A 144,179-nucleotide genomic window follows, 5' to 3' on the forward strand; every position below is an offset into this window, starting at 1 on the left:
AATATTTACTTCTAGCCCATGTTCCATTTGCTGCTGGATCTGAGTTTTTACTAAGTTCTTTGTGGTATCCTTCCTCAACATGTCATCAATGTTTGGGAATATATGGTATTTCAAAACAATTACATTAAGACAAAAAAAATGAACTTGTGATTTATGGGTTTGACAACTAATTGGGTATGGGTAGCATATGATGTAGCCTTGGAGAGATGGGATAATATATATCTGCTTTTATAACTGCAGTCAAAAAGATTGGTAGCTGATTTTTTATAGACTTTTTTTGCTTTTCTGCTTTTTCTTTTTTCAATTTTTACTTATTCACTAGTCTATTTTTTTCTTTTCTTATATTTTTATTTATTTTAATCTTATAAAAATTCAATAACAATTATACTAAAAATTTGGGAATTTTGATCAGAAGGAGTTGAATTTTGATCAGAAGGAGTTGAATTTTGATCAGAATTACAGTAGATAAATAAATAAATAAATCCTAAGAATTTAGGGCATCACATTCCCTGATTTTTGAGGATCATTTCTATGTTTAAAATAACTCTGTATTCTGGATTGCCAGTAATCACACTCGAACCTAATAGCTAGATGGATCTCTGAGTTCCAGAAAGTCCCAGTTGAGATTGTATCCTCAAAAATATCATTGTGTAAATCAACTGATTTTCAGAAAAAGCCAATGTATTCTTATCGTGTTCCAAGTTGCCTTACTTAAATATTATAATAGTAAGTTAGTTAAGAATAATATGCAGTATACAATACTACCAGTAGTATAAAAATTAAAAGGATCAGATAAATAGTGCAAGAAGTAGTAGGGGATTTACACATTTTTTATTTAATGACTCTTTCACAATGCCATATAGTAATGCATGAACGTTGATGACTGGAGGACAGTAGGTTTTTAATTGGAACTTAATTAATTAGATGCAGGTACTCTCATGTGTTATTCCGATTAGGTTAATTATGTCTATCAGATTTGTTTGTAAGACTTTTTTCTTATCATTTTCTTACAGTTAAGATATATAGAATTTTGCAATACTATTGGTTTGTAGCCTCAGATTCTAAGTAACATTGAATTTTCCAGTAGAATTCTTCTGATTATGCTTAGTTTGCATATGGTCTATGAAAAAAGGACATTCTCCACTACAAGATACTGACAGACAGCCTTTCTCATCAAAAGGAAGGAGACATTTTGAATGGCCAAGTGTGTCTGTTGAACTATGGAGATAGCTAAACTGGATAGCCCTGTGATGAAGTAGCATTAAACTTAGAGGCTGGGGGCTTGTACATGAGAGGAAGAATCATAACACTTTTTAAAATTGCCACATGATAATATGAAAAGAGAGAATGGATTGTATTTCATTTCATACCTGGAGCCAACAAAGCAGCATAGGCTTTGTAGTAGTAATAAAAAATACTATTAGATTAGCCTTGATTCCTGGTGATAACATGGACATCACCATGCAGTTTTCTTAGTAACAATATAAAAGTGATTGCCATCACTTTATCCCAAAGTTTCTTTTTCTTATATTTCCCAAACTAAGATTTAATAGATGAACACTTTTGTTCATCTAAGTATAGAAACCAAAATGAATACTTCCTGACAACTCAGACATGAACAGGCAATCCATTGGAGGCATGAAATACCTTGACAATCTTGCTGGAACATCTGAAGTGAAATTTTGCCTATTATGAATATTGGCAACAGAAACGCTACTCTTTCTATAAGCCCCATGAAGGTTGACTTATTACCTACTTCCACTTTTCCCTCAGCCTGATTTATCCTTTCAGCTTCCTGAAGAAGTAAGAATGCAAATGGAAAAAAGAAAATTCCTGGACAAGTGTGCTCTGCCTTTATTCTTTCACTGATGAGTTGATGTTGGTGGTGGAGGTGCACACCTGATCTTGAGACTGTTAGGTTTTTGGACTAAGTTATTGTTCCATGGATTTTACCTACTACATTGTAAACTGGTAATTGTTCTACTGCCTTAGAGCACAAAGAGGATTTGGCTGGAGCTGTTCAAATTATTTGATTCAGTCATTCTTTTGAATAAAATGCTTCTGGGAAATGTATGTATATAAATTGATTAATTGCAATATTTCCATATGAGCTCAGTCTGGATTATTTTAAAATTACAACATATAAATACATAATCAATAGATACTTCTCATTCTGCCCAATTTGCATATTCTAGCTAGAAAACAAATATTTTGGCTGGGATATTAAGACTATAAATATTTGACAAAATCTCTAATCTGAATTGACATTCTTAATCAAATAAAGTCACTTCAGATACCTGAACTGATATTTTTGAATCAATTTGGTGCTTCTATGCATAAAAATAAATGGCTGTTCAGAAATTGGAATTGACTTGATTTGATTCAAATATCCATACTAAATTCAATCAATTTTCCATATCAGTTTGAATTATTGAATCAGATTCATTTTCTGACATTATTTGAATTTTCACATTGAATGTGATTTATTTTCCAATTTTTCAGTTGTTGGTTCAGCAAGTTCAGCTGAGTTTGCACTGATCTGTACAAGCCTGTGAAATGGGGCATCATTGGAAAACTTAAGCTCCTGGATTCACTCAATCCAAAGATTAGTGAGAAAATACCAATCTCCTGGCCTCTATATTTTCAATCAAAAGATCAGAACTGAAACCCCCATATTGGTATCCATTGTCATGATGATACTAATGTAATATTAAAATCTTCAAGAACTAATGGAATGACCCGAATGGCATGCTCTAGCCTTTCTTTTCTTCTTGGAAAGACATTTCAAAAGCAAAATCTCTTTCATAAAATTGAATGAACTCTATCAAGAGGTTAAAAAAAAAACAGATTTCTCCACACAACTTAGGTTGCACTCAGGACAGGTCAGAACATCTGCAGGCCTCTTCCAGATATTGGACTACTATAGATATGAAATGGAGAATAGTACCAATCCCCAACTACCAGCCTCTTGGCTGCCCAAGTAAGTATCCAGTAATGCAATGTTTCTCAACCTGGGCAAGTTTAAGATGAGTGGACTCCTAGACTTTCTCCCAGACTTTGCTTTGAGTTGAAGTCCTCCCAACTTAAACTTGCCCAGGTTGAGAAGCACTGCAGTAATATATCACCCGAATTGAAAATATCAGCAATATTCTTACCCAGTAGTTCCCAAACCAGGAAAAGAGAAAGAGGCTGTATAAATCAAAAAAGAAAAGGATGTAAGAAAGAGGAGATAAAATTATGGAGGGGGGAAGATTTTTAAAAAAAAAAAATTATGAGGAGTTGTGGAATGAATAGAAAAAGTGATAAAAGGGGGAAGAGATTTGTGAGAAAGAGACAAAGTTGGACATCGACTGATTGTGGGAAGAAGAAAAAAAGCAGACTTCCACAGACTTTAACTTTCCATTTACTGCTTTGTGTTAGCAATATGTAAATCTATCCTGTTTCCCTTTCTAGACTTTTAGACAATGAAAATCTCTGATGCCAAAAAAGAGCCATCATCTTTCAAAATCTTGACTTCTCATTAGAAGAAATGTAAGAGAAATTCCTGTAATTTTATTCATCTTCTTACTCTATCTGCATATTTTACACCTGGTACAATAAACCCAGCTTATCCTCTTTTCCTTTTGTACTCGATTTTACACACAACCTTTCACACAACTGCTCAACAGCCCTTTTGACAGTGGCTTTCAGGTTTTTACATGTTATTTGAGACTTCCCCCAGACTCTGCTGATTCAAACTTCTGAGAAGTCACTCTTCATGCTTTTTCTCATTTCTTTCCCAAAGTTTTGCTTGAACCTTTCCCTCCTATATGCTTTTGGTCTCAGAATAGTGCATTTTTCATTTTGGAATAGATATTCTGAGGACTTCAAATGCAGACTGTAAAATGCCCTTTCATTAATCCCCATTCATGGAAATAGCCTGGGAGAGTTTCACAACAGTTGAGATAATTAGAAGTTTTGATAAATGGGAGTGCTCCTCCAAAGATTTACACTGACAAGAGACGCCCAGTGGATTTGATAATGAGCAGCTTCAGATATTAGTATTTTTATAGCATTTTAAGTGTGCCAACTATTTCATGGTTCTCAGCCAAGTTGATTCACGTTGTAGCAGAACAGAGCAGGGATGGTGCACTCCCCAATATTTTACTGTTCCAGTTCCTATAACCTCTGATCTGTTACAGCCCAGTGTGCTGTTCAGCCCGAGAGCCTTACTGCTTGTTATAATGTTGAGCCAACACATCCAGGACCAAGTTTTTCCTTCACGCTTGACTATCTTTACTGTTCATTTCTACAGCTTCCCATTTTTCTTTCCTAATGCAAAACACTAAAACCTAAGATAGTTTGACAGAAACGGCCTGAAAAACAAGGCAAAGAGAGGCTTTGTGAAACATGTTCACATCTTCCAAACAGCTCTTTCCAAAGTATGAGAGCAGCTGCATTTTTTGGAAAGGTTGTGCAGTTGCTTCGAAGACAGTCCCCAGCTGCAACTACGTGTTCATGTCACAGCCATGATTTATTGTTAATGCAAGCGTAGATGATGCCTTCACATGCACACACAGACAGTCACGGAAAACCCTTGAAGTAGCTCGGCCAGAACTTTAGAAATACATGGCTGGTTTAACACTTCTAGAAGGGAATTTTCTCTTGAGCTAATAAATGTTCTGAAACCACCATCTAAAATTGAATCCCCCTTGCAAAGGCAGGAGAGAAATCATGGTGTGATCCCCTCCTGTCCCCCCTCTTTCTGTTAGCTGCAATTTATTCTAATCAAAGAGGTTTTAAGCCTTCATGTTCACACTTTTTACAGAATGAAATTTGTGCACATTTTTAAATTGGAGAACTGCATCAAGAAGTTGACTGCACAAAGCAAAAGCTAACTGCATTTGCATATACATTGGAGAAGTATGAATTAAGTTGTTTTGTATTAAAATGAGAACTTCACAGTTTTTCCCACATCCTTGTCTACTGTGCTATTCTGCTTGATTCATTAGAGAATTACAAAGACCGGTTTCAATCCAGAAGTTGCATCAGGTGAAAGGAAGGTATTTGAGTAAATTGATAGTCAGGAATTACTAGTCTGTTAAAGAATGGGAAGCATCTTAAAACAGCAATACAATGAATTAATCAGAAAGTAAGTCTAAGGAGGAGCTTCCGGTTCGGGGCGACGGCGATGGCGGCTAATTCTTAGCCGTCCAGCTGGGAAGGTGTCGGAATCGCGGAGCCCAGCGCGTATCAGCTGGCCCACGGTTCGCAAATCCCTTCCCGGGCAAAGGGAAGGGATAGAGAACACAGGGGTAGAGGTAGAACCCCTTCACCCCCTCTGGATTTATTCCTAGAGGGGGTGAAAGGAGTGTTCCCTCGGAGCTCCTGCTGATCTCCGCCTCCCAGCTGTTTTTGCTTCCTTTGAAGCAAAAGAAACCGCCGCCTCTATCTCCATGAGTATAGCGTCTTGGTGAGTAACTTTTAAAACGGACGGAGCGGATTAAAGGATTCTTTTTTTATAACTTAGGGTTTTATTTTATTTTTTTAGTTAGTTTTGGTTAGTTTTGGTTATTTTTCCTTTGTTCTTTTTTTTGGCACGGAGAGAGGAATTAAGATGGCGTTTTGAAAGTGTCGGAGTTTTTTTTTTTCCTTCTTTAGTTCTTCTTTATTTTTAAAGGATTGAATTTTAATGATTTTGCTTTTGATATTTTTGCTTTTGGTACTGGATTTTTCTTTTGACTTTTTTCTTTTTTTTTTCTCTTTGGATTTTTTTAAGGACTATGTTGGTGCTGTCTTTTTGAAAAAATCTTTTCCTCCTCCCCCTTCTTTGGGGAGAAGGGAAGTGAGAACAGTATCACATAAAATGGCTTCAAAGAGACAGCTGCCTTTGACAACACCTAAGGTGGTTTCCTCTCCTACAGCTCTTGCTGCACAACCACAACAACAACTTAAACATGTACCACCGGCTCAGCCACCACCTTCTCCTCCTCTGCCAGGCCTGTCAGCACAAGAGGTTAAAGGGATAATGGGGGATGTTATGTCTCAAATGAGAGATGAAATGAAGCAATTTGTTATGCAGATTAAATCTGATATTAAATCTGACATTAAAGAAGAGATAAGTGGGATAAAGGGCTTATTAGAAGCTAATAATACCATCTTGCGACAAGATATAGTTGCAGCAGTATCAGGCTTGGCTACGGTGGTAGTGAAACTGGATGCAAGATTGGAGGAAGTGGAAGATAAAGTTGATTCTTTTGATGACAAAATTCAAGATGTGGAAAGGAAGGTGGAGACTTCGCAAGAAGACATGCTTATGTTTCAGTATAGACAGATGGAGTATGCCTTGAGGATTAGAGGCCTCAAGGAAGATATGAATCAAGATTTGATGGAGATGGTGCTTACTGACTTAGCTGTTGCTCTGAATATGGATAAAGGAGAGTTACGCAGAGAAGTTGAAAAAATTTATAGAGTCAATTCTTGGATTGCGAAGCAGAAGAATTTGCCCAGAGATGTGGTGATCTATTTTACAAAGAAGTCTCTGCGTAATGAAATTGTACAAACTTTTTATAATAAGAGATTCCAGATTGCTACTCAAGATATTATTATCTTAAAGGAAATCCCATCAAAGATTTTAAGAAACAGGAAAGACTTTTCTTTTCTGGCTAATGAGCTTAAAACTAGATTGATGCCATTCAGATGGGAAATCCCAATGGGTATTGTTTTGAGCCATGCGGGGACACGTTATAGATTGAATACGGTTGATAAAGCCAGAGAGTTTTACAATACGGTCCTGGGTGCAGGCTCAGCTCCATCTGTTCAGAAGTCTTTGAGTGGCAAAGAGTCGGAGCAGCAATCTGAGGCATTAGGTTTGGTCTCTGCTGGGATGCTGCAAGCTGAATGGCAACGTCAAACGGAGGTTAAAGAGCAGAGAATGACCCGTGCAGCTTACAGACACAAAGAGAAGGAGCAACGTAAGAAAGAGGCTAAAGAAGTTTCTTCTGAAAGTGCATCATTGCCGGTGGGAGGAGCAAGACCCAAGAGTTATGCAACACATGCAGCAATGGCAGATCTCCAAGGTGTCTTCTCCGGGCTCCTGGCCAAGGGAGATGGCAAAGTTTCTGACCTGGAATGTTAACGGATTGAATTCTCCTCAGAAAAGGAAAAAAATCTTCTATTATTTGAAGCAACACAACAATGATGTTATTTGTTTACAGGAAACTCATATTTTACTTAAGGATCAGAAATATTTAGTTAATGCTCGTTTGGGATCTCATTTTGTATCTTCTGCTCCGGGGAAAAAGGGGGGAGTTGTTATCTACGTGAAGCAAAATCTACCAGCTTGTCTGGTAGACTCGGATCCCCAAGGAAGATATGTGATGATTGAACTTGGCTTATATGGTAAGAAAGTACTTATAGTGGGACTTTATGCACCAAATCAGCAACAGGAACAATTTTACAGGTTGTTACATCAAAAAATAACTTTGCTGGACTATAGATCTGTAGTATTAATGGGTGATTGGAATGGTGTCTTAGATACACAAAGGGATAAGAAAGGTTCTTCTCCTTTTTTTAAACATGCAAAATTACCTAAAGCCTTTTTTGATATGAAAGAGGACTGGGAACTAAGGGACTATTGGCGGGAATGTAATCAAGAGGAGAGAGACTTCACCTTTTTCTCAGATAGACACCAATCCTTCTCAAGAATTGACTTTTTTTTTATTACAACGGACTTATATAATAGAGTAAAGAATGTAAAGATTTTTCCTAGGTCGCTGACGGAGCATAGCCCAGTTTGGATGGAGCTGACTCAAGAAAAAGAGGAGAGAAGATCCTGGAGAGTGAATGAAAATTTATTTAGACAAGAAAAGAATGTTCAAAAGTTAAAGGAGTGTTTAAAGGATTATTTTGCTTTAAATATGTATAAGGGGACTTCAATGTCAATGGTATGGGATGCAGGTAAAGCATTTATGCGTGGTATTTTGATAAAAATGAATAACTATCATAAGCGAAAGCAGACTCAGAAACGTAAAGAATTGGAAGATGAAATTAAATTAAAAGAAAAGTCTTTGATTTCAAATCCTTCTGATGAAAATATTAAAGAATCTGTAAAGTTATTAAGGACACAATTTAATATGTTGTTAGCAGATCAAGCTGCAACCAACTTATTGTTTATGAAACAAAATACATTTTGTAATGCTAACAAGCCAGGGAGATGGTTGGCTTATCAGTTAAGAAAGAAACAGAGACAGAGAATAATAGATAAAATAAATTATCAGGGTAAATTAGTCTCCCAGAAGGAATTGATTAAGAAATCTTTTTTGGAATATTACCAAAAATTATATAAATCTACCAATGTTCAAATTTTAGATATAAATAAATATTTAAACGAGGTTAGTTTTCCCAAATTGACAGAGGATCAGAAGCAGGAAATTAATGGCTTAATTACTAAGGAGGAAATTACGTTAGCAATTCAGCAATTGAAACCAGGGAAAGCACTGGGTACGGATGGGTTAACAGCTGTTTATTATAAAGCTTTAATGGAGGAGATGATTCAGCCATTAGGTAATCTTTTTAATGACATTTTACAGGGTCTAGAGATTCCTCCTTCATGGCGTAGTGCTTTTATATCACTGATTCCAAAAGAGGATCAAGATCTTACTTTACCAAAGAATTATAGGCCTATATCTCTTCTAAATGTGGATTATAAGATATTTGTAAAAATTTTAGTAAATAGGCTTATGAGGGTTGTGCATCATCTTGTGCATAAAGATCAATTTGGGTTTATAACTGGAAGGTATATGAAAAATAATGTTAGACAAATTATTAACTTATTAGAATATTTAGATAAGAACAACCAAGTCCCTGCAGGGTTGATATTTTTAGATGCTGAAAAGGCTTTTGATCAATTGAATTGGCATTTTATGTTAAGAGTAATGGAGGAGATGAATTTTGGTGAAAAGATAGTACAAGCTCTTACGGTAATTTATCAAAAACAAACGGCACAACTTATTGTTAATGGAGGGTTGTCAGAGGTTTTCACAATAGAGAAAGGTACTAGGCAGGGATGTCCATTATCACCGTTGCTGTTTGTTTTAACATTGGAAATGTTGTTAATTAAAATTCGAGAGTCACAGGAAATTAAAGGAATAGAAGTTAATAAAAAAGAATATAAGTTAAGAGCTTTTGCGGATGACTTGGTGGTTACTTTGTCGCAACCTACTTATTCTGTAGTAAAGTTATTACAATTGATTCATTATTATGGTTTGGTCTCGGGCTTTAAGATTAATGTTAACAAGACTAAAATTTTATCTAAAAATATGACTAGCCAGGAGAAGCAGACCTTGGTTAATTTGACGGGTTTTGAAATTGTTAATAAGGTAAAATATTTGGGGGTGATGTTATCTGTTTCTAATGCAAAATTATTTAAAAATAACTATGAAAGGTTGTGGGTCAGGGTACAGAAAGACTTGAAGAATTGGGAGAAGTTGCAATTATCCCTCATGGGAAGAATTGCAGTGATAAAAATGAATATTCTACCCAAGTTTCTCTTTTTGTTTCAAATGTTACCGATTTTGAAGAATGAGATTAATTTAAGTCAATGGCAGAAAGGCCTTAATAAATTCATTTGGGCAGGGAAAAAGCCAAGGGTTAAGTTTAAAATTATGCAAGACTTCCGCGAGAGGGGTGGGCTCAAGGTACCGAATTTGAAATTATACTATGATGCGGTGGTTTTAACACTAATCAGTGACTGGGTAAATTTGACAAATCCTGAGATACTTCATCTAGAGGGATGGGATTTACTTTTTGGGTGGCATGCCTATTTAATATTTAATAAAAAAATGGATTGGGTTTTTAAAGCTCATATTTTAAGAATTTCTTTACTTAGGACTTGGAGAAAATATTATAAAAGTGATTTTAAAGTACCATTATGGGCTATACCTTGGCATGCGATAGAAGGAATAAAAAGGGGTGCTAAAATGGATATGGTGTCTTATAGACAGTTACTTAGATGGGATGGACAAAACTGGCAGTTAAAATCACGGGAAGAGTTAGCACAAGAAAATATTATTTATTCTTGGTTCCAATATAGGCAATTAGTAGATAGATGGAAGGTGGATTGTAAGGTGGGTATTCTTAGAGAAGATGAAAATCTTATTAAGCAAGTGAAGGATCAAAGACAAACCCACATCAAGAGGATTTATGGGATTTTAGTTGAATTGGATTCACAAACGGAACTAATTAAAGATTGCATGATCAGATGGGCGCAGAACTTTGGTGAGCCAGTTTCATTGGACACCTGGGAAACCATCTGGGTCAGAAATGTCAAATTTACACAAGCACAGAATTTAAGGGAGAATTTTTATAAAATGTTTTATAGATGGCACCTTGATCCACAAAAAATGTCTTTTATGTATCCTGACTTACAACCTAAATGCTGGAGATGTGGTTGCATGGATGCTACTTATTATCACATTTGGTGGTCGTGCAGACAGATAAAAGCATTTTGGATTAAGATATGGTGGAATATCCAGAGAATTTTTAGAAGGAGGGTAAAATTTACTCCGCAATTATTTTTGTTGGGAATAGTTACGGATTGTGATACAAAGGAGGTTATATTGATGTTAAATTTGATTACAGCTGCGAGGCTGTTAGTATGACAATTTTGGAAGAAGGAATCTTTGCCTACATTGCAGGAATGGTTTCTTAAAGTGTCTCATTTGGCAGAAATGGCAAAGATTTCAGCTTTTTTAAAGGAACAAACGCAAGAGAAATTTCTTGTGTTTGGGATAACTGGATAAAATTTATACAATTTAAATTGGATATAAAAAAATATTATATAGCCTTTTTATAATCTTCATTTTTATATATATATATATATGTTCTAATGTTATATTTTTCTTTTTTATAAATATAATTTTTTAATTGTTTTTTTAATTAAGCCTATATTCTGCTCTGGGAAGCTCTGGGGGGGGAAGGGGGGATGTTTGGGTGGGGGGTGGGCAAAGGGGGTTTTGTTATGTAATGTTTAGTCTTTTTTGTATATGTTGTTTTTTGTCTTTGTATGGCTTTGTTCTTTTTGTAAAACTTATAAAACTTTTTAATAAAAAAAAAAAAAAAGAAAGTAAGTCTAAGACCTCAAGCCATGTCAGGAATTCAAAAGGAGTTAATGCCAAAGTCAGAATAGTTATCTCCAACTACTAAATTCCACCCTGTTTCGGTTCTGGTCGGACTAGAAGAAATACTGCTATGTTTTTTTTTTTTTTCTAGAACTGAAAAGATTTCTGTCTTCCCATACAGTGTTATTGGAGAGTTAAGCATCCCTTAACCAAAATCTGCTCAGAGCTTTGGCTGGAGCAAAAAAATGTTTAATTCAGCACTATTAACTTTATGCACAACAAGTTATGCATCTGTTAAATACTTTGACTTTGAAGAATCAGTAATCTATGATATCTACCAAGATTGAGGTAGTAACGCCAAGAGGAAAATTGCTTTGATTTTTCCTTCCCAGGAAGGAACAACACATATTGAAGGCAGGCCCAATATGTGTTATATGACTCAGATCCATTACAGTGTCATTTTTAATAGGGCTTACACTTCAAAAATTAAAATAATGATCCAAAGAAAATCTTCTTAGTATCATGTTCTTGTTGAAGATGACCAGGCTGAGCCTGAGGGAGGGGACAAAGGCAGCATAAGTCACAAATCCCTGTGCACCCATAAGAGATCTAAGTCCAGCCCACCTTGAATTCCTTTCTTAATTTCTACTCATTTCCCTTGATTGCTAGTAGTTCAGATTCTTGTAGAGAGTTTAAGTTTGCAATAAATCTGTATACTCATTTGAACTGTCTGAATCTCCTGATTTCCCCACGGCTTGGCAGTTCTCCTGCAAACATGGATGGCAGATATTCTGTGAATGTGTAACCATTGGTGACATATTTGATATTCTTTTGAAACTTCTAAGATTTGCATTAGTTATAATGGAGTACTACTCCGTTAGTTATAATGGAGTTCCAGGAGACACTCCAGCAGGCAAGAAGAAGAAGGATTTAGGGAAGGAATGGAGATGGAGGCAAAAAGAGAAGGGTGAGAATTTTATGTATAAAACCGTTATGTAACAAATGCAGTGAAAAATTCAAATTACAACTTACTCTGGAGTCTGTTTCAAGAAAGAACATATCAATAGTAGTCAACATTTGCCAGCTAACACTGAATGGGAAAAAAAAACTGGCAATGTGTAAAAGCAATAGATGGTTTTAATTGTTTTTACAATAATATGTATATTATTGTTTTTGAAGTTAAGATATCATTAATTGAATGGTTCTTTTCGATTATTTTATTGTAGATATTATTCACTGTATTCCAGTGGGAATTGATCCTAATTTTAGCAGTGTAGTCATTTCACAAGCAAACAGATTATTCAGAAAAATTGATGTCCCAATGTCATTTCTTCGTTTCTTCAATTTTAAATTTGGCTTGAAGGATTTTACATTACTTTGAGTTTTGTCTTTGTTCTGGTCCCCATTAGAACTGGACTCCTGAGCATCTGGTATTAGTTGGGTGATGATTATTATTTTTAGGGGTGAAGGCCATTGTTCTAACCATTGTGATGCTAAAAATACACTGCAATTTCATATTAATTTATTGACTATTGTCCAGCAATGTTTCTAATAATTAAAATAATTATTCTCCTCATATCAAAAATTTTGGTTTCTTTGTACATAAATTTCAAACCTCTGAAAAAAGGCTATTTTTTTTTCTTCACATCAAACAATGTAGCTCAGATATTTGTGTATACTGGATATTGAGGTAAATGTGTTAATTGGAATTATGCTCAATTTGCACAGGGGGAAAAAAATCCAGTTCAAAATTCTCTGGAAAATCCACATCTCAGGGAATGTATAGCTGACGCTGTCTCTCCCACACTTCACAAAGCAATGAAAATTCCAGATACATATTTTATAAATAATAATAAATAAGAAAACTAAGAGAAATGTGATGCACTTCCGTTGCCATAGTGAAAAGTGAAATAGAAGCTAGGGAAAACAAGCAACAAGAGAAACATCTGGGAAAATGAAGATATCCTCTGAAGGTGAAATAGAATCTTCTTCCACTCCCTGGGAATGATGACCTTATAACAGAGCTGATCCTGCTGGTCACTGATCACTTCTGAGCATTAAGCAGACCATGATTACACTAACAGCATTGTGAGGCACAGTGAATGAAATGACTAGCTGGCCCATTTTCATTTCTAGAATAATGTGTCTTGTTTCTCAGGACAGTCCTTGCTGCTTTTCACTTTGGGTGAATTATAGTAGGGATGGTACTATTTCACACCACACAAAAATCTTAATTGTTTAGAAGTCTCTGTTTGTGTGCTGCTGGAAATGTTCCTCAGGGCTCTTTTCAGGAACATCCTGTATATTACCTCAGGATTATATAGTATTTGAGGTTCCCTTTCATTTTAGTAATTCTGCCCTTACAAGAGGGGTACACAAGCAGAGAAACTAAAAACAGCCAGTTTCAATTGCATATGGATACTGCTTTTCCTCCAAGATTGGATCATGTTTTGATTTTCTCAAGCAAAAAGGATTATCCTATCACTAAATTGGCTATAACTGCTGAGTTACCTAGGAACATAGGCACATTCTTGCCCCAGGAAAAAACTAACATGAACATTTGCCTCAGGCTTTTAGCATAATATTAAAGTCCTATAGTAAAATGCCATGTTCTACAGCAAAAATGGTTTCTTATCTTCTCCACAAACTTAAATATCTATGGTACTGTGCTTTCTATCCCATTATCTGGTTAAAATAAGAATTTAGTTTCTCAGCTCAGAGCTGAGATAATAACTGGGGACTTACTTCTGATTCTTTTTTTAAAAAAAGGGCAGCATTAAGAATTTTTTTAAAGAGGTCCTTGTTAATTGGAAGTTTGAAAACCAACAGTGTAATTAGGAAAAAGATATAATGGACTCAAATGGCAAGTGTTCCCATTAATATGAATTCTTTACTGCTGGGTAATAATTGAGAACTCACTACTGCAGAACGCTGTATTGTATTGTATTAATCTCTCTTTGGATGTCAAATTATTGATTTTAATGTAGTGCCAATACTGGATAGAAATATTAGTCTGCAGAATCCTTGGTCTCTTCTACTGAATATTAGATTGCCTTTTACATCAAAAGTACCACAGACTCAGTAATAGCATGAAAATCAGGGAAAATATTTATTCTAGATTTCATTTAGGAGATGGCATAGAAGAAATGCATGAAACTATTTATGCTACCAATTTCCCATAGATTACTGTATAGTTAGTCCTCAACCTACGACCACAATTGAGCCCAAAATTTATGTTGCTAAGTGAGAAATTTATTAAGTGAGTTTTGCCCCATTTTATGACTTTTCTTGCCACATTTTTTAAGTGAATCCCTGCACTTGTTAAATTAGTAACACAGTTAAGTGAATCTGCCTTCCCCATTTACTTTGCTTGTCAGAAAGTCACCAAAGGGGATTGCGTGACCATGCGGATGCTGCAACTGCAAACGTCACAAATGTGAGTCAGTTGTCAAGCATCTGAATGTAATTCATGTGACCACGCAGATGCTGCTGGTGGTCATAAGTGTGAAAAATGATCAGTGCCATTGTAACTTCAAACAGTCACTAACCGAACTGTTATAAGTCGAGGACTACCTGTACTTTGGTTTTAGGAATTTGATCAGAAGCTAATATCTTAGTATCCCAACTTACAGCAAACAAAGTCAAAGCAGAATTATTTTAAAATTCTTTCTTGTGCTTCTTCAGACTCTGGACTATGTTATCTATCGTCCAAACCTCTCCTTTCATAGCTTTCTTACAGTTAGCTTTAAATTCCTTTCCAGAGGCTAAGCTGGCATGCAGTACCAGATATTCTGAGTTTTTAACTTCATTTCTTTCTGTTTGAAGTAGGAGGAATGAAGGAATTTTGGTAACCACAGTACAGCAGAGATGATGGTGGGGCATAAATTGCCAGATTAGTAATTATTTATTCATGGGATTAGTATGCTGCTGGATTCTCCCAGGCTCCCAGCAGCTCTCAAAAAGAGAATAAAAAATGAAGACATCCATTGTAACAACCCTAATGAAATCTCACATACCCATGAAACAAAAATGAACTACGAAACCCAGCTTAAACAATATATAACAGTGACTAATATAGTGGTGACAATCACTTCAAAGGCCCTCTGGGAAAATTTGATTTTTACTAGTTTCCAGGCTACATTACCAAAGCAACCAATCTCAATTTTAGGAGAGAGGCATAGTGGATCCTTACCAAAAAGCAACATTTTCTGGCCTCGACTCTGATCTTGTTACAAAGATGGGATACTGCTTGACATTTTTCCCAGGATATGGTATCTAGACAAGCTGTCTTGGAGATACTGGTATATGTTATCTTCTGGGAGGAGGCTTCGTGGTATCTGTAGCAGAACATCCAGATTCAGCCATAGTTTCATTCCATACAGCATTAACCTTGTGAACTCTCAAGCTTCCTCCTTCCATTATATATTCAAGATGGACAATATTTAATATTTATTTGCTACATATATGTAGGGGTGTGGGTCTATACATATGTTGTACATAGTATGTTTAGGTGTGTGTCATGTATGTGTTTCGCTTTGAGAGTGGGCAACTAAATTTCATTTTTTGATGTGTGCTGTTGTGCCCACAGTAAAAATATTACAAGGTTATCTTAATATTAATCTTAATATTGGTATCAAGAGTTAAGGCATAATGAGTCCAAGCAAGTACTTAGAACTTCCACTTCCAGAAACATATTGAAAGTAAATTTCTGGTGCACAAAACAGGCACATTATGCTCAAAGCCACAGCACTAGGAAATAAGCGGACCTCTGCAATAATAAAGGTAAAGGATTCCCCCTGTCCAGTTGTGTCCGACTCTAGGGGACAGTATTCATCTTCCTTTTTTAGCTGAGGAAGCTAGACACTTCTGTGGTCATGTGGTCAGCATGACTATACATCCAGGCACACAGAACGTGTTACCCTCCCACTGAAGTGGTACCTATTTATCTACTTGCATTTGCATACTTTCAAACTGCTAGGTGAGCAGGAGCTGGGGCAAGGACAAGAGCTCATCCTGTTGCATAGCACTCGGGTCTTAAACTGGGCTATCAGTTTTCCAGCTGACAAGCTCAGCATCTTTAACCACTGAGCCATCAATAATAACGCAATAATAATTCACGCCTTTATTGCCACCCTAACTAGATTACTGCAATGTACTCCATTTATATAATAGAATGTATGAAAGACCTTGGAAGAGGGGAGGGGGAAGAAATGCTGCCTGAGGAACAATCAGAAAAGAGTGGGAGAAGCCCACGACTGAGTCAGGACAGAGAAAGAAACTTACAAAAGATCCTCCCTAACTAATCCAGCAGTTAAAAAGAGACTGTGTGAGATTTGTACTTTCAGACTTGCAAGAGTCGCTTAATGTAGCCTTACAATAATCTTGTTGTACTTAAGATAGATCAGATAACATTTATTGCCATTTTTGTACTGTGGGCACAATGGCACACATCAAAAATGAAATTTAGTTGCCCGCTCTCAAAGTGAAACACATACATGACACACACCTAAACATACTATGAACAACATATGTATAGACCCACATCCTTACATATACATAGCAAATAAATATTAAATATTGTCCATCTTGAATATATAACAGAGGTATAGTTAGGAGGATGATAACATGGGACTATCTTTAGAGACCACTGGGATGTAGTGACCTCTGTGTCATGCACCTGTCATGGGAAGCACATTACATCTGTTTTTCAGGCCTTAGCACAGCTTCTGATCAGTTTCTGGGTACGGTTTCAGGACTGGTTTTGACCTGTAAATAAGGACTGCTGGAAACATTTGATAATTTATGACTTCCACAATGTAAGCCTCAGGTGCTACTTCTCAGTAGCAGCAACCCCAGCTCTTCAGAACAGCTTTCCAGTGAAATTGGTCTGCCTCAGCCCTGCTCCCCCATCTCATTTAAGAAAATACTAAAAGAGCCTGATCTCTTTCATAGAGCACTTTTGGTTTTGAGTTAGCCTTGAAATATTCTGATTTAATGTGCTTGGTTAAATGGAGGGGGGGCTTGCAGAAAAGATTCTACTCAGCCCCAAGAAAGAGAGAAGCATGAAAAAGAAACTCATAATGACCTCATCTTGGTTTTGTTTAGTATAAGATAAGACAAAGAGAACTTTGGGCAGGTTCTCAAGATTGATGTCAAGTCAGGAGATGGGAAGCAGAATCCCCAGGAATGCTACTTTATTCTTCTGAGGCAGAATAACAGAATCTTAAAGAGCATATAACATGTTCTGAACACAAGCATGGAAGAGCAGTTGCATTTACTTCGGTTCCTTTTTTGTGAAGGAGATGTAAGATTTTTATATTGTTGCTTCAAACAGCATTAGATAGTAACTTAGCAAAAACGGTTTTCATGATACTGGACCACATGAATTTGGGCATTTTAACATTTCATAACCATTACAAACAGAATCACACAGAGAGCCATAAGAATTCAGTCTGGAAAGTGAAGTCCACAAGTCATAAAAGAGCCAAAGTTGCCTACCCCTGGTTTAGGAAATGCAGTTTGTTATTCTGCAGCTTCTCCAGATGTGCCATCTGAGGCAGTTGTCCGATTCTGCTTAATTTAGAATCAGTCTTGCAGCTTCATGGCTGAACAGATGACTTAGGTCCCATTCAGAACTTTAGATGACATCATTCTTATCTCCATGCACAATCAAAATGCATGTAAGGTATTCCTTTGTAAAGGAAAGGACAAGAAAGCTACCATATCTTCTGTATGGTATTGCATTGGTTGGGAAAGAGGCTGATAAGGAACATCACCAAGTTCAGAGCAGTTTGAGCAACTCAAAATCTTCTCCATTGGATTTGCTGGGATACATATGTGAAACTCAGCAGGAACCCCGTGGCTTGCTTTACTGTGAAGAGAAAGCAAAAGCTTCTTCCCCATAATAAAGAAAGGAAGTGGCATTCCTTACATCTTCATTGTCTTTAATAGGAAAGTTGGGAAAATATTGTATAAATCCTTTCAAAATTGGCAGATATGTCAATACTGTGTGTCCTGTGGCTTTGGAAGTAGACAATCTGTAAAAGAAAGGGCAGAGCCTTATGAAATTATACAATAATAGGGATATTATGTTTTCTTTGCTAGCCAGCCTTTTCCCAGCCAACATGACACATCCTCACAAATATATTCTGATGAAGATCAGAATGTCTGTGTTTGCTTTATACTATAAAGCATATAAATTGGAAAATGAACTATGAAAGGATAGCTTTTCTATCTGATTTTATTTCCTATATAATTTCCTTCTTTTTCTTTTATTTGCAATCTGTGGGTGTGGGTTTTTTGTCCTTTCATATATATATTTGCATGCTTCCCACCCAGTAACACAACAGGATGTTGATCTGTCATTCAAATTGAAATATGTTTGACACTCAATATTTATTTGTGTTTGTTTTCTTTAATTCTGCCATTTAGCCATAAAGCAATACCAAGTGTCCATTATTTAATTCTCCAGTTGAAAAGAAACTTTAAATGGGTCATGATCTGATATTGCAGTTAAATTTATCTGGCAATCTGTTACATTCTGAAGCAAATGCAAAGAAATCAAACATCTATTCTGATATACTTTCACAACACATAATTTTGGGAAAGTGATTTAGGATTAACAGCATTCTTTTTACCCAAAAAAACCTAAGAAACCTTCAGTGATTTCTATTTATAATAGCTATTAGATTATAGCTTCTCTGTAACCTTATGGGAGCATAGTCTTGCATTTCCCCCTTTTCATTTAAATGTTGTTTCTCTACAATATTGTTTATTTTGTTGACTTCTCAGAAACATATTAGTGCTGCTACATATGATATGCAAACTACATTCAGTTTGGGCTTTGAAATATTAGAAATGTGTCAATTGGTTTCCAGTTTTGAAAACTGTTAACTTTCAAAGTGGAAAAAAAAGTGTTTTATGGCACTATATATGTCAGCGGGTGTCAGAGTTATTACTTCTGAATTATAAATATGTTTTTGAAACATACTGAAGTAGTCTGCATCTAAAATTGCTTTCAGAATGATGCCAGTGGTATGCAGAGAAAGTATTCCCATGCAACATGGTACTTATTGCTAAGACCACCAAAATACAATTGTGATCCTAAATTATCATATAGTGTTGTCTGAGTCCTGGTAGCCTAGCCAGAAGACTAAATCCCAGATATATAGAGGCTGTGCTGGTTGAGGATTTAGGAACTACTGTATGGCCACAGCTTTGACAGGTGCCAGTTGTAGGATGCTGCCCACTAATAGCAAAGTAGCAGAGTAGATACCTGGGCAAACTCCTAAATATTTTTTTTTACAGGATGCATAGCATTTTTTTTTAACCCCATCACAAACATGGAGCAGCAGCACTTTCTGTCCACAGACAAGTCACCTCCACAAAATTTACAAGACAACTAAATCTCATACATTGGTGGAGATATAGATTACTATCCAGCATCTTGTCTTAGTGGGGAATCTGAAGATCTAATTAAAGGTGCAGTCATGCAGTAAATTATCTAACAGTAAATGCTGTTGACACTAACAGCATGCGTTTGGTTGTTACAGTATTTTAAGTTACTTTCAAAACTGTGTGGCTAACTCCTTGAAAGACTGCAGAAGAATGATGTAAACAAAGATGTCTGAAAGAAGGGCAGGATATAATAAAAAAAATCAAAATGGCAGTCACAACTTTTTGTAACTGTGTCTATATCACATGCAGAAACAAAAAGAGAATTATGGCCACCATCTTCATTCTTCTTTTGGTCCACCCCTTGTGGACACTTCTTGATGAACAGATTCTAAATTTTTCCTTCAATACAAGATAGGTAGATAGATAGATAGATAGATAGATAGATAGATAGATAGATAGATAGATAGATAATAATAGTAACGTTAATAATAATAAACTCAAAACAACTGCAGTACCATTTAAACACCATTGGCATTGACAAATTTGCCATCAGTCAATTGCAAAAGGTGGCCTTACTGGGAACAGCTTCCATCCCGCAACAATATTTGTAACAACATCAAACATCCAGATCTGCCTATCCCAGGTCCTTGGTAAGAACTTGATAGTTCTTAGACAAAAATGTCAAATCCAGTCTGAACATCTGGCTGACTGTGTGATGATTGAGGATGATGATGATGATGATGATGATAGTAGGTAGTAGGTAGTAGGCAGTAGATAGATATTTAATGATAATGATGATAGATCAGGGTGTCAAACTTGCAAAGTCACGTGATGTGTCACGACGTATCGTGACTTTTTTTCCATTGCCGGCAATGGGGTGGGTGCAGTTTCGCCATGATGCATCCAGCCCATAGGCCGGCAGTTTGACACCTGTAACAGATAGATAGATAGATAGATAGATAGATAGATAGATAGATAGATAGAACCAGAATCAGAATCAGAACGAGAACCAGATATATTGGCCCCTTAAATAAAGGAGTAATGTCTATGTTTACATTAAAATATCAGATAGGTGAAGCCTAGAAATGACTTCCTTTTATATTCATTCACTTTTATGCCCATGTATTTATGAAATAAATAAATCTTCTTTTTTGGGATGACAAGATGACAACAAAGAGTAATTAGAGTCTGAAAACCAATCACAGTTCTACCCCCTTTCTCCTCATCTGACATAAGCATCATGACATCTTAACATTATTAGAAATCAAACAAGTCATGTTGCTGGGAAGGGATGGGAGAAATTGCTTGAAATGACCAGGTTTGGTGAAGTCTAATTTTTAAGATATAATTATGGGGATGTATGAAAGAAAAAGAAACACAACCTATAAGGATAAAATAACATCATAATTCAAAGCAACAGTTAGAAAAACAAATAGTTATTGGGACAGAAGCATTCAGTGATGGATTTCGCTAGGAGATTGCAGTTTCATTTCGAATTATGCAATTATATACATGCCCTTTTTTTAAAAAAAAAAGTACGGTGGAAAACATTGGATGCCAACTGAAATATATGGGGAGATAGTCTTTATGGCTCTTCTGCCACTAACCTGTTAGAAAGGTTTACACGTATCACGATCTGCTTCAAGGTTGCCATCCTGAACAAGGCAGGCCTGCCGACAGTGAGGCAAATGTTGTTGGATCGATTTTTCAGTTGGGCTTAGGAATAGAAGAAAATTATACAAAATTGCCAGAGAATAGCTGCCTAAGCAGATATCTGAAATCCTATAAATCGAGCAGTGGAGGAATAAATGGAATGAGTAGATAAGCCCCTGTGGAAAGAAGCAAATCAGCAAGTAAAATACCATGCTCTGTTGGTCTTTTTTGTTTGTCAAATGCATTATTTCAGAATAACATTATCAACCAAAAGGAATATTTTACTAACTCACATGTAATTTGAAGTCTGCATAAAGCATTTATTGCTGAAAGTTAGATGGCATTATGATTTTATACTTTACGGAGTTTACAATACATAGGTAACAGGAACCTTATCCTTTTTGTCCTGAAACAGAACTGATAACAGAATATGAAAACTGTAATTCTGTCTTTTAATGCGTGGATATATTGTATATCAGGATGCTAATAAGAATACTGCTGTCCTATTCCAAGACTAATATATGGATTCAGATCGCTCAGGCTTCCCCGTCTTTAAGCACTCCTCATGTGTTGGGGCTTGAACTTTTAGACAGAATGATTGATGGTTGAGAATGTTGGTAATTTTAATCTCAGTACATTTGGAAAACAGCAGATTGGAAAAGGCTGATGTATATAGGGACACTCTTTTTCCTTATTAAATTTGGGGATCTTATTCATTGATTGATTTGATTTCATTATGTGCTATCTTGTCTTATCCTTTATAACTGTGTATATATCCATATATAAATGTAGAAAGAAGAAAGAAAGAAAGAAAGAAAGAGAAAGAAGGAAGGAAGGAAGGAAGGAAGGAAGGAAGGAAGGAAGGAAGGAAGGAAGGAAGGAAGGAAGGAAGGAAGGATTTAGCTGGAGGCTAAAACATACAAAGAACAGTTACAGGAATTGGGTATGTCTGGTCTAATGAAAAGAAGGACTATGTGTAACATGATAGCAGTGCTCCAATATTTGAGAGGCTCCTACAAAGACGAGAGGATCAAACTATTTTCCAAAGGACCAAAAGGCAAGACAAGAAACAATGGCTGGAAACTAATCAAGGAGAGAAGCAACATAGAACTAAGGAGAAATTTCCCAATGGTGAGAACAATCAACCAATGGAATAGCTTGCCTTCATTTGTTGTGAGTACTCCATCACTGGGGGCTTTCAAAAAGAGACTGGGCAGTCTTTGTCTGAAATGCTCTAGGGTCTCCTGCTTGAGCAGGGAGTTCGACTAGAAGACCTCCAACACCTCTTCAAATTCTGTTATTCTATGTTCTATGTTTTAACCCTATGAATCAAAGAAATAGCCTGAGCTCTAATTCTGCCAGAGTAATAATTATTCTTCACAGTTTTAAAAATTATAGAGAAATTCGTGTTTGATTAACTTTTTAAAGAAGGAATTTTATATTTCGCTCTGCATAATTCATTTTAATATGGTTAGGGCTTATGGCCCAACAATTATATTGAACACTGATAAGTTGTCTTTCTATAAAGAATAAATGAATCTTCTGATTCCGTTTTTCCTTTGTGAAAATTGATCTCGACAGAGGAAATCATTCTTCAGCCACTGACAATGATGTTATATAAAAATGTAGCATCAGGCCCATGAACAATGATGCAATTAAACAGCTGAAAGCAGCCAAGATAACATTTGAGAAGGAAGAAGGAGAATGACTAGCAGTATGCAGGAAATAAAAAAAAAAAAAAACATGTTATGCTCAAAGTCTGGAACAAACAGCCAAATCTGGATATTCCCAAATATTTTGAGTTGGCTACATTCTGTCAAACAAACTTTGAAAGGCTCAAGTGTTCATGTTCTTTTAGAAGAACACTAAAAAAAATGAATCTTCCAAACCTGGGAAACAATGAGGACTCTCTGTCCCCTTGTCTCCATTTTTTTTAAGTTTGGGTTTTTGGGAATAGGTAGAATGGCTGACTGCCACCAGCCAGCTATTTCCCATGAAAAAAATGGCCATAGGGATAGTTTTAAAGTATTTTTGATAACTCCTTCAGAAAACAATGGGACACAAATCTTTCTTGCCCATTGGGAAAAAAAAAAAAACAGCCTTCTCTGCTTGACTTCAAACTGCAAAACAAAAATCTGAAGAAAGAATGAATAGACTAAGTGGGAGGGAAAGACTGAGAAAATCAAGGCCTAGTGGAGTTAATGAGAACTGGAAAAAGATGTGAGAACAAAAAAGCAGTTTGGAAAACAGTGTATGGGCATGGTGCCATCTAAGATAGTTAATGATTGTAGAATCTACTATCATCTCTCTCTCTCTCTCTCTCTCTCTCTCTCTCTCTCTCTCTCTCTCTCTCTCTCTCTCTCATCTATCATCTCCTAGGTTTCAGGTGGTGTTTTAGATAGGTTGAAGGACAATTTGTTTTTTGTTGTCATTGTAAAATATAGAGTATTGGGAAGTTCACATACCTACACCATCTGCCGCCTTCCGTTCTTTTATCAAAAGCACGAAATAGTCCTTTTCATTATGCAATCCAGTCACAGGCTACTAACCACCAATAGTCACATTTTCTTAATTTAATTATTTTAAAAGCAAGAATAAAAATTAATGCAAACTAAAATGGAACAAGAAATGAAGAAGAAATAAAACAGAAACTTGAAGTGCAAAAAAACAAAAAAGAAAAGAAAAAAGATGAATAGAAAAGAAAGAAAGAAAGAAAGAAAGAAAGACATGAAGAAGCAGTTCCCAATGTTTTTTTACAGCAGTTATAAGTTTAATTATACTTTATCTCTTTCTAAATTCACATCATCCCTTTGCCTATTTCTTCACTCTGATCTCCTATCTGCATCCTTGAAAAAGAAAGTGGATGGACATTACATAGATTTCTGCACAATCCCAAAGGGACAAGGATAATTTTTGCTCTTGGAAAATAGGAGGTGGAAAGAAGGTGTATGGATTGGCAGGCCAGTTTTTTGTTTTGTTTTTTCAAAAGTTCTTCTAATTTCTGATGCTGAAAGTGCTGAAAATCACATACATGCAAGAACTCGGAAATAAATAAGAAGGACTTTGATTCATGCCATTCAACTGAAAACCAAATCTATCTTGCCAACCACAAATCATATTTATTCATATTGAACTATTATATAAGCAGTAAGCTAAACAGCAGAAAGTGAGGGATGAGTCCTGTCAATGTATAACTCATTTTTCCAAACCAAATTTAAGGGCAATGTTCAATTCTTCTGAGCTGAGATAGCACTCAACTCAGGAAATACAGATCCAGAGTCAGAATTAATGTTTTGGCAGAAAAAGCTGAGCAATGCCATTGGGAGCCAATGGTGTTACTGAAATGACAGGAACAATTATTGGAGTGCAAGAGAGTTTTCTGTGTATCTTGACTTCTAAATCACGATGCCACCTAAATGACAGCTCAAATAAAACTTGAGGCTAAATTGGAGGCCCCATCTAAGGGATTTCTAGGAAAGCTTCCCAGGCCACTTCCAGATCATCAGAATTGCATTATGCAACTTTCTGTTTCAGAAATGATGTTAAAAGGAAATGTAATGTTAAGTAAACTGTTCTGAATAGACCTGTGTGGAATGCAGTTTTTGTGTTTTAGTAAGATATTGTTCCTTCCAAGACACGTCTCAGTCTTTATAACATCATCTAGTAGACCCACAAGTTAGCTTCATGACATCATTTGTCTATTTATCTAGCAGTTTGCAAAAATCCAGAAACCCACCAGATGGCAGGAAAGTCACTGAAGCAGTAGGCGTGAGCTTAAATGGACTCCAGAAGATGGTAGAGGACAGGAAGGCCTGGAGGAATGTTGTTCTTGGGGTCGCGATGGGTCGGACACGACTTCGCAATTAACAACAAGTGTTTCTCTTTTTTTTTCAGACAGAAAGCTGTTATGATCTGAACAATCCTAGCTAAAATTATTACAGGGGTAATTTTGAAGGAAAAAAGAGAAGAATGTACTGCAACCAAAAAAACAAGACACAAACACTATGAATGCTAATAGGACTAAGTACTCTAAAATGTTTTCATCATAAATACTTGATATGTTTTATGATAGGATTTTTGGCATAAAACAAGAGCAAGTCTTTAACCATTTCTGCAATGTCTACAAAATTAAAACCTGTCTTTTTTTTCCCCCTTTGGAAAAAACAAAAGTGATTGTGGATTCATAAATACATTCTTTAAATGTGTCCTATAGTGTAAATTTATTGATAGAACCCTTGCCCATTTCAAAGAAAAAAAACCCCACTCCATTTCCTTTAGACTATATGCCACAAAAGAGAGATTTATTATTAATGAACTATTAAGACACTATTTGAAGTAATTTTTAAGTTTTAATATAAGAAATAAAGGAGCGTGGCCTGAAATTGCAACTTGGCCAACTGAAGAGTCAACACTTTGATACACAAAAAGCAGAAGACTTGTTTTAAAAAAACTAATTTAAAACAAATCACTTTGAAGAGTAACATATTGACTGCTGTATAAAAAGTTGTTGTCCTTATTATTTTTTTCATCCTTGTGGAAAGATATGGAAAATAGGCAGGTTTGTGATTACCATTTTTTAATCTTTATTTAATAACTTTGTGGGGAAAAGTTGCACATCCCAAAATGTTGAGGCCTCGTTTTGAAACATTTAATAGAAATGTTTGAAGAATGCTGGAATAGTTTGTGTTTTACAATTCATAAAAGGAAGAGATAATAGGAGAATATTTAAAATAAATAGCCTCCTGGTTTAGAATGCAGACATGTTTTTTTTTTAAAAAAATATTTTATTGATTTTTTTTAATATAATCATCTTAATATTTGGTAAACAGTGTGTTGTCTGGGTTTATATTTTAAAAACAGTCAATAACAATTAGTTTCTATAATTCTATAGTCCACATAGTAGCTTTGCTTGATTTTCTCTTCTTCCAATAATGTTCTCTTTTGCCATCTTTGAATTAATACAATTCTTATTATTTTGATAAATAACAATAAAATATAGACATTTTTCTAATAATTCTTCAAAGAATAACCACATCAATATAAAGCTTCTTTTCTAACTGATCATCTTGATTACCTTGTCATAGATCCTGTTTACAAAATTCTTATTTAAATTTGTTTCCCCCACAATGTTCAAAACATTCTTACCAGTTAAGATTTTCTCAAAGTTAATGACACTTAAGTATTTAAGTCTTTTTCCTCATACAGACCATGCCAACACTTTTATATTTCTCATGTCTTAAAAAGAGAGAGAGAAAGAGAGAAGAAAAAGAAATAAGAAGATAGTATACTACTTAAAATACATGTCCCTCTTAGGCTAATATACATTTATATCCAGAATTTTTCTTTTTAACCATATTCAAACATATGTTTAATCTTTAAATGTTCCATTTAATAAATCCAATTATCTAATCTTTTAGATCTATTCAAAGCATTTTTATCAACTGAAGTTTTCTCAAGATCAATTATACTTACGTATTTAAAACATTTCCTTTATATAAACCATCCCAACATTTTTATATTTCTTATGTCAAAAAACAAAAGAAAAAAGAAAGAGAAAATACTATATTACTTGAGGGGCTCATCCCTCTTAAACTAAGATTCATTTATATCCAAAATCTTTTTATTTCTTTAACCATATTCAAACATGGAATGCAGACATGTTATTTTGATACAAGATGCCCATCTCTTAATAATTATTCTAACCAATTGATTTGTGTTTTTATGAATGAGGAAGGTAATAAGCCATTTGTTAATCAACAACTCTGAGAAAGCTATGGTTCATCAAGAAGTGTAATTTCTATAGGTATTCTGACACAAACTTAAGTGATCTCTTTTAAATCCTGTCAGATAGTTAACTCAAAAGAAATGATCTTATAATAAACAAAATATATTTTAATGAGAAAGATTACTTGCGTTCATGTTGTGATTGTTGTTGCTGGAAATACATCTTTGTTCATCTTTTAGATCCTTCCTTTAGGTAAGAAAGTGTTATTGCTCTTCACACCATCTTTATGCTTATAGAGAGACCTTCCATGGCCCATGCTTCTTACAGACAAAGAGATTCCCATGTGGCTTGTGTCCAGGAAGTCTCCCAAAGACCTTTGGAACTCCTCCCACTGACCATCCACATACCTAGCATTTAACCCAATAACTGCCAGACACTCCAACATAGAGCTGGGCCATAGAGCTATATGGGCCATAGAGCTATATGGGTCAGAACAATAGGAACCCAAGTAGAATTGATTTTCCTTCAAATTGCAAGCTCTAATTGAATAAGGTCTCTTCAAATCTCAAATTGTTGATTTGCATCAAATAATCACTTACTTGGGCAGGCTTAAAATACCAATAGCAATAGCACGCAGACTTATATACTGCTTTATAGTGCTTTACAGCCCTCTCTAAGGGGTTTACAGAGTCTGCATATTGGCCCCAACAATCTGGGTCCTCATTTTACCAACCTCAGAAGGATGGAAGGCTGAGTCAAGCTTGAGTCATGAGAATTGAACTCCTGGCAGTGAGCAAAGTTAGCCTGCAAAACTGTATTCTAATCACTGTTCCACCACAGCTCAGTATCAACCCTAAAATCTCTAAAATTTGGCAAGACAGACTATCTTCCTGGTGGTTATGTTCTGTGTGAGATCAGACTATATCAACTAATAATCTGGTGCTTAAAAAACCTATTTGTTTCTATGTAGAATGGTTCTTAATGGTGAAAGTTGCTTGTCAACTCTACAAATGAGCATGGCTGCAGCCATTTTCCTTTTCATTCTAGGTTGTCACATAGATCGGAAGGAGAGGGGTTGCCCAGGTGCTTTGTTAGTCAAAATAATCTTTTGTCCCATGGGAACCAAGATCATCAGCTGCTCCCAAGACTGCAGACTGGGTGTTGCATAAAAAGCCCACCAAATAATCATATTTGGGAACATAGTTGCTGCATAGTTTTATGGGTGGGACATTTAACTTTGTATTGGAAAATTGTTACTTGTGTATCCAGACTTGGTTTCACTCTTAACTGTGCCTATACTTTGTAACTAATAAACATGTTCTTTGAAGAATTTGCAAGCCTCAGAGTTGTGCTTTATTCGTCTCTGTCTGTCGGGACCATGACATTGCTATCATATTAGAATTTACCCAGTTAGTTCCTAGTGATTACTCATTCATTGCTTTTAAATTATATTCTTTAATTGAACACAAGGCCCTGTCATTTCAATGCAAGGCCAACTTAACTGTGGACTAATTGTCTGAAAAAAATACGCAATCAATCAAGTATCAAAGTTCTACACTTCGTTACATATCAGTGTCATTCTGGTAGGAAACAACGCTTGAATTTAATTGACATTTAACAAAATCATTATGAATGCTTCAGGATAATTGGAGTGTGTACTGTATCAGCAAAGTGCTTAAAATACTTATTGACCTTTTGAAAGTGTGTTAATCAATAACAAACATAAAATTGCTATTATGTCAATTAGAATGTTGATGCGTTGCTTCCAAATACATAACAGAGGAAAATAAATGATTGTCAGATGAAAACTGTTGGATGAGACACTGCTGACTTCGATCTCAAATACTGATAAAGATAATGCCCAAAGGACAAAACATGAGTTGCTATATTCTCCAGGTAAAGGAATGAGCAAAAATTTTAATAATGCATAATAAAACCTTCCAGCTGACAAATGTTCTAAGTTCAGAAAGCTTTTGTATTATTATTTTATTATTATGTATTAAATTTATTTGCCTCTTATCTCACCACAGATGACTCTTTCATATTCATCAAAACTGTTCCATTTTGCATATTTCAAAGGGATGCTTAGAAGGAAATTTGCTTTCTTTTTTTTCTTTTCTTTTCTCTCTCTCTCTCTTTTTTTTTTTTTTTTTTTTTTTTGCTCTTATACCTCCACAGGACAGCCTCAAAGTCCCAAATGTGATGAATGGCTTGAAGTGGTTGGGGCCTCTATCCCACAATATATTCATACATTTCCAGTATTCATTAGAGTTATATATGGTCTTTATTTTACAAAACTCATGATGTCCAAAATGCATTTTCCTCTACAACAGTGGTTCTCAACCTTTCTAATGCTGCGACCCCATAATATAGTTCCCCATGTTGTGGTGACCCCCAACTACTTATACATCACCGGGTGCCAGGGGCATGGCCAAAGAAAAGGGGAAAAAATGGCGGACAGCCTTGTTTGGCGACCCCCGTGAAATGGTCGTTCGACCCCAAATGGGGTCCCGACCCACAGGTTGAGAACCACTGCTCTACAACAATCTTGTGAGATGAGTGGGGCTGAGCAAGACAGTGTTTTAGTCTGAACAGTACAAGCCTGATTCTGCTCTGGTAGAATTTACAGTGATCAAATTCTTTGCACACTGTGGGATTTGTGGTGGTCGTTGAGCTTGGTGATTTTCTTGCAAATATTGCATTACCCAGCTAGGTAACATCGTCTGTGTTGCACTGTTGATGTTACCTAGTTGAGTAATGAAATGTCTGCAAGAAAATCACCAAGCTGAGGGACCACCAAGGACCCCATAGTTCAAACCTGAGCTACCAATATTCTCGTCTATTATTGGTTTTTGCATACTTTTAAGAATATTAGAAAACCTTTCCTTTCCTGCAATTAACTTCCATGAAACATAAAATAGGAGGGAGTTTTTCCTGCTCTTTTACCTCTAAATTCTGTTTTACTTCTTATGTAAGAATGTCTAATCAGTTATAAAATTGGTTTATGACATCAGCCGAGTGCCTTAAAACGGGGGGGGGGAGAATTAGTGCTGCTTCCCTTCCAAAATTCACACAATCTAATTTTGTGGTGGTGGTGGTGGTGTGTGTGTGTGTGTAAATTGGCATACAACCAATCTTAAATACATACCAAAACAGCAAATAAAATGGTTTGCTCACCTGGAGAGGATGTTGTGGGATTCCATACCATACAAGACATATACAAAAAGAGGAAAAGGCCAAAGAACATGAGGCAAACCCAGAAGAAGATGGAGAGATAACATCAAAGACACATTACAACAAATAACAATGGTTGAGGCTATTAGAAGAGCAAGAGCCAGAATTTTGTATTTCCCTTGACACCTGAGGAGGAGGAGGAGGAGGAGGAGGAGGAGGAGGAGGAGGAGGAGGAGGAGGAGGAGGAGGAGGGTGTGTGTGTGTGTGTGTGTGGTGTGTGTGTGTGTTTAAAGCCTGGCTTCATCATGGTGTTTACACTTAACTTCTCTTGTCATTCCTGCTGTCATAAAGGAATGTGTTTTTTCACCCTTTTTCTGCATTTAAATTACTTTAAGCTGAAGTTATTCTCCTGAAGTAGTTTCTTTCTCCCCTTTCCATTTTCTGATTGTCCTATGATTTACTTGCCGGTGTGTGGCATCAGACATAGAAGAAACAACATTGTTAAAGCAGCCAGTGTTGTTCTCTTGCCACAGCATCCCCTTGCAGTCACTGAGTGGGTATGGGTGTGTGAATTATTGGCATCTTTTCATTCTCATGCTAGCTGTTTCCTTGAACAAGCTTCAACTCTGGCAATCTTATTCTGCTGTTTTTGTGGTGTGCAGTTATTCTGCATTTCAATTCTGATTTTGTTGTTGTTGTTGTTGTTGTTGTTGTTGGAAGGCTTTGTTTTTTTCTGAGAAGAAGGCAAAGGAGAGAGTGCCTGGCTTGGGAATGAAAGCAATTCAACAGCTATGCTGGTTTCCTGTACTGCCCTAGTTTGCCTCTACAATTTGAGCTGTTTCTGGCAAGGCCTCAATTTCTTTGCCCTGGGTAGACTGTTGAGCTGCTTCCAATTCTACTTCTGTGAATATTTCATTTCATATTATATATCAAGGTTGATCTGCTAGTCTCTGTTGTTATTTTTAACAGAAATGTTAAAAGTTGGAGGGGATCTTGGAGGTCTTCTAGTCCAACCAGCTGAAGCAGGAGACCCTACCATTTCAGACAAATGCTTGTCAAATCTCTTCTTAAAAACTGATGGAGCTCCCACAATTCCTGAAGGCAAACCGTTCCACTAGTTAATTGTTAGGAAATTTTTCCTTAGTTCTAGGTTGTTTCTCTCATCGATTAGTTTCCATCCATTGCTTTTTGTCCTGCTTCAGGTGCTTTACTAAATAGGTGGAACCCACCCCCTTCTTCTTTATGGTAACCTCTCAAATATTGGAACACTGCTATTATGTCTGCCCCTAGTCCTTCTTTTCACTAGACTAGACATACCCAATTCCTGCAACTGTTCTTTATGTTTTACCCTCCAGTCCCCTAATCATTTTTGTTGCCCTTTTATGCACTCTTTCTAGAGCAGTGGTTCTCAACCTATGGGTCGGGACCCCATTTGGGGTCGAACGACCATTTCACGGGGGTCGCCAAACAATGCAGTCTGCCATTTTTTCCCCCTTTTCCTTAGCTGTGCTACTCCCTTTTATTCTATTGGCTTTTGAAAGCCAATAGAATAGACTCTCTTGAATAGAGTCTAATTCTATTGGCTTTCAAAAGCCAATAGAATTGTCCAGGCTGTCTCTGCCCTGCTGAGCCCGCCAAAAGTCCCATTCTGCAAACGGTGCTGCACCAGTTGAGTAGTCCTCGACTTATGACCGGTTGAGTAGTCCTCAACTTACGACCGGTTGGGGTCGCGGCATTAAAAAGGTTGAGAACCACTGTTCTAGAGTCTCAACATCTTTTTTATATTGTGTTGACCAAAACAGGATGCAATATTCTGAGTGTGGTCTTACCAAGGCCTTATAAAGCTGTACTAACACTTCACGTGATCTTTATTTTGTTGCTCTGTTAATGCAACTTAGGATTGCATTGGCTTTTTTTTTTTTTTTGGTGGCTGAAGCACACTGCTAGCTCATATTGTCCACTAGAACTCAAAGATCCCTCTTGCAGTTATTGCTATTGAGCCAGATTCCACCTATTCTATATCTGTACCTTTTTTCTTGCCTAAGTGTAAAAACTTATTTTTCTCACCACCAAATTTCATTTTGTTAGATAGGCCCAGTGTTCAACTCTGTCCAGATCTTTCTGGATCTTGAGCCTATCTTCTTTTTTCTATATTTTTTTCTATCTCCCTTTGAGCATCGATGACGTTACCTACTGTAATTGGATAATGAAATGTCTGCAAAATAAAAAATTAAAAAACACCCAAGCTCAGAGAATACCAAGGACTCCACAGAATGTACCCCGTGTTGGGTTAATGTTTTCATTGAATCTTACCGAAGAGCCACACATTTCTTTCCCCATTATTTTATATATGACCAAAATATGTGACTCTGTTAAAAAAAAATATTTGTTCTTTTAAAACACATTCAACCACTTTGGAGAAATTGAATCCACAATGGTAAAAAGTATCATTTTCATTATAGTAAAACAAGATTCCATTTCACAAGTATGCCCCAGGATATTGCTTAAAATTAAAAAAAATTAAAGTCACCATCATCCTAAGAGAGATTCAACTTTAACAGAGATCTCAAATAGTTATTTCTCCCTTAAAAAGGTAACCATTAATTTATTAATCTATTAAAAATATTTTAGTAGAACCAGCATAGGTATTGCTCTCAAAACATCTAAGTCTTGATACAAAAATTATTTTTTATCATAATAATATTTTTCCATAAGCTGAATTGTATTTACACATACCTCTTAATATCCATTTTCATTGAGTAATACATACATACAGAGACCCTTTTCCACTAAGCAAGATATTTTCCTGGGGATATTATCCTCAGGTTTTTAATCAATTTGGGGCAATTAAAAAAAGGCACTTTGTTTAATGAAGAGAAGGACGAGGGGGGACATGATAGCAGTGTTCCAATATCTCAGGGGCTGCCACAAAGAAGAGGGAGTCAAGCTATTTTCCAAAATGCCTGAAGGCAGGACAAGAAGCAACGGATGGAAACTAATCAAGGAGAGAAGCAACCTAGAACTAAGGAGAAACTTCCTGACAGTTAGAACAATTAACCAGTGGAACAACCTGCCTCCAGAAGTTGTGAATGCTCCAACTCTGGAAGTTTTTAAGAAGAGACTGGATAGCCATTTGTCTGAAATGGTATAGGGTTTCCTGCCTGAGCAGGAGGTTGGACTAGATGACCTCCAAGGTCCCTTCCAACTTTATTATTATTGTTGTTGTTGTTGTTATCTGTATTTACTGAAACTATGCTAATTGGCATAATTTTGACTTATTCCATGAACTGCACATCTACCATTTCTACAAATTTAGGTAGAGATTTTTTGGCTAATGATTGAGAAACATCCAAACATTATTAACATATAACAGCAATTTTTTTCTTCAAACTTAACTAACTAGATTTCCTGTTAGCTAATAAGAAAACTATACTAGGCAAACCAATAGTTCTAATACCATATTGAAAATTAGAGAAAATAAAGGACATTCATGATAGTTCATATGTATAATTGTATTTGTCGCTGAAATGATCTCATTAATAAATATTCCAGCAGAGAGATTTGAAGAATATAGTTTTATCTGAGGAAAAAAAAAATAATTTACATTTCTTCAATATTTCAATCATGTTAAATGCATTTTTGGCAGCCAACAAAGCCAAAAGGAGACAGTCTTTATTCTGTCTGATTTTGCTGCCATCTTCTCAGCACTTCACCAGCTAAACTGAAAACATATCATCAGTAAGATCACTCTAGGAAAAATGTACCAGAGTTCAGAAATCTGGATTTCCTTAGGCCAACCTGATGTTGGTTTATTTCTTTTTTCAACAGAAATAGCCTCAAAGAAATAGGAGGCCAATCCTGCCATGATTTTGCGGCTAGCTAAAGCCTGCAGGTGGAAGAGGTAAAACTGACCAGCTACCAATCAACCATTTCTTATTAATGGGGAGAGGGGGTTTGAAGGTGATCAAAGTGGCCAATACAGGAAAACTGGCAGAGACATCAACACATCCTCTCTTTTTTCCCAAATGAAATAGTGGTGTCTCCTCTCCTCTCCCCTCCCCTCTCTTCCCCTCCCCTCTCCTCTCCTCTCCTCCAATACCTGAAGAAATATTGGTGACAGAGGTGATGTAATGGGTTTGAAAGGAACTAAGTAAATATGGGTTAATGATCATTTAACAACTTACAAAGTTGTAACATTGGTGAACAAGAAGACTTATGGCAGGTCTTAGAGGTTGCAGCCATTGCAGGGTCCCTATGGTCCCATGATTGCAATTTGGGCACTTGGCAACCAGCTCATAATTGTGACAGTTGCAGCATCCCGTAGTCATGAGATCGTCATTTATGATCTTCCCTGACAGCTTCCTATAGGCAGAGTCAATGGGAGTCTGACAGAAGGTCACAAATAACAATCATGTGACATTGTGCATAATGACCATGTGGGATTCACTTAATGACTGCAATTGGAATTGCCAGAATTGTTATTGTTAAGTTGGTGTGATCATCTGGTGTCATTTACGGCTGTCACACTTAATGACAGAATTCCTGACCCCAATTATCTTCATTAACTAAGAACGACTTTGTCAAGTGTGAATGGAAAGGGCAAAAGATGGAAGGGAAATTGCTAAAATTAAATGTTTAAAGGGGATTCAAGGGGAAGGGCAGGCCCATGTTTCCTAACACTCCCCAATCACACCTCCTCATCATAGCCATAATGGGTTACCTAATCTCTGAGGTAATATCCTGCAAAACATTTCAGATTTTACAATATATTCCTTCATACTGTTCTTTGATGGTGGCATTAAAGTAAAGGAAAAATGCTACAATTTGCAGTTTTATTATCTGGGGGAGGTGATTTTGCCTTCCCCTATCAGATTTTGGGCACTCTGTGATTTGCTTCTGGTGCTGCTGTCCATGACCATCTGCTGCCTAACATTTGCTAACTAACCTAAGTACTAACATTCTGAGGTACATGCTGATTAAGAATATATGACAGCCAAAGGAAATGAACAAGAAATTTCCCTTTCAGCCTGAGCTGCAGGCAGTGGAAGAGATATCGCTCAATGTTCCTGATAACCTGTCCAGCACATTGATGACCTGTCACTCAGACTATTTCTGTACATGGATTAGCAATTTTATGAAAGACTACTAAAACCATGGTTAGCATAATTGGATAGGCTCTTTTTTGACTATGAGTTTAGTAGTCTTACCAAAGAACACTAGACCAATGTCCAGAAATAGCCTGCATGACAAGGCACTGGGGACCTGTCACTCAGGCAACTTAAAAGGCAGTAATAGCCACATGTTAAGATCTGCCTTTAGTGATCCTGCCAGCAGCTGATGTTCAATGAGAGAAGAAATACAACAAGAGGAATTCACCAATTGTTGTCCTTAACTAGGCTTGTTTTCAACCTATAAGGAGAACATCCATTGCTAGCCTTGACACTGAAATAGAGCAGAGCATGACTGCCAGGGTAATACACATTAGGCTTTTTCACCAAGTCAGGAATAGCATGAATACCACTTCACATGGCCATGAGGTAATACTGCCTACATTTCTTTGTTCATGAAATAAGGAGGGGGAAGAACGAAATAAGAACATCATGGACATAAGAAGAGAAATTGCTACTGTCAAAGCATGATTATCCCATATGAAGGGCTAGAGGAGACAGGTTCTGTCCATCATGCTTTTGCCACAGCAACAGGGGTTGTTTTTTTTTAGATTTACTGAACTAATTCTTACGGGTAATAGTCTTTTATTTTGCTAGTCTGTAAGCTGCTTTAAAATATTTTGACTTCATAGCTCATTGAACTTTTCGGTATCTGAGAGAATAAGCAAAAAACAGACCAATCTATCCATTCTTTTCTACCTTGTTTGAATACCCCATTGATTTTCTATGAGTTCATCATATTGTTTAGCCATTCCTTTCTCCTGCTTTACATGATGTTGCACACGTTACCTTATTGAATTTTCAACATAGTATATTACTTTGAGACTCAGCGTGAAAGGCTGGGTACTTAGAGAAATACTAATGGTGTAATCTGAACTGTGTGAGTGCTCAGAATGAGATTCAGGTGGATTGATAGCAGCAGAAATAGGAATAATAGTAGTCAGACAAATAATAGTTACAATAATAACAATATATTCTTAAACATCGATATAATGCATGATTATTCCAGGAGTATTTATTCCCTAGACAACCAATACAAATTAGGTTTATAATACTAAGAATATTTGGGGAGTTTGGGGCAGGTTTGGGATACGGCTGACTACTTCATGCTAACAACAAAGATCTATGAATACACTGAAAAGATAAATCACTTTATTCCAATTTTTAAAAAATAAATCAATGGAATATTTTACCAGATGACTCTTAAAGGGAATATTTTAGATGGTATCTGTAAATATATTTATTAAATGTTTTGGGACCTACAGAGTCTATAAATGTACATCAGACAAGCAATCAAAACTAATCAAGTTCTCCATTACCAAAGAAAAATCCAACCTCCCACAAGAGAGCTGTGTAAATACACACACATAAGCAGAGATCAATACTATACAAACAATCAAGCAGAAAACAATCTCTTAATCAAGGAACTACCAGGAAAAAAACTACAACCCAAATCATTGACAGGGCAAACTATACTGTGTATAAATAGGGAGCAAAACTCACACTCACTAGCAGTGATGAGGTTACCTAGTTGGGTAATAAAACATCTGCAAGCAAACAACTAAGCCAAGAGAGCACCAAGGATTTGACAAAAATAGAACACCTTTTAAAATTTAAAATTCTAAAATACCTATTAAAAGCTCCCTTACTGGAGGCTTTCAAAATGAGACTGGACAACCATTTGTCTGAAATGGAATAGAGCCACCTGCTTGAGCAGGGGGTTGAACTAGAAGACCTCCACGGTCCTCTCCAATTCTATTATTCTAGATCAGGCATGTCAAACTCGCGATGTCACATGATGTCATGCGATGTATTGCGACTTTTTTCCCATTGCCGGCAATGGGGTGGGCGCGGTTTTGTCGTGACGCATCTGGCCCATGGGCCAGTAGTTTGACATCCCTGTTCTAGGTGCTATGTTCTAAATATGGAATTTCAAGGAAAAAAGATAGGGGCATTTGCAAGAGTGAGTGACAAAATGGCGCTTATGATCAGGCAATTGAAGCCCTGTTGCTTTTAAAATTGCATTGCACAGGTATAAAAAGGAATAGAGCCTTGATTGCCTGGTTATACCCACTATTTTCATATCCTTGACTGCCCCTGGACATATTTCTGATCACTGAAATCTGAAAGTCCAGTGTCTTACGGGGATATTGGGGTGAAGGGATGTTGTTAGTTATAAAATTGCAGCCATGATCTGAAGTTCATATTGAATTTTTCTACCAATTAAATGTTAATATCTGGATTTATACTTTGTGCTAAGAGATCATATGGTTTCTTTGAGTTGGCTTAGTTGATACTGTGCATTATAAACAGCATTTATAGGTGAAATGGGCAGTGTAGGAATTTAATGAATAAATGCATAAATATAATTTAATAATAGAGGTTAGGTGAAGATGGTTTATTCAACAACCTTTGGTTAATGCAGATGACAGCTTGTGAGAATCCAGTCACTGAATTCCACAGGACTTACTCTGTGTAAATTACCTGGGTATAAGGAAGGACCAGCTCTTCCTTTCTTTGCTGACAATCCTAATTTTAATTGGAATTTTCAATATCATTGTCTCATTGGGCTTTCCTGCTAAGGAACAGAAATATTTCTACCAAAAGATATATGTTACCTGGAATGTTATTCTCCCAGTGTTGAATATTTCATAAAGGTTTTAAACAGATAATTGTACTGTTGTTTTTCTTCTGTTTTCTTTTTTATTGTTTTAAAATAATCACCTTTGTATTCAGTAACATATATAGGAGGCTATATTCTGTTCCCATCTATTCCACATTGCCAGACTCCACTCCATATGATTCAGAAATGTTTGCAAAGAAAAGTTCAGATTGGACTAAAATAAGAAGATGGATGGAAGAAATAATAGACCAACCCGTAGACTGAAAACCAGAGATCTTTCTGCTGGGTATTTTAAACAGAAAATATAGTTAAGAAATACAGTATTTAATTCTACATATAACAACGGCAGCAAGAATAGTATACGCACAGTTCTGGAAAAATGAGAATATACCATCAGAGGAAGAAGTGATAAGAAAAATCCTGGACTGTGCTGAGATGGACAAATTAACAAAAGAAATAAAAGAAAAGGAAGACACAGAGTACTATTTAATATGGAATAAGTGGTATGACTGGTTGGAGATTAGAAATAATAAATGAGAATAAATGTGGAAAGATCAAAAATGGAAAATGTGTATATAATAATATATATTAATAATAATATGTATTATTTTTAGTATGAAGTATAGTATGAAGGAAGAAAAATGCAAATAAGAAACAATGGGACAACAAGGACAAATATATTTAAAGAAGAATAAGGGGGGGAAATGTAAATAATAGATTACCGTTACGAAATTGCTGTTAAAAAAAAGGAGGAGGATACACTGTGTGTGTGTGTGTGTGTGTGTGTGTATGTGTGTGTGTTATGTTTTGTTGTTTTAAAAAATAAAAATTTAAAAACAATTAAAAAAAGAAAAGTTCAGATTTAATGATGCAAAGATTCAGAAAATGGAAGGATGGCTTCCAAGCTGAAATGGTATCTAAGATCTTTGCTTGCAAAATTTAGAAAAAAGTAACTTGCTGAATCATTTATTTCCAAAAAGTTTGCTATATCAAACCAAAACAAGGATGGTTCAAGTTCTATCCCCCCCCCCCAAAAAATATGATGGTAAATATCTGCAACATGGTGCATATCTAGCAGCCCAGTTTGTTCTTAAATACACAGACCTAGTAAGGGATACATAACTGGATCCACAGCGGAGTACCACTATTTCTTATGGTTCTTTTTCTTTGTGAATGATTAGTTAAATGTTCAACAGTTGCTTGGCAAAGGAGAAGGAATGTTCCTTTATTCAACACAGAACAATTGCCTTGCCCTCATCTATACCTTTGTAGATGAGAGGATCTTATTTTTTCATAGCTGCAACTTTGGTCATGCCAAAGAAGCCTAGAAAATAATGACAAGGATGTGTTCCTTCTTTTCTTCTGGTAGACCTTGGTTGTTTGATTCCCCCCCCCCCACTCCATTGTTATTTTCCCCAATGAAGAATTCTAAGTGTATTAATTATTCTGAAGAACTGTGTTTATCTTCTCTTCCATTACCCTTGAAAACTTTGCACTAATCTTTTAGAAAGTATTTCTACTGTTTTCATTGTTTCTTTTTTAACAGAGGTGAGAAGTGCCCTTCGACTTGCAGCAAGAATTTCATTATTGAAATAATGTGTGTATAATGGTGAAATGTTTCTTTTTACAATTCATTATTTAGCTGCAAATTCCACCTTTTCCTACAATGAGGCTGATTTCAGTGTACCGTATATGCTTGGGTGTTTCTATACTATACTAAGAGCAGGAATGAGCTTCCTACGGCTCCAGGCTGTATGGCATCTCTGGATGTGACTGCTGAAAATTTGCAACACAGTTGTTTGCCATTCGGAGATAGGAAACGTGTACAAATTGTAGTGCAATTCCTAACGTAAGTAATTCATAGTTATCCCTCTAAGACTGAAAAACACTTTAAGAGGGCAGTAGAGAATTCTGTGCAGCTCTTCCTTTCCTGAATGTCCTTGTCAGTTTTCTGTTTTAAGTAAAACAGAATCAAGTTGATGCTTATGGTGCTTAGAATGGAAGCAACAGGAGTTAACATCTGGCTAATTCCAAACATAAAAACCATTGTTTCATCATTGTAGAGATTTCTTACAGTTAAAAAGTATCTGCCTTGGGCCTGATTATATGAATCAATAAATAAGAGAGTGAGCTGCATCTGAGAAAGATATAAACGCAATTGGGTAAAGCTACAAGAAAATGCTACAGATGTAAATAGAGCTAATTTTACTAATGGCAAATTGTCAAGCCCCTGGGCTTGCCATGGGCCAGGAGGTGGGGAGCATGCAGCCAGACGCCGCAGGTGCCGTCCTCAGAGGAGACAGAAACCAGGAACACTCCTCCTACCAGCTGGACAAGGGACTAGATAAGCAGGACGAGGGAGGGATTGTGCCTTACTTTGGCTGCGTCTCCCTTCCTCCAGTTGCCTTGTTATCAGAACAAATGGCTGGGACGGCAGAGGCTCCGTGGGTGTGTCTGGGGGGGGAGGGTGGTGCACTACGCCTATTATCCATACCGACCGGATGCTGGCTTGCTAAGTGGGGTGGGGTTGGTGGGTGGAGCACAACTATGTAAAGCACTGGGAGCAATTCACTCCCAGTGCTGACTTTTCTTTTGCATTAAAGTTTGCTGGTCACCTGTTCCTTCTGTGTTTGGAGTTTATCAGCAGCTGGCAGAGGACAGCTGACAGTAAGTCAGCACTTTCAGAATCTATCACAAAGGTTTGGGAAGTAGAAGATTTTTTCTCTTCATGTTCATAGTTGGAGCCATCAGTGACAATTTTTCATAGCAAATGGCCAGGGAGTTTGTTGTAGTGGTTAAAGTATTGGGCTAGAAAATGGGAGACCAGGAGTTCTAGTTCTAAAGGTGGCTGACTTTGGGACAATCACTTTCTCTCAGTCCTGGGAAGGAAGCAATGGCAAATCATTTGCAAACAATCTTTCCAAGAAAACTTCAGGGACTAATCCAGGCAGTTGCCAGAATCAAAAGCTTGTTTTAAGGGACAAATAACCAAATAACCCATCAGTGAACCTTAGTTATCGCTCTCCTTCCCCAATAATTGCATTCCTTCAACACCACTTCTGGGGATAGTAATAATTTGATCTGCCCTCTAGACTCCAAACTCAGAAACTTAGTGTAAGCTTTGAATCCCAAAAGTTTTGACTACAGCCCTCAGATACCTTGCCAAGACATTTTAAGTTTAGTATGACACAAAGATAAATTTATTGATGCAATTAGTAGGATTCAAAGTATTTAATAACATGAACATAGTGGTGGGATTCAGGTGGATTGTACCGATTTGGCAGAACCGATATCGATACCTAACTTTTTGTTGAGTTTGGCGAACAACTTATACTGGGGGTGACGCCGCCATGAGGTGTGTAGTGCCAGCGATGAGGTCAATGAGATGCATGTTGCATTGGTGATAACGGCAATGTGGTGATGACAAATATGTGAGGCATGTCGAGCTGGTGATGACAACAAAAAGAACCAGTTGTTAAATTATTTGAATCCCAACACTGCATGAAGAGTATTATTTAATTATATAGTCATGTTCATTTTATCCTGGTCCCAGTCTATTTTTGAGGGGTGCAATGCCTGGCTTATCACCCAAAGGCCAAGCTGTGTTGTCAGTGGGAAAAAAATTGCACTCGTGTTCTAGAGCATGACATTTGTATGGACAAGCAATTGATTAATGCAAAGCAAATAAGGTAAAAGAATAATGGCCTATTAAAAGGTAATGTTTGTCACCAAGCTTCCACAGATGTCTTTGAAATAAGATTCAGTTCTCAGTGTCTGGAAGACCACCATTTTTTAAATTTATTGCTGCTGTTTTGCTGTGACCATTTCCTGTTGGTAGATGGTGGTTGATTCTGAACTATGTGGCTGAGATTGCACTGTGATTTATTCGGCTCACCTAATAAACTTGATATATTAGCCATTTGTCCTTAACACTGGGCAAGATGTTGCACTGAAGAGTTGAAGGCTGTTTGCATAGCCCTGGCTCCTGGTCTCTAAATAATGTGGGCTTGAAAAACTGCACCAGCTCTGTCATTCCACACAGCATGTAATCAGTTCTGGACATGAGAAATGGAAGTTCTGTACACATACACAAAAAAATCCCTGAGAAAGTGGGAGCAGTGGAATTGGGGGGGGAGAGAGTAGATAGCTAAGTTTCAATGAAGATAAATTGATGAATAACAAAGCAGTGAAAGAGGGGTTGGTTTACAGACAGCTTGTAGTGAGTGAACCCTTGAAAGCCGTCAGTTAGAAATATGATCCATGTTGAACTAAATTATTCCTTTTTTTATAGGAGGATATCCTTAGTACTTAAATTTATGGGTAAAAATAAAAAGCCACAAGAAAGTCAGTGCTATTGAGACTCGTTATCTACCCACCTACTGGGAGAATTCACAATCATCTCCTTCTCCCTTAATAAAATGGAAAGCATTTCAAAGAATGAACCATACTTTGGCTAGTCCCCAGATTTCTTTCCAACTTTAAGGCCATCACCACAGGAACGGCAAGGGCAACCATTCAGACTTTTTGTTTTCCAGCACCAAGCTCTCCCTCCTGATTCTATAAAACAATGTTTACCCCCAGTATGAAGTAAGTTTCTTCTTAAATACAAGGTTCCTTGTGGACATGCACAAAGGAATCTGGAGACACCTTCAGAAGGCAGAAGGACAACATGTTCTGTTTGATAACAGCTCAATCATTCATTGGTGGAATATGTTATGGCCTATTCAGACTTCTTGGAATTAGTATCTGAGGGGCCCGATTCATTGAGTTGCCAGCTGAGGAGCCAGCAAGACCATCAATAACCTGAGGCTGACCAGGCAGTTAGCCCAAATAAGCAGGTGAGGGCAGACTCAGATGAGGGGTCAGCACCCAGCTGTATCAGCAACTTTGGAAAGCAGGGCAAAGGAGATCTGCTAAATTCCTCAAAAAACAAAAATGAACGTTCACCTAGGGCTATGTAAGAATAGTTGCCAGAGACTGGTTGACCATGGAAAAAACTCTCCAATGTTGCATTGTATGTTGCATGTCCCAATCTATTCCTGCAGCCATGCTTCTTGTACTTGACCTCCAGATTGACTTAAGTAATGTTCTAATATTCGACTCCAAAACTGCCCCAGATCAATCTTGCATTTCTGCTCCTGTCTTGCCCCATTTCCTGAAATCTGAGCTACATTGGCTGCCAGTTGTTTCTCCCAACAATTTGTTTCCTATAACTACAACTCCCAGCTGAACGTTATATTACAGACAAGACTTCACTACCCATCCCCCCCTCTGTGTGTGTGTGTGTGTGTGTGTGAGAGAGAGAGAGAGAGAGAGAGAGAGAGAGAAAGAGCTCTCTACCTGCCTTTGCATTTATCTAAAATGCAACTAATCATTAAACCAGTTGCAACTTGCTGTTGTATGTTTGAGCAGTCTAAAACAGGACATAAAATAGGCAGAATTTACAGCATAGCCTTACTTCCCAAAGCAGTAACTATATTGATTTTCTCCATGTAGGGAAATATTTCTTTGAGCTGTCATGGCCCTCTTCCTCCCCCAAAATAAGGGACACAGCAATGTCTATGTTAATCAACTGTTATCCTTTGGCTATAGATGTCTTAGACTTAGGCCATTGCTAAATACATAGTCATGTTGCAGGAATCCCTCTTCCTTGGCACAAAAATCAGAGACTTACTGCTGCCTTCATTTATACTCAGTAATTTGTCTTAGAAGATTAATAATTAGTCTTTGGAGAAGAATTCAATTCCTTTCCTCTCATTACAGTCCCCCCTCCATACTGTAAGGGTCTGACAGAAAAAAATGCTAGATCTTGTTCCTTGATTTGAGGTAGATTCTGATGTGAACAATCCACATTTCACTTCAACAGTGTCCACACAAATGCTACAATTATATACCTGCATCAAAATATCTTATAGAAGAATGTATGATATGGCATCTGCATGAAGACACTACCATACCTATGTCGTTATTTGACTCTCTTGGCTCCCTTTCACCCTGATCCCTCCCTCAAGATAACCATGCTTCCCTGGGATTTTTTTTCCTTATTGATAGAATTTTCCTTTTTTTTTTTTTTTTTTTTTGAGCAAAAATCTTACCTCCTAAATATCCCAACTGGCTGTTTGTTTATGAAGGTAATATACAATTTTCTAGAGTTTATCTAAAATTTATCTAACTGTTCATTAAGGATCCAAGTATTTTAATCCAGGAAAGAGTGTTTGAATCAGTGTTGATTCCTGGCAACTACTTGGAGAAGCCCTTGCTATTTTCTTGGCAACATTTTTAGAAGTTGCTCTCCCTTGCCTTCTTACTAGGTCTGAGAATGAGTGTCAGGTCAAAGTTATTCAGTTTCTGCCCAAGATTAGAGTAGAACCATCAAGGTCCCAGTTTTTACCCTAGTGCCTTAACCACTACACCACCTGGATCTCAAATCGTCTTTACCAGTAAAGAATTTGAGGATTGTTCTCCAGCTTTGAAGTTTGTTTTCGAAGGAGAATATTTAGATCTGCCATAAATGCTTCCAATGCTATGAGAAGTTTTGCGCCAGAAAAAGTAGATACCTCTGATGCACCTTTTTTTTTTTTTTTTTTGAGACTTAAATTGTATGTATTCTTTTTGGCCTTCTCTCATCCATCATTGGCCGGGTCTTTGTTCCGTCTCAAGCAAAGCCTGAACAGTCTCTTCTTCCCTTTAGGACAATCCAACAATTTAAAGAGTCTCACGGCAACATACAGGGATTGATCCTTGTCTCCATCTATCATTTTCGGATGATGCCACCTGAAATTGGTTGCATCATCATTCACATGTCATTATTTCAGTAAGAGGTGAACTCTTTAACAAGGAAATCTAAACAGTCTCTTTCCCCAGTGCTGGTCATAGCCCCAAACCTAGTTTTCTATCTTTTTTTAAAAAAAAAGTAAGAGGAAAATGTATTTGCAGTTATGAAATTTTTATGCCTATCCATAAAATGGCATCTGACATGCCAAAGATTCTCTGAAAATTAAAATGCTTAACATTTTTGATATTTCTGTTGGATCCAAGAAGACCAGACGAGAAGAATTTTTGAACTGATCCAGATGAGGGAAGAGGAAATACAGGCAGCCCTCAACCTATGACCACAACTGAGCCCCAAGTTTCTGTTGCTAAGCAAGACAGTTGTTAAGTGAGTTTTGCCCCATTTTATGATCTTTCTTGCCTCAATTGTTAAGTGAATCACTGAAATTGTTAAGTTAGTAACCTGGATGTTAAGTGAATCTGGCTCCCCATTGACTTTGTTTGCCAGAGGGTCGCAAAAGTGATCACATGATCCCAGGACACTGCAACCGTCATAAATACAGGCCAGTTGTCAATTTTGATCATGTGGCCATGGGGATGCTACAATGGTCATGTAAAAATCAGTCATAAGTCACTTTTTTCAGTGCTGTTGTAACTTCAAATGGTCACTAAATGAAATGTTGTAAGTCAAGGACTGCCTATAGTGTATACATGTGGAGTGGAAATAGGCTATATATTGTGCACATACTTTTTGCATATCACACATATCATTCAGACAGGAAGGCAGTGCAGAGAGTGGTGAGGATGGCCCAAAAGATCATTCGCAGCTCCCTCCCTCCTATCCAGGACATAGCACAGAAGCGTTGCTTGAGCAGGGTCCGTAAGATTATCTGAGACACTACACATCCTTTTCACGACCTGTTTTCCTTGCTACCTTCTGGGAGGAGGCTTTGTGGTATCCGTAGCAGAACATCCAGATTCAGCCATAGTTTCATCCCATACAGCATTAACCTTGCGAAGTCTCAAGCTTCCTCCTTCCATTATATATTCAAGATGGACAGTGTGCCCACAGTAAAAAAAATGACAATAAAGGTTATCTTATCTTACGATGATCTCCAACTGGAATGTTTTCCAAATATGTGATCTTTAACTTTCCAAATTCATATCCAGCCATGGGAGCTGGACTGTTCTGAGAATGTCACCTATATCACTGTAGAATACCCAGTTTGGCAAAGTCAGCCTAGATCCTTTGTGAGTCAGTAATTCTTTAATTCTTGAGATGCAGCCTGACTTAAAATGAAGGTCACAGAGAAGGAATAGTATTTCTATTTATGCAGCTGCTATTCAATTGACACAGATCTTGACTTGTGTCCAAGCATCTAGAACAACCTTTCCTGGGTGTTGTTCTGCTGTAAAGTCTTCTCTGAACTAAGTTTGAGTTTTGGGAATATCACAGACACATTCACAGTTTTCTTGGAAACAGTGTGGAAATAACGGGTCATTCCTTCTTCTGGCAATCCTTTTTGGCAATCCTCGTTTCCAATTTTTGGCAATCTTTGTGCACTGTAAGTGTTATCAGCTAAAATGAAAAAAACTAGTCTGGAGTTGCCCTTAAGCAAAAACATTGGTGTGAAAAAACACAGATAATAGCCATCTCTAATTTTGTGCCCCAATAGTCATTTTGGCTGGAGGATTGTGAAGGCTGAACTCCCAAATATTTGGAAAGCACCAGATGTGGGGAAAGGAAGCTAGGTATTCTCCTGAGCTGGTTAGAGAAACAAAGTAGGAATTATAATACAGGAGTAATATAGAATTGGATCCATAGTTTTCATTCTGCCAGCAGGATATTCCCTAAGTAGAACTATATTCAGAACAGATCTGATTGTGGAAAGAGTGAGAAAGGGAGAAATCTTAGTAGATTTCTTTTTTTTCTGTGTTATTACATTCTTGCAGTTTGCCAGTATGCTGTGCTCCAGAGGCACAGTTTTGGGAGACACCGAGATGGGCAAAACTTCTTTCCCTGCTTTCCTGATGCAAAAACTTGGCTGGATCATAAGTTTCTCCAGGACAGACAGGCTGATTCTGTTTACAGATAGCTTGTCCATTGCAAACATTCTTATTGCTGGAAAGGTCAACCTGAAGAATCAAGCTATAATTAAATATTATTTGGTTAAGCCATCAAATTATTAGATAGGATTTTTTTGTATTTCAATGTATGATATCAAAACTTAATATAGATAATAAATATATTATTTAAAAAGGAATTATTAGATGGGTTTTGTTGTAGAGGCTTTTATAGTTAAGAGAGCTTTTCATCAAGACATACATGTTGCTTAATTGACAGTCATGGTAACGATATGTCTGGGAATTGCACAGATGAATTATCCAAATGAAGTCAGAGATACTGACATGAACTTGTAGTTTTACATAAATAAATATATTTTACATCTATATTTACACCAAACAAGATAGTCAGGCTAACAGGAGCATCGTGAGGTAGATTACAGAGCACACAAGCACACAGAAGAAAAAGGTGGGGGGAGGGAAACTCCCCCTCCATACCCACAGCAACCAATCACAGCACAGATTGCCTCACACTGGAGCCAGCACTTTCCAGCCAATCAACCATAATTGTGTGTTCTGGCTCACTGCACAACGTGACTGCTCCAGCTACTAAATTTAAATATCTTAACATGTCAGGATTCTAGCATTAGCTCATTATGTCCATCTTCATTGTTTACATCAAATAGTAGGAATAACAAAAAGCCTTGTGTCAGTTTATAGATAAATAAATGTTCTATCATTCATTAGCTGTATTTTAAAGGATTGACATTAAATTCATCGAAACATTCTGTTGACAGGCAGATAGATACCATATTTTCCCAAAAATACGACTCAACCAGAAAATAAGACCTAGCAGGACTTCCGTTTTTGTACCCGCAGTGCATGGCCGTGCAAGAGCGGACCTCCGCTCCCCACAGCTAGTTTCTTTCTGCTTGGGGGACCCTAGATGGGTCCAAAGTTGCCCTGGAGAGGTGACTGTGAAGGAAGAGCACCCCGTTGATCACAAAGTGATGGCAATCACTTCATTTGATCTGGGGAATGCCCTCCAAACCCGACAGGAGAAAGGCTAGCATAAGATCAGCGTCTAGCCCAAGCTGCTTGCACTGAAATCCCAGAGCACGAACCTAAACATCAGTAAACAGCGTGCTTGGAATTGGTGAGAGTACTGATCTTCTTTCTTCTATCTACTATCTAAATCCTTGAAAAAATCCCCAAAACAAGAAAACCTCTAGAAGTGAAGGGAGGGGACTATATCCCCATTCCTTTACAGATGGCAGCAGCGAATTAATATTAAAGGAGGGAAGAAATATATTAAAATTTGATTTAAAATACTTCAGTCTGGACAAATTTAGGAACTAAAGAACTGTCAAGATTATACCCCCAATTTTTTTTGATGGAATTATAAAAATATATAACAAAAATAACTTTTTGATTGAAAGAAAAACTGAAAAAAGAAATAACTGCTGACATCTAGTGGAGACTCAGAGAATAGAACACTAACAATAAGGACTCAGAAATTGGCAGAGTGCCTAGAAACAAAGAAAAAGTTGTTCCTTTGAATTGCAAATAACCTTGAAGACAGCTGGGAACAAAGGAAGAGCCAGCTATTAAAAAGGGTTTGAAAGAAAAAAAAAACTGGACTATTGCTTAAATCTAAGAACAGTTTATGGAAAAGAAAAACCTTGGCTTTTTGGCTAATCTTTTAGAGGAGAACCTGTAGGAAGGATTTAAAGTGGCTTAACATACTGAACTGTAATTTTGACTGACTGATAAATTGACTTTTGAATTAAAACATTGATGAAAGATTATTTAAAGGGGGGGAGACAACATGGATATCACATATGTATCAAAAAATGACAGGATGCCACATTCAATGTTTTATCCTGAAGGACGTAGCCTGGAAAATCAAGGGCTTCCAGAAGCAATACTTCAAGGCAAGATAAATACTTTCCAGGAGGAAATATATGTAATGTTAAGACAAATACAAATGACAATAGACTCAAACCACGAGGAAATCTGAAACAATTTTGATGATTTAAATAAGCATATTTCCAATCTAAATTTACAATTAAAAAACACCCAGGAAATAACAACAAGGAAACAAATAAATCAGATAGCAGACTACAAATTAGAAGAGTATGATCAAATTGATGAAACAACAGAGGAAAATAATTACAATTTGATACAAACAAGAAAAAATCTTCAAGGTTCTGATACAACAAGAAAAATGGAATTATCAGGAGAACCATCAAAGTTTCAGAGACAGAAAGTATTTATCTTACTTACTTCATCTTTTGTATTCCCAACAATATTTGTAAAAATACAGGAACTGCTGGATAAGCGGATTACATCAGCTTGGAAAATTACTCGGCAAAAGAAGAAGACCAGAGACAGATACAAGAGATTTGACTCACCCTACCAGATGGACTATTACGTGAATAAACATTTGTTTGAATATGGCTAAAAGAACAGAGAATTTTAAACACAAAGCGGCCTTACAACAAGAAGGATAAGAGATTTAAGTAATATAGTATGTGTTATAATATATGAAATGTTAAAATAGTAGGTTGATGTAACTTTTATTAATATATAAGTGAAATATAAACTAATTAAAAAGGATGTTGTATCTAGATATTATATGAGATAAGAAGTATAGTATTTTTATAATGCATGATATAAAATATTGGGAGGATGTACCTAAATAGGAAAATTTGGACAGTTAGATGACTAATATGAAGAAATTATGACTGATAAGAATTGGATTGAATATAAGGGAATTTAAGCAAACAAAAATTATAAAAATGTATGCTGAACTAATGAGATGATGGTTATGAGAATAATATAAGCTGAAAAAATGTTATATAGAGAGATTATTATTATTTGTATAAATATAAAAAAATGCCTATATCTAATCATTTATACATTGAAAATATTAAGAATTATATTTTGGCTAAGGTTGAAGAAGGAAAATACAAATGGGAGAAGGGATGATCAAAGAAATGTATCATTAATTAATATATCAATTATGAAATTATCACATTTTATTATTATTGATTGTTAATTAATTATTATTGTCCTTTTTTCTTGTTAAAATATAAACCAAGACTACATGCTGTACACCAGGCATTGGAGAGTGTTATAGTTAAAAACTAATAAAATATCTATAAAAAAAAAGAAAATAAGCCCTAGCATGATTTTTCAGGATGTTCGTAATATAAGCCCTATGCCCAAAATAAGCCCTAGCATTGTGGTTGCCCTAGGGGGGCAGGTGGGTGTGGCCAGCTTGATGTCGCTCATGTGTGGGGGAGCCTGGAGGGGCTGGGGGGATCCATGGGTCTCTGGCAGAGGTGGGTGTGACCAGGGCAGGTGTCAGAGCCTGATCCACTGGAGAATCCTCACCGACCCTCTCAGACCACATGGGGCAGTTCCGGGATTGGGGTTGGGTGGGACAAGGAGTCCCGGCTGCCTCTTGGGGATAGGGCCTCCCCAGCCTTCCCATTGGCCAGGATAGTCGTGGGTAGAATGGCAGGCAGCAGGCTCACTGGAGGACCAGATTGGATGGTGGGGGCTGAGCATGCAGGAGCTGTAGCATGGCACCACTCCTGCCCCGCCACCTGCCTTGACTCACCCCGCAGAGGCACGGGGCAGAGGCACAGGAATTACTACTTTTGTATGGTACAAAAGATGTAGAAGATACTGTTACTGCATGAAAGCCATATAGTCCGAGGTGACCAGTGAATGTGGTTTCAGCTTTTACCCTATCCCTTGACTAGAATAATAGCGAGTCTAGTTCAGGGATCACTCCCCTTTTTCTTCAGCCTGGCCCAAGCTCCCCATGCTTCTTTTCACTTCTGCCTCAAAGCCTCAGCAATTCAGTTCTCTCCCCACCTTCCCAGCATGCAATCCTAATCCCACCCCCTTCCTTCGACTACCATCTCCTCATTTGCCATATTTCTACCCATGAAGGGCAGGCTTTCTTTCTCGTCACTTGCTCTTCTCTGGGACTGTTTTCTTGTGGAGGATCTACAAATAGGGCTTTAAGGCAGCAGCTGGGTGAGTTTCAATTGCCATGCATGGCATCTCGATGCTGCAGGTTCACTGCACTGCAATGTGGATCCTGCGCTCTCGGCCTGCTAAACCTCACTTCGCTAAATCGGACAGAACTTCAGCACACAGCGTACACCAGACTGAAGAGGAGCCCTCTCATAAGCCAATCACTAAACCAAGTGGAGCCCTCCAGTAAGCCAAAACCAACGGGCAGTGCTCCCTTCTCCTTTCAGAGCGGGACGTGTTCTGCTGCTGAGAAAGTAAATGAGCAAAACTTTTGCAGTGCAGCGCACCCACAGCGTCAAGATACCATAGCCATATTTATATTTCTGTTGGGTTTCAAACCTAGCGATCCTATAGATAAAGGGAAACTTTATTTTGAATGTTACTAAAACATAATTCCTTAGATTGTTTCCTTATTTGTACCACTGATTAGTCAAAAACAATTTTTCTTCATCTCTATCCATTTTGTTCAATACCCAAGGGAGGATACCTTTTTCATGGAGAAAAATTGCTATTGGGCATATTTACTATGAGGTTTTTTTTTTTTTAGGGATTGGACACAATGCTTTATTGCAGCACATACCTTCCCCAACAACAAGCTATTGGGTCAACTCAATCCTTCTAGAACTGATAAGTTGCTGTTGCCATGTAAATACTTAGTTAACACTCAGTCCTTTATACTCAGTATATTAAATATCCAGCTCAAACAAAAGTCTCAAAGTCTTTAAAGTAGTATACAATCTTTGTCTTATTCCAAAAATTATTGCACTAGTTGGGATGTTTCTGTGGAATTGTCCTTTTTCTGGTTGTTGCCAAGTTCCAGGCAAAGCTCCAAGAAGGATTCTCCCACAGGATATGCTGCTCCCCAAAGCTTGTGGTCCTGGCAGATGTACACTAGTCTTCTCATCTTCTTGCAATAGCTGCCAATCTCCAGATGTGGCCTCCACTTCCTGCCAATCACCTTTACTCCTAACTTCCTCCCCACTCTGTCTTAGCCTTTGCTAAGACACTGGAAGTGAGATAATTTGCCACCCAGGATAATGGGATTTAGAGAGTGAAGTTTCTTTGGAGTTTCTTGTCCAAAATTACAAATGTTGTTGATGTGTTTTCTCTGTGTGTGCAATAATCAGGGATTATGGGAACTGTATTACAATATCTGGAGAGTGCAGATTGGATACCATTGATCTGACTCGGGCAACTTTAGAATGGTAATAGGATGCCTGCTGTTAGGTCAGATTAAATCAGTCTTATCCTAGTTAAAAAATGGATTGGAAAATCCCATGCGATCATCAGATTTATTGCAGGTATTTATTAAATTAAATTTTAAATCATACTGTGGCATTTATTAACAGCATGGTATCTGTTTTATGCTTTTATTTTGGGTGTGGATATACTCAACTTCTTTTTTATGAGATCAAAATAGTCATTTGGCAAACAGCCCATGATCAAACTTAATCTTTTAATATTTATGTCAGGTTTTTTCATTACTCAATTAATTAATTAATTTCAGGAACATGGGACACGCCCTTCATTGTAACCTTCAAAGATAAAAGTATAAAATCAATCCTCATGCCCCCACCTTTAGTGGAAAAAAGAAAAAAAAATCAAACAGTGACACACACTCAGCCCACTTCCCCTCACCCGTTGCGTTACAGGAGATATCACTGCACTCTCTACAAAATAATTGTTTTCAGTATATAATGCACAACTCCCTGGAATTCAGAGCAGCTAGACCACTTTGCACAGCTGCCTTTTCATGCCCCTTTGCCAAAGCTTGTCATTCTACCTTATAAGTCTATGTTTTGACAGGAGAGAGGAAAAATTCTGGGATATTAAAACTGCATTGCTGGCAAGGAGGCAATCGTATTTCATCCTTCTTTTAACATTTGAGATGAACACAATCATCCATATTTATGGCTTCCACTATGTCAGCAGAGTAGCTTCTGAGTAAATTACATCAAAGATGTCATAAAGAAGGGAACTGTATGAACTGTCTCAACTGGTACTTTTGCTCATATATTCCAGCTTCTGGAAGAATCATTGAGACATGAATCAAATTTAAGGCTTAAGGATATAGAGTGGTTGTTTTTAAATCAAAAGCAACCCCATTTAGAGGCTTTTCATCTTGACTTTGGGCCCAGGGCTTCCAAAAATTAGGTTGACCTTGATTCTGTGTTATAACCTTAGCCCTGATCTAAAATGATTTTTCCCCATGTCTGTTTGAAACGATTAGAGCCGGTTGTTCAGAAATATAGACCCATCCTACTTTAATAATTTCCAGACAAGTATCCTTTCTTATACCAAGGAAATTTCAAAATTTGATACTGCTTAGCATTCAGTATGAAATGAATATCTGAAATTATAGTGGCCACTCCATAGTTCATTGTCAAATCACAATCCTGCACTGTTCTTCATTTCTGCTTATTTTACAGCCTATTTCTTCATTGTCTGATGAATTCCTGATGTATTGTCTGCAACAAAATGTCAACTAATAGAGATAACAAGCAGTGTACATCTACTGGATTGGATCATCTAACACGGAGCACCCCTTTCCCTCTCTTCAGAGGGATCCAGAGGATTCTTCCATGTATTCCATGTATTTAAAGTGGACTAATTGGAAAGAGCTCCATAGGACTCTTCTCCCAAGCCTCTTCTGTTTTTCAACTAAAGTGTTTCTGTGGCTACACTCAGACACAACAGAGGGTGCCTGCTGGACTCTTGATCTGCCATCCCAGGAGGGGGGCGGGAACAATCAAATCAGCTTATTTTTTTATCCTGTTAAACATTCATGAAAAAATCCAATAGTTTTCTTTTCCCTTAATATTTTGTGCAAAATAAATAAATAAAACATATGGTTGCATAAAATGTTGGAAGAGAACATTTATTCAGAAATGCCATCTAGTGGCATTAGTCTCTAACTACTGTAATCATTAATTGGGTGACATGGCGTAGCTTTGGAGCTGGCTTTGTAATATTTTTTAACTTGGTACTTTGCCTAAGACTCCTGCTCCCTCCAGGTGTTAGTAAAACCCTACTTTGCAGGCCCCTGCAGATTGCATCTTTCAGATTCCTGCCCATCTATTCAAGCCTTGGCTTGCCTTTCTCAATGTTGATCAAGATGTCATTTCACTCATTCTCAGGACTGTTGTGGCCACTACAACCCTCATTCCCCATGCATTCTCCTTATATATCCTCAGTATTAATCATAACTTCATTGTGAATTTTTCTGTGGTCCTCCACATGTTCTTGTCTAAAGGATTCCAATCACCCTCAGGAAAGCTATTCCCCTTTGTGCACTACACTAGCGGGATCAATGGGAGGATTTTCCTGTTCAGATACTATCTCCCCAGTTAGCAAATATGGTTTAAATGAATTGGTTGCCAGCTGCATTCTAGACATAGGCAATATTTCTTAGGATTAACTCTTCCACCAGTCAGACAGACAGCTTGTGTCTGTCCTTCCAATCCATTTCTGCAACAATATCTGGTCCTCTGGTTTTAACATGTTGTTTTTAATCCTGGTGTAACAGTATATCAGGTTGTATTTCCAGTCAACATTTTTGTCTGCAAAATCCTGTGCCAGTGGATAAGCTCTGTGCATTTTTTTTTTTGGTCATTTTTAAATGATCCAGATAGTACTGTGGTGAAACAGCAGCAGCATCCCCAAAACAAATGTGTGTCAGCCCAGCTTTCTTTGCTGAACGTAAGAAAATATAGAAAAATAAATTTCTAGAATATTTGCTATTATTATAGGCATGGATAGACACCCATATAGTCACTCCAGTGTTTCTTATGTAGGTCCCTCAAAGTTCTCAAGGTATGTATTAAAATGCACTTGGATCCCCTTATGAATGATAACTAGTTTGTTGGATGGATTTATACTGACCCCACTACATAACTTCTTGAAGAGACAACTTCAAAGTCTCTCCTCTCAGCCAAAAGTTTTCTCAAAGGCAATCCACAATAGACAAAATATTTTTCCCAGGGTCCCTTTCAGCATTCAGTATCACTCTGGGAGGATGAACATGGATGCTAATACCCTGAATAAGGAGCCATGCAGGATCTGTAGCATCAAACTTTGTCATTGATTAAGATAAAAAAAATTGTTATCTATTTGGACTCTAACCTTTGCACCATAGAAATCATGTGATTTGTAAGTTATTAGATGTTCTTTGATAAACTGTGGGGGGGGCACCCAAAACCCTAGAAAATCACTTTCTCATTGTGGAAAGGGAGGCAGATGTGGATGGAAGGAACAGAAGCACTCCACTGTTTAACGTTTGCATCGCATTTGCAGATTTTAGAATTTTATATTCACCTCCAGTTCAAACAACAGAATCATTTCCCATCTTTATTTTGTACAACTCAACCAATTTTAACAGGTTAAATGTCATCATTAGCAGTCTGCAAAAATAAACAGTTTTCATACTATTTTTTTAAAAAAAATACTTAAACAGAACAATCTTAAATGTCATTAACTTGGTGTGGCACTAAAAGTACATTGAAAGGTCAATGTATTCCTTGATAGAAGGGTCATTTTAGTAGATTGAATCAGATATTTGGTGTCTTTGAAACAACATTGAACATACATTAATCAGAATACCATATCTTGCACTATATAATTATCTAATGAACTATTTTGTTGAATCATACAATTGCAAGGGCTCTTTAGTAGAGTTAGCAATAATGGGTGAATCCTGAAGCTTTCATCACCAATTCATTCAAGACCTTCCATATTTCCTTGTGGGTAACAATGCCAAAAATCCCACTGCTAATCAATAGGCTTTCATTAATAAAAAGATGGAATTAATAAATTAAGATGTTAACTCACAAATTAATGGATTTTAATTAATGTAGCCAAGCTTTAGTTGTTGGAGTTAATGCCTAAGGAAACTTGTTCATTAAGATTACTTAGATTACATAGAAATTATTTTGATTTAGGTCTTTTACTTTAATGAGGGAATGTCTTTCCTATATTTTCCTATACAGTCAAACTAGAGTCTTGGACTTCAAGAGAGCTAATTTCAATAAACTTAGAGAGGGTTTGGGAAGGATTCCATGGATGAGAATCCTCAAGGGGAAAACAACTCAAAAAGTTTGGGAAATTTTGAAAACTGAGATAATAAAAGCCCAGTCTAGCACAATACCAACAAAGAGGAAAAATAACAGCTCTCAAAAGAAACCAGCATGGCTGCATAAAGAACTCTCTGAAAAATTGAAAGATAAAAAGGACAAGTATAGAAAGTGGAAAGAGGGGCACATAACTAAGTCAGAATATCAACAAATAGCCCAAGCCTGCAAAGATGAAGTGAGGAAAGCCAAGGCTCAAAATGAACTAAGGCTTGCGACCAAAGTCAAAAATAACAAAAAAAGCTTCTTTCAACATGTAAAAAACAAGAAAAAAAGTGAAGGAAATTATTGGTCTACTAGTGGGTGAAAGTGGCAAGAATGTGACAAGCAACAGGGAGAAAGCAGAACTATTTAACTCATTTTTTGCATCTGTCTTTACACAAAGGGAAAAAACAGACCAACCTATCAAAAATACTGCCATAAAAAATAGAATAGAAACACAAGTTAAGATAGTCAATGTTATGTCCCGAGCCTTGCAAACGGCTCGGGGCGTTTGCAGGCAGTCCCGGGCAGGTGCAAAGCTGCCCGGGACCAGACAGGCTGTCGCCAGCGCCGTGCGCATGCGCTGGTGCTGGCGCGAGAAAAGTATCGCATTGACCAGGGAAATGCCTATATAAGAAGCTGGGAGGTTTTGGGAGCTGAACACAGAATAAAGAAAACTGAGAACTACAACTGCTTCTCGTGTCTTACCTTTCCGCGAAGGACTCAACACTGGCGACGAAGGTGGGATGCCTTACATCGCCTGGAAAGGAAGAAGTGTAAGCTTACCCAAGTGAGTCCTGAGCGGCGGAACGGCGTTGACTCGGCAGCTACTCGCCAATCCAGTGCGCATTCGGGGGTAGGCTGGCTGATAGACCCGTCTCCTGAAGATGGCAAAGGTTGGAAGGCTTTCGGAGTTCGACGTCTCACATCCAGAGCGGTGGGAGTCCTACGTAGCCAGGGTGGAGAACTACTTCAAGGCAAACCAAGTGAGGGAAGAGAGCTTGAAGGCTGCCACCCTGCTTTGTGTTTGCGGTCAAGACGCCTTCAAAATCGCAGAAAACCTTGCAGCACCTGTTCCAGTAGAGTCTGTCAGCTACGCAGATCTAAAGAAGCTACTGAAGGAGCACTTCCAGCCCAAGATGTCCGTCATCGCATGGCGCCACACCTTCGAGCAGAGGGATCAACGATCCGGTGAGTCGGCCAAAGAGTACATCGCCGCATTGAGGAAGGCCGCCAAGCACTGCGAGTTCAAGGACCTCGAAGAACGACTGAGGGACCAGATTCGTGTGCGGGTTAAGGCATCGAGATCTACAACAGAGGCTTTTCGCTAAAGAAGAATTGTCCTTCCAAGATGCCTTAAGAGAAGTCACCGCAGAAGAAGCAGCAGGCGGCGCCGTCAAGAACATGCGGCCGATCAGAAACAGTCCAGAAGGTTGCATCCGTGCACCAGGAAGACGTCCAAGGAAACTCCGAGGAGGATCCGGATGAGGAAGTCGACCCTCTCCACCCCACGAAGGAAGGAAATCAGAAGGGAAGCTCTTCAGCTCCACTCAAGTGCATCGGCTGTGGAGGTCGCCACAGGAGAACCGACTGCAAGTTCCGCTCCGCTACCTGCCGGGCATGCGGCAAACAAGGACACATTGCAACTGTGTGTCTGGGCCGACGAAAGGTACAACCTCAGGAAGAACTGCGCCTGAAAGGTACCAGATTCCCCAGCCAGAATAGGGTAGGGTTTTGCGCTTCGCGAAGAAGCATCCTTAGGACAGGCACACACAAGCCCATTAAGAAAAAGCTGTCACTCAAGGTGAAGCTACAAGGGGTTCCATTAACTATGGAACTAGACACAGGGTCTGCCCTTTCAATCATCTCCTTGCATACATTTAGGAAGATTTGTTCCGGTAGTGGAACTCAGGCCAAGTTAAGGCCTTCTGACATTGTGTTAACAGATTTTCAAAATTCAAGAGTGTGTGTTAAGGGGGAGGCCACCCTTAACGTGCAATACAAGAATTTTGAAGGTCCACTAGACTTATTAGTAGTAGGGGGTGAACGAACAAGTCTCATAGGACTCGATTGGTTTGAGGCCCTGGGGATACACGTCACAGGACTCAACAGCTTACAAACACTCGACCTACAGGAAGTCTGCAAAGAATTTGCAGATGTTTTCAGCCCCCAGCTGGGCACATTCAAAGGACCCCCTGTGTCCTTAAAGCTAGACCCCACTGTCACTCCCATTAGAATTAAAGCAAGAAGGGTCCCTTTTGCTTTAAAGAGTAAAATTGACACTGAGTTAGACAAACTGATCCAACAGGGAATTCTAGAACCTGTTGATTCCAGTCCTTGGGAGACCCCCATTGTCACGCCTCTAAAGGCAAATGGGGACATTCGCATTTGTGCTGATTACAAATGCACTCTTTTTTTTTTAATTGAAAATTTTTATTTTTTAAAACATACAATCATTTATAAAAATACAATAAAATTTTAAAATAGAGAACCCCCCCTTACCCTCCCTCCCACCCCCACCCCCCCTCCCGTCACTTCCCAGAGCAGAATACAGGGTTAAAAAAAAAGAAAATTATAATAATTAAGAAAAAAGAAAAAAAAGAGAGAAAGAAAAAAAATATCATAATTAACCTTTAACTCCATAACCTATAAAACAATTCTCTATAATATTTGATATTCATTCATAAAATAAATAAAACTTTTTAATTCCATACTTTTTCTGAATATAATCTATCCACCTTCCCCATACAGTAATATATCTTTCTTGTGTATGATCCTTTAAATAAGCAGAAATTTTTGCCATTTCTGCAAAACTAGATACTTTAAATATCCATTCTTCTAAAGTAGGCAAAGAATCTTTCTTCCAATATAAACCTACTAGTAACCTTGCTGCAGTTAATAAATTCAACATCAAAGTAGTTTCTTTTTCATTTAAGTCAACAAAAATACCAAGTAAAAATAGTTGAGGAGTAAACTTTATCTTTTTTCTAAAAATCTTTTGAATGTTCCACCAAATCATAATCCCAAAAGCCTTTACTTTTTTACAATTCCACCAAATATGAAAGTATGTCGCATCATTATTGCCACATCTCCAACATTTGGGCTGTATGTTGGAATACATACAAGATAATTTTTTAGGATCTAAATGCCATCTATAAAACATTTTATAAAAATTTTCTCTCAAATTTTGAGCTTGTGTAAATTTAACATTTCTTATCCAAATTATCTCCCATAAATCCAATGAGATCGGCTCCTGTATATTCTGAGCCCATTTAATCATACAATCTTTAACCAATTCTGTTTCCGAATCTAACTCTAATAAAACATTATATATTCTTTTTATATGAGCCGGACCTTGGTTTTTAATCTGAATAACCAATTGTCTATCTTCTAGTGTTATTCCCTCTTTCTTGTCTACAGTCCATCTATCCATTATTTGTAAATATTGAAACCATGACTGTAGAATATTTTGCTGCCTTAATACATCTAGGGATTTCAAATGCCAATTCGAACCAGAACAAATTAACAATTCTTTATATGAAATTTTATCAAAATTTGTCCCCTTAGAGGTTCCCTCAATTGCATGTCTGGGAATCCCCCAGATAGGTATTTTATAATTTAATCTATAATAATACTTCTTCCAAACACGAAGTAAGGCATTCCTCAAAATATGTGATTTAAAAGTCCGATCAACTTTCTTATTAAAAATTAAATATGCATGCCAACCATATATTAAATCCCAACCTTCCAAAAAAAGAATATCCATATTTGTTAAATTAAGCCAATCACTTAACCAAGTTAGGGCGGCTGCATCATAATATAATTTCAAATTAGGTGCCTTAAGTCCCCCTCTTTCTCGAGCATCCTGTAATATCTTAAATTTAACCCTTGGTTTCTTCCCGGCCCATATAAAATTATTGATACCCTTTTGCCATTCCTCCAAATTTGCCTCTTTTTTAAGAATAGGTATCATCTGAAACAAAAAAAGAAACTTTGGTAGAACATTCATTTTTACAGCTGAAATTCTCCCCAACAATGACAATTGCAATTTTTTCCAATCTCTTAAATCCTTTTGGACTTTTGCCCATAGTGGTTCGTAATTGTTCTTATACAATTTTCCATTTGAAGCAGTTAGATATACTCCCAAGTATTTAACCTTTTTTACCATCTGAAAACCTGTGGCTTTAATCAAACTTTCCCTTTCTTTAACTGACATATTCTTAGATAATATCTTAGTCTTATAATTATTAACTTTAAAACCAGAAACATTCCCATACTGTGTTATAAGTTCTAATAAACCATCAATCGCCTGATTCGGCTGTTCCAAAATTAAAACCAAATCATCCGCAAATGCCCGCAATTTATACTCATTCTTCCTTATCTTTACACCCTTAATTAACTTCGATTCCCGAATCTGAGTCAATAAAATTTCCAATGTTAAAACAAATAACAATGGGGATAATGGACATCCTTGTCTTGTCCCTTTTTGAATATTAAAATTCTCAGTCAATCCCCCATTTACAACAATTTGTGCAGATTGCTGCTGATATATAGCTTTAAGTGCATGTAAAAAATTATCCCCAAAATTCATTTTCTCTACCAAAGAAAATAAAAATTGCCAGTCCAATTGATCAAAAGCTTTTTCAGCGTCCAAAAAGATAAAAGCCACAGGAATCTGATTATTCTTATCCAAGTACTCAATTAAGTTAATAATTTGTCTAACATTATGTTTCATATATCTCCCTGTTATAAATCCTGCTTGATCACTATGAATCAAGTCTTTCATAACCTGCATTAATCTATTTGCCAAAATTTTTGTAAAGATCTTATAATCAACATTCAATAATGAAATTGGCCTATAATTCTTAGGCTCTGTAAGATCCTGATCTTCCTTCGGAATCAGTGATATAAAGGCTCTTTTCCAAGAAGGAGGAACTTGCATACCCAACAAAATACTATTAAAGAGTTCCTTTAATGGCTCTATCATTTCTTCAGATAATATCTTATAATACCTAGAAGTCAGTCCATCTGTTCCAGGAGACTTTCCAACCTTTAACTGCTTAATAGCTAAACCAATTTCCTCCACAGTAATTAAACTATTCATCCCATTTTGTTGTTCCTCTGAAAGTCTAGGAAAATGTACTGATTGTAAATATTTATCTATATCCAAACCCCTTATATTATCACTTGAATATAATTTTGTGTAAAAGTCCAAAAAGCTTTTTCTAATCAAATCTTGCTGAAAAACCTCAGTACCTTTATATTTTACTTTCTCTATAATTCTAGCTTTCTGTTTCTTTCGTAACTGATAAGCCAACCACCTCCCAGGCTTATTCGCATTGCAAAAAGTATTATGTCTCATGTACGACAGATTGGTAGCCACCTGATCTGCCATCAACATGTTAAATTGTTCCTTAAGCATCTTTATAGATACCTTTAAATTATTATCAGTAGGGTTAAGAACCAACTCTTGTTCTTTTAATTTGATCTCTTCTTCTATTTCTCTACGTCTTTGTAACCCTTTTTCGCTAAAAACTTTATTCAATTGAATCAAAATTCCCCTCATATATGCTTTACTAGCGTCCCACACCATAGACATCGATGTTCCCTTATTCATATTTACAGTAAAAAAGTCCTTTAAATGTTCTTTACACTTTTGTACGAACTCCTCCCAATTAAATATTTTCTCATTCAATCTCCAGGATCTTCTATTCCCGTCTTCCGAATATAACTCCATCCACACAGGACTATGATCTGACAATGTTCTAGGAAAAATTTTCACCTTCCTCACTCTAGGGAGGAAGTCACTAGTAATCAGAAAAAAATCAATCCTTGAAAATGACTGGTGTCTATCAGAATAAAAGGTAAAGTCTCTATCACTTGTATTCCTTTCTCGCCAAATATCAATAAGCTCCATTTCTTCCTTCAAATCAAAGAAAGTCATAGGTAGTTTAGTTTGAATAAAAGTTTTAGAGGAACTTCTTTTGTCTATAATTGGGTCTAAAACCCCATTCCAGTCACCCATCAAAATTACCGATTTATAATCCAACTGAGATATCTTACCATGCAGCAATTTATAAAATTGTTTCTGTTGTTGATTGGGAGCATATAATCCAACAATAAGAACCTTTCGGCCTTGTAATAATAATTCCACAAAAAGATATCTTCCTTCAGAATCAGCCTCAATTAGTTTAGCTGAAAAAGTTTTCTTCACATAAATTACCACTCCCCCTTTTTTCCCAGGGGCTGGAGCAGTAAAATGTGTGCCCAGACGGGAATTCATCAAGAATTTAGAATCCTTTAAAGTTATATGAGTCTCCTGCAAACATATCAAATCATTATTATGTTGTTTCAAATAATGGAAAATCTTTCTTCGTTTCTGGGGCACGTTTAAGCCATTAACATTCCAGGTCAGGAACCTGACCATCTCCACCGGCCTGGAGCCTCTGGAGCATGGCCTGCAGATCTGCTGTCGAAGATCTTTTTGGTCTTGCCCCTCCCACAGGCTCTATAACAACCAAACTTTCACCACTCTTCTGCAACTGCTCTTTTTCTTTACGTTTATGGGCAGCTCGTGTCATCCTTTGCTCTTTTATGTCAGAATTCGGTGCAGCTTGTTCCATAACCATCATTGATGAGGCTCCTGCCGTAAGAGACTCTTCCGTCATCCTTATTTGTGGAGGTGGTGACAATCTTGCTTTTAAGATAGACTGATAAAAATCTCTTGCTTTGGAAACAGTAGTTAATCTGTGACGTATCCCTTCATAATTTACTATTATTCCTCTTGGAATCTCCCATCTGAACTGAATTTGACGATGTTTCAACTCATCAGACAAGAAAGTAAAATCTTTTCTGGCTCTTAAAATTTTTGGAGGTATCTCTTTTAAAATTATCACGTCTTGATCAGCAATTTGAAACTTTTGTTTGTAAAAAGCCTGTATAATTTCATTACGGATAGATCTTCTAGAAAAATAAATAACCACATCTCTTGGTAGATTTCTCTGTCTAGCAACCCGTGAATTAACTCTAAAAATTTTTTCTATCTCATTCTCAATTATTTCAGGCCGCCAACCAATATTAGGAGCAATATCTTTCACAATAAGCATCTTTAAGTCTTCCTGAGGGTTATCCCTCAGGCCTCTGATACGCAATGCGTGTTCCATCTCCCTCTATTGTGAAATGATTTGTTCATCCTGTGTAATTTCTATCTTGTTCTCTACCTCCTGCATTCTAAAGTCCATCCTTGATGCATTTTCAGTAATCTTTTCCATCTGGTCATCAATCCTCTCTATGTGCAGGGCTAAGCCCTGAAAGGCCAGAAGGATATGGTCTCTTACTTGTTTGTTCTTTTTCTCCACTAATTCTTCTGTATTAGCCCTCTCTGCAATTATAAGATCTTTTACCTCCTCCTTAATATCCAAGGCATGCTGTTTTAAAGCATCTTGTAAATCAGTAAGAGAAATTGCAGGAGGAGGAGGAGAAGGTGGAGGTGATTTTGGTTTCTGAGATGCAGGCTGAGGCATTGGAGAAGAAATAGGAACCTTAGGGGTGGGAGGCAGACGTTTTGAAGCCATTTTCTTAAGTTCCAAGAAGAAAGATTCTTATTGAAAAAAAAAAGGGCACAGTTCTTTTAAGTATTCTTAAAAAAAGAGAAAAAAAAATAGAGAAAAAAAGAGGAAAGAATAAAAGCCAAATTCTTACTTCTGTATTTAAAGAGTTAATCTGTATCCAGGTTTTACTCTGTAATGCAAATCAGGCAAGAAAGACGATCGTCATTTTACTTTTCACTTTCCCTTTCTTCTAAAGGGAAAGTGAACAAAAGAAAAGGAAGAGGAAACTTGCTGAAGTTAAAGGCACCATCAAACTTGAGCACAGTCTCTCCTGGTCTGCTCCGTCTGCTTTCAAATACTCACAAGCAGCTGGAAAAAAAAGCAGATGTGGAAGCGGCAACTTGCTTCATCCCAAAAGCGGAATGAAGTCTCCCTGGAACGCGGAGTTGCTCAGGCTCCGAGGGAGCTCTACCCTCCGATCCCCAAGATAACAGGGATCCAGGGGAGCTCTTACCTCTACCTGAGAGCTCTTCTCCTCCCTTTTTCCCAGGGAGGAGATTCAAGCCGCGGGACAGCTGATTGTCAAAGTCCCGCGGCTTTTACACGCACCAGGAACGGGCGGCTTTGTAAAACGCCACCATTCGTCGTCGCTGGAACCACCGGAAGTCACAAATGCACTCTTAATAAGGCATTGCAGCAACATGCCTATCCTGTTCCTGTGGTCAGTCATATCCTGGCCTCCCTCAAGGGGGGTCGTGTTTTTGCAAAGCTTGACCTAGCTCAAGCATATCAACAGCTGCCTGTTGATGATGATGCTGCTATAGCTCAGACTATTGTGACCCACAGAGGGGCCTTTAAGGTAAAAAGGCTACAGTTTGGAGTGAATGTCGTTCCTGGGATTTTCCAAAGCGTAATGGAAAACACACTACGGGGTATACCAGGGGTTTGCCCCTACTTTGATGATGTCTTGATTGCAGAAGACTCCACATACATTCTAGCTGAAAGGCTAAGGGCTGTTCTGTTAAGATTCAGGAAAACAGGCCTCAAGCTCAAAAAAGACAAATGCAAGATTGGGGTGCCTTCTACTGAATTTCTGGGGTTCAAAATTGATGCTGCTGGGATTCACCCTGCTGAATCCAAACTAACTGCTATTTTAGAAGCACCTAGGCCAAAGTCTAAGGCCGAACTTCAGGCCTTCCTGGGCCTTCTGAATTTCTACAATTCCTTCCTTCCACATAAAGCCAGTGTAGCTGAGCCTCTTCACAGGCTACTAGACAAGCAAGCAGTGTGGCAGTGGTCACAAACACATGAGGCTTGTTTTACCAAAGTCAAGGCCTTGCTCACTTCTAACAGTGTACTTGCAAATTTCAACGAGTCCCTTCCTGTGTGCATCGCTTGTGATGCGTCCCCTTACGGGGTAGGAGCTGTCCTGAGACACCTCAGGTCTGATGGAACTCAGGTTCCTGTTGCATATTACTCCAGAACATTGTCTTCTGCTGAGCGCAACTACGCTCAGATAGACAGGGAGGCTCTGGCGGTTGTTGCTGGAATTAAAAAATTCCATGATTTTCTATATGGCAGGCATTTCACGGTCTTCACTGACCATAAGCCTCTGCTGGGACTGTTTACCACATGTAAGCAAACTCCCCAAATCATTTCCCCTAGAATGCTTAGGTGGTCTATTTTTTTGTCTGCATATGATTTTTCTTTACTCCACAAGCCTGGGAAAGAAATGGGCCATGCTGATGGCCTCAGTAGATTGCCTCTGCCAGTAGTAGAAGCTGACCCTGCGCCAGCTGTCAACATTCTATCAATCCAAGCCTTGCCGAGCTCCCTCTTAGTGCCAGGGATGTTACCGCTGAAACAGGTACAGATTACACACTTTCACGTGTCCGTTCCTGGGTTTTGTCTGGTTGGCCTGAGCACTGCCCTAGTCCTGAGTTTCAGAGTTTCTGGTCCAAAAGGAACGAGCTGTCCATTTCTCAGGGTTGTCTGCTTTGGGGAAACAGAGTTGTCATTCCCACCTCAATGAGGACTAGGGTCTTAGAATCCTCCACGAGGGTCATCCTGGCATTGTTCGTATGAAGGCTCTTGCGCGCAGCCACTTGTGGTGGCCTGGTTTAGATAAAGATATTGAGGCTAAGGTGCATGCATGCCACCTGTGCCAACGATCTCGCCCAGAGATGCCCCAAGCTCCCGTGCATAGATGGGAGGAAACACAGTCCCCATGGTCTAGGGTGCACATTGACTACGCTGGGCCCTTTCAGGGCCAGTTCTTCTTGGTCCTTGTTGACAGCCATTCAAAATGGCTTGAGGTTGTACCTGTCTCATCCACCACCACTGCAAAGACTATTCAGGTACTGAGGGGGATTTTTGCTGCACACGGGCTTCCAGATGTCATCGTGTCTGACAACGGCCCTCAATTCACTTACTCCGAATTCCAAGCTTTCTTACAGGCTAACATGATTCGTCATGCCACGTCTGCACCCTTCCACCCGTCCACCAACGGTATGGCTGAACGTATGGTGCGCATCACAAAGGACGCATTGAAAAGACTCACCTACGGGGACTGGCATCACAGGTTGGCTGACTTTCTCCTTTCTTATCGCACCACACCATCCACTTCTACAGGGAGAAGCCCAGCTGAACTTCGTTGGGGGCGTCAACTTACTACTAAACTTGACCGGTTGCATCCGGACAGATTGCCTTCATCTACCTCACATCCTAGGGCACCTAGACAACTACTTGAGGGTGCCCCGGTCTGGACTCGCAATTACGGGCCTGGTCATACATGGGTCCCCGCTTCTGTTTCCAGGGTCACGGGTCCTCTATCCTACGAGGTAGCCCTGGACAACGGTCGTGTCCTGCGCAGGCACATCGACCAACTCCGCCCTAGGCGGCATCTTCCAGCTGAGACTCCTGGGTCTTTTCCAGGGGGGGGAGGGGGACCCTTTGGAGCAAAGGGAAGGGCACGAGCTGCTGCCCATCTCCACTGATGGAGCCACTGACGGCCCATTTCAAGCTTCCGCAAGTGCTCCGAACAGGAATTCATGGAGCTTACCCACACAACAGGCACTCACGCCTACTCCAGCCAGGGAGTCACCCCTGGGGCATACTCACTTTCCACACACATCACACAGCACTCCAGTCACGGAGGATACCCGGGAGCATCCCAACAAATCATTCCCCGCAAGAGAGCTGGCACACAATCCCCAGAGTTGGCCTGACCTTACCCCAAATCCTACAGGGGGTCAAACATACAGGGAGGTGGTCGAGGAACCAAGTCCCGACTACAACACCTCTAGCCCAAATCAGGAAGTAACTGAATTTTGGGAAGGTACAGAATCCCACACAAGCCCGGATACAGAACGGGACTTAAGGGATGGACAGCCCTCTGACAGGTCTTGGTTGGACTTAGGAGGGTCTGCAGAAACGCCCAGCAGTGGCTATCACTTCAAGGGGCCCGAGGGCCTACAGCTAGGCAGGCCAACCAGGTCACAAAGTGACAGGAGCCCTGGCCTGACGAGCCCGGTGGGCAAGCAAGCAGGCCAGGCATTGGGGCAAAGTCCTTGGAAGGCACCAAGGCATGATAAGGGGAACAGGCTCTTGTCACCCCTCAGTCAGGGAACACCTGTCAGAAACCCAGAGCTGAAAAGGTCACAGAGAGCAAGGAAATCTCCTAAATACTTAGAAGATTACATAACATTGCTGGCTAAACAAAAGCCAGGTAACGATAGGAGCACTGGGAAGCAGAACACTGCATAAAATAAATGATTATATATTGGTAGTAGTTTTAGCCCAGGGGAAAGGGGTGTTATGTCCCGAGCCTTGCAAACGGCTCGGGGCGTTTGCAGGCAGTCCCGGGCAGGTGCAAAGCTGCCCGGGACCAGACAGGCTGTCGCCAGCGCCGTGCGCATGCGCGGGTGCTGGCGCGGGAAAAGTATCGCATTGACCCGGGAAATGCCTATATAAGAAGCTGGGAGGTTTTGGGAGCTGCTGAAGCCATCTACTTGTAAGCTGAACACAGAATAAAGAAAACTGAGAACTACAACTGCTTCTCGTGTCTTACCTTTCCGCGAAGGACTCAACAGTCAAGAAAATGGTAAGTGAGCACCTGTCCAGCCTAGACAAGTTCAAATCACCAGGACCAGATGGATTACACCCCAAGGTTCTCAAGGAACTGGCAGATGTGAACTCAGAACCACTGAACTATATTTTTCAAAGATCCTGGAGCACAGAGGAACTACCAGAGCTGATGTAGTTCCCATCTTCAAAAAAGGGGAAAAAATGGACCCAGGAAATTACAGACCTATCAGCCTGACCTCAATATCTGGGAAGATCTTGGAAAAGATAATCAAACAACAAATCAGCGAACACCTAGAGGCAAACAAAGTCATTACTAAAAGCCAACATGGGTTTGTCAAAAATAGATCATGCCAGACAAACCTTATTGCATTCTTTGACCAAGTGACAAAATTAGTGGATCAGAGGAATGCTGTGGACATAATTTACTTGGACTTCAGTAAGACATTTGATAAAGTAGATCACAACCTACTACTTGACAAGATAGAAAAATGTGGGGTAGACAGCATCACCACCAGATGGATACGTAGCTGGCTGACCAGCCGTACTCAGCGAGTGGTCCTCAATGGAACCGCATCTACATGGAGGGAAGTGGTTAGTGGGGTGCCCCAGGGCTCTGTTCTGGGCCCAGTACTCTTCAACATCTTCATCAACTATTTGGAAGAGGGGATACATGGGGAACTCATCAAATTTGCAGACGACACCAAGCTGGCAGGAATAGCCAACACTCCAGAAGACAGGCTTAAGATACAGAAGGATCTGGACAGACTTGAACACTGGGCACTATCTAACAAAATGAAATTCAATGGTGAAAAAAGCAAGGTTCTACATTTAAGCAAGAAAAACCAAATGCACAGGTATAGTATAGGGAGTACCTTGCTCAATAGTAGTGAGAGGGATTTCGGAGTCCTAATGGACAATCACCTAAATATGAGCCAGCAGTGTGCTGCAGCTGCCAAAAAGGCCAACACAGTGCTAGGCTGCATTAACAGAGGGATAGAATCAAGATCACGTGAAGTGTTAATACTACTTTACAATGCCTTGGTAAGGCCACACCTGGAATACTGCATCCAGTTTTGGTCACCACGATGTAAAAAAGATGTTGAGACTCTAGAAAGAGTACAGAGAAGAGCAACAAAAATGATTAGGAGACTGAAGGCCAAAGCACAAAAGGAACGGCTGCTGGAATTGGGTATGTCTAGTTTAATGAAGAGAAGGACAAGGGGGGACATGATAGCAGTGTTCCAATATCTCAGAGGCTGTCACAAAGAAGAGGGAGTCAAGCTATTTTCCAAAGTGCCTGAAGGTAGGACAAGAAGCCATGGGTGGAAACTAATCAAGGAGAGAAGCAACCTAGAACTAAGGAGAAACTTCCTGACAGTTAGAACAATTAACCAGTGGAACAACCTGCCTCCAGAAGCAGTGAATGTTCCAACACTGGAAGTTTTTAAGAAGAGACTGGGCAGCCATTTGTCCGAAATGGTATAGGGTTTCCTGCCTGAGCAGGGGGTTGAGCTAGATGACCTCCAAAGTCCCTTCCAACTTTACTATTATTATTATTGTTGTTGTTGTTGTTAAAATTAACTCTTTTCCTAAAAATGAATGACACATTTAATGAAAAACAAAAAGAAATAAGATGGAATAGATAGATAGATAGATAGATAGATAGATAGATAGATAGATAGATAGATAGATAGATAGATAGATATAGATATGTAAGTGGAGTTTTTTATGATGCACCCAGCTGGCCCAAATATGGGAAGAAGAAATAGCTATCTATATCAGCTTCCCTTTAACTCTTTTTTAGCGATCCAAATTTAACACATAGCTATATAGATATAGATATAGAGATGGAGATAGATACTGTAGATAGATAGATAGATAGATAGATAGATAGATAGATAGATAGATAGATAGATAGATAGATAGATAGATAGATAGATAGATATAGGTTTTAAAATATATAAATACCTGCATTTAACCAAAGCATGGGCATTGAATTAAAATTGAATCTCAGTTGAAAGCACACGTCTAAATTATTTCTACATAAATTACATTATAACTCTATCTTGGAACGTGTTAGTACTGTATAATGTGTAAAAAGTGGCTAAATTCACTATCATGATAAGCCAAACTTTTTGTTTGACCATCATTTGTGAAATAAGACAGATACGTTCATTTAACATTAAGTCATATTACCAACTCACATGCCTTCTGGATGTGGAGACCAACTCCTAGAATATTCATCAACTGTCATGATAGTTAAAAGAACAGCTCCCCTCCCCCGAGATTTGGAGAAACAACCCTCAACCTGAGGTGTATTGGGAGATCCCGTGCATTTTGGACTCTTGATACTTTAACACAGCCCACAAACTGAGCTTTGATGACCAACTCCCAAAATCCCCAATACAAGACAAATTGTGTACATATATAAGGGGAGATGTTTTCAGGACTCTTGATTTTGATCTCCCATTGGATTTATAAATATACTGCTCACAAAAATAAAGGGAACACAAACATATAGGATCCTATATGTTTGTGTTCCCTTTATTTTTTTGAGCAGTATAGTTTCAGAATGGGACAACTCACCATGGCCACCTCACCACGGTACAATTTAACAATTCAATTTAATTATTGAATTTAATTATGTCATTCACATTTCATTTTCTCTCTCCTTTGGCATCCTTTCCTTAATGATTCTATTCCACCATTTCTTTGATATTAGTGTAAGTTTTGTTCCATAGCAAGTTGGCCATGCCAGGTTGTCCTAGACCCAAACAGTTTCTCTTGCATTGGTAATTAAGGAAATTGACATCATCAGAACTCAGCTTGGGAGACATAAAACTAAAGTGTGCCTGGGAAGGAAGGAAGGAAGGAAGGAAGGAAGGAAGGAAGGAAGGAAGGAAGGAAGGAAGGAAGGAAGGAAGGAAGGAAGGAAGGAAAGAAGGAAGGAAGGATTTAAATATGAGACAGTAAATTCTAAGGGGAAAAGAGAGGAAATATTTAATAATTTGAGATCTGTACTAAAGATACTTGTATGTTATTGAATTATCGATTAACTCAGCCACCACGTTGCTTTTTAAATATTTAAATGTAAAACTAAAAAATCAATAAAATTTTATTTTTAAAAAAGGAAAGAAGGAAGGAACCTAATTTCACTGAAATAGTTTAAAATATAGTAGCAGAAAAAAACAAACTACATGTGAAGCAGTGTTTATTTATTTTGGAAATTCAAACTGAAAATAATACTAGGGTAGGCAGCTTGATGCCTTTCAGATAAAAATAAGGCCCAAAGCAAGAGACTGTGGGAGTTATAGTTCAAAACAACTGGAGGAGGCCAGATATTAAATTCTTGAACTAAAGAATAAATGATGATTAAAATATTTTGCACCAAAATATGACCAAGTAATTGAGAAAATTCAGTAAAATTCAAAGGGAGAGAATTTTATAAGCAACCATTGCTGGTAGAAAAGGATGCTTTTGATAGCATATGTTTCATATTAACTACTGTGTGTTCTATTGCTCTGATTAGCATAAAATCCATATATATGATAAATATAAATTTTTAACCATGTGATCTTTTGTTATAAATATATGAAATATATGAAATGAATTACATATCAGTTTAAGAGCAAGAGTCATTAAAATGTCTTGGTAATATGTTTAAGTTTAAAATATTATAAACAGAATTATTACTCTCAACCTCTTGTAAAAATGTTAATATACATAATTTTGTGCAGCAGATATTACAGCAACAGTGATTATATTTATCTTTGCATGCATTAGTTGGAGTATTATCTATTTTCTGCTATTATATCTTCTCTCTTTGAATGAGACTCAATTGTTTTCTATGAAGGAGAGAAAATGAAACATATAAAATAAGCTTTGGATTAGCATTAATTTGTTCAACTTTAGCACCACACAAGAAACATCAATGACATCCTATTATTAAAATCATTACTCTTGAATAAGATTAACAACCCTTTTCGCACAGAGCAACTGAGTTCACATGCATTTATGCTACGTTATAATACAATTGGTTTCCTTTTGGTTTAGCACAAGATGAGTGTAGCACACAGTTGGGGGGATTGCATGCAGCCCTCCAACACCACTTGAAACAGCTTGAGGTTATGCTGTCAAAATTAAATGTACAGTACAGATAGTCCTCAATTTATGAATATAATTGACCTTGGAATTATGGATGTAATTGTAATTTGTGGCTGTAAATCGAAGCACCTATGTGACCAGAAGTAATTTTCTGGCCTTTTTTTACAGCAATTGTTAAGGAAATGCTGCAGCTATTAAGTGAACCCATTTATTTAAACAGGAGTACTTTAAGTGAGCTTGGACAGCAAAGGTGACCCACAAGCAAGTACTGGAATGCAGAACACAAGACTTGTCACTAGAAGGAAAAAAACACCAAACTCGCATCTAACTTATTTTGGCCATGTCGTGTGGAGGAATTCACTGGAGAAAGCAATTATGGTGGGAAGAGTTAGTGGCAAAAGGAAACTAGGTCACCAACGAGCACAATGGCTGGACACTATCAAAGCTGACACCAGCCAGAGAGTAGAAAAACCCAATGAAGCAATACAAGATTAGAAGAAGTGGAGAGACCTGGTCCACAGAATCGCCAAGAGTCGGACACGACTCAATGGATAATATTACCATCACTTTAAGTGAGGACTACCTTGCATTTGTCAATTAAGAAATTGGAGTCAATAGAGTGTAAGTTTTCCATTCTTGTTCTTAATCCCAGCTCCCAAAATCAAATGAGAAACAGCAGAAAATATTCAATCTCACCTCTTTCAAAAACTATTTTGCAGCTGACAGTAAGAGGCTGAATAGGCAGGCTCTGAAACATTAAGAAAATGCCACCTTGGTTTAGCACGTGGCTTTCGGCACATCTATCCACTGTAGTTAACTGATTGTGGTTTAAGGATTAATATTATACATACACAAAATACCAGCTAGCAGATCTAATCCAAACTTCAAAATGGTCTCCTGCTCAGTAAAATGCTTGCTCAGATATAGAAAGGGAAATGAATTTCTTTACCCCTTGAATATTTGAAGACGGACGGGTGATCTTCCAGTATTCTTTTATTTTAACAATGATAAAAAGTTTGTAACGTTCATAAAACAGCTCCTGTCTAAAAAGGAGTCACTGCAACACCAGACCATAAGGTGAATGCTGTTGTGTGCCTGAACTGATTTCCCTTATGCTCTGTGCACATTTATCTAGAAATAAAAGCCACAACACCTAACGTTAGCCTGAAATTAAGCACATCTACTTTTTTATCCACTTACTGCCTCCTTGCAAGTCTTATTAATGCAACATGAGCCCTGGGCTTAGCATGGGTAGATCCAATGGTGCAATTCCCATGCACAAAGTGTTCTTTAGAAGCTTCTTGTTAGAAGCATCCTCAGGCATCTGAGCTGTTATTCTTGGCTATTCCTCTGAGCAACCTTGGCTCCAGTTCCTGAACGCTCACACAACAAAGTGGGGAGCAGGCACTGAACTTGCTGATAAAGTTCAGCCTTTTCATTTGCTCCTCTTTAAATGCTGAGCAGTTGTGAACTGGCATACTAGCTATAGTTACCCGAAGGAAAAATAGCTACCTGTTATTCTGTTAGATGTAGTTACACTGGTGGTGGGAGCCGTGTAAGCAGACTTACTAATAATGTCCCTGGGTCTGAGATTGATGGGATGCATCATTAAAGCTCAGACACAGTCATTATATGCCATCAATGTGCTTTGTATTATTAATGTTTCCAGTGCCATAAGGAAGCAGAGGTACCCCAAACTTCTTTATATTCTTCAGCAACCAATGTTGTGATGCGTAAAAGAGAGAAGCTGCCTAGAAACCATCTCCTAAACCACAGCAGGTTTTTAAAGTACCTCTTCCACATTAGGAACCTATTAAACTGCCTTTCTGCATGGAAATATTATTACACCAGTTAGATTTTTCTGAGGGGTTGATTCAGTGCAAAAAAAATTACGGCTTTAAAAATGATAAAAAGAAAATGACAATTTTCTCGAAAGAAAAAAGAATGGCTCATTTGAGTTTTGGTCAGAAAAGTTGGGCACAGATGTTAAAGAGTTCTGAAGACCGGATTTCTAAGACCAGCCAAGGTACATTGTTCCTCTTTACCTTCTCATGTGGGAATAGAGAATAACCTCACTAACCCATGAGAAATTGGTGATTGTACAGTGGCAATTCTTGCTGGTGAAACATAGCAGCTAAGGAACTAAGCAATGAACCCAGTGACAAGTTGAAACAGAGAGCTTTTCAGAATTGAACTGAATTGATCCTAGATATTTGGGAGTTGGATTGGAGGACCTTTGGTGTCTCTTCCAACTCTTATTATTCTGTTATTCTTTCTGTGATTATATGTATCCATCCCATCAAGTCCAAAGAAACTCTGGAGTGGTATAAGATCTCCTGTGATGGGCAGGGGGTTGGACTAAAAGACCTCCAAGGTCCCTTCCAACTCTATTGTTCTATGTTTTATTCAAGATGGATGTTGATACCAGAGAATCTAAGTTCAAATTTCAACTTTGTTCTAAGAAATAACACATGTGCTTTTTTTTACCTTCATCATCCCACCTGTTGAGACAGGAATGGGCAACATTGAACTACTTTTAGGGGGTTCACATATGGGAAGAATTTTGAACATTTCCAAATATTATGTAAAGTGTACGTTTTATTATCTTCTGTTTTGAGTATATGTGTGTTTGCAGCCACAGTTTGAAGGACACAATAGACAATCATAGCATTTGTATTGTGTGTATATAATTAAGGCTCTAAGAAGGAGCAGCATGGTGGCCTATGTTCACCTCCCACTTGGAAGGTTGAGAATTCAATCCTAGGTAGCAGCAGATGTTTCTCTATCAGGGTGCAAAGAGAAAATACCTGTTGTAAACTCCACGAAGGCATCAGGAAGGGCATCCGGTATCAGCTCCATTATCTAGAGAGATTCTCAGTCATCCAGGTCATGGTAGTCCCAAAAGTGCTTTCTCATGAGGCAACTGGAAAGAGGGGTCAAAGAGGCCATCTATGTCAAAAACAACCCTTTCTCAACAAAGGGGGAGGGATAGACATCATCTATCTTCAGTCTACAACAGGGGTCTTCAAACTTGGCCCTTTTATGACTTGTGGACTTCAGCTCCCAGAATTCCTCAGCCAGTGTGCCTGGCTACAACACAGTCCACTTCCCTCTTTCCAGCCAGGCTCCTGCAAAGCCTCTCAGACAGCTCCGCTACACAGTCATCCTCAGCTGACTCCATAAATGCAACCTCCACCAAATTTTCATATTTTAAAGAAATGTTTTCTGGTTTGCATCAGAAAGTTGCTCCAAGCTAGTTGTTGCACTTTACTGTCTTCAATCTAGAAGGCCCCCTTCAATTTGACTGGCTACTGAGAAGATGCAGAAATGCTCTCCTACCTGGGTCAGTGGTTGCCACCTGGTAGCTCTCTAATCACTGCTATAGTGATTAACATAACATGAGAAGCAACTTTTTTAATTACTGTTTTTCTTTCTCTGAGCTACCTACATTTCTACACTTTTTTTAAAAAAAAAATAAAAAAGCATTCCTTTTTATCATTTTTCCTGTCACTTGGAAAAGTAGGTATGGCAGGGAAATTCTGCCAGATTTCAAACCATTGAAGTTCTGCGTGTCACGTAAGTATAAACACTATGCTATTGAAGCACCACTAGTAGCAGAAATTGCTGCAGTATACAGCTTAGACAGGGAAAGTGCAAGAAAGATACCATTATTTTAAAGCTGATTGTGTTAAAATATATGTGCATTTTCATGCTTTAATTTTATATATATTTCATTTTGTACAAACACGTTTTGTGTGTGTGTGTGTGTGTGTGTGTGTGTGTGTAGCTATATGTATGTATTCCTAGCACAGGGCATGGCAAGTTGGGAAGGCATAGCAGAAAGAGAGTTGGCTGGGAGAAGGAGACTGAACACCTGCCAAGTGATTGCCACAGCATCTCAATCGCAACAAAACTTTTGTTAAACCAGTTTAGGGTCCAGCTGACATCAGCATGAGATAAGAACAATGTAAAGTTGCAATGTGGATATGCAATATGATATATAACTGCCATAGCTGTATACTCCATCACATAAAATATTACCTTGCAAACAGATACATAATAGATGCATAATGTGAAGTTGATGTTGCATATTAATTAAACATGCAACATGCTGGTCATTGGGCAGCAATCAACCCATATATTGATGTGCAGTGTATTTAGTTTATATGATCTAGTAATTTAGTTATAAGCATACCTACTTGCTTGCATGAGTGAAATTAAGGAAAGCTTGTATCTAATGAACTTAATGAATATAATTCTCTGGTTCTTTTTCTGCATAGATTTAGAAGACAAGATAAGGAAGAAACAAAAAAGCAGACCTTCCTAGTTTTCCAACTGATCAGATGTAGCCAAATTATTATTCACAGAGCAACTGATGAACCAATAAGAAGAATTTTTACTTTAAGAAGACTGATAAAAAAATCTTTTTGCTGCCTGTTTGGAACTCAAAAAAACAAGATTGCATGGCAAGAAAAACTGGTAAGATACATTTTGGGGAGGTTGGGTTCTTATTATTTAAAATGCCCCCATTGGTTGTCTTTAAAAACTCTCTGAAAAATTTCCCCAAACTAAGTTAAGGTGAGTGGCATCCCTCTTACAGGGTGTTTTGGTTACTTTGGATATCTCCTCTTCTGGACATACAGTGTGTTGGTCTTTTCTTTATTTTTATTGCTTCTTACTGTATTTAATGATGGAAGCCATCAAGACTTCATATGGATTGGATGGCCTTCTAAATTTGACAAATAAATGTGACAATAAATTAACAAAACCGCTGAACATTGAGGCAGGTGACTGTCTTAAGAAAAGTAAACGTTTCATCTGGATATAAATTTAGGTTTTGAGTAAGCTGATGAAGATTAGTTTCCAGTTCAGGAGTTCATGTACCTAACATGGATCGAGGCAACTCAAGTTCTCCTATTACACCCTTCCCAATCAACAATTACATTTATTTCTACTAAGCAACGGTAAGTCTATTACAGGTTATCCTCAATTTATGATCACAATTGAGCCCAACATTTCTGTTGCTAAGTGAGACAGTTGTTAAGTGAACTTTGCCCCATTTTATGACCTTTCTTGCCACAGTTGTTAAGTGAATCATTTCAGTTGTTAAGTTAGTAACATGATTGTTAAGTGAATCTGGCTCCTCAATTGACTTGACCTGTCAACAGGTCGCAAAAGAGGATCACATAATCCTGGGACACTACAATCATCATAAATATGAACCAGTTGTCAAATGTCCAGATTTTGATCATATGACCATGGGAAATGCTGCAACAGTTGTAAGTGTGGAAAATGATTATAAGTCACTTTGTTCAGTGCTTTTGTAACTTCAAATGATCACTAAATGAACTGTTGTAAGTTGAGAACTATTCTTTCTTTCTTTCTTTCTTTCTTTCTTTCTTTCTTTCTTTCTTTCTTTCTTTCTTTCTTTCTTTCCTTCTTTCTCTGTCACTTATGTATGGCTGCCCAGCTTCCATATGACTCTGGGCAGCTTACTTTTGGAAACTAATACATATGTAAAGACATATTAGAGATACAACAAAGTAGAAGAGTAAAATGGTCAAATCAAAGATATAAGTACAGATTAGGTGAGTCCTGGCTCAAAAACAGCAACTGTGAGAGGGAGCTTGGAGTCCTAGTGGACGATCATGCCAGCAGTGTGCAGCAGCAGCCAAAAAAGCTAATACAATCCTGGGTTATATAAACAGAGGCATAGAATCAAGATCATGCGAAGAATTAGTACTGCTTTATAAAACCCTAGTAAGACCACACCTGGAATACCTCAACCAATTTTGGTCACCAAACTACAAAAAAGATGTTGAGACTTTGGAAAAAGTTCAGAGAAGAGCAACTAAAATAATCAAAGACCTGGAGACTAAAACATGCGAAGAATGGCTGCGGGATTTGCATTTGGCTAGTCTAAAAAAAAGAAGAAACAGAAGAGACATGATAGCAGTATTCCAGTATTTGAGGGGCTGCCACAAAAAAGAGTGGGTCAAATTATTCTCCAAAGCACCAAAAGCAAGACAAGAAACAATGGGTAGAAACTAACCAAGGAGAGACGCAATCTGGAATTAAGGAGAAACTTCCTAACAGTGAAGACAATTAACCAGTGGAACAGCTTGCCTCCAGAAATGGTGCTCCATCATTTTTAAGAAGAGGCTATACAGTCACTTATCTGAAATGGTATAGGTTCTTCTGCTTGAGCAGGAGACTGGACTAGAAGACCTCCAAGATCCCTTCCAGTTCTATTCTATTCTGTTCTAAAAGAAAAAAAGTGAGAAAAAAAATATCTGTCTCCAATGTCTGGGGAAACAACCAGGTTTTTCATATTTTCCTGAATGACATAAGATTGAAGACCAGACAGAGTCCATTAGAGCAAGTCAATCACAAGATGACTAGGGATGAGTGACTGCCTGAAATGGCTCCTGAGGCAGGGAAGGGCACAATTGATGCACTACCTGTGCAAAGGACCTCAGGAGCTGAGCATCCAAGAGGACTCCAGATCGCGCATAAACCTTGAATGAAGCAGTGAAATTCCACTAAGAGTCATCAATGAGACATCTCCAGATATTGGGGGGTGGGGAGAGGCAAATAGACACAGCAGATCAGTCATCTCAGGACCGAACCTTTTTCTCTCCATCCAGATCTGCACATCCTCCTGGCACCAGGTTAGTATTTCAGGCACATCACTTGGCCAGCCAGGTTGATGATACCTGACCCCAAACTGAAGGAATGACCTCATCCAGTGGCTTCTTTTGGATGTTAAACAGAAATGGAAAGAGCGTTGAGTCCTGCAGCACCCCTCAAGTGAGGGGCCATGGGCAAGACTTCTCTTCACCTGTCATCACTGATTGTAGTCATGCTTTTTTATAGCACAATTATATGGAAAAGAAACAAGGTATATTCCTCTGTAAACATGTAGTGAATTGTACCAAATAGATCTCAATGGACTCATATAGCAGTCTAACTACTGCAAATGGCTGATCCTTTTTTTTCTCTGTATTATTTGGCAAGCCATTATTTTAACCTCCTGTCAAGTCCCTCAAGAACTCAACTGGATTACTCCCAACTATGCAAGCATAAGATCCCAACCTTTCTGACCTGTAGCTTCACTAGGAATCATTAAAAGAGAAAAAGCAAACAGGAGTGCCAGGATAACAAGGAGTTTCCTGTTTCATTTGCCTTTCTCCAACCCCTGCCTGAAAGCAACCCATAGTCAAATAATTGCTTTGGTTAGCTTTCATCAATGCACCACTAATGGAAAGATAATAAGCCTGCCAGAGGAACGGCTTGCACAGTTATCAGCTTGTATTGACTAAGATGATAACTATAGAATTGCAATGTCTACCATGACTCCAAAAGACTCAGCAGGTAGTAAACATTCCTCTTTAGCATAATGTATTGAACAAAATTTGTATGCATATCTGTTAGCAGACTGTGTAAATTCTTGGCTAAATTATGCCCCTCAATTAGTAAAGAATAATGGAGCAGTAGGTAAAGTGTGTGCAATTTTATCAACTCTTTCCTGCTCGGTGAAGTGAAGCCTGTGGTTGTATTTGATAGGCAATACTGAGATGTGTTCAGGATAGCTGTTGTTTATTTACTTTTTATATCCATTTGATAAGTAGTGGCGTGCAAGCAAGTTAGAAAATAAGTGAAGCACTGAGCATAAGATACCACTGAATCACAGCATACTTAATCAGCAAAATGTGTCATTTGCTTAATTAAGCGGATCAAAACCTGGCATCTGAAGTGCAGCTGTTAGACAACTCAAAGGTACATCTTGATCTGTGCGGCACAGGAGGTATATGATTTGCAGGAGCTGCTTTGTTTGAAACGAGGGCTCCCTGATACATTTTAAATTGTGTGGCTGTTTCCCAAACAAACAAAAGCCAGCCGTGCATTTGTTAAAAGTTCCTGCACTTAGACCGGGTCCCCTAACTATTTATATTAAGGAAGTTGAAGAAAGCAATTTTACCTAAGAATCATATTGCTGAGCCAATTTATTATTATTATTATTATTTATTTGCATTCCACCGTTATTATTTTGATAAATAACTTAAGGCAATGAACATATGCAAGACACCTTCCTCCTCCTATTTTCCCCACCACAACTACTCTGTGAGATGAGTTGGGTTGAGAGAGAGTGATTGGCCCGAAGTCACCCAGCTTTCTTTCATGGCTAAAGTGGGACTAGAATTCATGGCCTCCCATTTTTTTGGCCTGGTGTCAATCAAATTCTATTCCCACCATTCTTTAGAACAGGGGTTGCAGACTCTTCAATTCATTGACCCTTTCATGGTTTCAGATTGTTCATTGACTCCCACACATTTATTATATGAAAATAACTTAATACTGTTTTAACTAATATGAATAATAATAATAATAATAATAATAATAACAACAACAACAACAACAACAACAACAACAACAACAACAACAATGAATAGTCCTATCAACCCTTGGAGATTGATATTGACCACTTTGGGGAGCCATCCTCTAGAAGAACAAGCAAGAACAGGAAGAAGTAGTTTAACTGTCTCAAGGCACAAGAGTGGATAACTAGCTAGGTCTTAATGTTGAATTTAACATGGGACTCAAGTGGCCCCAGATCATTAGATATCTCTCATTGTCTGTTGCTCCCTTGATAAATGGAATGATTGACTTCAGTAGAGTCCTTGTTCTTTCAAACCTATCTGAATGTGGTTTAAGTGATCTGCAGTAACTGAAAGCTTTGGCAGGTCAAATCAGTGGATATAACATCTTTTCATGGAGACTTGGGAGTCAAAAACGTGTTTTAGAAGAAGGCAAACTCGTTCGTTCACATCATCAAAAAAAGCTACATGGATGTTCCATGTAATCACCAGGAACTGATCTTGACTTTGGAATTTGTATTTCTCTATACCATAAGGATGGGGTATCTCTCTTTTTTTCACTACTAAAGACAACATTCCTTCAGGGGAAATGTATCAAGAGTAACATATCAATGATAGGGATGTAGAGATATTGTCACAGATATCTCTCAAAAGCTTTGCAGAATGGCATAGAACAATGATGGAACAACCTATGGAAAACCTACAAAACAGTTTGAGCGGTACGTCCCAACTGGCATAGAATGCAGTTGTTTTTAAGAATAAGCTGGTGGAGAAAAGTCTCCCTATGCAAAACTATCTGGATTTGCCCACCCTAGCTTCACTTCCTGCTTTGGTATAGCAGGTGGGTAGTGCCACTGCCACTATCTCTACATGGCATTCTCCTCCAAGCCTTAGCATATGAAGCAGAGAAGACACTCTTCTCAAGCTCCATGCTGTGCATCTTTCTGGCAAATAAAAGGGAAAAATATAAAAATGATAATGAAATTCATTATATAGAACATCATCTCCTGATTTCAGCATGTTCAAGTGTGTTATAAGGGTGATCAACCTCTCTCCTTTAGAAGATAGATCAGCTTCTCAAAGAATAAAGAATATGAAAAAAGAATCCTTTTTTAGCATAACTAGTCACATGTAACATTCACTGGCCAGTGCTGTGTTGTGACCAAAGCCTGGCTCATCTAAAGCAATCACATTATTTTGAAAACACAACATACATTTATTAAGCATGTAGGCCACAATCATGTACATCAAGTTCCAAGCAAAGTGATAGCTTGCTGAGCACCCCTAAGCAAAGGCAGAACCAGAGTTTAGATGCTTTTGGCCAACTACAATTCAAAGACAAGACAAAGCAGAATGTAGACCTAATGTAAATTACAGCATGACATTAAAATATTTTAGATAAACCCATCTGGATGGCCTCCTCATCATTTCATCATTTCTCTGTTTCTCCTAGGTCAGCAAGGCAATTGTTGAGATATGGTCAGTGGATACAAACAAGGTGAAGTAATTTAGTAGGCCACTAGTTCCTGTCGCTGCTTGTCACTCAGGGTCTATTCAGCTTGCTGTGAATGTTTTCTTATAAGGGCACATTAAGCAGTTCACATGTGGGAGGGGCATTTCATAGGATTGGTAGTGATGCAGCTCACAAGAGCATGGAGGGGTACCTTTTACCAGCAGGGTTGCTACAAACAGAAAGGTCAAACCACAGATCACAATTTAAAAAGATCTCCAGTAGAAAACCTAGTAGGGCAATAGAAGGCTCTGGGCAAATGCAAGATGAAATTGGTCTGCCCGTAAATCAAAGGAACATATAAAAACATTAGTTAGCATACACAGGAAATACATGAAATGTGGTACGGTTCTTACTTTGGTTTTCCTCTATCATCATCATAGCATTTTTTTCCTCAAGAGAATATATCAGCCTTTGGGCAAATGATACCTCTCTGTCAACTTCTTACCTGAGGAATCCTGGTTCTTGCAAGGTCCAAATCACCTGAAGCTGAGGAGGATACGCAAGACTCAGTGGGTTCCATCCTGTTGCCAGCAGCTTCTGCTTGGTTTAAGAAAGTCTTTTCCTCTATTGAAGAGGGAGGAGTTGGATAATATGCATGTTGCACCCATGCCAAAACACGTGAGCTTCTGCTTGAGACTGAGATAAAATGTTGTTTTGAACAGCTGAGCCAGGAATGGAGTGCAAAGTTAAAGGCCAAAGCCATATGAGCTAGATGGCAGTATACCTCTTCTCTCTTCGGATCACCAAATTTTCTCCCTGATTTTCCTTCCTACTCTCCCACCCAAAGGTAGCTGGAAGAGAAAAAAATATCTCTATTGACAGAGATGGGCCTTGGTTATTTATGAAGCACTTTTGACTAGGCCAAAGGCTGCCGATTGTCCATCTCAAACAAAGAATACAATATCTGTATTTACAGCAAGTCAGCCAGTAGATCTTCATTTTTCATATGCAATTATGACTTGGCTGATTCCCTCTCTTTTTTAAGAGACAAAATCCAAGCCTGTGTGATTGATTCTACAGCTTACATTTGTTGTTGTTAGTTGCAAAGTCATGTCCGACCCATCGCGGCCCCATGGACAACATTCCTCCAGGCCTTCCTGTCCTCCAACATCTTCTGGAGTCCATTTAAACTCATGCCTACTGCTTCAGTGACTCCATCCAGCCACCTCATTCTCTGTGGTCTCCTTCTTCGATTACCCTCAATCTTTCCCAGCATTACGCTCTTCTCCAGTGAGTCCTTCCTTCTCATTAGGTGGTCAAAGTACTTGAGTTTCAACTTCAGGACCTGGCCTTCTAAAGAGCAGTCGGGGTTGATCTCCTCTAGGACTGACCAGTTTGATCGCCTTGCAGTCCAGGGGACTCACAGGAGTCTTCTCCAGCACCATAGTTCAAAGGCCTCAATTCTTTTGTGCTTAGCCTTTCTTATGGTCCAACTTTCACAGCCATACATTGCAACTGGGAAAACCATGGCCTTGACTATACGTACTTTTGTTGGCAGGATGATGTCTCTGCTTTTTAGTATGCTGTCTAGATTTGATGAGAATATTTGAATGTCATGAGGGCAAAGTTAGCTTCCTTCCCATGTATTATGAAACTCTCCTTCACTGGTCACATTAAGCATGTGAGTTGCTAGGGTATACCAAATAAGGGGTTCGCTAGGATTTGTCTATGTAATTACTGTTGCAACAGATGTCTTGTAATAATTAAATTATGTAGCACACCAGCTTGAAGCCAAGAGATCTGCAAGGATATGACACTATTAAAAAGAATGTTTTAAAAGCCAAAACCATGAATTCTTTGAAGATATTTCTTGAAGGCTTTGAGGACAAAAACAGTTTGAATGCAAAGCAATGTGCCTTTATGTTAAACTTGACACTTTAAAGTTATCCTGTATCTAAAGGCTTACAAAGACAAAGCATTCTCCAATGGAATGCTGACCTCTCTAGATTAGTCTGCGAAGAGGAATGCAATGTAATACTTAATTCAAATCTCACAGGCCCTCCTCAAAGCTAGAATTGGCAGGAGTATCCTCCTGCCAAGATGACGGAAGCAGCTATCTTCCAAGAGGCTGATATCTCTCAGTATGTATACTTAGTTCCACAACATGGGCAACAGATAATATCCTAATACAGTACTCTCATTTCTTTTGCTATAGTGATGTCCTCTGCAGGATTTGGTGAGAAAACTTTCAAGCATTAAGAATTCCTTGCAATATTATCCAGGGTTTGGGCAGCAAGCACGACTGAAATCCTGGGGTAGTGTGGCATTCATGCACATTGTTTAGAGTCATTTCAAACTCCCCCCCTAAATAGTAATATAAACTGAATAATTGTGACACACTGACATTCTATTTGAATGGGTGTGATAAACACACAGATATTCAACAATTCGCATAGAGAAGAGACTCTAACATTGCCTACCCCTTCAGGATTGCTTTTTCCCCTGACAGCAACAGGGACACAACCTTCCATTTGTTCTCCCAACTCATCCTCATCTTTTATTTATTTTATTTTTTTAAAAAAAAGTTTTAGATACTTATCAAATTTATGTAACCGTCTCACAAAAAGTGAATGCTGTTATCAAAAGGTAGCAGCTGGTAGAACTTCTTCAAGCCCTGAAAGTGTCAGGAGCCATGCTTAAAGAGCTCTGTGACCTACTACAGAATCTCCTGTCAACTCAACTCACTTTGGATAATGAGATGGGTGGCATAGGCAGTTTGGTTTCAGCTGGTTATCCCTGTAGTGTGTAGTCATTAGGTTCAGAGTCTCAGTCAATTTTTCCTTGACAGCCTTAAAAGTTACACTTTGCGCTGCTATTGCCAGATTGTCAGCCTAAGCAAAGCTCCTAGTGGTTTCTGGCAGTGGTTGGTCATTGCTGTATATGTTAAACAGCACAAATTTAACACACTACCCTGCGGAAGTCCATTTCTTTAGGTTCTCCATCAATTATGTTGTCCCTTAAATATTTATTTGGTTACTGATAGACTACCCTTTTCAAGCAAGAGTTATCATTTCAGCCTCTCTTACACCTTACACCCCTATTATAACTTATCCTTTCCTATCCCTTCCCAACTCTGGGCTCCATTTGTGTACATCAATATAGAGAATCCATGTAAGCTGAGAGTCCTTTCCTCATGACCCTTAGAAGCCTCCCAAGGAGATACACTATGGGAGCTAAGATGGCCCTGTCCAATAGGAATCTGTATTGGATTTCTTCCAGGAATCTGCCATTGCTGTCTATTCACAAATAGCCATCCTGTATGTTTGTTCTCACGTACAGATTCTGCTTGTTAATAAAATTATGGCTCTTAATTCAAAAAATTGTTTCAAGTGTCTTTAGAGGAATGCTTATATCATCTTATTTTTTAAAAAAAATTATATAGCCACCCATATTCTATCAACTGTCTTGGGCGATGCTCAGAATTGTAAAACGACAACCCCAAACCATAAAATACAAATAAAAAGCAATGAGCATAAGCGTTAAAACATATATATGTATGTATGTATGTATGTATGTATATATGTATGTATGTATGTAGGTCTTTGGTTATTCGGGTTTTCTCCCACATAAAATTGGAAGTGTCTTGGCGACGTTTCGACGAAGTCTCATTTGTCATCTTCAGGCTGGTGCTTTCAGCTTTGTGCTTCTAGGAGCAATGTGTGATTGTAGCTGTTTCCTCCTTTTAACTGCCAGTGGGGGTATGAACTGATTGGATGAGAGCTTGGCTGTGTTCTGATTGGATGGAGGTGTGTTCTGATTGGTTAGGAGCTTGGCTGTGCTCTGATTGGCTGGGGGGTTGGCTGTGCCCTGATTGGCTGGGGGGTTGGCTGTGCTCTGATTGGCTGGAGGAGTGTTCTGTTTCGGTGCGGGCTTTGTTGTGCTCAGGTTAGTCTGAGCTGCAGGGGGATTTAAAATGATGAGTTGCATTGCTATTTTTTTGGCTTCACGTTTGTGATCATGCCTCATCTTCATGGTGGGTGTCAGTTTGCTTCATGTATGGATTGGAGGGGTTTAAAGTGGCTAATGATGCAGCTGTGGTCTGGCTTCTGGTTTGTGGTCGTGCTTCATCATCGGTGTGGCTTTGGGTTTGCTTTTTGCGTGGGTGTGTGGTGGTGACATCCTGTGTGGTTTTTGTGAGTGTGAGTCTGGTGTCATTTTTTGTGTTAGGGAGTCATTTGTCAATAAGGGCGGGTTTCCAAATGGCTGGTAGGCGGGAGGTATCATCTCGCTTGTTCATGCTGTGTGGGCGTTTTTCTATCTCGATGGCTTCTCTGATTATTCTGTTATTAAAATGTTCAGTTTTGGCAATAGTTCTGGTCTTTTTAAAGTCAATTTCATGTCCTGTGATTTTAAGGTGTTGGACCAGGGAAGATGTTGGTTCCTCTTTTTTGACTGAGTTCTTATGTTCTTCAATGCGTGCACTTATTCTTCTGTTGGTTTGTCCGATGTATGTGGTGGGACAAGTGGTGCATGGGATTTCGTATACTCCTTGATTTTCTAATTCAATTTTATCTTTGTGGTTTCTTAGGATGGTGGATATTTTTCTATCCACCATCCTAACACAAAAAATGACACCAGACCCACACTCACAAAAACCACACAGGATGTCACCACCACACATCCATGCAAAAAGCAAACCCAAAGCCACACCGATGATGAAGCACGACCACAAACCAGAAGCCAGACCACAGCTGCATCATTAGCCACTTTAAACCCCTCCAAACCATACATAAAGCAAACTGACACCCACCATGAAGATGAGGCATGACCACGAGCGCGAAGACAAAAAATAGCAATGCAACTCACCATTTTAACCCCCCCTGCAACTCAGACTAACCTGAGCACAACAAAGCCCCCACCAAAAGAGAACACTCCCCTAGCCAATAAGAGCACAGCCAACCCCCCAGCAAATCAGGGCACAGCCATCCAATCAGAACACAGCCAAGCTCTCATCCAATCAGTTCATACCCCCACTGGCAGTTAAAAGGAGGAAACAGCTACAATCACACATTGCTCCTAGAAGCACGAAGCCGAAAGCACCAGCCTGAAGATGACGAATGAGACTTCATCGAAACGTCGCCAAGACACTTCCAATTTTATGTGGGAGAAAACCCGAATAACCAAAGACCTACATACAAACACCCGCGAAAACCTCATAAAACGCACGCGCGCGCACACACACACACACACACACATATATATATTGATATTGCTAGGAAATTCTGTCTTCAGTGGTAAAAACATATCTCCCTCCTTCCCTTTTTTGTTTCCATAAGAAAACACAGGCAGTGTATGGATTACATCCATATTCCCTCTGGGCTTTGTTACCTTTTCCATTTATCTGATGTCTCAACAAGATAATGATAGGTGAAAAAGTCGATACAGTATCATGCCAGGTAATCTTCAGTAGCGCAAGATAACATTAAAAGATTTGCACCTAAAGTCCAATACATGTTATGAAGTCACCTGATGAAAAATAGTGGTATTTCCTCCTTTTAAATCATAGTTCTAGCTCACAGATAATGTCTATTACATGAAGGTGAGTGTGGAGAATGACTTTGTACAATATAGATATAGACCCAATAGAATTTCTTTTTAAATCTATGCTTTCTTATTAAGTTCTGAGACAATATTCAGCTTAAAAGTGAGACTAATTCAACCCTATTCTTTGTTAAGGGGATTAGCATAAACCGTAACGTAAGAAAGAACAGGCATTTGTGTTCCAGCTCTCAGAACTGATTATGGAGATTGTTTCATTTGCTGCTGAGAATTTAATTAATGATACCTGATAGAATCTGGGATGTGAAATAAAAGATACATGACTCAAATACTGTACAAGAAGCTATTTAAGAAAAGAACGAGGTTCCTTTTCTTTATTGGAACAGATCACCCAGATGTAGACCCCCCACAGCAACCATTCCTGGAATACTTTGATTTCTATTTTAATTTACTGTTATTGCAAAAATTGTTTCATCACAGAATTTTCACTGCCTGTTCACCTGGCACACTGAATTCTTATTTACTTTCCACTTGCCGCCCTCACTGATAAAAAATGTTAATGAAAGAACAGGGGTGTCTGCAAAAATAAAATCATGAAAGCGGGCAAAATTGCATGCTTGAAGCATTCCCCTTTTTATATGTGTGTAATGCATGGAACATACTGTACAATGAAAGGAGACAAGACTTTGATCTTGTGGATGCAACAGTTATTGTATCTTGATTTTTTTAAAACCAAAATGTCACCCTGTTTCTGCTTGAGAAGTCCTTCCTTTTAACCAGACCTCAGTAATGATTTCCTAGTTCTGGTTCTGTCTCAATCTTAAACCCTAGCTCTTTAATCTGGAGGATAATAATGACCATAGTCTATATTACTAACAAGTAAAATATTCATTTTGTTGATGGTGCAGAAGTTATTGTAATATTTATTGTTTTGAAAATATAAGCAAAACAAAAATGACCCTTCTGTTGTTATAATTATATTTAGAAATGAAGGATTCACACCATGGCTATATCTGGGCTGCAAAATGAATCCACAAATAGTCCTTGAATTATGATCAAAATAGGGCCTGGAAATTTCACTCTTAAATGGAGTGATCATTAAGTGAGCGATCAAATGATTATGATTGTGACCTTCTCCCCAATGACTTTGTCAGAACCTGCTGGGAGAGTTGCAAGTGGCGATGATCATGTGACCCTAGGACATCACAACCACTGTAAATGTGAGGCAGCTACCAAGCACCCAGATCATGATCACATGAGGATGCGGAAGTTGAAATTACTCATAAACCCTCTGAGTGTGAGATGGGCAATTTCATAGATAGATAGATATGGATAGATAGATGGATGGATGGATGGATGGATGGATGGATGGACAGATGCACGGATGGATGGACGGATGGATGGATGGACAGTTAAATAGATAGATAAGCAAGTAAGCAAGTAAGCAAGCCACCACATGATAGCAAAAGGTTTAAGCTTTCTATAACTCTTTTTTTCTATCTAATGGTCATCCGGAGTTTTCAACCCATTTCTGGTAATCCTAATTACATCTTCAAATTAAAAGGATCTGGGAAAAGGCAATCCATGTTCCCGGATGATACAAACCTAAAATGCAAATCCGCCTATTTCCTGACCTCTTTGTAACTTCATCAGCTGCAGGTAGACTGAAAAAGGCACTTTTAAATAAAATTGTTTAAATTGTGTCTTCCACTTAGTTGGTAACAATTTCATAATTATGAATAAAGCAATCTTTTTGTTGAACAGATTCAGGCTACGGTTAGGCTGTGAGAAAAAAATCTCATCAGAAAACTTTTTAAATTTTCTTTTCACAAAAAACAAGGGCGGGGGGAGAAATGAAGAAAAAGAAAGGAGCTTGATGTTTGCAAGGATGCCCTGCCTCTTTCTGCCACTTCTTGATGTCAAAACTCTCCAGCACTGGCTTTAGGTGATCAAAACCAGTGTCCTCTCCCAGGATCTGAAATCTCTGCAGTTCATTGAGCTTTTGGAGCCTCTCACACCTCACACTCAGCTTATCTGATGTGATTCAAAGACAGCAAGAGAAAATATTCATTTTCATTAGAAGAAAGAATTAATTGCATTTTTCTCAAATTTGACTTATTCTCTTTTCAGACTGTTGGAAAGGACTTTGCATGGAATTAGAAATGGAAAAGAAGAAAAGGCGAATGAACAGACATGGCAAAATCTGGAATATGTTAAAATATTTTCTTTAGATTCTTTGCCTTTGGCAAAACCCTTAGTTGACAGTCATTGGATTGGAAATATATATTATTTGCTTACAGATTTATATTATTTGATTTTTAGAGCATGATGCAGGATTAATGCTTATTCAGAACTCATTCCAAGCGCTTTGGATCTAGAAATTGAGCTGTAAATCTCAAAGGAAATGTCAAATACTTTCTCAAGCTGAAATGGATCATAAATACTGCACAAAGGAGCCCATTTTTCTGGAACTTTGCTTAAGGCTAGTATGGTCCATAATGATATGGAAATCAGCTTCATGCAGCACTCTTCCATACCATGGTATTTGATGACCTGATAATACGCACATGCTTACTGGACTGAGATAAGGAATATAGTCTCTGGGTGGAGTTCATGAATACAACTAGAGTGTCAAAGTATTTCATTTTTCCTTATTCATACTACCTGCGTGTAGTAAACTTTGTCTTAGAATGGAGGTAACATTTCCAAAGTGATGCTCGCAGATTTTTTTAAAACTGCCATCATTGTATAAGCATAGATCTATCTCTCAGACCGTGCTCTAAAAAGGATTCTATGAATTTCCTGCTTGAGCAGGGGGTTGGACTAGAACAGGGCTTTTCAACCTTTTCATCCATTGTACCACTTTTGGGATATGGCAATATCCAAGTACCACCAGTCGCCTAGCAAGGTGTCAAAAACTTGATGACCCCAAAAATAAAAAAGGAAAAAAGAGATGAAGTACTGGTAGTCCTCGACTTACAACAGTTCGCTTAGTGACTGTTCGATGTTACAATGGCACTGAAAAAAGTGGTGAGCAAGACACCTGCCTGCCCACCCGGCGATGCTCTTCCTCCTGTGCAAGGTTTTTATTGTTGTGAGCATTTCTGTTGAGCATTGGCAGCAGGGATGGGGTGGGGGTGTGTTTGGTTTTTATTCCCCCCATCTGCTGGGTGGTTGCAGCAGGTTTTGGTCACTTCACATGACCCTGGGACACTGTGACCGTTATAAATATGAATCAGTTGCCAAGCATCTGAATGTAAATCACAAGAGCCTGGAGATGCTACAACATTCCAGCTGATCGGCGCTTCTTCTGGGCTCAGCAAAAGCGCCAGGATCAATGACAAGCTCCAGCTGGAGCCTGGCGCTGATCCTGGTGCTTCTACTGAGCCCTGACAGCCCTGCAGCTCCAGCCATCTCTCGATCAGGCTTGTGTGGTGCTGCCACCGGTTCAGCTCATTCCCCTCCCCAGCTACCATTTTTCTAGGATGGTCGCGTACCACCTGCCAGCTGCCAATGTACCAGAGGTGGTATCTGTACCACTGGTTGAAAAGCCTTGGACTAGAAGACCTCCAAGGTCCCTTTCAACATCATCATCATCATTATTATCATCATCATCATCATCATCATCAATCATCGCAGTCAGATGTTCAGACTGGATTTGGCATTTTTGTCTTGCTCGCATGTGATCTTAACTTGCTGATCTTATTTTCTAGTCTAACCTTCCATTTTTGTGGTGCACTCTTTGTTTGTTTCTTCTTTATTGATTTTGCATCCCAGGTATTCAGTTACAACTGCAACTGTGTTGTACATTAGTTGGTTTGCTTCTTGCAGTGAATTGGTGCTTATACTTGATATTGCAGTATTTGCATTTTTTAATGCTTGTGCTAGCTGTTTCTTTGGAACAAGCTTCAATGCAGGCAGCCTTATTCTGTTGTTTTTGTGCTGTTCTAGATGCTCAGTTATTCTTTGCTTCAATTCTTTTATTTCTTTAGCTTCTTTAGTTAGAGGGTTTTGTTCTTCCTGGGGAAGAGGTGCCTGGTTTCCCAATGAGAACAGTTGTATATCTCTGCTGGATTCCTTCACTGCCAACTCCCTCTGGTTTGCCTCTACATTCTGAATTACTTCTGGTAAGGCTTTGATTTCTTTGCCCTGGGTAAACCTTTGCAGTTCGTCCAATTCTGTTTCTCTGAATACTTTATTTTGTATTATAAATCGGCATTGATCTGCTAGTCTCTGTTCTGTTATTTCTGATTCTGGATGTTGTTCTTTCCAGAACTGGTGCATTCATTTTGATATCCTCTTCTTGTTGGACTTGATCTGTAATAACAGATCGTTATTTCTTTGTTTTCAATCACTGTGTATTTGCGATGGATAAACACCTTTTCTTCCAGTAGTTGTGCAGCTGCTGGCCCTGGTTGCTCAGCCAACAGTCTTGAGTTCTGTAACCGATTTTTCACCAGATATCCAGGAACTCCAACATCTAGCACGGACTTTGTTAACCCGGATGACTTCTGAGCCGGTATGGCTTTCTGAAATTTACATCTCACCATATTTTTTTATGGGACAGACACTCTTTGTCTGACTCCTCTGATGAGACCTGTCCAGTATGGTTGACCTCTGGCATAGCTCTCATCTTCCTCAGGATACACAAGCCTCACAACCATGTCAAGGTAGTGCCTCACTGGGGGATTATTATTACTATTACTATCAACATGATGCAGTAAAGTATATTAGGAAAGTTGGCTGTGGAGATATGCTAAGAACAATTGTCAGTCAAGGATACCACTAATATACCTGCCTCTTACCTCTTAAAGAATTCTTTAAAAGCTTACGAATGCTTTTTAATGTGAAAATTGAAAAATAGGAAGAGTCTATAGTCCATTACCACCCCTTTTTTAACATTAATTACTTAATTTCTCCTCCTTCCATGGAAGAAATCATCTGGGATTTCCAGAAAGATTCACAAAATATCCTAGTAGCTGTTAGCATGCACAAAATCAGTTACCATATCTCAGCAAAACACAACTTTTAATAATATTTAGCAAAAAAAAAAGGCCAAAACAACCCTACCTGTTCATGCTATTGTAAATCATTTTGTTCCTTACAACACAGCCACCAAATGTGGAAGCATGATCCAGTCTGGTTATGACATACTGCATAGTTTTTAGAAAATTGTCTGACTTGGCAATCACTATTGGAGTAATATACTATCAAAAATCTATGTTTTATGAATTTTCTCTAATAAAAAAGATATTTTTCTCCCTCCGATGTTCCCATTTTTACATATTAATACAGGTAGTCTTCGCCTTGCCACCACAACTGAGCCAAAAAATTCTATTGCTAAGTGAGACAGTTAAGTGAATTTGCCCTTTTATGACCTTTCTTGCCATCGTTGTTAAGTGAATCATTGCAGTTGTGAAGTTAGTAACATGGTTGTTAAGTGAATCGGGCTTCCTCATTGACTTTGCTTGTCAGAAGGTCGCAAAAGGGGATCACATGATCCCAGGACACTGCAACCATCATTAAATGTAAGTCAGTTGGCAAGAGTCCAAATTTTGATCATGTGATACTACAACAGTCATACATTTGAAAAATATTGTTAAGTCACCTCTTTCACTGCCGTTGTAACTCTGAATGGTCAGTAAATGAACTGCTGCAAGTCAAGGACTACCTGTAGTTTTCTTTATATACTGCATCCATTTCCTCATACAATCCTTACTTTGTCTGCTTTCTGAATTGCACTTCACCAACCACATACGAATGTGTCTAAATTTTGTGTGATAAATATTTCAAATTTCTAAGTTTTTCATCTTGTTCTGCAATTCCAGTGTAAAATTAAACTGCCTATTTGTACATGCTGAAACTAGAGAGGTGCTTCGGATCATTTAAAAGTGGGAATTTCAAAGGACTTCATCTTTGTTTTGTTAACAAGTAATATTTGCAATCTGTATAAATTATCCCTCTACTGGTAAAATTTCTTCATAGGTTCTCTTTCATAAAGATCAATATTTAATATTAAAACAAGATGTGATAAATCTGGATTAATTCATTTTCTGCATTGATCCTTCACTTTAGAGTACAGCTTATTATTGATTGGGTTATTGAGTGTATATTTTTATACAGACCGAAGATATTTTTGCAGATGATCTGAGAGTCCTGTTCCTTCAATAGTGCAAGCTATAAAGTACTTTAATTCAATCTACTATTTAATACAGTTTAAAATTTGCTATTGCCAGTTTATCTCAAACTTTCAAATGTTGTACGATCTTAAAGCTAACCCTTAATCTTTTATTAGACCATATAAAATGGTTTTTTTTCTTCCAGCTAGCCATTTAATATATATTTTCATTTTTATTGGGATCATTTAAAAAAACATTTTGGTAAAAATCTTCATTTCTACTGTTGTGATTTTACCTCACCATGACATTTTCAGCTTTCATCATCTTCAGATATCTACCATTATGCTTTTCCAATATGGAGAATAATTGTACTTGAACGGGTTCTCATTTTTGTTAAATAAATTTCCAAACACCAAATTCTTTTGACAGCAAGATTAAAATCCATTATTGACTGCAAATACTGTTTTTCATCTTCAGATGAGTTCAATATCATCATATGAGTCTTGCTTTTACTAATCTGATAATGAACTATGCTGCTGTATATATTCCTTTATCAGTTTTAAAGAATTCTTGATTAGTGTATAATCAGGGGTCTTCAAACTCAGCCCTTTTATGTCTCATGGACTTCAACTCCCAGAATTCCTCAGCCAGGCACACTGGCTGAGGAATTCTGAGAGTTGAAGTCCATGAGTCATAAAAGAGCGGAGTTTGAAGACTCCTGGTGTATATTCTGAAATAAATGCAGGTTTAAAGAAGCCGGCTGCTGATTGCATACATAGCATTGTTCATCTTGTCTTTTTTCTGACCTGTCAGAGTCTGCAGATAAGAAAGAGGGTGAATTAATAATTTAATAATTAATAATTTAATTCCTTCTATACAAGTACCACATTCAACCAAATAGATCTAGCAAGCAATTTGGGGTTCCATAATCCATTCTATGTATTGAATTGAACACATTCTGCTTTGCTGCATTCCCATTTGATCACTTGGTGATGGGAACACAAGAGAGGAAAGTGTCTGATTAAAGTGGCCTTGGAAAATAGCTTAATTCTTTTGGTCAGAAGTGGCACACCTAAAGGTAGTATTTGGCACCACATTAGATCTTATGGTGATGGATAATTAACCTAGTCTGATCTCAGAAAACATACATGTTAGTTTGGGTTAATCAATATTACTTATATTTATCAATGCTATGAAAAATGCAAAGCCACACTTACTGAACATTATTTCACTCTAAGTTCTAACATACATGAAGTTATTATATGAGTCTATCAATCTATCTAATAAAGTGTTATCCTGCTGGCTTCCTGGTGTTTTTTGCCTGCGTGCATATTCTTACTGAAACTAGATGACTTGAAACATCACGCTCATAACTTGCATGTGTCAATGAATCTTCCAAGTTCAAACATCTGAATATACGATCACTGAATTCATGTCAGTGCATATATAAATAACTTCCCCATTCAGTTATGCAGTCTTATCAAAACTGGTGCTGAACGCAGCGTAATCAGATATGAAATTTCAGCCATTTATGTCTTCATTGTTTTCATTCACTTTGTGTAAAAAAAGATACACTGGGTGGTTACTCATAATGCAAAGCAATTAAAATTATGACAGTTAAAAATGATTCCACATTTTCAGTAATCAAAAAGAAAATTCCACCGTGTTTTCCTTTTGAAATAAGAGAGAATGCAGCACAGTTTTAGCATCTTTCTTTCCTTCCTTGTGTTTATGTATAAATATTCAAGCGTCTCCCTCTCTCAGTTCAGAAAGGTTATTCAGCGCTCTCCATGCAACCATTCTTAAGACACAATCAACAAGAGCCTAGCATTGGAATAGCCAGCAAAAACAACATGGCTTGTGACTCAGAGCAAATGTTTAGTTTTAACTGTGAACATGACCAAATTGTTGACATATGTTATCTCCCTGAACATACATTGTAATTTAAAGGAAGACAACATTGCATGCTTAATATTTTGTTTCTTTCGCACATATATTTCTGACAAATTAATGTGTGAAAATGTGTTTGCATTCATCATCTGTTTTCCTGGTGTTTAAAAATAATTCCTAACCTCATCAGTTTTGTACGCAGCGTCATAAACTGAAATAATAGAAAGTTCAGTATCCATTCCAAATTCTAACAACAAACTATATATTTGTTACTACTGTTATCATTATCTAAGCAGATTAAAATCACCAAGTGGGTGAACAATACATCTGCTATAGTATGCAACCAAAGGGAAAATGCATTTGCCTAATGAAGAGCCATTTAACAGGCTCCACTCTGAACGAGCTAAACATATATCCTGTTTCTCCCTTCATTCCCCCATAATTATTCTCCAGGGTAATGGAAAATAAATTGGTTGTGAATTATAACCACTGACCACTTTGCACATTTCTTTTTTAAAAAAAGCAAATGCTATTTCATCTGGTGAACATTTATTTAGGGTTTTAGTAAAAATGCCAAAGTGCCGAGCAAAATAAAATGGATTTTTGAGGATTGTCATGCTTCTAATTAAAACTGAGTCCAAGATCTTAGAATCTGGCTGGTATTCATAAAAATTCCTGCTGCATGTTAAGATTCTGAGTCCAAATTTTCCTTGAATTCAGTCCTTGTGCCTGCAATCCACACAGATAGAATTTAAATATTACTATTTTAACACTTCAAAAGTACAGAATGTTGACAGATGAAATCTAGAATATCAACATGACTGAAATATTGAAAACCAGAATTTACCTCCCTCGACAATGTTCCAAATGTTTTAAATTATTTTTAGCTTGCAGTAAAGTTGGAGAAGATTGTAGTGAAGTGGGAGACGATTCCCAATCATAAATTTCAGGATTCAATTTTACCTTAAATTTTACTGCTGATCAGAACTGTAATTATTTGCTGGCTATTTCTAACTTTCCTATGCTATTCAGGTGAGTTTGGAGCATTTTTAGAATTCAGTGTCTGTTTTGGCAAAATCTATGTTATCTAGGTTCCCTCAGAGAGCTTCAGCCTATGCTTAATACCGTATGTGGAGTTTTCTTCCAGTCCCAAATAAAGAGACAAAAAAAACAACAACTGCTGCAGCCTTCCTTTACTTGACCTCAAGCTTAGTCAATCTCACACATCTTAGAGACTGAAAGTCAAAAACTCAAGAGACAGATTCTTTATTTATATGATTTAGTGTTCCCATCCTAACAATATCCTGTGACATTTGCACAGATTAGCTCATGTATACATGCATAGCTCATTTGTTTGTTTAACTTATGAGACCATTCATTTTCATAGGGACTCTGGTGGCATGCTATAAAATCATTTCTAAAATACAAATAAAAAGCACCCCAATATAAGGAACTGGCATTCTGAAACAATACAATATACAGGAATGCCGCTCAGTCTGACTTAAAATTTAGGGGAAGAGCAATATGGCCAGGGTGAAGACCAGACAAATCTCTGTGGGGATGATATTCCAGAGGGAAGGACTGTGACAAAGATGGCACACACTTCCTAGATCCTATCCCCATGACATGGCTTAATGGAAAGGATCTGGAGTACATTAACTCTGTCCAATCATATAGGCTGGGCAGAGATTATAGAAAACAATATTTCAGATAAACAGGCCCTATGCCAGGCATGTCAAACTAGCAACGTCACGTGACGTCGCACGATGTATCGCAACTTTTTCCCCATTGCTAGCAATGGAGTGGGAGCAGTTTCTTTGTGAAGCGGCCAGCCCACGGCCAGCAATTTGACACCCCTGCCCTATGCCATTAAAGGCTTTATAGGTGATAATCAGCACCTTGAATGGTACCAGGAAGCCTCCTGATAACTAGTGTAGCTAATAGAATAAAGGTATTATATAGACATGGCTGGCATGAGGCCAGTCTTGTGAAGTAGGCCGGGTTAAGAAAGAGATGCTGCAGATCTGACTGGAACTAAACTTTATTTATATGAACTATTGCAACAGAGTCTTGAAAGCCTGAATGTTCTCCACCCTTCCTTTTACATTCTGGTGAACTATGGAGGAGTCAGTCTGTGTTTCTTTCTCAATCTTTCTGTTTCCTGGACTTAATGCATATTTTCCCAACTACTAACTTTAATCCAGTTTCTCTAAAAGTCATTATTGCAACACACTATCCGGGCTCCATTTTTCTGGTCCAACTGCAAGTTGTTTTTACGGGAACAAACATTCTGTCTACTCATGCCCCTTTTACTGGAAACAATGTCCAGTTCCTCATATTTCAAGGGCAGTGGTTAAGGCAGCTGCATATCCAGTAATGCCTATTTTTTCATAGCTTTTAATGGCTTATAAACAAAGGCACTAAATTAACACAAAACACTACAGCATAATAGTCTATCAAATTTTTTTTCTTTTCTCAACAATATCAAAACTAGTTATCTTTGAATTTCTTTAAATATGACATCTCCTTTAGAGAATAATGTTTCTTATTCTCTCTGAGTTTGGATGTAATATCTTCAGTCTCTGGGGTGCCATTTCCTATTGAAGATGGGGTGCACATAACACAAATATGTTCATTCAATATCACTTGCTTCAAAGTTTTATTATCCTCTGAGGACAACAACAGCTAGTATGCAACAGCTTTATAAGTCTTGAGTAAATAAATTCCACCAAATGCAGAACAAGTAGCTAAATGTCTTATATGAATGAGCTATTTCAGGTTTAACAAAGTACCTGATCACCCCGCAAATGATTACTTACTCCTGACCTCTTGTAGGATAGACTTAACTTATTCCCATATTTTACATTATATATTAGATTCTGCCCAGGTAATTTCACACGATGTAATTCATTTCCATCATGAAATAGTTTCCACTCTAGAATTGTGACACAGTCATATGTATTGCAAGCAAACTATCTTGTAGACTATTTGTCAGCTTGAAACATGCTAACTAAATGTCCAAAAGTCACTGAAAATAAGTAATCAGTGCTTCAGTATCCTCGACAAAACATAGCATATGAGGGAAGAAGGACATAAGTTGTCAATTGCTCTATTCAACCATCTGGGCTAGCACATTTTGCTGAGCTTCAAAGTGGCACTTTAAACTAGCTAACCTAATTCCAACTACAATGAACTAGTCTTGTTTAAAAAAAAACTTTTGTTCTTGCACCTAAACTAAATGCTGTACCTATTCTAAAGCAACCAGCCTCATTTTTCAACCTTGGCAATTTTAAGATGTCTGGACTTTAACTCCCAAAATTAATTTTGGGAGTTTTAAGTCCATACATCTTATGGTTTAAAAAAGGAATAGAGTAAAGAAGTATTGGCAACTTATAATTGACTTCCTCAAATGTTTTAAACTTGTCAATCTTTAAGAGAGTGTTGGCTCTGATCTCTCTCCTTTTCTCCTTTTTGCAAATCTATCCAATTTGCTTCATTGAATTTCAGTGTTTTAAAAAGTTTGCATAAATTTGCATATGTATTTTTGGTGCACTTTTCTACAAACTATATACTTTGTTTGCAGTTTTGCTTGGTATTTACAATTTCTGGAGACAATTTACCCGATATAATGCATTCCTGTAGATGAACATAATGAATGTTTGCATTTTTAATTGCTCTTAATACGCTTCTTTTTTTAAAAAAAATGAGCAAACTGCATTACATTTCTTTCAAACTATGATTTTCTAATGATATCTATTTTGGCTTGTGTATTAGTTTAAAATGTAGAACTAGAAAAGTATGATTCAAATGCATTATTCAATTACATTAATTTCTCCTCATCACTAATCACTCCCTTTTAAATGCAGTTTAAAATAAAAATCAAGCATTGTAATAATTAACCATTTAAAACTTAGTAACAAAGATGGTTTTCATCATCATGCTAAATTCTAGAAGAGTGGAAATAAATATATCCTGCATAACTGAACTTCTAACACTGAAAGCACTTTAGAAGAGGTTCTGGCTGAAATAACTCGATTCATAACAAAATAAGTGATTATATATAGATAATCAGACTCTAAGCTGTTTAGAACATAAAGGTCAATACAAGCACTTTAGGTCCAATAAGCAACTGGTAATTTTTGAAGATCGTAAAGTATAGATTTCATATGTTTCCTGTATCTTTTACTGGTCAGCACCATTTATAATTATAATAGTCATATATTAGTCATATTAAAATATTCCAAGATAGTTTGTGATCAAGATGCTGATAACTATCACTAAACCTGCCTAGCTCAGGAGGGATTGCATTTGATGTATTGTTTGTAATTGTGCAAATGTGCTTCTCATCAGTCACCATTTTCAAATCCAGTCACTGTTGGAGGCCAGGGAGCATTTCTCAATTGTGAATCTCAGTTGTGTTGCAACCTCATCTAGAACAGTCCCGGAATACAGCTTTCTATCTACTAACAGTCCTTCTGTCTTTAGTGTCTACATCTCTTCCATCCAATTCATTATTGCAACAGAGGATTCCCTCACCCTGTTAATGCAGCCAATAACTATTACATAAACAACACCAGGGTGCAGACAGGCCCTACCTTCATGGAAGAGTCTGGCACAAGGGGAAGAAAAACATAATTAAATAGCTTTAACTTTGTATGTGTACAAAGATAAAGACAGAGAAAATAGCCAAGATACAGGTATGTTCCACATTTGAACAGAAAGTTACTTGCAGGAATTCTGTTATCCTCAATTCACCCTTTTCCCCAATGAATCTCTAATTTCTCTACTCATTGCTCATTCCCTCATCTATTCCTCTGTTTATAGCCTACTTATTCATTTGTTGTTGTTTGTTTGTTTAACTGATTTATATAACCTCTCATCTCACAATTACAACTCTCAGTGGTAAATATCATTATTCTTAGGAAGAAGAATGATTGAGTTTAGGCAGTGTTATGGGATATGGATTGTTTCCTGGAGTTAGGTAGGAAGATATGTGGTAGTCAACCTGGATGGTATAAATTTTCTATGGTCATTTCACTCTAGAGGTCTAAGTGAAGTCATGCAGCAGTTTTGAGTAGCATAGGGAAAGAGAGTTATGTGGATAACCTTGGAGAAACTATGTAACATGGTTACAAAAGTATCAAGAAATGTGGAAAGTATTTTTTTTAAAAGTGTAAAAAGTATATAAAAAAAGAAACTTGGATTGGTTTTGTCCCAACTTCCTGGTATAGAAGAGGCAGGGGAGGGAATAAGTTTACCCTTTTAAGCTTCTGTTACTCTAGTTTACATCAATGAAGAATAATTGCCATCAAACTTGTGGAGTCCGTTTCTTGACCAAACTGGTCTATTTGAACAGTTGATAGTGGAACCCTGTGGCATACCTTAGGTGTTGTACATTAGTCCCCCATAACAACTTTCTGAACACATCTTAATTAGATAACTGAACCTCTTTGCAAAACAGTGTCCTGAAGGGTCAACCTTACCAAAGGGCTCAAGATGACTTCCAAGGCAACCAAAACAGTCTTGGTACATATCCTGGGTGAAATATCATCTAGATGCATCTGGACATGCAAAGTCATCAGTATCTCAGTTGTTTTACTCAAGCATGAAGTATTTGAGATTATAATTAGAAAGACTTTCCAGCTCAAAAGGGTGCCTTTTCAGTAAAATTCTGATAATCTTTATAAATATTTTACAGCTCTTATAATTGCCCCTTTTAAGCAGGCACAAAACACAACCTATTCTCAAGGAGACTGGAGCTGCCTCTTGGCCTAAGACCTGGAGAGCTATAGCAGTTAAGAAGAGAGAAAGACAGCAAGCATGAGTGACATTCAGAAAGAATCTATGGAAAGGGAATATGTTCATTCGCCCAATCAAGATGTCAGCTGTAAACATCATCATAAACTAACATCAGGGATAGGCAACTACATTATCTGTGAACATGGGTTTTGTGGCTTTCAAAAACTTGCCTGATCACAATTGCTGCAAATTGGTTCCTTGCTTTTTCAGGAACTAGGTATAAAAAATAGTATTGGCTGGATTTCCCAAGGAATACATTCCTTGCCTTCCCTATGTGCATGTATTTGGCCTAGCCAACCTGCAAATTCATTTCTCTTTCTTCTGCCCTGTATCTACTCATTTTCCAATAATAAAAGCATCTCTGACTGACAAAAGTTAGCCATTCTTGACAAACATGCTAGGGAGCCCAGGAAAAAATTCTTAGGTTTCCAGTAATTCTGTATTAACTTACTGAAATCCTGAGTTCTACTATATGATTACTTCTGTCTTCTGAGTAAAGCCAATCATGGGATTGCCTACATAAAACAAAAACAAGTCGTGATTCAGATTTTGTGTGTGTGTGTGTGTGTGTGTGTGTGTGTATTTTATATATTAAAAAAACTATATAAATAAACAATTTTACTGAAAAATTTAACAATAATAAGGGCTAAAACAAACTAAAACAGAATGAAAAAGAAGAAAAATGTGAAACAAAAGACAAAATTAAAAGAACAAAAAGAAAAAAAGTAGGGAAAAAAAAAGAAAAAGGGATGTAGGAGATTGCCAGGCTGAGCCTGAAGGAGGAGTTAAACACATCATCAGTCATGAGTCCCTGCATCCCACAAAAGATCTAGGATTAGGTCCAGCCCACCTTGAATTCCTTTCTTAACTCCTGCTAATTTCCCTTGACCGTTAATAATTCAGATTCTTGTAGAGAGCTTAAGCTTGCAATTAATCTTCATACTCATTTGAACTGCCTTCTGATTCCCCCAGCCCTGGACAAGGATATAGAGAAAGATATAAAGAAGTAGCTTCTGGTCTTTTTTGTATCAGTTATAAGAACAATTATACTTTAACCTCTCTCTCTAAAGTTACATTGTGGCTCTCTTTCTACAATCTATCCTACCAAATTACATAAAAAAACATGAACTATACATTCATATCCGTGTGACCCATATCTCAAATCGTGCCCTTCTAACTCCTAAGGCCTTCTGTTTCTTAGCAGCATCCGCTTTTTCATCCAAACCAAATAGAAAGTTGCAAAATATCATTTCAAATCAGTTAAACAAAATCCTCCTCTTTCCTTGGCATTCTTATTTTTAATTTGTGGCTTTTTCCCTTGCCACGCAAACTTAGACATAGCGTTTTGCCATTGTTTAAATGCTGCATCAGTTGTCAAACCAGGTATTGTCTGAGACAAAAATCATCATTCTAGACAGAACATTTATCTTTTATCACCTGATTCAGATTTTTGTAAAGCAACTAAATTTATCTTAAATCCAGAAGAGACGAGAAATCCCTGAGCAAAGCACACAAAATAATTAACCTGGACAACTTTTAAATGCTAACTGGAAGCTTTGCGTGGACTGCTATTTGACTAAACTGCAGAATCATATTTTCAGCTGTTGTTAATAAATAAAAATAATGTGTTGAGGAGAAGTGTGATTTTGACATGCTATTGTCAAATATTGCACATTATATGGTGATTACACTTGACTTACAAAGAAGCTCACTCAACACTTTTCATAGTACATTCCCTTCCCACATTGCAATATATTTTTTCTGGTTGAAATGAAACATTATGGGGAAAATACTCAGTCATAAAGCTCAGTGTAAAAATAAAGCATTAGCATATTTGATTTGCACGTAATGACAATTGCAAAGATATGTACATAGAAAAAATGAAAGATCTAATTGCCTTCTTTTTTTATTACTTACAAAAATTCTAAAGGGAAATGGCGGGCACCTGAGAACCAGCAAACTAGGGTGACCTTTTCAGCATCTGTCACTTTCATGTATGTTTATTCATAATCTTCATAAATCTTCATAAATTCGTAAACCTTTTCCACCATTTACATATTGTGCTATACTATATAGAGATTTTGACACAGTGTTTTGTGCTTAGAATTCTGTTACATAACCAGAAGTAAAATTCAAAGGATAATTATATTTTGATAGACATATCGGTCTAGACCGCTGGTTTTTAATCTTGGCATGTTTAAGATCTGTGAACTTCAACACAGAGAAGTATGCTGGCTTGGGAATTCTGGAAGTTGAAGTCCACCCATCTTAAAACTTACCAAGGATGAGAAACACTGGATTAGGCAATCCCACATCATCCTGGCATCCTCCAGATAGGTTAGGACTACAGGAAGTTATTGGAGGTTGTACTTTTGAAAGATGGCAGATTGGAAAAAAATTGAACAGAAGATAAAAATCTGGTCAGCTTGCTTTCTCAATTCAGAGTGAACAAAACTGCAAGCTGAAGATCAATGAACTGCATTTCCTATTATTCCACTTTGGCTACTGTAATAAATTTGGTAGACATGGCTCCTCTGAATGGCACAAGACGTGGGTTGTAGTGGATTGAGCCCAAACTCTTCTCTCCATTCATGGAGAGAACTGACTCAGGAGCATAGCCATCAGCCATTTTACTCTAGAGAAAACCCTCTTAGCTGTTGGCTTACCAGGGAGGAGGCTTTCTATATATATCCCTGTTTGATTGACATATTAAGTCAGGGGTCTTCAAACCTGGCCCTTTTGTGACTTGTGGACTTCAACTCCCAGAATTCCTCAGCTAGACACGCTGGTTGAGGAATTCTGGGAGTTGAAGTCCACAAGTCATAAAAGGGCCAAGTTTGAAGTTCCCTGTATTAAGGTGAGGCTTTTGCAGTTTAGTAAGTACAGTACTGTAAAAACTATGATCCAGTAAAACTACACTAGTTATTGTTTATTATTGGAAATAATCCTTTTGAACTCTCTGTTTTCTTTTGTTCCACTGATATTAATGTTGCTCTGGATTAAGAATAGTGACAAATGCATTTTACAATAGACCCTTTCTTCTGCCAGGTTGAATGGATCTCTATAAAATTAAGCTGTCTCCAGATAAACCTACCTCCATAGGGGTTGCTGATAGTTTGTAAATGACCATTGCCAAGTAATTTGTTTTATCTAGATGTAAAGATGTGATTTCTGGTCATTTGCAAAAAAAAATAATAATCTGTCATCCAAAAGTTTAAAGGTGATCTTATAATTGTATATGTCATCACTAAATGTCAATGTTCCCACAATCTAGACTTTAATCATGATCATATACTGTATTTTTTAATGCAATTTGCAGACCTTTTTTGGGGGGAGGCAGGTACCCTGATACCCATGGTTACAACATTGCTGACTCCTACCTTTCATCTTTTTAAAGGCCCATTCATTCTTTGAAGCAAGATTGTCTGCCAGTATATAGGCTGCAATCCTGTATATTGGATTGCAATATACTAGTATACTAGTCCAGCCCCCTGCTTGAGCAGAAGACATCTTCCAAGACACCATCTCTTCTGAGGAACATTCAGAGTTATCTACTGGCATCATGGTGATGGTGGGGGAATGACAACTCCATGACACCACCGAATGTTGTGACATAGAGTCCTAGCTTGTGTATGCTGCATTATAGCATATATGCCTTATGATTTTGGTGCTTCATAGAATATTGAGTAAGCATTGAGTAGCTCAAGAGTGGAAATTTTGAAGATCCTTTTGAAGAAAAGAAGCTTCCAATTTTTCTGATGGGCCACCTCTCCAGGGTGAGTGTCAGTCCTAATTAGGCTTTTGAAATTCAACCTTGGACAAGCCTTCCGTTTTCTGAAAGCTCCTAGGCAAGGCTGAAATGTCAGTGATCAATGGCAACAGCACAAATATTGATGGACTCTGACCCTTTTATTACAGCACAAAAGAATGAGGAACAAATGAAAAAGGAAGAAGACATCCAGCCTGGAGCTTTGACTTCCTTAGGTCCGAGACCAATGACACCCTGTTGAATATTTGGAGCCAAAGTGATATAGGAGAAATATGAATGAAGGTTTAGTAAAAAGGAAATAATCTTGTCATGAATACTCTGCAGTTGTTTTTTCTAAGGAAAAAACTTGTTGCCTCCTGAATTGTCAGATGTAAAAAAAATGGAATGCCTTTGGCTTCTCAGCTACAAAGACACTTAATAAATATGTCAGAACATTTTGGCACTGTTGTTTGTAGGTGGGTGAGAAAGAAATCGTTGTAGTTTAGTATTCCCACCTGCTCTGATTCTCAGAAGAGTGATTCTCACTTCCCAGCATGTTTTACATTGAAGTTTGCAATCAGAAACATACAAAGTATCCAAAAGGAGCATGCTATGTGTATTCTTTGGGAAACACTTTCAAAAATACTAAGCAGTTTAGCAGACATCGATCATATGTTTGAAATCATATACTTTCGCTGGATTAAAGAAACCACAATATTTCAGAGGTTGAGAACTCCATTAAATAGTTATGATTGCTATAGGATGAAGAGCAGGATATAAGAAATGGAAAAATAAAACCAAGGTTCACTTGGTGCTTCCTTCTCCACAGAGCTGCAAGATATGTACAGAACAATCATGGCTTCTCATATGAAATGCAAATCAAGCAAGCTTGCCTCTTATTGCCACATTTTTGTAAAAAATGAAACTCAAAACAAGTTTTTTAAATGTTAGGAGAAATCTTGCAGAAACAAACCCTCCACTAGAAGTTTCAATAAAAACAATAGGCTTCAAGTGAAAAAGGGGGCATGTTATGTAAGGAGTCTCCTCGCAGTGAGATAGGCAGCAAACAAACTTTAATAAATAAATACAAATAAAAACTTCATTCCGTGTGCTTTGGCTTGGTCATAAAGATTTGCTCCCTCATGCCAAGCACCATTTTATCCTTTCTGCCTTTTTTTCCCCTTAATATCATCCTAAGCTCTGCCAAACTTAATTTTCCTCTTGCTTTCACAAATCACAGTTAGTCTTAGATTCAGATATCCCCTTTTCACTTTCATCGCTCAACCTGATAGGGATTGATAGATCCAAGATTTAATAGATCCAAGACCCACTTGTTCATAATGTGCTCTTGGTGATCTTTCCTTCTTTCTAGCTTGATATTGTTACTCTTGGTCAATTCTTGCTGTCAGTTTCTAGTCTCTCTCTCCCCTCTTTTTCAATATCTATATGAAACCGTTGGTTAAGGTCATCCACCAGTGAGGTTTGGTAACATAAATATGCTGATGATATCCAATTATATGTTTTGACCCGAGGCAAGCCAAATGGGGCTGTCAAGGTTCTGTCCCAATGTTCCAAGTGGCTTACAACATTAAATATCCCTAACATAAAAATCATAACCCTATGCTCCCCACCCCAACCTATCAACTTGATAGGTTCCATTTCCATTTGGAGTTCCCACCTCCTGACAAAACCACATCTTCAGTACCTTTAGAAAAAGCAACAAGGTAGCAGCCAATCATATCTCTGGGAAATTATGTTCTATAGAAAATGAGAAAGCCCATTTTCATGGTCCCTCCAGATGTATAGTACATCCCTAATAGGTGGGACATGTAAATGAAGACTCAATCGTCCAGGCTAAAAGTATTTTAAAAGGTTAAATCATGGCAACCTCCAAGTAACTTCTTTGGTCAAAATGAAAATTTGGGTAGGCAGAGAGTCAGATAGTTGTTGGAAAGAACCAACTCTTGCCATACAAACTGCAAGGGGTTTCTCCCCAAAATGGCCTGGATGATTGAATCTTCCTTTATATTGCAAATGAAGTTTCAATCATCCAGGCCAAAAGTATTTTAAGAGATCAAATCATGGCAACTGGACCAAAGTTTATTAAAATTTTGTTATTCATCCAAATAACTTCTTTGTTACTCATCCAAGTAATAGGTGGGACTTGTAATGTACCCTGCCTTCCCATTTTGGTGGGCTGAGTAGATGTAATGGAGGATTTATCATATGTATTTAATTTATTGGCTTGTTATTTCCTGTTCTTTGCTCCACTGCACATATTATTCAGCCCAAAAACAGATCTCATGAAGGTATGGATCTGTTTCCTTCCTTCCTTCCTTCCTTCCTTCCTTCCTTCCTTCCTTCCTTCCTTCCTTCCTTCCTTCCTTCCTTCCTTCCTGTTTCTTTCTTGGGTAAGCAAACACCCATTACTTATTACATGAAGGAAGTTTCTGAGTCTCCCATTTACAGGCTTAAATATGAGTTTTAATTTCTCGCATGAAATGAAAATATCGAAAATTGTCTACATGATGGCTTTAGTATCAATCATACAACAATCATTCATTTAAAATTAATATCTTTTATTTTCACCTTCCAGTGATGTGTTTTTTTTCTCCTTTTCATTAAATGTGCTGAGTTTTTTGTCGTATATTCAGGAATGAGTCAGCATTCAAGCACTGAATTTTGCTAATAGGTTATTTAAAATTTATATTGATCAAGTAGTTGAATACCACTATTCGTCTGCTAATTTTGAACAATGTGATGCCCACTGACACCATGCTTAGCACCTACCTGACCCATATGGTTTGATTCTTTTTTCACAATGAAAGGTGAAAGCGGTATGCTGCTAATCAAAATTTCAGCCCCTCATATTATCTTTCTTTTTCAGTAATTCCTTTGAGCCACACATTTGAGGCATTCCTGAGAAATAAAAATGACAGGTGACTTTAGTCTTTTTCAAGGAGATTTTGGAAGTGAGCCAGACTGTCCAGCCAGTTCAGAAAAAAAGATGAAGGCAATATGCTGACTAGTCTCACTAGTCACCTTCTGCTAGATATGGCTTTGTAATGGGCTGTGTTATGAAAGAGCAGCTCCCATTCATTTGTTGAGAGCATTGACATCATATTTTCAAATGTGTTCACTGCCCCACAAAATCTAAAATGTTTATTCATCCATCCATCCCAGCACCAATATATCTCCTTACTTTGCTACATGGATGAGTGCCAGAAAATAGGAAAGTATTGTTCTGTGTTGATTCCTTGCTTCCACCTAGATGCAGGGGTGTCAAACTGCTGGCCCGCAAGCCGGTTGCATCATGCAGAGGCTGCACCCACCCCAGCTCCGGCAATGTGAAAAAAGTTGTAATACCGTGGCGAGTTTGACACCCGTGACCTAGAGATTTATAGCTATGCTGTTGTCTACTATTCTTTACAGATAGTAAAATGGATAAAACTGGTTTAAGGCTAACTTATCTAGTCTATTAAAATCCAGATAGCCCCTAAATGGCAGCAATAGCATCTGCTATTGAAGCTATTTAGTGATTTTGTGTGTGTGTGTGTGTGTGTGTGTGTGTGTGTGTGGGGCAGGGGATTTACAGCCCAATGTTGTTTTGATTCATCCTTCATTACCACCAGTTACTATATAACTCAAGGATCTCCCCATGCTCTCATAACTTTGCCTTTCAAACTCTCCTGAATCTGCCACCTCAATCACACTTCATAGTTCAGCAACTTTGGCTGAATATAATTAATAATTAAAGTGCTCTTAATTAATTCATCTTATAAATTCCTTTTTTATCAGCCTGCCTCCATTTTAATTATAGTGAAGAGTAAATTTTCTATTCCACAAATACATAGGCTCCCCTCCTGACCGGATCCTTCTTGTGTTGTGGATTACGATGATGATGACAATAATCATGATGATGTTTAGTTTTTAGGAGTTGCTTATAGAAGGGGACTGAGTGAAAATTCATTTCCCTTCTCTTCCTTACTTTGCTGATAAGATCATTTTTCTGAAAGTGGTAGACTATTGTGCAAAGACAGGCGACAAAAGGAGGAAATCTTTCTAAACTGGGAAGAGATCTATATGTATTCTCCTACCCTCTTTACACACACACACACACACACACACACACGTGTGTGTTGAAGATGATTTTCTTCCTAAGGGGAAACTCAGAAGCCACTTAAAGCAATACAAGATGCACCCATAAACTATAATAATAGAATACATAATTCAGAGAATACTATCATCGGAAGTATCTTAAAATCTTAAAATCAGCCACTCCTAAAACAGATTCTTCCCCAACACTATTTAACAAAGGATGTGCTTATTTAAAATATTTCCAAGCCACCTTCAAGGATAAATGTTCTCTCAAGAAAGTTGACATATATAAAAGGGTATTAATTTTTAATTTAACCTACAAGATATCAAATGTAAAGCATTAAATCAAAAATATCGCCATGTTAGAACATCTATCCTAAAGGGACAAAGTCCACTGATTTGGGAGTCACAGGGAGCCATAAAACTTATTCAGGAGAAAACTTGTCCATGTAAATGAGTTTTTCAGGGCTTTCTTAAACAGCACAAACAAATTTCCTTCAGTAATTTTGTGCTTAGAAAAATGGGTATGTAAAAAATAAATTGAACATAAATTAGATATGGATATTTTGGAAAGCCTGGCCATGTTCACTCTGGTAATAGCCAAATCTATTGTCTTGCTTGCCAGTGCAAAAGAAAGTCAATCCATTCCTTCCCTCCAAGAGTGAGATGGTTTGCATTTGCCTTCAGGGCTTGTTCATCTCCAGCTGGATTTATTACCGGTAGTACAGTAATTCTACTGGATGTAATCGAGCTAGACTGTAGCAGTATAACCAACTTTGCCCTAGTATGGTGCCAAAACGTGCATTCTAAATACCTTTCCACAATGATGGAACAAGCCATAGCTTGAAGTACTGCAAGATCAATGCTGCTGAAATTCAGGGCAAACCATTCAAAAGTTTCCTATGGGTTTCCAATAGGAAATGATAGGAAATAAGTCTCACTCCAAGAGGGCTAACCATTCATTGAGAAATCCCTCCCCTCAAAACAAAACAGGTCCCTCCCCTCAAAACCTGCCTAGGTCTCTCCACGAGTATCATAATACCCTGTACGTGGGAACATGACATAACTTCTGTATATCTCTGCTCTGGGAGCTTAAAGGAAGGTGGATTATATATACTAGTTAGAGCTACCTTGAGTGATTACAAAAGTAATTTAAAATGGTGTGCTCCTGCCCACTACAGAAAGATTATCTGTTGATGTTATGGCCCATCTAGTCAACTTTGAGTGCTGGTAATTGCAAGAATTAAGTCCATGCACTTTCTTGATAATATTTTCAAAAATAGGTTGCCAATATTTTCCTCCTAAGACTGAGAGAATTACTATAAGATTATAATAAGATAAACTAGAAAGGTCAGATTCACTATGAAAAGACTTTCTGTCCTCTCTTGATCCATGGAAAACAGATACACAGGCAAGTCTTATCTTTACTAAAAAAAAAAAAAAAGTATTCAAACAAAACAAACAAGGCATCTATGAAGTTGAGGAGCATGATGGTGAGGTAAACAGTGAGTTATCACCAACAAATTTGTGAGGCATGTGGCTCCCCTTATATAGGGGTGTCAGATTTGTTCTTTCTGGCCAATAGTCTTGCTGAGTGCCTTTGTTCAGCCCGCCTCTCCTCGCAATACGCCCTTGCATTGGGGGAGGCATTAGCTCCGCCTCTTTGTCTCTTGAGGGTAGAAATAGCCATTCCAATCTAGAATGGCCTTTTCACTTGCAATGTTTTTAAAAATATGGGCTGTGGCCCTACGGTTTTTTTACATGAAAACAGGGTATTCATAAATTTATGAATGTCTAATTTTCTGATGAAGAAAGCATGAAAGACTTTGCTCAATGAAGAGACAATAATCTGTTTAGATTACAATACTTTTCTTTATTAACACAAGATCTTTTGTCTTTTGTTACACAGTGCTCTTCCATACTCAGTTGGTTCCAACATTCCCAAATAAATAACAAGAAAATTCTGGAAAAAGAAGAAAAATTTGACTGGATATAAAAATCTCATAATTCATAATACACTGAACATTTTCTGATATGATTTATAATATATTAGTAAAATATGATTCAAAACCTGAACAGGTCAAGTATAGGAGAAGACCAGGCTGAGCTGCTGAGGGGTCAAACGCATCATAAGTCATGAGTCCATGCGTGCCTGCAAAAGATCTAAGTCCAGCCCACCTTGAATGCCTCTTTTATCTCCCGCTCATTTCCCCTTATCGTTAGTTGATTAGATTTTTATAGAGAGCTTAACTTGCAATAAATCTTTATGCTCATTTGAACTGCCTGAATCTCCTGATTTCCACGGCACTTGACACAAAGATTGTGTGAGAAAACAGATACAAAAGGTGAATGTTATAGGATGGAATAGTGGAAGTCTCAATGGAAAAAGAATATTGTTCACTTCATATATTATATTTGGACAGAATTAGTATTAGACATTTTATCATTTGTGTATTACTCCAGTTGTTATTGCTCAAATGAGTACGTAGTTCCTTTTTCTCAAAATACAATGAAAAGATTGCTTACCTTCATCCTTAAGATTGAAGCAGTCCTCCACGATTACTTCTAGAAAGCCAGGGAGGCTGCTGCACACTATGCAGCAATAATGGAACAATGCAGGGCATTCAGACCACCCTTGACTTCCTTGTAGTCTAAATAAGAGACAAAACTCGATATCCCATTCATGAGAAATTACCTATTTTTTTTTACCTTTGAAATAAATTCTGAAACCATTTTTTGTATTTAAACACTAATGCTAAGATAAAAATACAGTGGGGATTTTATCACAGTATTCTTTACATATCCTTGATCAATAAAGTTAAGACATGCATCCCCATACTCCTGCTTCTTTGGATTGGAAATAATGCAGCTTTCCCCAACTTGACACTCACCAAAAGAGTGGGTTTTAAATCCCATAAAATTTATCCATCATTCGTAGGAAGCTTCCTTGAGTTGATGTAGAGTTGCCCGGTGGGTAACTGTCTCAGAACTGCTTCAAGGAGGTATCCAATTTTTAAAAAATTGATTGGAATCACTTGTTGTTGTTAATTGCGAAGTCGTGTCCGACCCATCGCGACCCCATGGACAACGTTCCTCCAGGTCTTCCTGTCCTCTACCATCTTCTGGAGTCTATTTAAATTCACACCTACTGCTTCAGTGACTCCATCCAGCCACCTCATTCTCTGTCGTCCCCGTCTTCTATTGCCCTCAATCTTTCCCAGCATTAGGCTCTTCTCCAGTGAATCCTTCCTTCTCATTAGGTGGCCAAAGTACTTGAGTTTCAACTTCAGGATCTGGCCTTCTAAAGAGCAGTCGGGGTTGATCTCTTCTAGGACTGACCGGTTTGAACGCCTTGCAGTCCAAGGGACTCGCAGGATTCTTCTCCAGCACCATAGTTCAAAGGCCTCAATTTTGGAATCACTAGTACTATTAAATGATATATCATTTTTAAAAATCTGGCTGTTGTCTTGATGTAATGCTTTTATAGACTGTAGCTAAAGTTTTAAAAAGGAGAACTTAAAAGAATGAGTGTGAAACAATTGCTAAAACTGAAAAAAACTGATCGTATGAAGTTTTCATTTCTCATTTTACTTAGTTTCTTTGACTATTATTATGGGACGCCTCCCTCCCCTACCCCAAATGCTGAAGAGGAATATATTTCTTAATATCTTTAAAAACTCTTTCATGGAAAAAAGAAAGTTATCTGATATTCAAACAGCCTCTTTCCAATCACTTTTCATGTCAGCAAAAAGATTTCATTGCTGCATTATATTTCATGACACTTTATGAGCTTTTTTCAGCTGTACAATTTGATCTATGGTTTTATATGATGTGTGTACATTACATTCCTCAGAAAAAATCCTTTTGTAAGATTAAAGAACTTGAAGTCAAAATAGAGATGTTTTCAGTACTATGAAATTCATTTGGATATGTTCCTTTTTTTAGACTGCAATAGTAAAAAAAACAAAACATTTTCTTCTCAGCCTAGCATCCAAAGTCCTAGTAATTAGTGGCAGTATTTATACTAAATTGAATTAATTACTGGTCTAACCCAACCCGTAGACTGGAAACCAGAGATCTTTTTGTTGGGTATTTTAAACAGAAAATATAGTAAAGAAATATGGTACTTAATTTTACATATAATAACGGCGGCAAGAATAGCATATGCACAGTGCTGGAAAAATGAGAATATACCATCAGAGGAAGAAGTAATAAGAAAAATCCTGGACTGTGCTGAGATGGACAAATTAACAAAAGAGATAAAAGAAAAGGAAGACACAGAATATTATATAATATGGAACATGTTGTATGTCTGGTTGGAGACTAGAAATAATAGAGGAGAATAAATATAGAAAGGTCAAAAGTGAAAATATGTGTATAATAATGTATAATAATAATAATTTGAATTATTCTTAGTAAGAAGTAGAACATGAAGGAAGAAAAATGTAAATAAGAAATAACGGGGCTATAAGGACAAATATTCTAAAGAAGAATAAGGGGAAATGTAAATAATAGATTACCATTACGCAATTGCTGTAAAAAAAGGAGGAGTATATATTGTGTGTGTATGTGTGTTATGTTTTGCTTTGTTTTGTTTTGTCTTGTTGGTTAAAAATAAAAATTAAAAAAAATTACTGGTCTAATAGCTAATGCTTGCATTTGCTGATAGGGATGCAGAGATGGAAGTACAGCTATTCTTTTCCCTGTATCCATGAAAATCAGTTGCTAAAATGGATAACTTAATAACATTCATATTGCTTGAGTAGAATTCCACTTCCTCTTACTCTCCTTGCTGCATTCCCAAACCTACTACACAGGCCAACAAAGCCTCCAGGTATCTAACCATTTAATTAACAAATGGTTTACAAGAATCATTTTGAGGAAGGCATGAGGCATTAGTGTGCAGAACTTGTATCACCTCCACCCTGAAATTAGACGTTGGCTAATCGGGCATCTGTCTACCATTCTCTCCATCAACCCAGTGCACAAATTTGTCAGTGCACAAATTTAAACCAGGTTCAGCTTTCTCTTCTGCCCCAACTTACTTTCAATAGGTGGGCTAGAATCCAGCTAAGGCCTGAATCTTCTGCTTTTCAATGTCACTTAAACCTGATTTGAGATCATTGAGGCCAACTGCTCTGTGAAGATAAGAAACATCTGTGAGGAACTTTCATCTCCCTTCACTTTTACTGCCTAACCAATTTGTTGGCATCTGTTATGTCCCGAGCCTTGCAAACGGGCTCGGGGCGTTTGCAGGCAGTCCCGGGCAGGTGCAAGCTGCCCGGGACCAGACAGGCTGTCGCCAGCGCCTGTGCGCATGCGCGGGTGCTGGCGCGGGAAAAGTAACACATTGACCCGGGAATTGCCTATATAAGAAGCTGGGAGCTTTTGGGCGTTGCTGAAGCCTTCACCTGTAAGCTGAACACAGAATAAAAGAAAACCTGAGAACTACAACTGCTTCTCGTGTCTGCTTTTCACCAAGGACTCAACACTGGCGACGAAGGTGGGATGCCTTACATCGTCTGGAAAGGAAGAGGTGTAAGCTTACCCAAGTGAGTCCTGAGTGGCGGAACGGAGTTGACTCGGCAGCTACCCGCCAATCCAGTGCGCATTCGGGGGTAGGCTGGCTGATAGACCCGTCTCCTGAAGATGGCAAAGGTTGGAAGGCTTTCGGAGTTCGACGTCTCACATCCAGAGCGGTGGGACTCCTACGTAGCCAGGGTGGAAAATTACCTCAAGGTGAACCAAGTGAGGGAAGATAGCTTGAAGGCTGCCACCCTGCTTTGTGTCTGCGGCCAAGATGCCTTCGAAATCGCAGAGAACCTTGCAGCACCTGTTTCATTAGAGTCTGTCAGCTACACAGATCTAAAGAAGCTATTGAAGGAGCACTTCCAGCCCAAGATGTCCGTCATCGCATGGCGCCACACCTTCGAGCAGAGGGATCAACGATCCGGAGAGTCGGCCAAAGAGTACATCGCCGCATTGAGGAAGGCCGCCAAGCACTGCGAGTTCAAGGACCTCGAAGAACGACTGAGGGACCGATTCGTGTGTGGCTTAAGGCATCGAGATTTACAACAGAGGCTTTTCGCCAAAGAAGACTTGTCCTTCCAAGATGCCTTAAGAGAGGTCACCGCAGAAGAAGCAGCAGGCGGCGCCGTCAAGAACATGCGGCCGATCAGGAACAGTCCAGATGTTGCATCCGTGCACCAAGAGGACGTCCAAGGGAACTCCGAGGAGGATCCGGACGAGGAAGTCGACCGCCTCCACCCCGCGAAGGAAGGGAATCAGAAAGGAAGCTCTTCAGCTCCCCTCAAGTGCATCGGCTGTGGAGGTCGCCACAGGAGAACCGACTGCAAGTTCCGCTCCGCTATCTGCCGGGCGTGCGGAAAACAAGGACATATTGCAGCTGTGTGTCTGGGCCGATGAAAGGTACAACCTCAGGAAGAACTGCGCCTGAAAGGTACCAGGGTCCCCAGCCAGAATAGGGTAGGTTTTTGCGCTTCGCGAAGGAGCATCTTCAGGACAGGCACACACAAGCCCATCAAGAAAAAGCTGTCACTCAAGGTGAAGCTACAAGGGGTTCCATTAACTATGGAACTAGACACGGGGTCTGCCCTTTCAATCATATCCTTGCATACATTTAGGAAGATTTGTTCCGGCAGTGGAACTCAGGCTAAATTAAGGCCTTCTGACATTGTGTTAACAGACTTTCAAAATTCGAGAGTGTGTGTTAAGGGGGAGGCCACCCTTAATGTACAGTATAAGAATTTTGAAGGTCCACTAGACCTATTAGTAGTAGGGGGTGAACGAACGAGTCTCATAGGACTCGATTGGTTTGAAGCCTTGGGGATACACGTCATGGGGCTCAACAGCTTACAAACACTCGACCTACAGGAAGTCTGCAAAGAATTTGCAGATGTCTTCAGCCCCCAGCTGGGCACATTCAAGGGACCCCCTGTGTCCTTAAACCTAGACCCCATTGCCACTCCCATTAGAATTAAAGCAAGAAGGGTCCCTTTTGCTTTAAAGAGTAAAATTGACACTGAGTTAGACAAACTGATCCAACAGGGAATTCTAGAACCTGTTGATTCCAGCCCTTGGGAGACCCCCATTGTCACGCCTCTAAAGGCAAATGGGGACATTCGCATTTGTGTTGACTACAAATGCACTCTTAATAAGGCATTGCAGCAACATGCCTATCCTGTTCCTGTGGTCAGTCATATTCTGGCCTCCTTCAAGGGGGGGCGCGTTTTTGCAAAGCTTGACCTAGCTCAAGCATATCAACAGCTGCCTGTTAATGATGATGCTGCTATAGCTCAGACTATTGTGACCCACAGCGGAGCCTTTAAGGTAAAAAGGCTACAGTTTGGAGTGAATGTCGCTCCTGGGATTTTCCAAAGCGTAATGGAAAACACACTACGGGGCATACCGGGGGTTTGCCCCTACTTTGATGATGTCTTAATTGCAGGAGACTCCACACACATTCTAGCTGAAAGGCTAAGGGCTGTTCTGTTAAGGTTCAGGAAAACAGGCCTCAAGCTCAAAAAAGACAAATGCAAAATTGGGGTGCCTTCTACTGAATTTCTGGGGTTCAAAATTGATGCTGCTGGGTTTCACCCTGCTGAATCCAAACTAACTGCCATTTTAGAAGCACCTAGGCCAAAGTCTAAGGCCGAACTTCAGGCCTTTCTGGGCCTCCTGAATTTCTACAATTCCTTTCTTCCACATAAAGCTAGTGTAGCTGAGCCTCTTCACAGGCTATTAGACAAACAAGCAGTGTGGCAGTGGTCACAAACACATGAGGCTAGTTTCAATGAGGTCAAGGCCTTACTCACTTCTAACAGTGTACTTGCACACTTCAATGAGTCCCTTCCTGTGTGCATCGCTTGTGATGCTTCCCCTTACGGGGTAGGAGCCGTCCTGAGCCACCTCAGGTCTGATGGAACTCAGGTTCCTGTTGCATATTACTTCAGAACACTGTCTTCTGCTGAGCATAACTACGCTCAGATAGACAGGGAGGCTCTGGCTGTTGTTGCTGGAATTAAAAAATTCCATGATTTTTTGTATGGCAGGCATTTCACGGTCTTCACTGACCATAAGCCTCTGCTGGGACTGTTTACCACACGTAAACAAACTCCCCAAATCATTTCCCCTAGAATGCTTAGGTGGTCTATTTTTCTGTCTGCATATGATTTTTCCTTACTCCACAAGCCTGGGAAAGAAATGGGCCATGCTGATGGCCTCAGTAGATTGCCCCTGCCAGTAGTAGAAGCTGACCCTGCGCCAGCTGTCAACATTCTATCAATCCAAGCCTTGCTCGAGCTCCCTCTTTGTGCCAGGGATGTTGCCGCTGAAACAGGTACAGATCACACACTTTCACGTGTCCGTTCCTGGGTTTTGTCTGGTTGGCCTGAGCACTGCCCTAGTCCTGAGTTTCAGAGTTTCTGGTCCAAAAGGAACGAGTTGTCCACTTCTCAGGGTTGTCTGCTTTGGGGAAACAGAGTTGTCATTCCCACCTCAATGAGGACTAGGATCTTAGAGTCCCTCCACGAGGGTCATCCTGGCATTGTTCGCATGAAGGCCCTTGCGCGCAGCCACTTGTGGTGGCCTGGTTTAGATAAGGACATTGAGGCTAAGGTGCATGCATGCCACCTGTGCCAGCGCTCTCGCCCAGAGATGCCCCAAGCTCCTGTGCATAGATGGGAGGATACACAGTCCCCATGGTCTAGGGTGCACATTGACTACGCTGGGCCCTTTCAGGGCCAGTTCTTCTTGGTCCTCGTTGACAGTCATTCAAAATGGCTTGAGGTTGTACCTGTCTCATCCACCACCACTGCAAAGACTATTCAGGTACTGAGGGGGATTTTTGCTGCACACGGGCTCCCAGATGTCATCGTGTCTGACAACGGCCCTCAATTTACTTCCTCCGAATTCCAAGCTTTCTTACAGGCTAACATGATTCGTCATGCCACGTCTGCACCCTTCCACCCGTCCACCAACGGTATGGCTGAACGCATGGTCCGCATCACAAAGGACGCCTTGAAAAGACTCACCTATGGGGACTGGCATCACAGGTTGGCTGACTTTCTCCTTTCTTACCGCACCACACCGTCCACTTCTACAGGGAGAAGCCCAGCTGAACTTCGCTGGGGGCGCAAACTTACTACGAAGCTTGACCGGTTGCATCCGGACAGACTGCCTTCATCTACCTCACATCCTAGGGCACCTAGACAACTACTTGTGGGTGCCCCGGTTTGGACTCGCAATTACGGGCCTGGTCATACATGGGTCCCCGCTTCTATTTCCAGGGTCACAGGTCCTCTATCCTACGAGGTAGCCCTGGACAACGGTCGTGTCCTGCGCCGGCACATCGACCAACTCCGCCCTAGGCGGGATCTTCCAGCTGAGACTCCTGGGTCTTTTCCAGGGGGGGAGGGGGACCCTTTGGAGCAAAGGGAAGGGCACGAGCTGCTGCCCACCTCCAATGATGGAGCCCCAAACGGCCCATTCCAAGATTCCGCGAGTGCCCCAAACAGGAATTCATGGGGCTTACCCAATCATCAGGCATTCACGCCTACTCCAGCCAGGGAGTCACCTCGGGGGCACAATCACTATCCATCTACACCACACAGCACTCCAGTCAGGGAGGATACCCGGGAGCGTCCCAATAAAACATACCCCGCAAGAGAGCTGGCACATAATCCCCAGAGTTGGCCTGACCTTACCCCAAGTTCTACAGGGGGTCAAACATACAGGGAGGGGGTCGAGGAACCAAGTCCCGACCATAACACCTCTAGCCCAAATCAGGGAGTAACTGAGTTTTGGGAAGGCACAGAAACCCACACAAGCCCGGACACAGAACGGGGCTTAGGGGAATGGACAGCCTCCTGACAGGTCTTGGACGGACCTAGGAGGTTCTACAGAGACGCCCAGCAGTGGCTATCACTTCAAGGGGCCCGAGGGCCTACAGCTAGGCAGGTCAACCAGGTCACAAAGTGACAGAAGCCCTGGCCTGACGAGCCCGGTGGGCGAGCAAGCAGGCCAGGCATTGGGGCACAGTCCTTGGAAGGCACCAAGGCATGATAAGGAGAACAGGCTCACGTCTCCCCTCAGTCAGGGAACACCTGTCAGAAACCCAGAGCTGAGAAGGTCACAGAGAGCAAGGAAATCTCCTAAGTACTTAGAGGATTACATAACATTGCTGGCTAAACAAAAGCCAGTAAACAGTAGGAGCACTGGGGAGTAGAACACTGCATCAAGAAATAATTGTATGTTGGTAGTAGTCTTAGCCCGGGGGAAAGGGGTGTTATGTCCCGAGCCTTGCAAACGGGCTCGGGGCGTTTGCAGGCAGTCCCGGGCAGGTGCAAGCTGCCCGGGACCAGACAGGCTGTCGCCAGCGCCTGTGCGCATGCGCGGGTGCTGGCGCGGGAAAAGTAACACATTGACCCTGGAATTGCCTATATAAGAAGCTGGGAGCTTTTGGGCGTTGCTGAAGCCTTCACCTGTAAGCTGAACACAGAATAAAAGAAAACCTGAGAACTACAACTGCTTCTCCTGTCTGCTTTTCGCCAAGGACTCAACAGCATCCCTCCCCATCTTTTCATAGACCACCAACCCCCAAAAACCTACAAGGAAAAAGCTGTTTCCCATAAGAATATTGTTTGACCTTTCCTAGCAGCCCATTCTCCTCTGCTGGCCTTGATAAACCATAAAGTATTAAGAATTGGTGCCAGAATTGTCTTGTTTTCTTTTTCTTCTTTTTCGTTCCCCAGACTTTTTTTCCTTTTGCATTGGGCTTAATTAGCCTCTAAGCCTAACAGAGACATCTAGTTTTTATTATCATGTCATAAAAACACCTCTGTTATAACTTACCTTTCCATCTGACAGGCATATTCAAAAAGTCTAGCAGCAACAAAGAGTGAAATAAATTAAAAATGACACAATGCAGGGGAAAAAAATAACTTCCTCATTATCACAATAATATTAAAAGGTGTAAATTGAGGCCTGAAGAGATAGGCAAAAACGCTGTTGCCAATATACTAATAGATGATAACTACAGCAAACTATATCTCTCATGTTATTCTGTTTTGAGATGAACCGTGTTTTACAAAGGGCAAAAAAGGTGTAAGAAAAGGAAAGAAATTGCAATCAAATTGAATTAAATTTATCATTACCTTCAATCTTTCTCATTGCAGGAAAAATAATGATTTCTTGATAAATTTACGCTAAGACCATTTATAACTTTAGCTCCACAACTTTGTCTCCCTGAATACCACTTTTCTTTTCATACACCTGATGTATATAATACATCTTGTTTTTTAAACTTCTCATCTTTTTTTGAGAATCTCATCAGGTCTACCAGCCATGGACATTATTATGGCTCCTACTTTCCGCCTTCCTTCCCCAGTGAAAATGATCTATCCATGAACAAATCATTTGGGAAACCTCCAAAGTTGACTGTAGGCTCCTCTGTAATATGTATATTGTAAGTATTATACGATTTTATATAGCCTTTATTACAATAGGTCACGGATCCACACCTAAATTGCCATAGCTGGTCCATCCTGATACATTCCTTGGTTCAACCTTGGTTAGAGTATTACATTCCTTTGCTTCTAAGTCCTGAGAGATAATGTGGGGGAGGGAAAGGGGGTAGTATAGTTGCTAAGCAACTACAGAAAATCTCAGCTACCTTCTTCTCATTTCAGGAAAAATAAATAATAATTTCTTCATCTCAGTTATTTCTTAGTACTAGAAAGATTAGCAACAACATTCTCGATATCGTATGCATTAAAAAGCAAAAACTTCCATGGTATGGAGAATGTATGTGTAAGCCATTACCCCCCCCCCAAAAAAAAAGGTCCATAAAACCTAAAATGAAAGGAGGTGGTGAGGAAGAAATTGAATATTATCCTACCTTGACTTTTTTAGTATACAGGGTCCTCAGGTTATTATCCATTCATTCAGTGACATTTCAAAGTTGCAGTGGTGCTGAACAAATGGTACTCCAGGTCTTGATAGTTTTGGCCGTTGCAGTGTCCTGACAATCACGTAATCATGATTTCCAAAATTTCCTGCCAGTTTTCCACAAGAAACATCAAGGGGGAAGCTAGGAGTCATGGTCATGTGAGCTCCTTGGTTAATGACTCCTGAGATCCTTGCTTAACAATGGCAACCGGGTTTGCTGCAATTGCTATCACTAAGCGATCCATTTTTGTGACATTGCACTTTACGACCATGTTGCTTTGCAACAGCAATTCTGGTCCCCAAAGCAATTGTAAGCTGAGGACTACCTGCAGGAGGAAGAGGAAGTAAGAAAATCTGTCAGGCTTCCGTTCATCAAATTAATAATAAAGTTCTGCTATTATATTTTATACCAGTGAAGTATATAAAGCGTTATGAAGTCTAACTATTCCTATGCTGTTTCCTGGCTAGGCCTGACCTACCTGAAGCAAAACAACCCATCTAGGGTCTATATATTGTAAGCAAACTACCAAGTCATTGGTACAACCCAATGTAAAAGAGGGTGAGGCTTCTGCACTTTAAACCTGGCCAAGAGAGGACATTTAAATCACTTTTTTTTTACAGGAGAACTGTACACCTTTTTATCCCCTTTGGTTTTTGTTGTTAGCTGTTCATTGGGGACTTTCTGCTCCCATTGTTCATTTTAATTGGACTGTAGATATTTAACTGTAGTTATATTGTACACCCTGTAAGCCTCTGGAAGTCAGATTGTTTTATGCTGTCCCTTGTGGGAAGATATTCTGCACTTGTTTTTTATCTATCTCATTAAATGTCTATGGAAGAGAAATTATTGGTAGGTCTTCTGCATGCTACCCAGAGTGAAGAAAACATCAGAAAGCTAGTTAAAAGCTAAGCAGCTTGCATGAGTGAGTTCAGCCAACTATACTTAAATCCCTGCGAAAAGCAGTGTTGAAACTAAGATTTCTTCCATTTCTACAAAGCCCCCTTCCTTATAGAGGTTAAGCTTGCAAAGGGCAACTCTTTGTTAATTTCATCTCTACATTGGAAGGGCTTTCTTTCATGTTCCTTGGAAAAGGAAGGAGATCAAAGGCAATTTGCAAGGCTTTGCCCAAAGCTTTCAAGATTTGCAGTGTTCAAGAATTAAAAGATGGTGTCAGTTAGGATAACTCCAGATAGAAGTTCTATAAATGTAAAAATAAATTCATGACAGTTGGGGGAGCCTTGAAACATAAAAGGTCAGTAGTGAAAACTGTTACTTCTTGTGAAAGCCTGATTTCACCATGGAAACTATGGCTCAGTTGCGTATTGTGTTCTTTAACAGAAGAGTTTCTTAATTTGTATTAGAGGTCTTTCACTGAGCCTGTTTGCTGAGGAGGCACATTTAATCAAATATTTATGAGTTGCAATTGTTGAATAAATACTGACTGTCTGCTTAACTGTGATATCTTTGAGGCAATAAACAAATATTCAGATATTATTATTCCTGTGACAGTCAGTAGTTCTGATGGCTTGGTTGTACAAACCTTAATTCAATAGGACCAGCCTGCAAATCTCCTTACTGTGGTCCATATATGATATCCCCAATTCCTACCTCAACTTTTATATTATGGTGAAGTAATCAATCCAAAATCTTTATTTTGGTCATTGACCAGCATAGCAATATGCAATCATAGCCACTAAAGATATAAATAAGTGCTGAATATAATATTGGCAAGCCAAATCCTTAATTGTAGATTTGGTTCATGTGTGTGTTTTTAGATGCAACCCTGCTAGTTGCACTCTTTCCCTTTACTTTCTAGGCTTTTATGTAGTTTTTTGCTTCCTTTCTCATTTTCCAAGCTCCTGCTGCCACTCTTCTGGGGCTTTTTTTTTTTTACTGACCTTTTAATTGTACAATTGAATACTTGCCAATTTAAGTCGAGTTTGCATTTTCAAAATATGCACAGATGGGTGTTAAGTGTGTTGTCAGCTGAGATGGAGGAAAGGGTGAGGGTGTGGTGATTGTCGCCCAGGAATCCTTTATGGCTTTCAGGAAAACAGCACACAGGTCACTGGATGTGAGACTTTGTTCATTTGCTTGAGCTCTAGGGATCAGCTGGAACTGTTGCTGTTATACTAGCCTCCCTGCTGCATAACGACCTCCCTGCCCAAGTTCCTTGATTAGGTTGATAGTGGGTTTCACCCGGACTTATGGTTCTGGGGGACTTCAACCTGCTTTCCCTAGGCATGGAGTCTGAGGTGGCCATAAGCCCATCCCAGATCAGCCAAAACCCAGCACAGGACAAAGGTCACACTCCAGATCTGTGTTACTGTCAGAGTAATGGCTATGTGATCTGAAATTGGGGGAGCTTTTATTATCTTCTTTGTCATGGTCAGATCATGCTCATTTCCATGGGATTCTCTAGTGCCACTATCCACTGCAGGAAGGATAGATTCATTGGATAGGTCTGCCCACAAATTGATGGATCTGGATCAGTTTCAGAGGAAGCCTGGGATTGTTTCTGTTGGTCTGCTGCATAGTCCATCCGAAGTCTTGGTGGCCACTTGGAACACTAAGATGTTGGATCAGATGTTCCCCATGTGATCTCTCTCCTCTCGGGGATCCCACTGCTTTCCATGGTTTATGAAGAATTGAGGGAGATGGAATGAAAAAAGACTCACCTAGAGCAGGGGTAGGCAACCTTGGCTCTTTTATGACTCGTGGACTTCAATTCCCAGAATTCTGGGAGTTGAAGTCCACAAGTCATAAAAGAGCCAAGGTTGCCTACCCCTGACCTAGAACATTGCTGGCACTGAACCAAGGACAAATTCAACTGAATACAGGTTAGAGCTGCTATTAAGACCTACCTGGTTGTGTCACCAGGTCTCTAACCACTCCATCTCTCTGGAGGTTTGTATATTTTAAGGTATTTTAATTTTTAAGGTTTGTTTTTAAATGCTTATTTTATATGTTTCTTACTTGATTATTGTACATCACCCAGACTCACTTCTTGTGAAATGACAGCCATATACATTTGATAATTAAATAAATCTCCAAAGTATTATGTTCCATTGATATACTTCAGCAGAAACTAAACCGCGTTTTTGTCAGCAAGTTTACTAAACAAACCACCAATGTCTAGAAAAACCCACAAGAATGGCAGTGCTAACTTTCATTCTTCCAATGGAGAGCTAATGCTTCTTCATGAGGCCACCCCCAAAACCCTTTATTTTTTTACAGAGGCATCTTTTCTGCTTTATCTTTTTTTTAACTTACTGGGATTTTTAAAAAAAGAAAAAAGAAAAGAAAAGATCATGCTAGTTTTAAAAACTTCCACTCCTGAAGAATGCCAAGAATCACTCCTGATGCAATTCACTTTGCAATACAATTGTAATGTTAATAAGTTGCAAATTAATGTATTATGTTTATTAATCTCAGAAGAAATGTGTTTTAACATTGTAAGTTCCCTTGGCTCATTTTCTGTCCTTTATTTTCCTTTAAGGGAGAAGAGAAGCATTTATATATAAGATTCTGCATGACATCTAATTACAGCAAATGAGAAATACAAAAAGGCAAAGAAAAGAAAGAAAATGAAGATTACATTGTCCTGTTCGACTTATATTGGACCAATCTGTGTTATCTGAGATTTATAACTTGAATAGAGGGAAGAATCCATAAGCGGATGGAAAAATAAGCCACAGATAACATTTTCGATTCATTTTTGGGGTGTATTTTCCAAGTAATACCTCACAAAATCCCATTTATCATTTAGGATTTTGGAATACTTATAAGGCACAATTGAGAATTTGCTTAGAAATTAAAAGGTAGTTTATGCATTTTGTGATAAACAAATGGTATAATGAGAAACAGCTTTTGTTGTTGTTAGTTGTGAAGTCATGTCCGACCCATCACGACCCCATGGACGACATTCCTCCAGGCCTTCCTGTCCTCTACCATCTTCTGAAGTCCATTTAAGCTCACGCCTACTGCTTCTGTGACTCCATCCAGCCACCTCATTCTCTGTAGTCCCCTTCTTCTATTGCCCTCAATCTCTCCCAGAATTAGGCTCTTCTCCAGTGAGTCCTTCCTTCTCATTAGGAATATTTGAGTTTCAACTTCAGGATCTTTACAGTCTAAAAAAAGATCAGACGCACATATGCAGTCTTTTCTGAAGAGCTTATTAGTAGTGTCGTGCAAATTCCATTATTTTATTTTTCTCACCAGATTGATTTAGGGTGCTCCAAGTTTGAACTACATTTCAAGCTATACATTATTTTCTAATGAGGGGCTGGCCAGTGAAGAGCCCTAAACCATGTCCTACACGTAGTCTCTTGCCAAGATTTCCAAACGTTCCTAGAACTGACTTCAGCATAAATCACTAAAGCAGTGGTTCTCAACCTTTTTAATGCCGCGACCCCCAACCGGTCGTAAGTCGAGGACTACTCAACCGGTCGTAAGTCAAGGACTACTCAACTGGTGCAGTACCATTTGCAGAATGGGACTTTTGGCAGGCTCAGCAGGGCAGAGACAGCCTGGACCATTCCTATTGGCTTTTGAAAGCCAATAGAATTAGACTCTATTCAAGAGAGTCTATTCTATTGGCTTTCAAAAGCCAGTAGAATAAAAGGGAGTAGCACAGCTAAGGAAAAGGGGGAAAAAAATGGTGGACTGCATTGTTTGGCAACCCCCGTGAAATGGTCGTTCGATCCCAAATGGGGTCCCGACCCACAGGTTGAGAACCACTGCACTAAAGGATGAAATGTTGGATACATGTTAACTGAATGAGCTTCATTCATGCTTGTCAGGGTGCTACCTATAACAAACCAGAACTCTAGCACAATTGCAAATGGATGTCCTGTTTTTTTATGCATCTCAATGTGTTTTAAAATCTCCTTGCACCTTTTCTGTCTTTTATTTTCTCTTTAGGGAATGCCAGCCGATTCTATACAGGATTTTGCTTGTCTTCTAATTACACCAGAATAGAAACTGGGAAAGCTTACAAGGAAAACAGATCAAACAAAGGCTGCAATGCAGTTGTGGTTGGTAAAGTCTTTCATGGAATTAACAATGGATGCCAGAAGACCAGATTAACATTTCCCTCTGAAAACATGCTTCACAGTAAAACAACAAGCTGAAACTAATAGGGCACATTATATCATTTTTGTATTGTGACAGCTCCCTGAGTATCTGCCTTCAGCATTCAGGAGGTATCATTTCTTCCATGAGAGTTTAGCATTTTCACATATTCCTTCCTGACAAAATTTCTACAAAAATTTGTGTGTCTCCCACAACAGCAAGCTTTCTGATCATCACCAGAATGGTTATGAATCCATGTGAATAAAACTACATATTATATTGTTAGGTTGCTTATCATTGTTTTTAGTTTGTTAGCATAAGAAAGATGACTTCAGAATCATAAAAACAATTGTCTTCAAGATAAGGGTGTTTTTATCTGTTAATAGCTTTTATCTTACTCCTATCAATCCACTCAAGAAGATTAATTTGAACAGTGTACCCAAACAGTGAAGAATGCAACCATTCTGTTTTAATAATGTTGAATGAAGAATATGCAGGATTTTCTTGGGGATAAGAACACATATGGAGGTGCCATAATGAAGTCCTTCTAATTCAGGGGTGGACAAATCAAAATCACAATCATATTTGACCTTTCTGATTGATTTTTGCAACCTTCAGTGCTCCCTAAGACCATGTTTTCTCCAGATGGAGACCTTCTTCACCATAAAATTTGGACAATTATCAGACAAAAATTCATAAGGCTAAGTATTAGATCACAAATAGTAGTGAATATCTATTGCATAAATTTATGGGGGTGGGAATAAGGAGCTTTGGTTTCTGGGATAATCCTTACCTAAGGAAATCCTTAACAAGATCTTTAGATCTTTAGACATTGTTCTAGTAATAGTAATAGTAATAGTAATAGTAATAGTAGTAAAGTTGGAAGGGACCTTGGAGGTCATCTAGTCCAACCCCCTGCTCGGGCAGGAAACCCTACACCATTTCGGACAAATGGCTGTCCAGTCTCTTCTTAAAAACTTCCAGTGTTGGAGCATTTACTGCTTCTGGAGGCAAGCTGTTCCACTGATTAATTGTTCTCACTGTCAGGAAGTTTCTCCTTAGTTCTAGGTTGCTTCTCTCCTTGATTAGTTTCCACCCGTTGCTTCTTGTCCTGCCTTCAGGTGCTTTGGAAAATAGCTTAATTCCCTCTTCTTTATGGCAGCCCCTGAGATATTGGAATACTGCTATCATGTCCCCCCTTGTCCTTCTCTTCGTTAAACTAGACATACCCAATTCTCGCAACCGTTCCTTATATGTTTTAGCCTCCAGTCCCCTAATCATCTTTGTTGCTCTTCTCTGTACTCTTTCTAGAGTCTCAACATCTTTTTTACATCGTGGTGACCAAAACTGGATGCAGTATTCCAAGTGTGGCCTTACCAAGGCATTGTAAAGTGGTATTAATACTTCACGTGATCTTGATTCTATCCCTCTGTTAATGCAGCCTAGCACTGTGTTGGCCTTTTTGGCAGCTGCAGCACACTGCTGGCTCATATTTAAGTGATTGTCTACTAGGACTCCGAGGTCCCTCTCACAGTTACTACTATTGAGCATGGTGCCACCTATGCTGTACTTGTGCATTTGGTTTTTCTTGCCTAAATGTAGAACCTTGCTTTTTTCACCATTGAATTTCATTTTGTTAGTTAGTGCCCAGTGTTCAAGTCTGTGTCCAGATCCTTCTGTCTGCTCTTCTGGAGTGTTGGCTATTCCTGCCAGCTTGGTGTCATCTGCAAATTTGATGAGTTCCCCATCTATCCCTTCATCCAAATCGTTGATGAAGATGTTGAAGAGTACTGGGCCCAGAACAGAGCCCTGGGGCACCCCACTACACACTTCCCTCCATATAGATGCAGTTCCATTGAGGACCACTCGCTGAGTACGGCCGGTCAGCCAGCTACGGATCCATCTGGTGGTGGTTCTGTCTACCCCACATTTTTCTATCTTGTCAAGTAGTAGGTTGTGATCTACTTTATCAAATGCCTTACTGAAGTCCAAGTAAATTATGTCCACAGCATTCCTCTGATCCACTAATTTTGTCACTTGGTCAAAGAATGCAATAAGATTTGTCTGGCATGATCTATTTTTGACAAACCCATGTTGGCTTTTAGTAATGACTTTGTTTGCCTCTAGGTGTTCGTTGATTCGTTGTTTGATTATCTTTTCCAGGATCTTCCCAGGTATTGAGGTCAGGCTGATAGGTCTGTAATTTCCTGGATCCATTTTTTTTCCTTTTTTGAGGATGGGAACTACATCAGCTCTTTTCCAGTCCTCTGGTAGTTCCCCTGTGTTCCAGGATCTTTGAAAAATATAGTTCAGTGGCTCCGATATCACATCTGCCAGTTCCTTGAGAACTCTGGGGTGTAATCCGTCTGGTCCTGGCGATTTGAACTCATCTAGGCTGGACAGGTGCTCACTAACGATTTTCTTGCCTATCTTAACTTGTGTTTCTGTTTTGTTTTTTGTGGCACTATTTTTGATAGGTTGGTCTGTTTTTTCCCTTTGTGTAAAGACAGATGCAAAAAATGAGTTAAATAGTTCTGCTTTCTCCCTGTTGCTTGTCACCTTCTTGCCACTTCCACCCACTAATGGACCAATCATTTCCTTCACTTTTTTCTTGTTTTTTACATGTTGAAAGAAGCTTTTTTTGTTATTTTTGACTTTGGTCGCAAGCCCTCAGTTCGTTTTGAGCCTTGGCTTTCTTCACTTCATCTTTGCAGGCTCGGGCTATTTGCTGATATTCTGACTTAGTTATGTTCCCCTCTTTCCACTTTCTATACTTGTCCTTTTTATTTTTCAATTTGTCAGAGAGTTCTTTATGCAGCCATGCTGGTTTCTTTTGAGAGCTGTTATTTTTCCTCTTTGTTGGTATTGTGCTAGACTGTGCTTTTATTATCTCATTTTTCAAAATTTCCCAAGCTTCTTGAGTTGTTTTCCCCTTGAGGATTCTCATCCATGGAATCCTTCCCAAGCCCTCTCTAAGTTTATTGAAATTAGCTCTCTTGAAGTCCAAGACTCTAGTTTGACTGTGTTCTATTGGTTGTGCTTCTATAATGTTGAATTCTAATATTGCATGATCACTTCCTCCCAGGGTTCCTATGGCTCCAACACCGTCTATCATTTCATCTCTGTTAGTGAGAATTAGATCCAAAATGGCTAATCCCCTAGTTCCATTCTCTACTTTTTGGGAGACAAAGTTGTCTGCTAGGTTTGCCAGGAACCTGTTTGATCTTCCACTTGGTGCGGAGTTTGTCTCCCAGTTGATGTCAGGGTAGTTAAAGTCCCCCATTACTATTGTGATGTGCTTCCTACATACCTTAGTTAGCTGACTAGCAAAAAGTTCATCTATCTCCTCTGTTTGGTTGGGTGGTCTGTAGTATACACCTATGGCAATGTCATTTCCCCCCCCTTTTATATTGACCCAAATGCATTCAAGACAGTTTTTATCATTGTTGTACTCTATTTCTGTGAAGATGTAGTTATTTCTTATATAGAGAGCAACTCCACCTCCTCTTTTATTTGGTCTGTTTCTTTTAAATAATTTAAATCCCTCTAGCTGTGTGTTCCATGTGTGAGTTTCATCCCACCATGTTTCCGTAATGGCAACAATATCGTATCTGCCCTCATTAACCTGAATTTCTAGTTCACCCTGTTTGCTGTTCATACTTTGTGCATTGGTGTATAAACATTTGAGTCCTTTGTGGGTGGCCCTGTGTTTCCTTTCTACATAACCTGTGTGGTGCCTGAGTTCCCCTATTGTCTTACCACCTATTTGGTTAGTGCACTTTATATGGCACTCGCTATTAGAGGCTTCATTTTGATTGGTAGCAAGGTTGGTATTCTTGTCCACACACACATCTGTGCTACATGCACTGATAGCCCTATAGTTTTTAAATTGCCGGGGACAGGGTTGTTCCGTATCAATTAACTCCCTGTCCCCGCTGTTTAGTTTAAATTTCCCTCCAGAAAATCTGTGAATTTATAGCCGAGTAACTCAGTCCCTTTTTTTGATGGATGCAAACCATCTCTTTTGTACATCTTTTGATTGGACCAGCTACTGACATCGTGACTAATATATCCAAAGCCTTCCCCTTTACACCACTCCTTTAGCCACATATTGAATTGTGCTATGCGCTGGCCTTTTCCGTTTTGCTCCTTATACACTGGTAAAACCTCTGAGAAAGTAAGCCTACAGCCTATTCTGCTAAGTTCCTTCCCCAAGCTCTGGAAATCATTCTGCACAGAGAGTACATCTTTTTGGGACAGATCATTAGTGCCAAGGTGTACAATAGCCTCCACATCACAGTTCTTGCTGCCATTCTTGATTATTTTAGAAATACGCTTCTTGTCCCTACTGGCAGTAGCACCTGGAAGACACCTGACCTCTTTCAAAGCCTCTGTGTCCTTTCCTAAATTTACATCCCTTATAATTGAATCACCTACCAGAAGGTAGCTTCTCTTTTTGGGAGCCTTTCTATTCTTGCATGACTGATGTGCAATACCTGATTCACACTTCTCCCTATCAAAATCTAGTTCTTCATCTCGGACCACAATCCCCTGCTTATTTGAGTTATCTTCACAAATACCTTTACCAGTCTCCTTAATGTCCCTATTAAGGTCAGCAAGAGCACTGTAGCTGTTGTGCAGGGACACAGCGAAAGCTTTGTGTTTATGGTTCACAGCTCTCACCCTGCCAGATCCCACGGTTGTCCACACTGCCCTTTTCCTGCAGGATCTTTGTGGTAAAGGGGGCTGAGAGCAGGGAGGCTTACTAGAGTAGAGGGGCTGAACTGGACACCTAATTTCTGCCCGAAGAGCACGGATTACAGACCCTAGGTAAATGATCTGTCCTTGTAGGCTAGTGATTTGTTTACAGTTGTTCTAAAAATGAACAGCTTAAAAATATAGTTGATTTTGTTTAAATTAGTGTGGTTGTCCTTTTTTAAATTGCTAACATAACTAAGGTCTTCTGAAGTCACGACATAAGCCTAAGACTGAAAATCAGGCTTGTCAGATGCTATATTTTTTCTATCCTGCTCTATGGAGTAGAGAGTTGGTCTCTGACAGAAGGCCACCTGAAGAGACTAGAAGCATTTGAAATGTGGATTTACAGGCGGCTATTACGTATACGCTGAGTTGACAAGATCAGAAATGAGGAGGTGATAAGCCGCCTGGGAAAGCCAAGGGAAATTATTAAAACAATTAAAAAACGAAAATTAGAATATTTCGGACATGTGATGTGACACCCAGAAAAATACGGCACACTCCATTTAATCCTCCAGGGAAAGATTGAAGGCAAATGAGGTTCAGGCAGAAGAAGAACATCATAGCTTCAGAATCTAAGGGACTGGTTGGACAAAACTCAGCAGCACCTTTTTGTGTGGCTGTTGATAAAAACAGGATCGCCAACATGATCGCCAATGACCGATAATGGATATGGCACAAGAAGAAGAAGAAGAACATAACTAAGAGAACTTTGAAAATACCCAGGTATCTCAAGTAATATGAATAGCTTGCAATCATCTTAAAAGTTGTTAAGAGCACTATTCTTCTCTTTGACCAAAACCAGAACATAACCAGGAAGATCCAAAGTGTCATCATGCTTCTGCTATGCATACCACTACAGGGTTCTTCTTTAAAACTTGAATACCACAGAATTATAACTTTTGAACCAGTGGGCATTTTTGTTTCTTTACCATCAGATATGTTTTTTTGTGTTGGAAGGGAGGAATTCTCTCCCACAGTACATTAAATACTGAGCCTACTAAACTTGTGCCTTAGCTTTCTAGAAGTTTAGTGTCAAAATAAAACTTACAAGTTATGAACTAAACAGCACTGTAATACTTTCCCTACAGTAATAGGAATTAATAGCATCTGAAATTTCTGAGGGCATGCTATATATCACTGGAACAAACCTTATTTTTAAACAGCCATAAAGCTTTTGATACCTCAAGGATCAGTGTATATAATTATATATATATATTACATATATCAGTGGCAGGTGTATTTCATTTTAGCGATGTTCAAAGGTATGGTAATGGCCATTTGTGCCCCCTGCAAAATGACTTGATTTCTAATCCATTCACTTCCCCTCTAGCCTACGTATTGCTAGAGCTATTTTGATTTATTACATGCATTCCTTGTTCCTTGCTCATGTGATGTGCCTTATTCCACCAGCGGCTATCGCTTATGGGTGTGACAGCAGAACAGGTCAAGTTGAAATCAAGGGAGACAGGAGAGCAAGACCAAAGAAGTTCGGTGCAATCAAGCCTCAGGTCAAACAGACTCTCTCCATGGTCAGACAGAGAAGCTAAGCAGGCTTTGAAACATTCCTGGAATATATCAGGTGTAATTGTTTGATGAGATCAAGCCTTTTTTGTAAGAGGCAGGCATATTTGCTGCTATAACTGGTCTCACTGCTGCTTTTGCCTGTGTTATATAAGGCAATTATGATCATTCACTTCTGCACACGCAGAAGTGTTGAGGGATGTGGATCTTGCAGGCCCCCCCCCCCACTCTTTACCTGGATTTTCCATATAAGGAGCATTTAGAGATTGGACAGTCACTTGTCTGAAATGGTATAGGGTTTTCTGCCTGAGCAGGGGATTGGACTAGAAGACCTCCAAGGTCCCTTCCAACTCCATTATTCTATTATTCCTAAGACAAATGGCACTGGCCAACAGTTGGGAAATAATTAGGAACACACGCAAAGTACTTTCAATCAAACACTGAGGCACATCAGGCTCTGACAGAATATGCAGGACTCCAATGATTTCAAAATACCAGAGTCACTTTTCAGAGTGAGATACTCAACATACAAATAAATAAGTAAAAATCACAATTCAACTTTACTTATCATGCACATTTCACCACTCACGTGTCCATCCCAGTGTCCCATGTCCTCCTCTACTAAGCTGCCAGGCATCAACAAAAGGAGCAGGTGCTACCAAGTCCAGATCTAGAATAATTCAAAGAGTGGACGGGCTTTAGGATATCTTTTAATCCCCAAATTCCTTATTTTATTGATTTGGTAACTGTCAATGGGATCCTGAAGGTGCTTTTTCAAAAGCAACTGGACTTTGTTTTTCTTTGAAGACATTTCACTTCTCAGCCAAGAAGCTTCTTTAGCTCTGACTGGATGGTGGGGAATGGAAGGATTTATGCACCTTGCAGACAGCTGGTCATTTGCATTCTTTTAGAGAGCCACTTAGAGGTTTATCTGTGTCCTCAGGGTACCTGAGTGGTACAAATGAGTGTGGAGTCTTCTTGGAACTGCTGAAAGGACTCTGTTGTAGACTGGAGATAGATGATGTCATATCCTTCCCCCTCTGTTGAGAGAAGGCTGTTCAGTTTTGACATAGAAGGTCTCTTTGACTCCTCTTTCAAGCCAGCGGTCCTCTCTGTCCAAAATTTGGACTTTGCTGTCTTCAAAAGAGTGGCCTTTGTCTTTTAAATGCAGATGGACTGCTGAATCTTGTCCTGATGGGTTTGTTCTCCTATGTTGCTCCATATGTTTATGAAGTGTTGTTTCGTTTCCCCAGTGTACAAATCTGCACATGGCTCATTGCATTGTATTGCATTTATCACGTGGCTCAGTTTGTGTCTGGGTGTTTTATCCTTGGAGTGGACAAGCTTCTGCCTTAGTGTATTCTTGGGATCAAAGCGTGCACCTATGTTGTGTTGGCTGAAGATCCTCGTGAGATTTTCAGATATTCCTGCAATGTATGGAATGACTACGTTTTTTCATTTATTGTTCTTTTCTTTGGAGGAGGAGCTCTATGGAGGAGCTCCTGCTGGGTCTTTGGGGGTCCACTTGGGATAGCCACACATTGTCAGGGCTTCCTTGATGTGTTTTAGTTCTTTTTCTTTCCCATCTTTGCTGGTAGGCAGGCCTTCAGCTCAGCGGTGTAGGGTTCTGATAACTCCCATTTTGTGCTCCAGAAGGTGGTGAGAATCAAAATGTAAATATTGATCTGTATCTGTTGGTTTTCTGTAAACTTCAATGTTAGGGCTTCTATCTTCCTTAATGTGTACTGCACCGTCCAGGAAAGCTACACTATTTTCCTTAACATCTTCCTGTGTGAATTTGATGTATCTGTCCACAGAGTTGATATGTTTGGCGAACGCTTCCAATTCTTGTGTTTTGATCTTGACCTAAGTATTGTCCACATACCTATACCTGTGATGGGGGTGGAATTTCTGTGAAGGAGTTTAGGGCTTTGGTTTCTATCTCTTCCATGTAGAGATTGGCCACAATGGGGAACACAGGTGAGCCCATGGTGCAACCATGTTTTTGTCTGTAGAAACATTCATTGTATTTAAAATAGATAGTGGTCAGATGGAGGTCTAGCATGGCACATATGTGGTCTTGGCTAAGGTTGGTTTTGTCACATAAGATGCTGTCTTGTAGCAGTCGTTTCTTCAATACCATGACAACTTCAGTTGTTGGAATGCAGGTGAAGAGGGAAGTCACATCATAAGAAACAATGGTCTCATCCAGGTCCAGTTTTAATTTCCAAACCTTGCTAGTGAAGTCCTGTGAATTGTTGATGTGATGGATGTGTTGCCAACTAGAGGAACTAATAAGGTGGTTAGATGTTAATTGCTTTGCTTCTAATTCTGCCAGTTTATAATTCCTGTTTTGTGTGGTTTTTTTTTCTGTCTCAGTTGTAGGGTAGAAAATTTGCTGAAGACGCTTCTTGAATGAGAAGCGAAACATCTTCAAAGAAAAACAAGAAAGTCCAGTTACATCTTGAAAAAGCACCTTTGGGACAACCATGACCTGGATGACTGAGAATCTCCATAGACATTTAGCTATGCACTTCGGGATGAACACCCTTCAAATGGTGCAGGAGTATTTCCAGGAAACATAGGAGTATTTTTGTCAATATCTTTGATTGCCAATTTATTTTGCTATTTTTATATTTGTAATGACTATTTCAGATTTGTTTTCATACTGTCTAGCATCAAATTAACTCACTTAATCCATGTAAGTTGAATACATAAACCCTATCATTCTCCATCCCAGAGGCTCACCTACTGCCTATAATTTTGTATATATTTTTAAAAATGCAATTATTACATATTATTTTGCTACTGACTTTATTGCATTCTTCCTTGTTGTACTAGTTGTTATTATTTCATGGTTTCTAAAATCTGTATAGTGTTTCTAAATTATTTACATTCTGGCATTGTAGACTACATTTTTAACTATTTGTGCATCATCCAGGGAACTAAGGCAGTACGATAAAGTAAACAAAAAAAAAATAAAAACAGTAAAACTCATATTCAGATTTTAGAACAGAAATTGAATCTCAATGCAATTGTGACTGGAAGAGAGAATTTAACAGTGAATATCTAGAATGGCATGTGGAATACAAATATGCAATGTATGAAAATCCTGATCAGCCCAGTCTTGGAACCAGATCAAGTTCATTTAGCCTGGAGGGATGAAGTTCAAAAGGGAATTTATTGCTCATTTTTCATGTTCTCCTTAAGGTCATTTTTATGGCTTATTATATAAGCCAAGACAGACTGTGCAAGAAATGTCATTTTTCAAGTACCACTACTCCAGAATTGTACTGACTTTTTCTTATTGTCTCTCACTCCTTAGGAGTCTAAGGGAAAAAAAATACATGCGCATATATGCCAAAATACATTTAAACTATATTACAACATCTATTTCCATTTGGAATAGAATTTCCCAGACAAATGACCTCCATGCCAGTTTTGAATGAAAACCAGTCTTCTAGCCATAACTGCACACAGACAGTTTGGCTGATTTTGCCACAAATGTCACAACAATAGCAGACACATATTCAATTCTTCTGCTATTGTTCTTCCCTCTTCCTTCCTTCTGAAATAATTAGTTGATTAGCTCAATCAAGAGAGCAAGCAGGAGTGAGAAGTTGATTTTATTCCTTTTCAACCCAACCACCATTTAATTTCAAGCTAAAAGCAGAAACAATTCTATAGTTTTTGTCTCTACAGCTGTAGTCTTGCTATGATGAGGCTACAGCCAAATAGTCAAGCATCTCCAGGAATAAGATTCTTTGCTGAAATCCTGGACAGACACTGCCCATCAATAATAACAACAATAACAGTCATTAACTTGGTAAAAAGCAGCTTCCAATGTTCTTTTAGTCCAGTGGTTCTCAACCTGTGGGTCGGGACCCCATTTGGGGTCGAACGACCATTTCACGGGGGTTGCCAAACAACACAGTCCGCCATTTTTTTCCCCTTTTCCTTAGCTGTGCTACTCCCTTTTATTCTATTGGCTTTTGAAAGCCAATAGAATAGACTCTCTTGAATAGAGTCTAATTCTATTGGCTTTCAAAAGCCAATAGGAATTGTCCAGGCTGTCTCTGCCCTGCTGAGCCCGCCAAAAGTCCCATTCTGCAAACGGTGCTGCACCAGTTGAGTAGTCCTCGACTTACGACCGGTTGAGTAGTCCTCGACTTACGACCGGTTGGGGGTCACGGCATTAAAAAGTTTGAGAACCACTGTTTTAGTCTATCTACAATGACTGTCACACCCCCTCAAACGTTAAAAATTACCTTTGCACAAAGAAATGGTGCAACTGTTACCTCATGCACAGCCTTGAACCTCAAAATGTAATGGTCAAATTGCTGCTAATACATTTGCCACTGTGGGATCGTGGCATTCTGAATGACCGCCCTTGTTCTCTTACCACCGAAGCCAAATGCCACGCTGCTTTCAAAATAACGGCCAGCAATGCACCTCTTCTGGTAATACTTCAAGCAGATGGTCTACTACCACTTTTTCTTCAATATTTCCCTTTCCCCCATTTCACTGGCTGCAACTTATGAGAACGATTAGAATAACAACACATGGTTATCACATCACAGGTCTATATAAATATTAGCAATAGATTAATGATGGAAAAACATATTGGTATTAGGTACATATTTAAATTAGTATAAAGTTCATCTTTTCCCATTCTGTTCTTCTCTAGATCTGTTGCACTACAATTCCTTGAATTTCTAGCAAATAAACAATAATTTACGGAAGATTGATGTACCACAATCAATGAACTAGCTAAACAACCTTTTAACAGGGTTACCAAGGATGTCAGGATTCTTCCCATTGCCTACATGGAAATGAATGTGCTTTCTGATTAACAAGTCTCTTATTCAAAAGTCCATCAGAAGAACTTACATTTCTGTCTTTCCAGGCCTTTGTGATTATTTGGGGAGAAAAGTCACCTAAATGGTAAAATAAAAGCCTGGCACTATCAGCTGAATACAATTTTTCTTCCAATTTTAGAAGAAATTTCAGAACAATAAATTATTTTACAGAACCGGAGACTCCAGCTAAGTTGATGTTAACTATCTCAGGTTGACTTTGCATAATTTTATCATAGTATCTAATTACACTGCCAGAGAGATAATCTTAACACAATGAATTATACAACTCATATTATTAGAACTGTAATTATTAAAGGAGGAGAAACAGTAAAAAAAAGAATGACATGTAAAGGAACTCGATGAATAATGAATCCAAAGGCCTGTTTGAGCATAGCATTGTCTACATCAAAAAGATCTTCACAGATTGGTTTGACAGGCAATCAAAGTAGAAAGATATTTTGGGCACACTCCCAAACATAATGTTCCCCAGATATTTGAGACAATAATGCATACAATACCAGCCAGCATGGCTAATGGTCAGACATAACAAGAGTCATGATCTAAATATTTGGTGAACTGCAGATAGGAAAATGAGCATACTGTTTGTGCTATTTTGTTGCTTTACCACACATTCTCCCTGAGAATGTACGGGGAGAGGGTATAACCAGTATCCTTCAATACTTGATTGTCAGAAAATTGTTTCTTTCTGCCTAACATAATAACAATACTGTTTAGCACATTTCCAGCATTTGGACAAAGTTCAAAGGCTATTGGTTCTTCTTACTTTTTCAATGACTTAGATGAGGGAATAGAAGGGGATCTCATCAAATTTACAGATGACACTAAGCTGGCAGGAATAGTCGACACCTCAGAAGACAAGCTCAGGATACAAAAAGATCTTGACAAACTTGAACAATGGGCTCTATCCAACAAAATGAGTTTTAATGTGGAGAAAAGCAAAGTTTTACATTTAGGTAGGAAAAATCAAACGTACGAGTACAGATTAGGCGAAATCTGGCTCAAAAACAGTAACTGTTAGAGGGACCTTGGAGTCCTAGTGGACGATCATCTAAACATGAGTCAGCAGTGTGCGGCAGCAGCCAAAACAGCTAATACAATTCTTGGTTGTATAAACAGAGGTATAGAATCAAAATCACATGAAGTATTATTACTGCTTTATAAAGCCTTAATAAGGCCACATCTGGAATACCGCATCCAATTTTGGTCACCATACTACAAAAAAGATGTTGAGACTTTGGAAAAAGTTCAGAGAAGAGCAACTAAAATGATCAAAGGCCCGGAGACTAAAACATATGAAGAACGGCTGCGGGACTTGCGTTTGGCTAATCCAGGAGTAGGCAACCCAAAACACTCAAAGAGCCACTTGGACCCGTTTCCCACCGAAAACAAAACACTGGGAGCTGCAAAGAAGAGCAACTAAGATGATTAAAGGCCTGGAGATTAAAACATATGAAAAACGGTTGCAGGATTTGGGAATGGCCAATCTAGAGAAAAAAAGGACTAGCAGGGACATGATAGCAGTATGCCAGTATTTGAGAGGCTGCCACAAGGAGGAGGGGGTCAATGTATTTTCCAAAGCACCAAAGGCAAGACAGGAAATAACAGATGGGAACTAATCAAGAGAGAAGCAACCTGGAATTAAGGAGAAACTTCCAAACAGTGAGGACAATTAACCAGTGGAACAGCTTGTCTTCAGATGTTGTGGGTGCTTCATCACTCAAGGTTTTAAAGAAGAGACTGGACAGCCACTTGTCTGAAATGATATAGGGATTCCTGCTTGAGCAGGGGGCTGGACTAGAAGATCTCCAAGGTCCTTTCCAGTTCTATTCTGATTCAATTTGATTTGATTGCCAACTTAAAGGTTTGCCTCTTGTCTTAACTTGCTACTTATACACGATTGAGGGAGTTCACAGCATAGTGTTCTTTGGAATGTTCTCTCCTAAAAGGAAGGAAGGAAGGAAGGAAGGAAGGAAGGAAGGAAGGAAGGAAGGAAGGAAGGAAGGAAGGAAGGAAGGAAGGAAGGAATTCTTATGATTATTTATAAAGGCAGGATAAAATCTAGTAAATAAATATGTATGTGTACAGTATATATGTGTGCATAATTTTATTAAAAGTTGTAAAAAGGAAGACGAAAATAAACACAAATATATCATATAAACTATGAAATAAAAAAAGAAAAAGAAATCAAAGAGAAAGCTAAAGCTGCAAGGGGGAAAAAGTAAAAGAAAAAAGATACAAAGAAATGGCTTCTGATCTTCTTCACAGCAGTTACAAGTAGAATTATAAATTTATCTCTTTCTTTAAACCAACATGTCAGTCTTCTTTCTATAATCTATTCTGTCTAATCATCAAAACCATCAATCACAAATTCATCTTTATTTTATGCAAAAAGGTCATAAGGTGTTCCAGTCATCTCAGTTGGTTCTGTTATCTTTATCAACCACTCCTCCATTCTATGTATTGCCAAATTTTTCCATCTTTGTGCACAATATTCTAGTGCAGTTATCATAAAAAAAACAGAGTTTCATTAGTTTTTTTTTCAACTCTTTCTCATCAATCCCCAAAGAAAGAACTCTGTTTCAATTGTATGTTAATTTTTAAAATCCTATGAATCAGGGTATATATTTGAAACCAACATTTTCTATCTCTTTTATATGTTTACCAGACATGATAAAACTTTCCTACTTATTCTTGACATTTCCAACATGAATATGAAGTACCTTAATACATTCTAGACAATTTCTCTGATGCTCAAATAGCAATGGTACATTATTTTATAAAATTCTCTTTAAGATTATAACATACAGGTAGTCCTTGACTTACAATAGGTTGCTTAATGACTGTTCAAAGTTAGAACAGACTTTTTTTTAAAAAAAAAACTACTTATGACTCATCTTTAAAGTTGTGACTGCCAAATGCTCCAAGATCACATAATTGCATTTCAGGTGCTTGGCAACAAATTCTTATTTACAATTGGTTGCAGAGTCTGATAGTCATGTGACCACAATTTGTGACTTTTTTGTGGTTTTTCCAGCAGAAGTATGGACATGCTAGATTTGCTTATAACCACATGGCCCGCTTAACAACCATCATAAAAACCACCATGACATCAAGTCAGGCCATATGACTTATGACCAGAATTCCCAGCTCAATTATGTACATATATTGAGGAGCACTTATAATGTAAATTCCAATCCTTTCAACCACATATTTTCCCATTGTTCAATCTGTAGATTATATCCAAACTTTTTAGATCACTTTATCAGACTTTCTTTCACTTGTTGTTCTTCTCTTTCAAACTTTAATACAAGTTTATACATTTTAGCAATACTGTACGTTCACCATTTGCACATAGTTCCAATTCAAGCTGTGTTACAATGTTCAAAACCATTAACTTTTTTGTCTGCTTTAAGTTTTTCTCATAACTATAAATAAGAAAACCATTGGCAATTATGCCCCTTTGTCACTCGTTCCCCTTGATAAAATTCTACTATCTCAGAATTAGACATTTGTGTTAGTATGTTATTTCTCATCTATAAAATGTTTTTGTGCTGAGATCCAAAAAGAGATTTTCAGGTAAAATCTGAGTTTATGTGTAGTCAGTTGCAAATTTCTTCAATTCTTTTCCTTTTCTCTTTATCTCAACCAAAATAGATTGTTTCCCTTGCCTCTCCTTCTTGAGTTCATGATTTTGCATTATGATAAAATACTTCTGATAAGTTTTACTTGCATCCCAAACTATTCTTAAATCAGCACAGTACCTTAGTTTAATTTTTTTTAAAATTATTTTAACTTGTTTTTACAATTCTCCACGGTCGCTTTTTTCTGTAACAATATTTCAGTTATATTCCATTTAAAAACCTGGATATATTTTTTTGTAAATCAAACTCACAGGATTATGACCCCAAAATGTATTTGGTAATATTGCTACCTTAATAGCCAAATTCTTTGAAACCCAACCATATCTATTCTGGAAAAAGACTTTTGTCTTTCAGAAAAGTAGGTGTACTCTCTTGAATTGCCATTTTTCTGTCTCCATAAGTCTACAAGCCCCAAATTGTCCATTAAATCAAATATAACGTTTGGTAATTTAGTAATTTTAATTTTGCCTCAGAAGTTCTATGTAGTTATGGGAAGGAAGGAGCACTCTAAAGTTTGAAAAATATCATTTAAATTTTCCACAATTCCCAGGAAGAATAAGGTAGTTCATTTCATCAACTTTTTCAAGATGATTACATGGGAAATAGCATTAAAATATTCAGTTAAGAAAATGTTAATAATCTCCCAACAGTAATTCTCAAATCCAGCTTGTTGTTTGAAAAGGATCCTAGGATTAGTAGAAGACAAGAGACCTTAACAACTACCTGAGATTTCACACTGGTGCTTGCTTCTGTCAAAAACTCTGCCTCAGTGTTGTGTTTATTTTTCTCTTTTTTCACTTCTCCCTCACGTTCTTTGCTTCTAATTTTTCACTTGAATTGGTCTCTTTGACTTCTGGTTTTTGTTTTTAAAAAAATCACAGATGCAGGGCCATGTTTCATTACCCTAAATTAAAAGATGCATATCTGCTGCTGGTCGTTCTGCCTTGATGTAAATTGATTGCAGGGCACCTTTAATATGTAAGAACCAGCTTCCTCTTATTTTCTCAGTACCAGTCAATCAGGAGAGCTGTAAGATCACCTCAACAGTTGTGCTTTGTGAGATGGATTTTGTACCGAAGTACCTGTGCACTCCTGAACATGATGCAATGTTCAAATCATGCTATATATTAAGACAATACATCTCAGTATGGATTATTTGGTAGTAAAATATTAATAGGGCACTTTATTGCTATTGATATTATCCCTCCCCATTTTTTTGTAAATTGCCATGCCATCTCTGCTGATATCTCAGTTACACTGCTTGCTTCTATAAACATCTTCATTGCAATGAATGAACTCTCTCCAGGCCATCAACATTACAGCAATAGCAAATCTGTCCTGGGGTTATTATCTAGTTTATGCTATGAGGATAACTTCTCCCACTATATTTTTGAAAGTTGTCTTGGAAAGAAAAAGAGGAATCAATAAACAATCACTTTGATTTATATAGAAATTTGCAAAGGCCTTCCTGGATTCCAGAAAAGGCAGCCGTCTTTTTAAAATAAAATCATTATTGGAATATGGAGTTCTGCCATACCACCTTTCTCTTTTATAACACTGTCTCTGATGCAGACATGCATAAGGGGCCCTTTTTATTCGTCATCAACCAAACCCAGAAAATTAAAAATGGTATTATTTGGAACAAAAGCATTTAACATTTAGAGATAAATATTAAATTAGCAGTGAAATCTCAGCCTTCTCTAGGGCAAAGCCATTCCTCTTCATTTAAAACAGAAATAACTGTTTTCATTCTACTCCAAGCAGAAGTAGAAAAAAGGCAAAAGGAGCTCTGCTCTGAAGTCAAGCAGCCCACTTGGAACTATAAACTTTTCTTCAATTTTATTTTGCAAAATCATCCAGAGTTGATTGTATTTCATAGAGGGGACTTTAAATTAACTCAGCCTTTCTAGAGTACATCTGAGGGTTGTAATCAAATAGGTATATTTTACCTGCCTGGTGGTAGCAATATCTAATTAGCTACTTAGGGTTCTGTCCAACAGTTTTGGAGAAATTGGAAAAATGATGTAAGAACCTTTGGTAATAATTAATTCTAAGATAACTTAAGTAATAAATGCTAGTATGGTTTTATTGTTCATTTTCCCCAAGGCATAAAATGGTACAAAAAAACCCCATCCAATTTCTGGTGCTAGCTGCCAGATTTTTACTCTAGGAAATCACTGGAAAACTAAACAAGTATCTTCAACGGATCAAAAGCATTTAAAAGGATGGAAAAAATCAGTATTAGCTGAAAAATTAACAGCAGAGAATCTCTTTAGTTTTATTTTACCGCACATTTGACCTCAATTCCTTCATTACATTATCAAAATAATTTGTAATGGATTATTTCTGAATCAATCCTTTTGCACAGAAATATTACCTTATTACTTTTTAAGATGACAAATGCATTTTCATACATTTCAAATTATTTGTGTGTTTGTATTGCTCCTATGTATCTTTTGTTTTTTTGTTTGCTTTGTTAAAATGCTGCCATAAAGGTACAAGATTTCCTGATCTAGCCCACATTAAAGGAGCTGTGGCAGATAAATGGCAATACATTAGATTTTCCCCTCCCTAATTATGAAGTTTGGTGTTTCTGGAAAGCTCTATTAATATTGTGCAGCAAGACAGAATGACTCAAGAAGCTGAACTATGTACCCCAATACAAATAGCCTTCCAAAAATTTGCCTGGGAACCCCCCCAACCCCCCCATTTCCTGTCCCCCCCTCTCAGCTTTCCTTGCCTGTCAACCACATCATAGCTGCCTTGAATATCTCAGGGAAAGAAAAGCTTGCTTGCTTCTCTCCATTTTGCATATTTTTTATTTCAGAAATTTCCTAATTCCCATCCAGGGGGACACCAGCCCTGAATAAATGTTCTCCCTATCCACAACCTAAGCTGCAATGCGAAATGTAAAGAAGAACTAAGAGCATCTTCTTTATTCAAAGAAAATCAGTTCTTGTCATCTGGGGCAGCAGATTCTGGGAATCTGATTCTCCTTCTTGCCAGAAGTGTTAGAGCTACAACTCTGAGAATTCTCAGAGATGCTGCCCAACATCTTGGAAGATAACCAACTTGGGTAAGACTGCACTCAATGTCAGAAAATCTCTATTATTTAGCAGTTCTTCCTTCAGGGGCTTCCAGCCTCGGCCTCTTGAGAAATTCAGAGTTGAAATGCAGGGTAAGCTTCTTCTTTCTGATAGGAATCTTGGCATCATCCTTTAATGGCTCCCATATCTACAATTCTCATAGCAAAATTTACTAAGCAGCTACCAGAAGAATAGAGTGTAGCACTTAACGCATAGCCTCACACTGCAGAGACTTTAGGAACCAGTCCCTAACCAAATGTTGCGAACTCCAGCTCTTAAGAGTTCCACCCAACAAAAGCATTCAGCAACAAGGAGAGAGTCTTGCTTTGCGAGGAAACAACTTTTCTGAGCCCCCACATTTTGGGGCAAGTGCCAGCTAGTTTCTCTAGATCTGCATTATCTCTTTTAGATAAGTAGCAAGACTTATCAATTTATATTGCTTTTTGGCATTGTTAAGTGGTATTTCCATAGAAAAATCTTATTAAGTGGAACATCTTTCAATCTAACAGTTATACAATAGCGAAGTGATATGTGTGAGTTTTGTTTCATTGTGTACTTCCTCTTCTGAAGTTCTGCAACCTCTCTGACTTCCCTTACTTCCATTATAACCCGAGGTTCTACATTGTGAGG

General features: G+C 38.4%; 1 long non-coding RNA gene across 6 annotated transcripts; it reads right to left on the reverse strand.

The window, feature by feature from the left end:
* Positions 1-17,278: 17,278 nt before the first annotated feature.
* Positions 17,279-82,021, reverse strand: LOC120299663. 6 transcript variants are annotated; one of them, XR_005554465.1, is made up of 4 exons: positions 81,912-82,021; positions 74,383-74,498; positions 21,104-21,325; positions 17,279-18,136 (listed from the first exon to the last, which is right to left on the reverse strand). It is a non-coding gene; the product is annotated as an uncharacterized LOC120299663 (long non-coding RNA). The 6 variants fall into 6 exon arrangements; XR_005554464.1 differs by lacking the exons at positions 74,383-74,498; positions 81,912-82,021 and adding exons at positions 24,886-25,075; positions 26,295-26,352; XR_005554463.1 differs by lacking the exons at positions 74,383-74,498; positions 81,912-82,021 and adding exons at positions 24,886-25,123; positions 26,295-26,352.
* Positions 82,022-144,179: the final 62,158 nt, after the last annotated feature.

Source organism: Crotalus tigris, unplaced genomic scaffold (genome assembly GCF_016545835.1).
Source record: "Crotalus tigris isolate CLP2741 ecotype Arizona unplaced genomic scaffold, ASM1654583v1 scf7180000024305.242232, whole genome shotgun sequence".
In the NCBI taxonomy this organism is placed as follows: domain Eukaryota; kingdom Metazoa; phylum Chordata; class Lepidosauria; order Squamata; family Viperidae; genus Crotalus; species Crotalus tigris.